This window comes from Passer domesticus, chromosome Z (assembly GCF_036417665.1).
Source record: "Passer domesticus isolate bPasDom1 chromosome Z, bPasDom1.hap1, whole genome shotgun sequence".
NCBI classification, from domain to species: Eukaryota; Metazoa; Chordata; class Aves; order Passeriformes; family Passeridae; genus Passer; species Passer domesticus.
In genome coordinates, this window is record NC_087512.1 from 77,363,460 (window position 1) to 77,470,597 (window position 107,138).

At 42.4% G+C, this 107,138-nt stretch overlaps 1 protein-coding gene and 3 long non-coding RNA genes across 11 annotated transcripts; 3 read left to right on the forward strand and 1 right to left on the reverse strand.

Moving 5' to 3' along the window:
- Positions 1–4,522: 4,522 nt before the first annotated feature.
- On the forward strand, positions 4,523–9,546 carry LOC135290583 (uncharacterized). The gene is made up of 2 exons (XR_010353347.1): positions 4,523–7,092; positions 7,563–9,546. It is a non-coding gene; the product is annotated as an uncharacterized LOC135290583 (long non-coding RNA).
- A 20,305-nt stretch (positions 9,547–29,851) lies between these two features.
- On the reverse strand, positions 29,852–98,198 carry LOC135289584 (mucin-4-like). Of its 5 annotated transcripts, none has more exons than XM_064403305.1 (73): positions 98,083–98,198; positions 96,535–96,605; positions 93,013–93,151; positions 91,605–91,779; positions 89,286–89,467; positions 86,253–86,399; positions 85,004–85,096; positions 83,582–83,703; positions 82,031–82,160; positions 80,071–80,238; positions 78,317–78,505; positions 76,641–77,145; positions 75,792–75,908; positions 74,735–74,961; positions 73,953–74,132; positions 72,515–72,688; positions 71,898–72,043; positions 70,099–70,153; positions 68,745–68,861; positions 65,544–65,676; positions 62,649–63,374; positions 62,451–62,510; positions 62,129–62,182; positions 61,530–61,592; positions 60,070–61,002; positions 59,872–59,931; positions 59,550–59,603; positions 58,952–59,014; positions 57,492–58,424; positions 57,294–57,353; positions 56,972–57,025; positions 56,374–56,436; positions 54,914–55,846; positions 54,716–54,775; positions 54,394–54,447; positions 53,795–53,857; positions 52,335–53,267; positions 52,137–52,196; positions 51,815–51,868; positions 51,216–51,278; positions 49,756–50,688; positions 49,558–49,617; positions 49,236–49,289; positions 48,637–48,699; positions 47,177–48,109; positions 46,979–47,038; positions 46,657–46,710; positions 46,058–46,120; positions 44,598–45,530; positions 44,400–44,459; positions 44,078–44,131; positions 43,480–43,542; positions 42,020–42,952; positions 41,822–41,881; positions 41,500–41,553; positions 40,901–40,963; positions 39,441–40,373; positions 39,243–39,302; positions 38,921–38,974; positions 38,323–38,385; positions 36,770–37,795; positions 36,572–36,631; positions 36,250–36,303; positions 35,652–35,714; positions 34,192–35,124; positions 33,994–34,053; positions 33,672–33,725; positions 33,073–33,135; positions 31,817–32,545; positions 31,619–31,678; positions 31,297–31,350; positions 30,699–30,761; positions 29,852–30,171 (listed from the first exon to the last, which is right to left on the reverse strand). In XM_064403305.1, exons 2-73 carry the CDS (start codon positions 96,570–96,572, stop codon positions 29,957–29,959), a joined length of 17,364 nt encoding a protein of 5,787 aa, XP_064259375.1. In that variant the 5' UTR covers positions 96,573–96,605; positions 98,083–98,198; the 3' UTR covers positions 29,852–29,956. The 5 variants fall into 5 exon arrangements, with proteins under 5 accessions (XP_064259375.1, XP_064259376.1, XP_064259377.1 ...); XM_064403306.1 differs by lacking the exon at positions 96,535–96,605 and having other exon boundaries at positions 49,756–50,351; positions 50,457–50,688; positions 98,083–98,167; XM_064403307.1 differs by lacking the exon at positions 96,535–96,605 and having other exon boundaries at positions 34,192–34,802; positions 34,908–35,124; positions 98,083–98,167.
- On the forward strand, positions 35,696–52,609 carry LOC135289587 (uncharacterized). 2 transcript variants are annotated; one of them, XR_010352343.1, is made up of 7 exons: positions 35,696–36,366; positions 38,245–39,037; positions 40,823–41,616; positions 43,402–44,194; positions 45,980–46,773; positions 48,559–49,352; positions 51,138–52,609. It is a non-coding gene; the product is annotated as an uncharacterized LOC135289587 (long non-coding RNA). The 2 variants fall into 2 exon arrangements; XR_010352342.1 differs by lacking the exon at positions 51,138–52,609 and having other exon boundaries at positions 48,559–50,304.
- LOC135289586 (uncharacterized) lies at positions 54,041–67,951 on the forward strand. Of its 3 annotated transcripts, none has more exons than XR_010352340.1 (6): positions 54,041–54,510; positions 56,296–57,088; positions 58,874–59,666; positions 61,452–62,245; positions 64,799–64,922; positions 65,470–67,951. It is a non-coding gene; the product is annotated as an uncharacterized LOC135289586 (long non-coding RNA). The 3 variants fall into 3 exon arrangements; XR_010352341.1 differs by lacking the exon at positions 54,041–54,510 and having other exon boundaries at positions 55,719–57,088; positions 65,470–65,642; positions 66,118–67,951; XR_010352339.1 differs by lacking the exon at positions 54,041–54,510 and having other exon boundaries at positions 55,719–57,088.
- Positions 98,199–107,138: the final 8,940 nt, after the last annotated feature.

Genomic DNA, 107,138 nt, shown 5'->3' on the forward strand with positions numbered 1-107,138 from the left:
CTTCAGTCCAAAAGGACGAAACAGATGGAATCCTTCTGGTAGTGTTCATGCAGACGCTGATGTGGATTTTCTTTCAGCCTGCCAGGCTGGCACTCTACTGCAAAAGGCCAAGCCCACAGCTTTCTCCACACTCCTCAGACACCAGGAATGTCAAGGGTGCCCGTCCCACTCACCGAAGCGCGCGCTTGACTCCTTCCACCTCTGAGGCGAGCTGCCGGGGGCAAGGGAAAATGAACCAGGTGCTGTTAGAAAACTGTTTGTGCTGAGGAATCCCACAGAACAAGTCCACCCAAGCAGAGAGCATTCTCCTTTCACAACATCCCTCCAGGAGCAACACTTCTTTAACACAGCAAGCAAGACTGCAGGACAATACCCTAGGCTGTGTCTACCTTTTGCTCAGCTTTGCCACCAAGGAACTAGAAATTGGCTGTGAAGATGCAAATTGTTCCTTAGCAGGCAGTGCCTACAGTGGAGCTCATTTTCGAGCCTGCAGCTAAAGCAGCTTTTTTCTCCTCTCTTTCCTGGACTTGCTTTTTTGTTTTGTAAATTGCATGCAGCATGTGCCACATGGTTGCTGTAAACAATTCCCTCCAAAAGCTTCCACCAAACCCCTCCCAGCGCTGGCAGTTCTGTTGGGACACAGCACAGGCCCAGCTCTGGGCTTCAGGAGCACACACAAAGTGCTCGGCAGTTTGCCCTGCAGCGCAGAGCCAATGGCTCTTGGAGCACACAGAGGGGGTCCAGTTAGACAGGCACATCCTTTAAGGATGGAATGCAATCAAAAGATGCTTTTCCTCAATTCTGGAGAGAACCACCCAGTTTTTAGAAGGATACCTACAAGGCTCTCCCAATCTGCATTTTGGAGGTTCCTACACTCTGCTAGGCAAGAGACACCCCCTTTTCAGCTGAAGCTGTTGACAGGAGCTTTACCAAACAAATGGCATCTTTATGCCATTTTTGTTCCAACGTGCTCCCCCAAAGGGAAAAAAAAAATCTTCTATTTACCAGCCAAATGAAGAAAAGCTTTCCGAGAAGCCGCCAATGAAAAGGCGCTGCTGACTGCTCTACGGACTCGCTCCATCCTTTGAGCAGGGCTGCTCAAGTCCGTAGGCCAGGAAACAACAATGGAAAAAATCCCCACTTGCACAAGTCCCGGGACTGTGCAAGTAAAAAAGGGGAAAAACAGGACACTTGCACGAGTTCTGAGACTGTGCAAGTAAAAAGGATAAAAACAGGACACTTGCACAAGTCCTGAGACTGTGCAAGTAAAAAAGGGGTAAAACAGGACACTTGCACCAGTCCTGAGACTGTGCAAGTAAAAAGGGGAAAAACAGGATACTTGCACGAGTTCTGAGACTGTGCAAGTAAAAAGGATAAAAACAGGACACTTGCACAAGTCCTGAGACTGTGCAAGTAAAAAAGGGAAAAAGAGGACACTTGCACAAGTCCTGAGACTGTGCAAGTAAAAAGGGGAAAAACAGGACACTTGCACGAGTTCTGAGACTGTGCAAGTAAAAAAGGGAAAAACAGGACACTTGCACCAGTCCAAGGACTGTGCAAGAAAATACAGAGAAAAAGGAACACCGGCCGTAATCTGAGAACAGCTCAGACGAGGTGATCCTCCTGCAAGGAGCACACCAAGATCTGCTCTGGATGCTGAGGCCTTGCGGGCACCAGGAAAACCTCCTGCTGACAATGCTGTGACATGGCAGCCCTCTGCTGACATCACAATAGCAGCCACTCTGGCTTGCTCTGTGAGTTCATGCATGGCAACCAAACCTTCCCTACAGCTAATGCAAAAGAACAGTCCAGAAAGTTCTCCTCTGCCCCAAAGCAGCACAAAACCCCCTTGCAGTCCATAACCCACAGCTCAAAGGATCCCAGAGTAACACAGAACAGGCACCAAGCCCATTCACCCTGTTCGCCAAGCTGAACACTCAGAAAGAGCCAGCATGTCAGGAAACCAAAGGCAACGTGCCCTTTTGCCCAGCAGTGCTTCTGACTAAAACCAAGAACTCTTGGTTAAATGCTGTGGATGAAATTGTGCTTTGCTAATATCCTGGAGAGTTCCCTCAACTGGAATGCCTGTCATTCCCACCCATTTGCTGCATGGCTAACATCAACCAGCAAACTGTAGGGCTTGCTAAAGGAACAATGACACCTAAGTGGGGAGAAAAAGCCAAGTAACCAACCTGCTGCACACACAGCACACTGCTGCTGCACAATTACAGCACCTCAAAGAAGCCTTTGGGGCCTGTGTCTCACTTCTGGCAGCTTCCCTGCAGGATGCATCTGGCAGTCACAGGGATCTGACTCCAATGGACACACAGGAAGAAGGAAAAGAACCTTAAATCCCAATCTGGGACAATGTAGAAGCTGGTGGGGGGAGGAAAACCACCAAAATGGGCAAGTCTCACCTAAAAGGGAGTTATAAGGCAGAGACCAAATAGCTCAGCTGGTGGGCACACCTTAGCAAGGCAGGCTCAGGAAAACAGAGCAACCACAAGCTTTCCAAAGTTCAGAAGCTTCCTTCCCCCTCCTCTCCTCTGCCCTTGAAAGCAGGTTTTTTTCTCCCTCCTAAAAATACCTTCCGGAGCATGAACAGAAAGTGCCTGGAAAAAGCACCAGGTCTCAGTTAAAAACTAAAAAGAATGGAGAAAGATCTGGGCTTTTGCTGTGTGCCTGTTCTTGCAGCCATGGCAGCATTTTGGAAGGGCTCTACACAAGTCCAGGTGTTTCCCAGCTCCAGGATCACCTCTGGCATGAGCCCAGCAAGTGGAATGGAGAGAGCAGCTGGTCAGACGCCACATGTGACAGCTGGGAGGCTGCATATTGTCCTGATGCAAATTCCCTCTGCGTGTCACACTGGAAGTCAGGACAATTCTCAAGAAATGTCTGATTAGATGAGGAATGCCTGTGGATCTACAGACCCCACATTTGTGCCTTCCTGGTGTCATAATCCCGAAGCTTTAAGATGTTGCTGGGTGACCCTAATTTCCTCCAGGCTAGAGATCAGGGAATAGTTTCAAACATGCACTGCTTACAAAACAGTCCCCAGAGCCAGGCATACCGTTTTCTGCCCACCATTCACAAAACACTGCTGTTTCCTCAAAGGAAAGCAACAGAAAGCTCCAGCAGCCTGCCCCCAGCCCAAGAGTGTTGCCACATTCTCTTCACAGAGAAAAGCAAGGCACAATTCTTCCCAGGAATATTTCTGGGTTTCACATTTTCTGAACATCAGAGAAAGAGAAAACACAATTCTTATGACTGTGTTGTGCCAAAGTAGAATGCAGTATGGAGATTGTTACCCAAAGTGAGGATGTTTTGTTCCCTTGGCCTCTCAAGGCCAGAAGAATGTGTGTGTCGGGACTGCCACGAGACAGACACGAGAGAATCAGAGTGGATGCAGTTCTGTGCAGCTGTGAGCAAGGGTGAGTGTGTGGCAGATTCAGTTTAGATGCAATGTATATAGTATGGTATAATAAAGTAATTATTTCAGCTTCTGATAAGGTGGAGTCAGATGCATCACCCTCTCTCCCTCTCCACAATGTCAGAGTCACCTTGATTTTCCATACAAGAGTTTCCAACTGATTTTTTCCTCTACTTTCTTTGTCCTGTGTCTCAGCAAAAGTGGCTTCTGCCAGCACAATGAAGTGGACACAGACCATTCGTTCACATGCAACAGCACGGGTTGGTGCTCCAGCCTGAGAGCTGGAACTCAGCAATTGGGCAACTGTGCTTTGAGATGCAACAGCAGCCAGAGAACGAGGCTGGGGGTGACAGCTTGGGGACAAGGCTGGCCCAGCAATGGCATGGCACACAAGCTGTGCAGGAGGCACTGTCAGCAAGACAGCCCTAAGAATGCCACAAAACCCACACAGTTTTACACATTTATGGAACGCTGGTTGCTCTGCATATATGTCTGTACTGCTGCCTTTATAACCTTTTGGAAATGGTCAGAGCTAGCAGGATTCACCCCCACCAGGAGCTGATGCAGCCTGGCAACCTGCTGACTTACAGAGGCTTCTGGCTTTCCAGGTGAAGCCAAGGCAAGCCCTGCTGCTGCTGCTGCTGTGGCAGAAAGCCCCGTCTGGGCAGGGATGGCACCACTGTGCCACGGGCTGTTTCTCCTTCCAGAGCTGGGCGCTGCTTTTGAGCCACTGATGACAGCTGGCGGCAGAAGGAAGGGGCCTTTTGCTGCACCAGCACTCATGGACGCACCAGGGCCACCTTCAGGGGAGACGTTCGGCCCCACAGAGTGAAGCAGAGGGCCACAGCTGGCAAACGCTTCCTTTGGAGCCTTCCTCTCTCTGGAAAGAAGGGAGCCGAGGGACAGGACGAGCAGCAGGGCCCGATCCCGGCCCGGGCCTGCAGGGAGGGGCGGCTGCCGCTGGGCGGCGCCATGGGCAGGGAGCGCGCCTGCGCGGGGCGGGCGGGGCCGGGCAGCCGCCAGGGGGCGCCCGGGGCGGGGCGGGGCCCCTGTGTGAGGGGGGAGAGCCTCGGGCAGTGCGGAGCCACAAACGGGACTGTCCGTGCGGCACGCACAGCGCCAGGGCAATGCACAGCGCCAGGCACAGCACAGCTTCAGCGCAGCCTGGCCAGGAAGGGAATGCTCCCATGGAGTGCAGGAGTCAGCTGGTTGGATTCCCAGTCCTGTGCTGAGCTGGCAGGGCACAGAGCCTCCTCAAGCACCGCTGCCTCCTCTCCAGGCTTCCTGCACTTCCTTTGCTGACAGGGTCCCATCAGCCCGGCTGGGGGCAGGCTCAGCTGATGGTACAAAGCACTGCTGTCCAAAAGCAAAAAAGACAAAAGGCAAACCAGAAAGGAGCTATACATTGCCAAGCTGAATTCCTCACAGGTAGAGGCAGGATTCCTCTGGTTCCCAGAAAGGTGCAGAAACAGGACACAAGGACAGTATGTGCCCCTTATCTTCATGTCCAGGACCTTGCTACTGCAGGCCAGCGTAGCTCACCATCATATTCACCCCTTTACCCAGGTGTCTTTAGCTTGCTGCGATTTTCCCCTGAGAGCAGTCTGAGAATGCTGCTTGCTGTCACAGGGCTTTGTTCCTTCCAGGAAATTCCACACACTCACTCAACTTTGTCCTTTCTAAGAGATGGCCCGGGTTAACTCCCAAGAGGATAAGCATTGTAAGCCGTTCCTCAGCAAATGCCAATCTCCCTAAGAAATGCTGATTCCAGTGGGATTTAGGCCCAAGTGTTGTTCTCAAGAGCACTGAAGTTCAAGGTTTCAGCAGCAAGACAAGAGCAGGCAGCTTGGCCGGCCTCCACCATCTCCAGCACTCACCTGCCTTGCAAATTCCTCTGCTTCCTCCAGCCATTGGCTGAACTCCTGTTCTTGACCTGCGGCCTTCTCCTGTTACCCGTGAGGCTGGCACCTGAGGCGTGTTATGAGGAGGTCTAGAACCAAATGACGGAGAAGAATTCCACAGAACCTGCACTTTGGATCTTTTGCTCCGTTTGGTGCTTGCAAGTGTCCCCAGGAGACGTGGAGTTTGCGGTTCATTGAGCTACGTGGCACAGAAAAGGAAAGACTCAGTTAGCTGAGGAAAACCAATTTACTCAGCACCTGCCGGCCAGAAATGAGTCCAGCAAATGACAGAAAAATGCAGTACTATGCAGCACATATGGGCATGACAGAGACTTGAAACACACATCCATGGAGGAGTGTGACCTTGCAGGTTTCCCACAAGCCAAAAGGAGTGGCTTTTTGCAAAGGCACCAGGAGCTCAGTGTTGGACAGAGAACTTTTTCAAGGGCAGGGCTGACTTGGGAGCTGGTGGAAGCAGAGAGAACAGGCAAATGCGCCCATGGGTGTGTAGCAGCCACAGGGCCTGCAAGGCCTCCCTGGTGGTCAGTTGCCTAAGAGAAGAAGTGCCTCGTCATGATGACTGCACCAAAGAAGCCCCTCTTCTGCCTTCCATCCCTTGCTATCTCTCTGTATGACTCTGATAGGTCATACTTGCCTCGACCCTTGCTATTGGACTGTTTCCCAAACCCCCGAAACCCTAGATAAACCCTATTTCTGTGCTGTTGAGCAGAAGAGCTGTCACTGTGACCCTTCGCAGAAGCTGCCAATAAAGACACCTCTGTGCAACCTCACACAGCACTTCTCTCTCTCTCTCCCCCTGCATCTGCCGAGGCATTTAGTAAGCAAAGACCTGCAATCACTAAAGAGCTGAATTCACCAAAGAGTTGATCTCACTTAAGAGCTGAGCTGCCTGCTAAGGTTGCCTGTGGCTGGGAGCCTTCCTGAGGGACCCGGACAGGTTGTGCTTAGCAAGACTTCGCTATCCGGACACCTACAGCAGCTGGGGTCGAGGATACCCTGAAAACCCCTGCCATGATAGAAACGGGTGCACCCACACTGTGAGGGCTGCTCCAAGGGCACCCCCTGCCATGCACAGGACATGGGCACTGCCCCGTGCAGAGGACGTGTCCCTGCCATATTGACAACACAAACGCTGCTCCAGTGTCATGCAAACACATATGGGTGGTTTGTTAGTCAGCCTTTTTTCCTCACTAAAAAATCATTCTTCCTTCAATGAATCCTATGATGTGCTGCTTGATGTTATCTATGCAGGCAATGGGTGGGAATGACAGGCATTCCAATTTAGGGAACTAGTTTTACTCAGAAGCATTGGTGGCCAAAGTACAGGATGTATGCGCTTGATGCCTGTTCTGCGTTACTCTCGGATCCTTTGAGCTAAGGGTTATGTGCTACAAGTAGGTTTTGCACTGCTTTGGGACAGTGTGCGCCCTGTCAAAGGAGTTCTTTTTATTGCCTGATGTTGTAAAGTCTATGGACTAATGCAGGCATCCTTCTTTTCCCCCCTGCGATTGTAGGGTTTGCAGACATATGCAGGTGTGCTTTATTTTTGCCTTCTTCTTTTACAATTGGCCAATTGCTGTGGGTGTCCCCTTTTCCTTGTGCAAGTGGTTTCTTGTTCCATTTTTGTTTCCTGGCCTGCAGACTCGAGCAGCACTGATCAAATGATGGACTGAAGCCACAGAGCAGTTGTCAAGACTTTCTTGCTGGTGTCATCCCACAAAGTTTTTAATGGTCCAATGGGTAAGTAGAAGTTTCTTCACTGGGCCAGCACATTGGACACAGAAACAAAACTGGGTTAAAGATGCCATACGTTTGGTAAAGCTCCTGCCAACAGCTTCAGCTGAAAAGGGGGCGTCTCTTGCCCAGCAGGGTGTGTGCAGGCATCCTTTTTTTTTTTTCTCTGTGGTTGTAGAATCTGCAGACACATGCAGGTCTCACTTTTTCTTCTTTTCTCTTGTACAGTCTGTGGATTTGTGCAGGTGTCCCTTTTTTGCCCCCTTTTTTTTTGCTGTACATTCTGACAACTTGTGCAAGTCCTTTCATTCTCCTTTTTCTGCACAGCCTGCAAAGTCATGCAAGTGTCCTTATTTTCCATTTAATTGCATGGTCTGGGGACTTGTGCAAGGGTCCATTTTTTGCCTCTTTTCAATGCACGCTCTGGGCATTCTTGCAAGTGGGTGATTTTTCCTTTTTTGTTCCATGTTCCACAGGCTGGAGCAGCATTGCTCAAATGATGAAGCGAGTCCATAGAGGAGTGAGCAGCGCTTTCCCCGGACCAAGCTCTGCCACTCGACAGAGCAGCCACCCAGCCCGAGCCGCCGGTGCCCCGTTCAGATGGGGATGCCCGGCATGGGGCGCTTGGTGGGCCATGGTGGGGAGGTCAGGGATGATCATTCTGTTTAAAGCTCTCCATTAAAGCTCTGGAGACAGGCATTAGTTTGACCAAAGTCTCTTCCATTTTGACAGAGACTAGATTGTAAATTTTCCATTTTGTCTGGTCCCAGAAATCAAAGGTAAAAGCAGATTTCAAGTTTATATTTTGAGTATTCACTTTTACGCCGATTAACAAGACTTTTAGTTCAGGTTTTGAGATGTATCAACGACCTTTGTCCTGTAAAATTGTCTCAAACTGGTAAAAGATTCCCATTCTGCTTTAGATAGATTGTTTCCCATCTCATTGCCCAGGAGCCCCTGAAGTTGCTACTTATTATTTACAAGGATATCAGCTACAGACAACAAAGGGGATGATCCCTTCCCTCTTTTAACAGCCTCGGCCTCCGGCAATGGCACTGTCCACGGTCTTCTTTTCTATTTTTAGGCTTCTCTAGACTAGAAATCCTCCTCACTGAGAAGCAGCTTTCCCAAAACTCTCTGATTTTAAGTATTCCCACAATATGCTACATAGTATATATTTTAATATATAGAGTATAATCAACAGAATATATAAAATATATGCTTGATCTTTTTCTAAGCCAGCAGGCCTTGGCAGCAAGTTCTGAGCCAACGTGTGGCTCTGCTGCCATCCCAAATCTGCGCTTCCCTTGCCCAGCCTGAGTGCAGGTGGGGCATGTGCTGGGCATGGCCGGGGATTTCCATGGCCCAAATCCTGCAGCATTTCCATCTGCTCCTGGCTTTGGGCAGCACAAATTACAAGAGACCCATCTCAGTTGACAAATGGCATTTCTTGAAAATTCCTACACCAGCAGTGACATTGTATAAGATCTGACTATAGATCTCAGTTAAAGTTAAAAAAAGACGTTTATTTGGTTGTTCCACCACACTATTTAAAAACCTACAAATATCAATTCCTGTTAACAAAAACTAATTCATTGCAAACCTCTACAAATACTCACTATACACAAAGATCAATGGAAAATTAACAACTTATTTATTGCATATTACGACAAGCACACAGACCATATATAAATACAAAATATATCAGTATCTCTAATACCCAAAACTCAACAAATAGAATTACACAACTATACAACTCCATACACATTTAAATAGAACTGAATACATATATAACCACCACAATATACAGATGTGAATATTGATTCAATGATACACACTACATTCAAGAAACAGATACATAAAACAAACCCATCAGTTTTAGCAGTACCAATCTAAATATCTGTACAACTGCATCAATACAAATATGCAGCTATACATCTGGATATATATGTAAATATAATATATTTAGAAATAGATCAATATCCATCTAAAAATATAAAACCAAACATATATACTGATACAAATACCAATGTACTTGTTTTAAAAGGCATATACCAAAAACTACAATAAAAACCAATACAAATAGATACCTACACAACTGTATACATATGGAAATCCAAACAGAGATATTACAATATACATGAAGAACTAGATACATATGCACACAAATATGTAACTGCAAACCTGTATGTATGCAGGTATCTATATGTACATAAATACATAATACATTCATAAATATAATACCACGTGGACAGAAATGTGCCTGTACAAATAGCAGGCTACATATGTATAATCCATATAATAATCCCTGTCCACGTGCATGGACAGATTTAAACAGAACAGTTTGTAACACACTGGTATCTTTGAGCTGTTGTGAGGGGGTTCAAGCTTATCTTGGACTCTCCATTCCTCAGGGCTTATTTTCAAATAAACGAGAGCCTTTTTCATTTTTCCTCGAAATCTGGCCTCGTTCATTCATAACAACTTTGGGAACTCGTCCGGGATAGGCCACGCCCCTGAAACAGTCTGGGGTAGCCCAAGAGTCGAGGGACGCATCCAGCCACATTTTTTTTTTGGCTGACGGATTTTGGATTACATTGGACCGTGGAAGGGATTGCACCTATACCCGAGGCTGCAGGGAACACAGCAACTCAAAAGGTGAGAGCACTCCGAGAGGGAGTGGGGCTCATGTTGCCTCTGAGTAACATGAGTAGGGTTTAAGGTAATAGGGGGTACGAAGTGCGTGTGTGTGACTGAGACGGGGCCTGTGAGTACAGACCCCCGAAGTGAGTGCAGACCTCCTAGTACCGTGGTTCCAGACTGCCCTGAGGGGGGCTGGCCGGGAACAGAGGAAAGCAAGTGTTGTAGAGTGCATGTACCCCTACGGACCCCCGGGAGTAGGGGAGACGGGGAGTGCCTACCCATAGCCGCCCTGACCCACTCAGGCTCCCGTTCCTCCGGTGATTGGAGGCTCCTAGGGGTGGTTTTAGCCATTGGCCTGAGTTGCACCCTTCAAACTAGGATCCCATTGGGGGGTCATAGAGGGGGACACACTCTGTACCCCAAGCTAGGATCCCATTGAGGAGGTGTTGTAGGGGTATCCAAGGAGGGTTAATGGGGGCAGACTTGCCCACTGAGGGGTGAAGTTCCGACCACTAGCTCAAACCACCTGGAGGGCTGTTCCTCAGGGATAGACCGGGGGAGTCTAGTCTCTGAGGCACTAGGACCTTGGGGGTGGGAGAAAATACTCCTATACAGAGATCACCTAACAAAGTGGCCACCGTGTAGAGGAGTGCCCCTTTTGAAGTCTGGGGAAGGGGAGGGTGTCCATCCCAAGGGGAGTAGGGCCCAGTGGAAGGGGGTCATAGAGGAGAAGTAGGCTCACCCTGAGCTAAAGGGGGCCGTAGGGGTGGCCGAAACAGACTTTGCAGGTGTGGTGACCCACAGGAGGGAGGTGGGCCGCTGGCTGTGGAAGGGCCCTTTCAGTCACTAGGACTGAAGGGGAGGTTAGAACCAGCTCACGTTAGGAAAAGAGTTTCTTTCTTTGTGTGTTGGAAACCGGGGCCCTTGAGGAGTGAGGTTCAGAGGTGTGGGGAACCAAAAGTCCTCTGACCGCTCCTAAGGGCTTTTTTTTTTTTTTAAATTTCTTGTGTGGCAGTCTGAGAAGTGGCCATTTTAGGTTTCTTGTGCGGCAGGCTGAGAAGCGGGCATTTTAGGTTTCTTGTGTGGGGGGCCGAGAGACGGCCATTTTAGGTTTCTTGTGCGGCAGGCCAAGAAGCGGCCATTTTTGAATTCCTTATATGATGGGCTGGGAGGCAGCCATTTTAAGTTTATAGCATGCCGTTTTGAGTAGGAGGTTGCAGCTTGTTGTTGGCTAGCTATCCTGTTAAACAACATATACTTAGGGTTAAAATCATATTTTTATTATTAGTAGTAGGTATAAGTGAAAGTCTTTTTATTTCTTGGAATCACCGTCATTATTTAGTTTTCTAATTACCATTTCTCCATTTTCTTCCTGGTATTTTTAACTCTCTATTTTTTAAAAACAATTATTGGTATTAGCACCTTTTATTTTAAAATCCATCCTTAAACCACCCCATATTGAAGTCACCATATTTATTTCATTTCTTTAAGTCACCGTCTTTATTTTGGTTTCCTATTTCTTTAAGTCACTATCTTTATTCTGTTTTCCACATGAAAGTCACTGCCATATTTATTTCATTCCTTTAAGTCGCCATCTTTATTTTTTCCTACATTGAAAACTGCCATATTTATTTTATTTCCCATGCTAAATATTTTCTCTAAATCATCATTTTTTTAATACCTACGTCCTTTTAATCATTACTTTAATAATTAATATTATCAGAGCAATTCCATTCCTGGAACTTTATTATTTAAATCATAAATAAATTAGTTCAGTGCTATCTAAAATCTGAAATATGGGGCAGTGTGCAGAGAAGAGTGCCTGCAAAGGGAAGAAAGGAAAGGAATCATTTAAGAATATTCCTCCTAGTAGCCCTCTAGGTGAAATGTTAAATGGATGGGATAATAGCGAGGTGGTGAAAACCCTTAGCTAGGATAAAGATAATAAAGTATTGTACGGAAGTCTGGCCAAATGAAAGTATAGCAGAAGGACCTGTCTACTGGCCCTGGTATGGCACAAGGGAAAAGTGGTTATGTGTAGCTTTGAATAGACCTGTTAACACCTAAGAGGAACCTTGTAATGAGGAGATCCAATGTGCTAAATATTGACTAGAGAAAGAGGAACAAGATGAAGAAGTAAGAGTATATAAAATGACATGGCAAACAGATAAAAAGGAGGCTAAATTACCAGAGAGGAGGTGGGATCCTTTAGATTACCTTCCTCCACCTCCCCCTCCCTTAGACTACTTTCCACTACCTCCTACTCCTACTCCATCTATTGACCACCTCCCTCTTCCTCCTCCTCCTCCTCCTCCTCCTGTACTGTCTCCCTCGGTACAACATCCTGAATGGATTCCAGTTTTGACTCCTGTGTTTCACAGCCATCTCAACCCTTTACTTCAAGTTGTTCAGCACCTCTTACCCCTTCATCTTCTGTATCGTTCTCTACCTCAAATCGACACCAGGCACCAGCTTCTGGTGTCATAAACCCAACTGTTATAAGTGTTCCTACCCCTATCCTGGCTCCTAAAACCTTCCAAAGTACCTCCCCACCCCCACTTTATTTTTCCCCTATCCTGCAGCCTATTATCCCAAACACCTCTTCTCCAATTACTGTCCCTGGATCTGTTTATCAACCCGTAGAGGATCAGGAACAGAAGGAGAGTGTACAAGCAAAAGATCAGGCAGCAGAAAAGATCTGTTGCTGTAATAGCCCAAAAGATAAAAGGTTAGCAGAATTAGACAAGCAGGATAAAGGTCATCACTATAATACGAGGTTTCAAGCAGGAAAGACTCAGACTGATGTAGGAAAGATTGGAAAATTGTTTCCCTTAAGAGAAGTGCCTATGGGAGGAGTCAGGGGTGGCATTGGTTTTGTAAACACACCATTAACTGCCTCTGAAGTTAGAAATTGTAAGAAAGAAATGAAATCTTTATTAGAAGATTCCATAGGCATCTCCCAACAAACCAATTCCTACGGCCCAACATCTTTATGTGGGAGGAATTAAATTCAATCCTAGAAACATTGTTCTCTTCTGAAGAAATACAAATGATCCGTACTGCAGGTATGAGGATTTGGGAAAAAGAAAATAGCGGGGGTCCTAGAGGGGAAGATAAGATGCCCATTATTAACCCACCTAACTGGGATCCAAACCAGGAGGAGGGAAGAGCGAGTGAGGCAACATAGGATATGAATTGTAAGAGGGATAAGAGAGGCTATCCCTAGAATGAATAACACAAAATTGGCATTTGATAGTCAACAGGAACTAGATGAATCACCCAGCACTTTGTTAGAAAGATTAAAAATAAACTTTCAATTGTATTCTAGTGTGGATCCAGGTAGTCTAGAAGGCCAAGTTTTAGTTAAAGTTCAATTTGTAACTAAGGCCTGGGTAGATATATGGAGAAAATTGGAAAAGGTAGATGAGATTGGCAAAAAAGAGGAATGAATGAGTTATTGAGAGAGGCACAGAAAGTATATCTAAGGAGGGATGAGGAAAAGACCAGGACAAAAGCAAAATATATGGTAGCAGTGTCTAGGGAGAGTGCTGGGTTTGGAAACAGCCAGTTACTGGGAAATGGAAAAGGTGAGTACACAGGTCCTAGAATAAGTGGGTTTAAAGATCAGCCAAGTAGAAAAGTATGAGCCAGTCAGAGATAAGGAGTCACCTTGGCCAGAGAGAAGACCACCTTGGGCAGATATCATATGCTTTTATTGTTGTGAGAAGGGACACACCAGGAATTTTTGTAGAAAAAGAAGGCTGGATGAAGCTATTGCACAGGAACAAGACACCTTAGAGAGAAGGCTAAGAGAAGAGGGGTGTCAGGGGCTCTACGCTCTGAGGGATGATATTGGTCACCAAAAAGAGCCTCTGGTAAACCTAGAAATTGGCCCTCAGAGTGAGGAAATGGAATTTTTAGTGGATACTGCGTCAGATCATTCAAGTATTTCAAAGACTCCCAAAGGATGTAAATTAAGTAATAGAACATGTAAAGTTAAAGGTGCTGAAAACAACCCCTTTGAAGTACCCATTATCGAAGAAGTATCTGTAAAAGAAAGTTTTAGAGAAGGCCATGCAGATTTGCTGTATATGTCAGAACTAGACCCTAACATCTTAGGCCGGGATTTACAAGGGCAGTTAAAAATAGGGGTAGTCCCTGAAGAAAAACACATGGTAGTGAGAACGGTGGCTTTAAAAGAAGAAGATGAGAAAGAGATAGATCCGAGAGTGTGAGCAGAAGGAGGGGGTCATGGATTTTTAGAAATTCCACACGTCGAAATTAAAATGAAACCTGACATTCCTCCAATAAGAATTAAACAATACCCAATTTCTGTAGAAGGGAAACAAGGATTAACACTTGTAATTAGAGACTTAATTAAAGAAAGAATTTTAGAACCATGCATGTCTCCATATAACACCCCAATATTACCTACAAAGAAACCCGATGGTACATACTGATTAGTCCAAGATTTACGGGAAGTAAATAAACAAACTCTGTTACTCGGTATCCAGCAGTAGACTGCCCGTATAATTTATTGAGCAAAGGACCATCGAGACATACATGGTTTAGTGTTGTAGATTTAAAAGATGCCTTTTATTCCTGCCCGCTTGAGAAAGAAAGTAGAAAATGGTTTGCATTTGAACGGGAAGATGAGGAAACTGGGAGAAAGCAACAGTTGCAATGGACAAGGTTACCTCAGGGATTCACGGAGTCACCAAACCTATTCGGCCAAATCTTAGAAGAACTAATGACACAGTTTACACCTGAACGAGGATCTCAGATCCTACAGTATGTAGATGATCTATTAATTTCTGGGGAACAGAAAGAAGAGGTACAAACAACAACTGTTAATTTACTGAACTTCCTAGGGGAAAAGGGGTTAAAAGTATCTAAAAAGAAGTTACAATTTGTAGAACCAGAAGTAAAGCATCTAGGCCATATAATTGGGCAAGGATATAAGAGATTAAATGCTGACTGAATTCAGGGAATACTATCATTGCCAGCACTTAAAACAAAAACAGATGTGAGAAAATTACTGGGTTTGATTGTGTACTGTAAATTATGGCTAGATGGTCACACAAAATTAGTCAAGTTCCCATATGATAAATTGGTTGAAGATGAGCCCATAAGTTGGAATGAAGATGATGATGAGAAAAATTTAGGAGATCTAAAAGAAAAATTGTTTCTAGAAAGAAAATGCTCCAGTATTGATTCTACCAGATTTAAATAGACTATTTGAACTATTTGTTAATGTAGAAGAAGGAATAGCTTATGGTGTCATTGTACAAGAATGGTGTGGAGTGTGAAAACCCATTGCTTATATTTCCAAATTGCTGGATCCAGTAGTTAGAGGTTGGCCCACTTGTCTCCAGGCAGTAGCTGTAACTGTAACTCTTGTGGAGGAAGGTTACAAATTGACATTAGGGAACAAGATCAAGGTGTATACCCCTGATGATTTAAAAAGTATACTAAGTAAGAAAGCCTGCCGGTGGATTTCAGATAGGAGGCTTTCAAAATATACATTGATATTAAACAAAAGTGAAAATATAGAATTTGCTACAACAAGGATTCAAAATCCTGCACAATTTTTATGTGGAGAACCAAAAGAAGAATTGGAACATGACTGTCTTGAAACCATAGATTTGTAGATAAAAGTTAGAAAAGACTTATTAGAACTACCTTTACCTGAAGGAGATATACTTTTTATAGATGGTTCATCACGGGTAGTAGATGGTAAGCGAGTATCAGGGTATGCTGTCGTGAATGGACATATGATGACAGCTACAGAAAAAGGGAACCTTCCCAATAGTTGGTCTGCACAATGCTGTGAAATGTATGCTTTATTAAAAGGGCTAAAATGGCTTGATCAAAAGAGTGGTACCATATACACCAATTCTAAATATGCTTATGGCGTAGTACATACTTTTGGGAAAATCTGGGCAGAGAGAGGACTTGTCAACACAAAGGGAAAAACCCTAATTCATGAGGGCCTCATAAGGGCAGTGTTAGAAGCCTTTAAAGGACCTAAAGAAATTGCAGTAGTACATATAAAGGGACATCAAAAAGGCGATTCCAAGAAAATAAGAGGAAATGATCTAGCAGATAATAGCTGCAAAAAGGGCTGCTATAGAAAATTCAGAAAAGATCTTCAAGTTAAAGGAAATGGGAAACGAGGATGAGGAAGGGAAGGGAAGGGGGAAGGGAAGAGATTCCTATATTTAATGAAAAAGAACAGGAGGAATTACAAAAAACCATGGTGCAACCCAGAATGAAAAAGGGGAAGGGAGAATGCCAGATGGTAGGCAAGTATTAAACAAAGCCTTAACCAGGAAGATATCAGAGGATTTACATGCCTCAACCCGTTGGGGTACTCAGGCTCTGCATGATCACTTTACAAGAACTTATGTATGTATTGGTATATGGGAAATTCTAAAACTAATAACCAGAGATTGTATGATAGGCCAGAGAATAAATAGAAAAGCAATGAGAAAATTACCTCAGGGAGGGAGACACTTAGCAAAAAGACCATTTCAAAGTATACAAGTAGACTTTACAGAATTGCCACAAGTACAGAGGTATAAGCACTTACTTGTAATAATAGACCATCTAACTCACTGGGTAGAGGAACATCCAACAAGGACAGCAACTGCGGAAGCAGTGAGCAAGATTTTATTAGAACAGATAATACCCCAATACGGAATAATTAACACCATTGATTCCGATAGGGGTCCACATTTTACGGCAAAAATATTACAACAACTCACAGATGCTCTACATGTCGCTCAGAAGTTTCATATCCCATGGAGACCTCAAAGCTCCAGAAGACTAGAGAGAATGAACCAGGCTCTTAAGATGACTCTCACAAAATTAACAGAAGAAACAAAAATGAATTGGTTAAGATGTCTCCCTCTGGCATTAATGAGAATAAGGATTAAACCAAGGGCGGATATAGGGGTTTCTCCATGTGAGATGATGTTTGGCTTACCTTTCGGAATAATTAACACCATTGATTCCGATAGGGGTCCACATTTTACGGCAAAAATATTACAACAACTCACAGATGCTCTACATGTCGCTTGGAAGTTTCATATCCCATGGAGACCCCAAAGCTCCGGAAGACTAGAGAGAATGAACCAGGCTCTTAAGATAACTCTCACAAAATTAACAGAAGAAACAAAAATGAATTGGTTAAGATGTCTCCCTCTGGCATTAATGAGAATAAGGATTAAACCAAGGGCGGATAGAGGGGTTTCTCCATATGAGATGATGTTCGGCTTACCTTTCTTAACACCTCCAGGTAATACAGGAACATATGAAGAAGGAGAGTGGGCTGTAAGAAAATATATAAAGACCATAGTCTGTACCTTGGAAGATTTAAGGAATAAAGGGTACCTTCCTCAGACTACTCCCATGGATTTTAAAATCCATAAATTCCAACCTGGTGACGGGGTGTTAATAAAAGTCTGGAAAGAGCAGCTGCTAATCCCAAAGTGGGAAGGTCCATTTCAAGTGCTGTTGATCACCAAGACTGCAGTTCGAGCACAAGAACGAGGATGCACTCTTATTTCTTGAGTAAAAGGGCCAGTTCCTGCACCTGAGGAACCATTGTCTACTACAACCAAATGACACCATCTGAAAATTTAACTAACAAAGTATGACAGGACTTTGTTAAACATACTGTAGGATATTGAATCAATACATCATACTAGAACTTTGTTAGCCTATAAGAGTAAAATTATATGAATTGTTAATGTCAAAACCGGAGAAATGGTGTTTAACTTTTAGTGTGTATTGTCAAAAACATGTAGTAATCTCTGGTATTTCTTATTCCAGATTCTGAGGAAAGATAGAGCATCCTCCCATGCACCTAGTAATTAGGCCCTAAAAGATGGAAGAAACAGGTTTATACAAAAGGGGTTGGTAGACTCCCGCAACAGTAACCAGTAACGAGTAAGAACAACATGGTAAAGGGTGAAAAAGTACTGGATGGTGAAAAGTTGCTGGTCCTCTGTAGAGGGGAGACATGGTTGGGAGAGTGGCGTGTACCAGACCCCCATTTCTGTTAATCCTCCTGCTTATGAATGCTACTAAAGAGGAAACAAACACCACCCTGTGAGAAATGTTACTATCCTCTATATGCAGGAGACTCTCGGACTGCTGTCCTCAGAACTCACACCAATCCGAGCCCTAATTTTATCAACTTTTTATCACTAACAACCTATAAAGAGGACAGTAAAATATATTGGCTATTCGAAAATATAGGGAATTTTAAACAAAAATTGTTGGGAGAATGCCCTATGGAAGAAAAATGGATACACTCAGAAAAGAAACCTATTGAGGGAAGAGTAAGATATGGGGCTTATGAAATTGATTTAGTCAAAGAAAAAGAGATCAAAGGAGTAATCAAGAAGGGGGCGGAGATCCAGATTCTATGAGAGAAAAACCTATTCCTAGGTTTAGCGGAGAAAATAAATAATGAGTTTAACATATCTAATTGTTGGATTTGTAGGGACACTCATATGGTAGAAGTTTGGCTGTGAGAAGGGATCCCTTTGAGTTCACAGAATGTACTTAGAATTCTAGACAGGGAAGGACTTGGACCAGATAATAGACCGGAAGAAGAGATATGGAACCTGAAATAATTGGAGAGGAATGCCTTTGGAGAAAAAGTTCTGAACACTCCACTTATTTGGGTGAAATCTATTGCAAGGGTCGTCATGAAAAGAGCGCTCAACTACCTCGAACTTAACCTGAAGGCTGGAGACAGGAACAGAAAAACAAAGAACATCCTACTATTACCAGAGCATGAAGCAGAAACTGCCCAATATCCAGAGACTACAGAGGCAGCTGCCGAAATGTATAAGAAATACCAGACACTGAGATGACCATACACGATTGAAAAGGAAACTTGTTAAAGAATTGATTAAAAGAAATAACTGCCAAGAGACTGTTAAGATGTTGATGCGGGCTAAAGCCCAGCCTCAGCCCCACCCTGCCTCCCCGGCCCTGGGGCCTCACCCGGGCTCTCTCCAGGCTGGCAGCAGCAGGGCCCCGCTCACTGCTCCTGCTGCTGGCACTCAGCTTCTCCCTGCTGGCTCCCAGCAGTCTCCATCTCTCCTCAAAGTCTTCATTACAGCTGTGGCAAAAGTGGAGGCTCTGGAATTGGTTTCAAGGCCTGGCAGAGCTGCAGTCCCAGAGCCCTCTGTGCTCCCTGCTGGCCCCTCCATCCCCTCAGCCCCGCCATGCTCTCAGCAAACCCCCAGCCCCCTTCAGCTTCTTCAGCCCCTCACAGTCCTCTCACCTCCCTCAGTCCCTTCTGACTCATCCCATCCCTTAGACCCACCACCCCCTCAGCCTGTGCCACTTGCCTGTCACCTCAGTGCCACCATGGCCCTGGGCTGCCCCACAGCCCTCAGCCCCAGCAGCAGCTCAGGGTCACCATCCCTTCAGCGCCACTGCCCCCTCAGCCCTCTCAGCCCCCTCAGTCTCACCGTCCTTCAGCAGCTCCTCAGGGGACAGTGCCTGGGGCCACCGGCAGCTCCCAGCGCTCCAGGGACACTCAGGGCTGGAACTGCTGCTGCGCCCGGCCCGGCCGCCAGCTCGGACCCAGCCCAGGGAGAGGGGACACAGGGGGCACAGGGGGAAAAGCAAGAGGTGAAAAAGGCAGCCGAGGGGGAAAGAAGTAAAAATGCATCCTAGACCTATACAGCTCAAAGTATGTATCTAAACTTCCACATATCTCTAACTAAATAACAATGCACATTTCTAAATCTATGTCTAAGCATGTAATATAAGCATCTAAATATAGGTGTCCAAATGTAAGCATGTAAATGTAAGCATGTAAATGTAAGCGTCTAAATGTAGGCATCTAAATGTTACTCTATAAATCTATAAATGTCAATATCAAAATCTAGAAATGCAACTACATCCATATAACTCTGTGGATAGAGTTATATGGATGTGATATATCTGTGATAACTCTATAACTATATCTAATATAACTCTATCTCTTCTATAACGATATATATAGATTTAACTATATAGATGTATATATATGCACATGTAAAGACACCTCTATACATATATAAACGTAACTATATGGATATATAGATAGAATTATAGAAATTGATAAGTCTATGTATACACAAAGGGATTCCACCTGCCTGATGGTCACAGGCTCCCTCTCTTACGCAGGGAGATCCTTCTTCTCACGCAGGGCAGCCCTCCTGGTGAGGTAGATCAGATGGAAATCTGGGAAGCAAAGGGAACATTGGGTCAATATCGGCCTTTATGCATCTTTCCTTTTGGAAGTAACTGTCCATTTGTCAAAGACTGTAAAAGATGGCCTGAAAGGCAGACTCTCACTTGGCAATTTGATACCAAGTGTTCAACTCTTCTGAAGTTTTGAAGTATCCCAGTAAACTCAAAACTTTTGCAGTGCAAAGGGCACCCACGAGAGCCTGAAACGCAGACAGTCCCAGCTGCCACAAAGAAGCCCAGGTTGCGCTTAGCGGGACTTCGCTATCCGGGACACCTACGGCAGCTGGGGTTGGACAGACCCCAAAAGCCCCAAGCTGTAATAATGCTTGAGTGGCTGCTGAGTGATCCTGTGTGCTTCTGAACACCACAGCTCCGTCACAACACCAAGGTGGGAATGCCAAACACGTGTTTGGGAACTGGAAGGCAGCCTAGTGACAGGATGAATAAGGTCAAGAAGGAACAGGAGCAGAGAAGGCATTTTCACATCTCCATGCTGCAGCTGATGATTGATGGGATTGTCACAGCTACACTATTGATAAAAGGAGAGGGAACAGACCAGCTAAGAAGCACCGTGGTCGCTGGCAACAGCGACAGCAGGGAGAGAGCAGGATTCCCCTCCTGGCCCCCGTACTGATGTCTCCTGGGTCCCTTTCCACGAGGTGGCTGTGCTTTCTGTACCAATGAAGGGCCCCAGGGCAGGACCACCTGGTGCTGCACGTGTAGAGGATGGGTACACAGGGTGCTGCGGCAGGGCTGCTGTGACAGCACAAAGCAGGGTGAAGGAAGGGAACCACAGGTTCCCTGTGACAAGATTAGTGATATCTTATGGGTTAGGAAGGTAGCTTAATCAGTTCCCTGTTGTCTTGGATGTTTAATATGCTGTATCAAAAGCAGAGATTGTAAGATGCTTTTGGCAATTCTTAGCAGAAATCTGGAAGAGGGGTTTCTTTGGTCCATAGTGACTAGGCATTTCTTATCTTAGGCAACTGACTGCCAGGGAGGCCTTGCAGACCGTGTGGCTGCAAGGATGTGATTGTAAAGAATTCAATGATATGTGTTGGAGAATTTTCCTGACCATTCTAAGTCAGCATCTGATTGAGGGTCTGATTGATAACTGGCATATTGCTAAATGGACCAGCTTGAGCTGTGTTTGCTCTCCTTCCTGCAAGGGGCCCACCCTGCCCAGGATTATAAATGCATCTTTCTGCTTGAAAGAGGGACCTGTGGATGCAACAGTTTAGTCAGAGAGAGGAGCAGATAACTTTCCCAGGCATTGTCCTAGGGAAGTTGTGAGAATACTCAGAGAAAGAATTGAAACAATACTTATCTTAATCTCTGTACCTGGTGTTTGTGAACATGTGGAATGTTTGTATGTGATGTTTTTGGAAAGATATTTTACCACAAGATGTTGTTCCTAATTAAGCAGTGGTGTGAGTCAGGTTCTGGGTGAACAATCCTGCCCATAAATTATAAGGTGGGCCTTGGCCAGGTTTCAGGGTATCCACAGCCGGCTGCCTTGGTTCCGGATAACACAGTCCTGTTCAGCACAGCATGTCCAAATTCATAGGCAGGTTCCAGCTGCAGGCAACCTTAGCAAGCTCAGCTCTTAAGTGATTAGTTCTTTTGGTGATTATCAGCTCATGAATAAAGTAGTAATTTCAGCTCTTTAGCTTGCCAGGTGCCTTTGATAGATACAGGGAGAGGGAGGAGAAGCGCTGTGTGAAGTTCCACAGAGGCGTCCTTTATTGATCTTTTGCAAAGGTCTCAGGGACAGCATCTTCCAACAAACTGGGCAAAAGCAGATCTTTATATAGGATACAGGAGTTTTGGAAATGGTCCAATAGTAAGGGTTGAGGAAAAGTGACCTATGGGCTTACAGAGAGATAAGCCAAAAGGCAGAAGAGAGGGGCTTCTAAGGTCCAGTCATCACGACTCAGCATTTCCTAGGCTGCTGAACACCAGGGAGCCTTTGCAGGCCCTGTGCCTCCTACAATAAATACGTGGAGCAGCCCTGGGGACGCCTGGGGATGCCGCGATGGTGACGGCGGCACCGGACAGCCGGCAGCAGCCCGGGAGGGGCCGCGGGGGCGGCCGAGGCGGCAGCGGTGGCAGCGGTGACAAGCGGCGGCAGCGGCGGGCGGCCAGCGCCCGTCCGGGGGATGCTGCGGGGGCAGCGCCGAGCGGAGCCGGGCCGGGCGGAGCGGAGCGCGGGACTGCGGGACCGCAGTGCGCGGCGGCAGCGGCGGGACACAGCGGATGCGTGCTGATGACGCGAAACCTGGAAGTCGGAGCAGGGAGGGTTTTCTCCCGTTCCATGGGCGCGGCAGGGACACCGGCGGTGCGGGACATGCTCCCGCTGGCTGCGGGTGCTGGCGCAGGGCCGGGGGAACCAGCCCGAGCGGAGATCCAGGCGGAGCGGACCCCAAACCAGATCGGGGCTGCGCGGGTCCCGGCGGATCCCGAACGGGACCAGGGCAGCGCGGATGGCGATCCCGGGAGGAGGGGAGCGTTCCCAGGGCGCGGCTGCTCCAGAGCCGGTGCAGGCGGGCGCGGCCGGGCCAGGGCGTTCCTTTCCACACCCCCGGGGTGGCGCAGGCTGAGGCTGTGCCCGAGCAGGCGAAGACGGGCACGGGCAGACGGTCCTGAGGCACCGCCCGGTCACAGCTGCGGGCAGCCACAGCAGCCAGCACATCGCAGCAATCCAAACAGGCGTCTGAGCAAAAACAGGCCAGGAAATCTCTTCAAGAGCAGGATGGAAAACTTCTGAGAATTCTCACAGTGCTTTGTCCAGCTGTGGCAACACCACAGAAAATGCGGCAGATGTTATATGGGGCACTTCACCCAGCTCTTCCACAGGCCAATTCCATAGAAGTGATGGCAACAGCATTTGCTGGGGTGGGCCATGCTTCAAATGTAGAAGACATGGAGAGGTGGAAAATGAACTGTCCAGAATCTTCATTAGAAAAGTGAGAAAGCACCACATCTTTGCCCAAGATTCAGAAAGACAGAAAAGAGAACCCTATGCAAATTAATGTTAACTCTAAATATGATATAGATAGAAATCTTCTATTGTGAAAAATAATTCCCAGGGAGAAAAAATGTCATGTAAAGATGAAAGTATTAGTAGTGATTCAATTACCCAAGGTCTTGGAAGACAGAGCATTTGGGAAAGGTCAATCAGATCCTATCTGTGGGGTCATTAGTTTGTTCCCCAATGATTCAAAGTTTTAAGAGTTGTTAGTATTGTGTTTATAACCTTTATTATTTTTGGGTTTTGTAAGTAATGCTGATAGATGGTGATTGTTGTTAATGTTAGATGAATGCTTTGGGAAAGTTGTCTTAACCCCTTTGAGCACTTCTTGTTGATGAGTTGATTTGGTGGAGTGAGTCTTCAGATTTTTATGATGAGAATTGTTGTTGAGGTGTTGTTGTGGTGTTTGCAGCTGGCTTTCATGTGTTTTCCTATCTCTTTGCATGATCACCTGCAAGATATGTGTCTCTTCAGCATCCTATGTTTTTGTTTCCTAATGATTTGTATGTTTCTGAGGGTTTTTTATCCAGACTGACTTGTGGTTCTTTTCAATTACTATTTCAAAAGTACTCCAGCAGAGAATTCGAGATGTTTGCTGTGTTTGAAGAATCTCTATCTTGACAGAAGCTTCAGAAGGATTCAATTATTTGATGGTTTGATTGGTTTGTAACCCTAAGGTTTCGTGTTTATAACTGTTATTTTTAAGAGTCTTGTTTAAAAGTGTGTTAAGTGATACCCACCAATTAGAGTTCGGGCTCTGGCTAAGCTCTAGCTCTATTTGGATGGAGTGATTGACAATCAACTGAGATGTTTTCTGCACCAAAAAGTACTCAAGTCCTTTTGACTTGGCAATTTGACCATCTATGAGAGCTGAGCCTATTTTCAGAGGGAGTTTGAAGAAACATGAATCCGGACATGATTTCTCCAATTTCCTGTCAGCTGTCACAGACTCTGGGATAAGAGTTCAGTTTGTAGTGTTTAGTAATTCTATGATTTTATATGTGGTGTTGATTATGTGTATTATCTAATTCATTCCTAATTACTGTTATCTTACATTTCTCTATGTAACATTGCAAATGGAAACAAGACCCATTCTTCACCTCCAGGATTTTGAGAAAATCCCCCAGTCCCTGCGGGGACGTGGATTTGTTTGTGTTTTAACAGGTGCAAAGTCCAGGTGGATTTCAGTGAAGAATGTGAAACTCTGTCAAGAGCAGGAAAACACTGACCATTTGACAAGCAGAGAAGACACACAGATGTGGACTGTGCAGAGATTCCAACCCTTGTGCTTCACCCACAGAGGGTTGTGGACTTTGGGCTTCTTCATGGGTGTGAGAATCAGTGATGTTGCAGAGTTTTTGTTAGATGATAGTTTTTTACATTTTAATGGGACTTGTAATTCTTCTGCTCCTTTTGGCCATGCATTTTTCAGTGCACTGGGCAGGCCTTGAATGAGGCTGCCAAAGAGGTGTTTTTGAGGCAAAGAGAAGGGGGAGATGTCAGAACCCAGGACATTCCTCTGGATGCCCTGGATGGCTCAAAATCCAGTCAGGGGCTTGGAGACCCTGGCAGGAAGCCAAAGACACTTGGGAATTCAATCTCAACCCATGGGAGCAAATTGCCAACTTTATATGAATAATTATAAGTCACAAAAGTTTAAGTAGCATAAAAGTAGTTGTCACAGGGTGAAAGGTGGAATTTTGAAGAATTTGACTATGGGGGTCTAGGGGCACAAGATGGAGGAATTTGGGCATTGTCTTGTTCTTCTCCCTTCTTCTTCCTAGCCTCCATCTTCTTGGTGATGGTGGCACTTTGGGATTGGTTTAGAGTAGAAGTCACTGTCTAACAGAGATGATAGGTATTGGGACATAAGTGTAAATATTGAATACATAGTTTATAGTATAAAAGACAACACCAGCCCCGTGGGTGGGGAGCGTGCCTCAGACTGAGCTGCAGAACAGACCTCAGCAGGCCAGACAGAGAACATTTTTGATAAGAAATAATAAACAGCCTTGAGAACAACAGGCACAGACTCCTGATCTCTTCTTTGACAGCTGTTTGGGGAAAGGAGACTTTTTAACACACCTCGTGATCATCTTGAGCAGAGGAAATCCCGAGAACTTCCTGAAGAAAAGTTACATGTCTCAACGACTTAGTTGAAGAGCAGCTGCGCCTGGGGCACGTAGTACCATCGAATAGCCCCTGGAACACCCCCATTTTTGTCATTAAGAAACCAGGCAAAGACAAATGGTGCCTGCTCCAAGACTTGCACAGACTAAATGCAGTGATAGAAGACATGGGACCCTACAACCTGGCCTTCCCTCCCCCTCTATGCTTCCAAGAGATTGGCAGCTTGCAATCAAGAACTGCTTCTTTAACATCCTGCTGTTTCCTGGAGACGCTCCCAGGTTTGCTTTTTCTGTACTGTCTATCAACCGCAAAGAGCCTTACAAACACTACCACTGGGTCACCTTGCCTCAGGGCTTGAAAAACAGCCCTGTGCTCTGCCAAACCTTTGTTGCCCAAGTACTGTCCCCAGTGAGGAAACTCTTCCTCGAGGCAATTCTTTTACACTACGTGGATGATATACTTGTGTGCGCACCCACTGAAACATATTTAAGGACCGCACTCAAAAAGACAGTAGCAGCTGTGGAAAAAGCTGGGTTCCAAATCACAGCTGACAAGATACAGCTCTCCAATCCTTGGAAATACCTAGGATTCCAGATTACAGGAAGGACTGCCCTACTACAACACCTCACCATCCAAAACCACCCACACACCCTGTGGGACCTGCAGCAGATCTGTGGAGTCATCACCTGGATCTGACCACTCCTGGGCCTCACCACTGAAGAGCTGGTGCCCCTTTCTGATCTCCTGCATGGCGACCATGACCTCGCCTCTCCTCGTGCCCTAACACCTCGTGCCAGGCCCTGGAGAAGGTCACTGCTGCTGTATTGTCCTGTCAGGCCCATTGCATGGACCGGTCCCTCCTGCTGAACGTGGCAATCCTAGGTAAGCCACCACCCCATCACACTCTCATTTTCCAATGGGATGACGTGTCCAAGGACCCATTGCTTATTATCGAGTGGTTGTTTCTTCTGCATCAGCCACGGAAGAAACAACCACTCCTCAGGAGTTGGTATCTCAGCTAATTACCAAAGCCTCATGTCGCCTACACACCGTTGCAGGGTGTGACCCGGCATGCATCTTTTTACTGTTCAACCTAGATCAAGTGGACTCTTTATTCAGACTAAAGAGCACTTTGAAATTGCACTAGCTAGCTATCCCAGCCAGATTTCAACCCACTACCCAAAACACAGGTTTTTCAAAGATTCTCTACATCTGGATCCGAAATCCTTTAAGAATAAAACTCCAATCAAGAATGCTCTCACCGTGTTCACTGACAGGTTGGAAAAATCGCACAAGTCAGTGTTCACTTGGAGAGATCTGGACCCTGGAGGTGGGAATCCAATGTCCAGGTTGTTGAAGGTTCCCCTCAGATCACTGAGCTTCCTGTGGTCATGAGAGCATTCAGAAAATTCCAGCAGCCTCTCAATTTAGTTACAGATTTGGCTTATGTAGCTGGGATACCCGAGTGGGCAGAATATGCCCTGTTAAGGGGTTCAAAAAAAAAATTGTTCACCTTGCTCTGAGAACTTATCTGGCTGCTTTCCAACCAAGAACAACTGTACCATATCATGCACGTCAGGTCACACCCTGATCTACCCGGGCCCATCACACAGGATAATTGGAGAGCCAACCTGCTAGCTATGGCCACGAACACAAATTCTTCCACGGACATTGTACCAGACATATTTCCACAAACTCAATTAAGCCACTGCTTTTACCACCAGAACGCCCCAGCCTTGAGCTGACAATTTAAAATCTCCAGAGCACAGGCCAAGGCAATTGTGTCCAAACTGCCAATCCCTCTCTTTGCCAACGATGGCAGCTGGCATCAGTCCATGAGACTTGGGAGCCCTTGAGATATGGCAATCAGACATAACCCATTTCCCACCTTTTGGTAAACTAAAATGTAGACACCTTTTCAGGGGCAGTGTTTGTGTCACACCATGCTGGGGAAAAGACCAGGGATGTCATTAAACACCTCTACGTGGCTTTCACAACTTTAGGTGTCCCTAAGAACATTAAGACCAATAACAGTCCTGCTTTCACATCCAAGAATTTTAAGGACTTTACCCAACAGTCGGGAATTGCCCATACCACCAGCATTCCCCACAGTCCAACAGGGCAATCTATATTAGAAAGACTGCACAAAGAAATAAAAAAAAATCTTAGAACAGCATCACGATTCTACAATCACTATGTCTTCCCAAGAGAGACTGTGCAAAGTACTTTACGTCATGAACTTTATGAATTGCTCTCAAAAAGAACCCAATCCCCCGGTCTGAAGGCACTTTCACAACAACACATATGCACACCTCAAAGAAAGACCTCTGGTACTTGTTCAGAATCCTGAATCTAAAATTATTGGAGGGCTAAACCCTCTAATTATGTGGGAAAGAGAGTATGCTTGTGTTTCTACAGATACAGGACCCCAGTGGATTCTCAGAAGATTTGTCAAGCCCTACTTAGATCACAGATCTGAAGACGACCCCTTGAATGAATGTCAAGTTAGCTCTCTCTCCCACCAGACCACAGGAGCAGCTTTCTCTTGGAAATGAAGGAAAAAGAAATTCACATACCCCAACATTGTGGCAAGGACACTTACTACGCATAGATATATCCCACCAATATCGTCTACGTCAATTTCAAAAGCAGACATACCCCTGCCTTTTCCACCATTCCTCTACCAGTAACCCTTTATCCCTACCCCCTCCCTCTTTTCCCTCCTAAAACTAGTCCTTTTTCCCTCCCTCAAACTTCCCTTGAAAAAGGGGAGACTTGGAGGAGTCAGTTAGAGCTTAAGAATATTTAAGAATGTCTTCAAATAAGTAAAATTAATGTGTGTTTTTACCATCCACAAGCAAACACTACCCAGTGAGAAAGAAGAAGCATGGCTCTTTCTGTGATACCCTCCAGGGCACCCTACAGCAGTATCAGTGCCACTATTGCTGTCGTTGTCATCAGTGCCCTTGCCTGCATACAAGGGACCACCAGCTGGATCGTTCCTCAGCCAAAACAAAACAGCTGGGTCACTTTGGCAAAGTCATTACAGCAAGACAGTCTTTGCATGGCCATGGGAAGCGTAGATGATCCGCTCTCAACATGCCTGGTAGGAGTCCCCCGTCACCAAATGACTATCTGTACGTAAGTAAAAAACCCAAACCTGTGGACACCTGGGTCATCGAATGGACAAAGATCCTCTGCATGCACCACAGGAGCCCCAGGAATTAGATCTGCTGGGCTCCACCAGGGTGAGTTATTGTATCAACTTCCATTACGGAGCGAAACAAAATTGGCATGATTCAACAGTACCTCAAAGTATAAACAGAAAGAATGTTTCTCCAAATGACAAATGTTACAATGCAGTAGAATGGTGCAATTACACTAGCACCATACTATCTGAGCCCGCCCATTATCCCAGGCTGCTCCCACTGGGGGTGTTTCTTATCTATGGTGACGGAGTGTGGGCAGGGATCCCCTCCATGATGCAAGGGGGCCCCTGCAGCCTTGGCCAGCTGACTCACCCCAAACATCTCTCTATTACATGATTGGAGACAAAGCACAAAACTGGCCCACAAAAAAAGAACATACACCGAATTTGATGCAAATTCTGATAGCAAAATTTAAAATGGGAGTAAAACTAAGAGGGTCATGGCATCTATCTTCTTGCCTTGGGTTGCTGCCGTGAAGGCCCTTGGTGAGCTTTCTCACCTGGGCTGCTGGCTTAGTAAGCAGGCCAACGCTACGTCCACTGCGTTAGCAGATCTGTTGGCGGATGAGGAGACCACCAGGCATGCCATGCTGCAGAAACGAGTGGCCATAGATTTTCTGCTGCTCACCCATGGCCATGGGTGTGAAGACTTCGAAGGACTTCTTTGTGGTTTTAACTTATTTACCCAAAGTACATCCAGACAAGCCACCATCAAAGAGCCTCAGAACCAAATTAAAGACATACAAACTGAAAAGAAGGTGGCTGACTGGACTGATAAATTTTTAAGTGCTGGAGTGTCCCTGGGTGGGCTGGCTCTATTTTAAAGTCTCATCTGGGTTCTTATTATCATCACCATTGTCATGATAGCCATTCATGCTTTAAGAAGGCTTTTCAAATGATAACAGGCAAAGCATTTTTAAGAAAGAAGAAAGCGGGAGATGTGGGAGACCATGGGTCAGTCACTGAAGTGGGAATGCCCGAGGAATGAATGCCCTTCTAAGTCAGGATAAGAAACTCTTAACATATTCCCAAGGTTCTTCATTCCTTCATGTAAATCTAGCCTTGTCATGCAAATGGAACTCACTCCCCTGTTCTAGAAAGCTCTGTACCCCCTGTTCACCCATTGGCCTCTGTTCAGAACCACTCCCCACTCTGTTCCCCATTGGAAGTGGTGGTGTCACTCCTTCCCAGCTCCTCCGTTTGACCCTAACGTTACTGCTTTCTTTGTACCCCCACCCCTCCCACTCTTCCTTGGTTGTATACCATGACCCCAACCCCTGCTGGGGGCTCTCAGTGCAGTGGGCCTGGGTGGCCTGTGCTTCTGTGAGAGAGAGCAGCACCCTCTTTCCCCGGCTCCTTGATCCTGAGACCCTTCAATTACGGTTGTGGACCTCCTAGCCCCCTCCACATCACTTGGACCATACCATCCCTGGAAATTAGACTGTTCCTCCAATAAAAGCCAGTTGGATGCTTCAGTCAAGAGCCATCCATCTTTTTCTGCTTGAGCGTATATTTATTCCATCCAGGACTGAGCGAAAGGCGGTCTGGGGGAGTTGGTTATCCAGATTGGGAGGAGACCGCCCTCGGGAAGACGATCACCCAGACAGCACCTGCCCAGGGGTTCCTGCATTGGGAGACATACTGAAGTAGACTGAATCACTTCCAGACACAGTAAGGCTTCTACTGGGTGACATACTGAAGTAGATTGAGTCATTTCCAGACGAAGGATAGCTTATGCTGGATGGCATACTGGAGCCTGAGTCACTTCCAGACACAGTATAGGTTCTGTACATTGGCTCTCCCCAGTGTCCTGGAATAAAAACAATGCATATAACCTTATCAGGAGAGAATCTACTTTTGCTGTTTGTTAAATACCCCTCACAAGAGTACCTATGTGAGGTACTTCCAAGTTTTTGCTTCTGATCTTAGTTGCTTATTTGAAACACAGGAGCCATAATTATTATATATCAATCTTTAAGAGACAAAGGGCATTACCATAAGTATCTTGCCCTACGCAGGATTGTAACGACACATTGTTCCACGTATTCTCACAGACATATTTTACACACCATCATGATAATTTCTAGGGTGTGTTTTTTAAGCAAGGAAACAACCTTGTACAGTGGGACAAAAACTTTAATTCCTGTGTTAGTTACACCACCCCTTTGTTGTCTGAAAATTGTCTCTGAAGATGTCTGTTTGCACTAGATGTGTTGCTCCAAAGCCATTCTCCTAAAGCGCTGTTGTGTTTGCCTACAGAAGCTGTGCAGCATGAAGGTGGATGCTGTCTCTGAACCCATATCCAAGTGAGTATAATTTCTTGAAAAGCAGACTTACCATCAGGAGGAGGACCACGAGGCGTACTGGCTCCTTGGGGTTGAAAGAGAAAGGCAGAAGGCCCTGTTCAGAGGAAGGAAATTTACTTCAGAGCAGGTACATTTTTAAAAGCAAGGAAATACAAGAAACTGAAATGGTTATGGTTGGAAGGAAAAGCTATTACAAAAATGTGAATGGTTTATAAGAGAAAGAATGGAAGAACCCTTTGGTTCTTAAAAAAAAAGAAAGAAAAAAACCCCCCGCTATTCAAAAAAAACCAAACCCCCACCCACTCACCACGACCACTCCCCAAAAGCAAAACAATCCAAGCGACCCAGCAGCTAAAGTCAGGGCAATATCAAAATTATCAAAGCAAATGAAGGACTCGTTATAAAAGGAATCCTCCAGCAGTAATTTTAATCTCTGTGTTAGCTTTCAGCATCCCCTTTCTGTTCTGAAGAGCACCTTCGAATGTTTCTGTTTGCGCTAACTTTATTGCTCCATTATGGTTCCCATTAAGTGTTGTTGTATTTGCCTACAGAAGCTGAGCAGCAGGAAGGGAGTTGCTGTTGAGGAAGGCAGACCCCGGTGACTACAATTGCTTGAAAAACAGACTTACCAGCAGGAGGAAGAGGAGAAGGAAGAGGAGCACGAGCTGGAGGTGCACGAAGAGCTTGGGAGGGAATAGGAATACAAATATACTCCGGTCAGAGACAGCAAAATTACTTCAGAAGAGGTAAATGTTTAAAAGCAAGGAAATGCACAGAACTGAAATGTTGCAAGACATGGCGGTTTCTAAATGTTGGCAGTAGTGTTATTGCTCCGTTGTGTTTACAATGAAGACTGGTTGTATTTGTCTGCAGAAGCTGTGCAGCATGAAGGGTGATGCTGGCTCTGAAGCCACATCCAAATGACTATAATTTCTTGACAAGCAGACTTACCATCACCAGCAGGAAGAGGACCACGAGGTGAAATGGGTCCTTGGGGATGCCGGAAGGAATCTGTTGAGAGACAGTAAATTAACTTCAGAGATGGTAAATTTTAAATACCAAGGAGACGCATGAAAAAGAAATGGTTATGGTTGGAAGGAAAGGCAATGTTGGTTCGAGAGAGAGGAAAGGTTCTGTAGGATGACACACCGGAGGATAGGTCGCTTCCAGACACAGTGTAGGTTCTGTTGGGTGACATACTGAAGTATCCTGAGAGACTTCCAGATGAAGGATAGCTTATGCTGGATGGCATACTGAAGCCTGAATTGCTTCCAGACACAGTGTAGGTTCTGTTGGGTGACATACTGAAGTATCCTGAGAGACTTCCAGAGGAAGGATAGCTTATGCTGGATGGCATACTGAAGACTGAATCGCTTCCAGACACAGTATAGGTTCTGTTGGGTGGTATAGGGAAGACTGAGTCACTTCCAGAAAAAGAATAGGATGTGTTGGGTGACATCCTGAAGACTGAGTCACTTCCAGAAAGAGTCTGGCTCCTGCTGGGAGCAATAGTGGAGATTGAGTTGATTCCAGAGAAACTGTCAGTTCTGCTGGGTGACATCCTGAAGACTGAGTCACTTCCAGAGGAAAGATAGCTTATGCCAGATGGCATACTGGCGCCTGCGTCACTCCCAGAAACAGTGTAGGTTCTGTTGGGTGACCTACTGAAGTAGCCTGAGTCACTTCCAGAGGAAGGATAGCTTATGCTGGATGGCATACTGGAGCCTGAGTCACTTCCAGACACAGTATAGGTTCTGTTGGGTGACCTACTGAAGTAGCCTGAGTCACTTCCAGAGGAAGGATAGCTTATGCTGGATGGCATACTGGAGCCTGAGTCAGACACAGTATAGGTTCTGTACCTTGGCCCTCCCCAGTGTCCTGGAATAAAAACAACGCATATAACCTTATCAGGAGAGAATCTACTTTTGCTGTTTGTTAAATACCCCTCACAAGAGTACCTATGTGAGGTACTTGCAAGTGTTTGCTTCTTGTCTTAGTTGCTTATTTGAAACACAGGAGCCATAATTATTATATATCAATCTTTCAGAGACAAAGGGCATTACCATAAGTATCTTGCCCTAGGCAGGATCGTAACGACACATTGTTCCACGCATTCTCAGAGACATATTTTACACACCATCATGATAATTTCTAGGGTGTGTTTTTTAAGCAAGGAAACAACCTTGTACAGTGGGACAAAAACTTTAATTCCTGTGTTAGTTACACCACCCCTTTGTTGTCTGAAAATTGTCTCTGAAGATGTCTGTTTGCACTAGATGTGTTGCTCCAAAGCCATTCTCCTAAAGCGCTGTTGTGTTTGCCTACAGAAGCTGTGCAGCATGAAGGTGGATGCTGTCTCTGAACCCATATCCAAGTGAGTATAATTTCTTGAAAAGCAGACTTACCATCAGGAGGAGGACCACGAGGCGTACTGGCTCCTTGGGGTTGAAAGAGAAAGGCAGAAGGCCCTGTTCAGAGGAAGGAAATTTACTTCAGAGCAGGTACATTTTTAAAAGCAAGGAAATACAGGAAACTGAAATGGTTATGGTTGGAAGGAAAAGCTATTACAAAAATGTGAATGGTTTATAAGAGAAAGAAAGGAAGAACCCTTTGGTTCTTAAAAAAAAAAGAAAGAAAAAAACCCCCCGCTATTCAAAAAAAACCAAACCCCCACCCACTCACCACGACCACTCCCCAAAAGCAAAACAATCCAAGCAACCCAGCAGCTAAACTCAGGGCAATATCAAAATTATCAGAGCAAATGAAGGACTCGTTTTAAAAGGAATCCTCCAGCAGTAATTTTAATCTCTGTGTTAGCTTTCAGCATCCCCTTTCTGTTCTGAAGAGCACCTTCGAATGTTTCTGTTTGCGCTAACTTTATTGCTCCATTATGGTTCCCATTAAGTGTTGTTGTATTTGCCTACAGAAGCTGAGCAGCAGGAAGGGAGTTGCTGTTGAGGAAGGCAGACCCCGGTGACTACAATTGCTTGAAAAACAGACTTACCAGCAGGAGGAAGAGGAGAAGGAAGAGGAGCACGAGCTGGAGGTGCACGAAGAGCTTGGGAGGGAATAGGAATACAAATATACTCCGGTCAGAGACAGCAAAATTACTTCAGAAGAGGTAAATGTTTAAAAGCAAGGAAATGCACAGAACTGAAATGTTGCAAGACATGGCGGTTTCTAAATGTTGGCAGTAGTGTTATTGCTCCGTTGTGTTTACAATGAAGACTGGTTGTATTTGTCTGCAGAAGCTGTGCAGCATGAAGGGTGATGCTGGCTCTGAAGCCACATCCAAATGACTATAATTTCTTGACAAGCAGACTTACCATCACCAGCAGGAATAGGACCACGAGGTGAAATGGGTCCTTGGGGATGCCGGAAGGAATCTGTTGAGAGACAGTAAATTAACTTCAGAGATGGTAAATTTTAAATACCAAGGAGACGCATGAAAAGGAAATGGTTATGGTTGGAAGGAAAGGCAATGTTGGTTCGAGAGAGAGGAAAGGTTCTGTAGGATGACACACCGGCGGATAGGTCGCTTCCAGACACAGTGTAGGTTCTGTTGGGTGACATGCTGAAGTAGCCTGAGTCACTTCCAGAGGAAGGATAGCTTATGCTGGATGGCATACTGGAGCCTGAGTCACTTCCAGACACAGTATAGGTTCTGTTGGGTGACATGCTGAAATAGCCTGAGTCACTTCCAGAGGAAGAATAGCTTATGCTGGATGGCATACTGGAGCCTGAGTCAGACACAGTATAGGTTCTGTTGGGTGACATACTGGAGTAGCCTGAGACACTTCCAGAGGAAGGATAGCTTATGCTGGAAGGCATACTGAAGACTGAATCGCTTCCAGACACAGTATAGGTTCTGTTGGGTGGCATAAGGAAGACTGAGTCACTGCCAGGAAAAGAATAGGATGTGTTGGGTGACATCCTGAAGACTGAATCACTTCCAGAAAGAGTATGGCTCCTGCTGGGAGCAATAGTGGAGATTGAGTTGATTCCAGAGAAACTGTCAGTTCTGCTGGGTGACATCCTGAAGACTGAGTCACTTCCAGAGGAAAGATAGCTTATGCCAGATGGCATACTGGCGCCTGCGTCACTCCCAGACACAGTGTAGGTTCTGTTGGGTGACCTACTGAAGTAGCCTGAGTCGCTTCCAGAGGAAGAATAGCTTATGCTGGATGGCATACTGGAGCCTGAGTCACTTCCAGACACAGTGTATGTTCTGTTGGGTGACATACTGAAGTAGCCTGAGTCACTTCCAGAGGAAGGATAGCTTATGCTGGATGGCATACTGGAGCCTGAGTCGCTTCCAGACACAGTATAGGTTATGTTGGGTGACATACTGAAGTAGCCTGAGTCACTTCCAGATGAAGAATAGCTTATGCTGGATGGCATACTGGAGCCTGAGTCAGACACAGTATAGGTTCTGTACCTTGGCCCTCCCCAGTGTCCTGGAATAAAAACAACGCATATAACCTTATCAGGAGAGAATCTACTTTTGCTGTTTGTTAAATACCCCTCACAAGAGTACCTATGTGAGGTACTTGCAAGTGTTTGCTTCTTGTCTTAGTTGCTTATTTGAAACACAGGAGCCATAATTATTATATATCAATCTTTAAGAGACAAAGGGCATTACCATAAGTATCTTGCCCTAGGCAGGATCGTAACGACACATTGTTCCACGCATTCTCACAGACATATTTTACACACCATCATGATAATTTCTAGGGTGTGTTTTTTAAGCAAGGAAACAACCTTGTACAGTGGGACAAAAACTTTAATTCCTGTGTTAGTTACACCACCCCTTTGTTGTCTGAAAATTGTCTCTGAAGATGGCTGTTTGCACTAGATGTGTTGCTCCAAAGCCATTCTCCTAAAGCGCTGTTGTGTTTGCCTACAGAAGCTGTGCAGCATGAAGGTGGATGCTGTCTCTGAACCCATATCCAAGTGAGTATAATTTCTTGAAAAGCAGACTTACCATCAGGAGGAGGACCACGAGGCGTACTGGCTCCTTGGGGTTGAAAGGGAAAGGCAGAAGGCCCTGTTCAGAGGAAGGAAATTTACTTCAGAGCAGGTACATTTTTAAAAGCAAGGAAATACAAGAAACTGAAATGGTTATGGTTGGAAGGAAAAGCTATTACAAAAATGTGAATGGTTTATAAGAGAAAGAAAGGAAGAACCCTGTGGTTCTTAAAAAAAAAAGAAAGAAAAAACCCCCCCGCTATTCAAAAAAACCAAACCCCCACCCACTCACCATGACCACTCCCCAAAAGCAAAACAATCCAAGCAACCCAGCAGCTAAACTCAGGGCAATATCAAAATTATCAAAGCAAATGAAGGACTCGTTATAAAAGGAATCCTCCAGCAGTAATTGTAATCTCTGTGTTAGCTTTCAGCATCCCCTTTCTGTTCTGAAGAGCACCTTTGAATGTTTCTGTTTGCGCTAACTTTATTGCTCCATTATGGTTGCCATTAAGTGTTGTTGTATTTGCCTACAGAAGCTGAGCAGCAGGAAGGGAGTTGCTGTTGAGGAAGGCAGACCCCGGTGACTACAATTGCTTGAAAAACAGACTTACCAGCAGGAGGAAGAGGAGAAGGAAGAGGAGCACGAGCTGGAGGTGCACGAAGAGCTTGGGAGGGAATAGGAATACAAATATACTCCGGTCAGAGACAGCAAAATTACTTCAGAAGAGGTAAATGTTTAAAAGCAAGGAAATGCACAGAACTGAAATGTTGCAAGACATGGCGGTTTCTAAATGTTGGCAGTAGTGTTATTGCTCCGTTGTGTTTACAATGAAGACTGGTTGTATTTGTCTGCAGAAGCTGTGCAGCATGAAGGGTGATGCTGGCTCTGAAGCCACATCCAAATGACTATAATTTCTTGACAAGCAGACTTACCATCACCAGCAGGAAGAGGACCGCGAGGTGAAATGGGTCCTTGGGGATGCCGGAAGGAATCTGTTGAGAGACAGTAAATTAACTTCAGAGATGGTAAATTTTAAATACCAAGGAGACGCATGAAAAGGAAATGGTTATGGTTGGAAGGAAAGGCAATGTTGGTTGGAGAGAGAGGAAAGGTTCTGTAGGATGACACACCGGCGGATAGGTCGCTTCCAGACACAGTGTAGGTTCTGTTGGGTGACATGCTGAAGTAGCCTGAGTCACTTCCAGAGGAAGGATAGCTTATGCTGGATGGCATACTGGAGCCTGAGTCACTTCCAGACACAGTATAGGTTCTGTTGGGTGACATGCTGAAATAGCCTGAGTCACTTCCAGAGGAAGAATAGCTTATGCTGGATGGCATACTGGAGCCTGAGTCAGACACAGTATAGGTTCTGTTGGGTGACATACTGGAGTAGCCTGAGACACTTCCAGAGGAAGGATAGCTTATGCTGGAAGGCATACTGAAGACTGAATCGCTTCCAGACACAGTATAGGTTCTGTTGGGTGGCATAAGGAAGACTGAGTCACTGCCAGGAAAAGAATAGGATGTGTTGGGTGACATCCTGAAGACTGAGTCACTTCCAGAAAGAGTATGGCTCCTGCTGGGAGCAATAGTGGAGATTGAGTTGATTCCAGAGAAACTGTCAGTTCTGCTGGGTGACATCCTGAAGACTGAGTCACTTCCAGAGGAAAGATAGCTTATGCCAGATGGCATACTGGCACCTGCGTCACTCCCAGACACAGTGTAGGTTCTGTTGGGTGACCTACTGAAGTAGCCTGAGTCGCTTGCAGAGGAAGGATAGCTTATGCTGGATGGCATACTGGAGCCTGAGTCAGACACAGTATAGGTTCTGTTGGGTGACATACTGAAGTAGCCTGAGTCACTTCCAGAGGAAGGATAGCTTATGCTGGATGGCATACTGGAGCCTGAGTCAGACACAGTGTAGGTTCTGTTGGGTGACATACTGAAGTAGCCTGAGTCACTTCCAGAGGAAGGATAGCTTATGCTGGATGGCATACTGGAGCCTGAGTCGCTTCCAGACACAGTGTAGGTTATGTTGGGTGACATACTGAAGTAGCCTGAGTCACTTCCAGATGAAGAATAGCTTATGCTGGATGGCATACTGGAGCCTGAGTCAGACACAGTATAGGTTCTGTACCTTGGCCCTCCCCAGTGTCCTGGAATAAAAACAATGCATATAACCTTATCAGGAGAGAATCTACTTTTGCTGTTTGTTAAATACCCCTCACAAGAGTACCTATGTGAGGTACTTGCAAGTGTTTGCTTCTTGTCTTAGTTGCTTATTTGAAACACAGGAGCCATAATTATTATATATCAATCTTTAAGAGACAAAGGGCATTACCATAAGTATCTTGCCCTAGGCAGGATCGTAACGACACATTGTTCCACGCATTCTCACAGACATATTTTACACACCATCATGATAATTTCTAGGGTGTGTTTTTTAAGCAAGGAAACAACCTTGTACAGTGGGACAAAAACTTTAATTCCTGTGTTAGTTACACCACCCCTTTGTTGTCTGAAAATTGTCTCTGAAGATGTCTGTTTGCACTAGATGTGTTGCTCCAAAGCCATTCTCCTAAAGCGCTGTTGTGTTTGCCTACAGAAGCTGTGCAGCATGAAGGTGGATGCTGTCTCTGAACCCATATCCAAGTGAGTATAATTTCTTGAAAAGCAGACTTACCATCAGGAGGAGGACCACGAGGCGTACTGGCTCCTTGGGGTTGAAAGGGAAAGGCAGAAGGCCCTGTTCAGAGGAAGGAAATTTACTTCAGAGCAGGTACATTTTTAAAAGCAAGGAAATACAAGAAACTGAAATGGTTATGGTTGGAAGGAAAAGCTATTACAAAAATGTGAATGGTTTATAAGAGAAAGAAAGGAAGAACCCTTTGGTTCTTAAAAAAAAAGAAAGAAAAAACCCCCCCGCTATTCAAAAAAAACCAAACCCCCACCCACTCACCATGACCACACCCCAAAAGCAAAACAATCCAAGCAACCCAGCAGCTAAACTCAGGGCAATATCAAAATTATCAAAGCAAATGAAGGACTCGTTATAAAAGGAATCCTCCAGCAGTAATTTTAATCTCTGTGTTAGCTTTCAGCATCCCCTTTCTGTTCTGAAGAGCACCTTCGAATGTTTCTGTTTGCGCTAACTTTATTGCTCCATTATGGTTGCCATTAAGTGTTGTTGTATTTGCCTACAGAAGCTGAGCAGCAGGAAGGGAGTTACTGTTGAGGAAGGCAGACCCCGGTGACTACAATTGCTTGAAAAACAGACTTACCAGCAGGAGGAAGAGGAGAAGGAAGAGGAGCACGAGCTGGAGGTGCACGAAGAGCTTGGGAAGGAATAGGAATACAAATATACTCCGGTCAGAGACAACAAAATTACTTCAGAAGAGGTAAATGTTTAAAAGCAAGGAAATGCACAGAACTGAAATGTTGCAAGACATGACGGTTTCTAAATGTTGGCAGTAGTGTTATTGCTCCGTTGTGTTTACAATGAAGACTGGTTGTATTTGTCTGCAGAAGCTGTGCAGCATGAAGGGTGATGCTGGCTCTGAAGCCACATCCAAATGACTATAATTTCTTGACAAGCAGACTTACCATCACCAGCAGGAAGAGGACCACGAGGTGAAATGGGTCCTTGGGGATGCCGGAAGGAATCTGTTGAGAGACAGTAAATTAACTTCAGAGATGGTAAATTTTAAATACCAAGGAGACGCATGAAAAGGAAATGGTTATGGTTGGAAGGAAAGGCAATGTTGGTTGGAGAGAGAGGAAAGGTTCTGTAGGATGACACACCGGCGGATAGGTCGCTTCCAGACACAGTGTAGGTTCTGTTGGGTGACATGCTGAAGTAGCCTGAGTCACTTCCAGAGGAAGGATAGCTTATGCTGGATGGCATACTGGAGCCTGAGTCACTTCCAGACACAGTATAGGTTCTGTTGGGTGACATGCTGAAATAGCCTGAGTCACTTCCAGAGGAAGAATAGCTTATGCTGGATGGCATACTGGAGCCTGAGTCAGACACAGTATAGGTTCTGTTGGGTGACATACTGGAGTAGCCTGAGACACTTCCAGAGGAAGGATAGCTTATGCTGGAAGGCATACTGAAGACTGAATCGCTTCCAGACACAGTATAGGTTCTGTTGGGTGGCATAAGGAAGACTGAGTCACTGCCAGGAAAAGAATAGGATGTGTTGGGGGACATCCTGAAGACTGAATCACTTCCAGAAAGAGTATGGCTCCTGCTGGGAGCAATAGTGGAGATTGAGTTGATTCCAGAGAAACTGTCAGTTCTGCTGGGTGACATCCTGAAGACGGAGTCACTTCCAGAAGAAAGATAGCTTATGCCAGATGGCATACTGGCGCCTGCGTCACTCCCAGAAACAGTGTAGGTTCTGTTGGGTGACCTACTGAAGTAGCCTGAGTCGCTTCCAGAGGAAGAATAGCTTATGCTGGATGGCATACTGGAGCCTGAGTCACTTCCAGACAGAGTGTATGTTCTGTTGGGTGACATACTGAAGTAGCCTGAGTCACTTCCAGAGGAAGGATAGCTTATGCTGGATGGCATACTGGAGCCTGAGTCGCTTCCAGACACAGTATAGGTTCTGTTGGGTGACATACTGAAGTAGCCTGAGTCACTTCCAGATGAAGAATAGCTTATGCTGGATGGCATACTGGAGCCTGAGTCAGACACAGTATAGGTTCTGTACCTTGGCCCTCCCCAGTGTCCTGGAATAAAAACAACGCATATAACCTTATCAGGAGAGAATCTACTTTTGCTGTTTGTTAAATACCCCTCACAAGAGTACCTATGTGAGGTACTTGCAAGTGTTTGCTTCTTGTCTTAGTTGCTTATTTGAAACACAGGAGCCATAATTATTATATATCAATCTTTAAGAGACAAAGGGCATTACCATAAGTATCTTGCCCTAGGCAGGATCGTAACGACACATTGTTCCACGCATTCTCAGAGACATATTTTACACACCATCATGATAATTTCTAGGGTGTGTTTTTTAAGCAAGGAAACAACCTTGTACAGTGGGACAAAAACTTTAATTCCTGTGTTAGTTACACCACCCCTTTGTTGTCTGAAAATTGTCTCTGAAGATGTCTGTTTGCACTAGATGTGTTGCTCCAAAGCCATTCTCCTAAAGCGCTGTTGTGTTTGCCTACAGAAGCTGTGCAGCATGAAGGTGGATGCTGTCTCTGAACCCATATCCAAGTGAGTATAATTTCTTGAAAAGCAGACTTACCATCAGGAGGAGGACCACGAGGCGTACTGGCTCCTTGGGGTTGAAAGAGAAAGGCAGAAGGCCCTGTTCAGAGGAAGGAAATTTACTTCAGAGCAGGTACATTTTTAAAAGCAAGGAAATACAAGAAACTGAAATGGTTATGGTTGGAAGGAAAAGCTATTACAAAAATGTGAATGGTTTATAAGAGAAAGAAAGGAAGAACCCTTTGGTTCTTAAAAAAAAAGAAAGAAAAAAACCCCCCCGCTATTCAAAAAAAACCAAACCCCCACCCACTCACCATGACCACTCCCCAAAAGCAAAACAATCCAAGCAAGCCAGCAGCTAAACTCAGGGCAATATCAAAATTATCAAAGCAAATGAAGGACTCGTTATAAAAGGAATCCTCCAGCAGTAATTGTAATCTCTGTGTTAGCTTTCAGCATCCCCTTTCTGTTCTGAAGAGCACCTTCGAATGTTTCTGTTTGCGCTAACTTTATTGCTCCATTATGGTTGCCATTAAGTCTTGTTGTATTTGCCTACAGAAGCTGAGCAGCAGGAAGGGAGTTGCTGTTGAGGAAGGCAGACCCCGGTGACTACAATTGCTTGAAAAACAGACTTACCAGCAGGAGGAAGAGGAGAAGGAAGAGGAGCACGAGCTGGAGGTGCACGAAGAGCTTGGGAGGGAATAGGAATACAAATATACTCCGGTCAGAGACAGCAAAATTACTTCAGAAGAGGTAAATGTTTAAAAGCAAGGAAATGCACAGAACTGAAATGTTGCAAGACATGGCGGTTTCTAAATGTTGGCAGTAGTGTTATTGCTCCGTTGTGTTTACAATGAAGACTGGTTGTATTTGTCTGCAGAAGCTGTGCAGCATGAAGGGTGATGCCGGCTCTGAAGCCACATCCAAATGACTATAATTTCTTGACAAGCAGACTTACCATCACCAGCAGGAATAGGACCACGAGGTGAAATGGGTCCTTGGGGATGCCGGAAGGAATCTGTTGAGAGACAGTAAATTAACTTCAGAGATGGTAAATTTTAAATACCAAGGAGACGCATGAAAAGGAAATGGTTATGGTTGGAAGGAAAGGCAATGTTGGTTCGAGAGAGAGGAAAGGTTCTGTAGGATGACACACCGGCAGATAGGTCGCTCCCAGACACAGTGTAGGTTCTGTTGGGTGACATGCTGAAGTAGCCTGAGTCACTTCCAGAGGAAGGATAGCTTATGCTGGATGGCATACTGGAGCCTGAGTCACTTCCAGACACAGTATAGGTTCTGTTGGGTGACATGCTGAAATAGCCTGAGTCACTTCCAGAGGAAGAATAGCTTATGCTGGATGGCATACTGGAGCCTGAGTCAGACACAGTATAGGTTCTGTTGGGTGACATACTGGAGTAGCCTGAGACACTTCCAGAGGAAGGATAGCTTATGCTGGAAGGCATACTGAAGACTGAATCGCTTCCAGACACAGTATAGGTTCTGTTGGGTGGCATAAGGAAGACTGAGTCACTGCCAGGAAAAGAATAGGATGTGTTGGGTGACATCCTGAAGACTGAGTCACTTCCAGAAAGAGTATGGCTCCTGCTGGGAGCAATAGTGGAGATTGAGTTGATTCCAGAGAAACTGTCAGTTCTGCTGGGTGACATCCTGAAGACTGAGTCACTTCCAGAGGAAAGATAGCTTATGCCAGATGGCATACTGGCGCCTGCGTCACTCCCAGAAACAGTGTAGGTTCTGTTGGGTGACCTACTGAAGTAGCCTGAGTCGCTTCCAGAGGAAGGATAGCTTATGCTGGATGGCATACTGGAGCCTGAGTCACTTCCAGACACAGTATAGGTTCTGTTGGGTGACCTACTGAAGTAGCCTGAGTCACTTCCAGAGGAAGGATAGCTTATGCTGGATGGCATACTGGAGCCTGAGTCGCTTCCAGACACAGTGTAGGTTATGTTGGGTGACATACTGAAGTAGCCTGAGTCGCTTCCAGAGGAAGGATAGCTTATGCTGGATGGCATACTGGAGCCTGAGTCAGACACAGTATAGGTTCTGTACCTTGGCCCTCCCCAGTGTCCTGGAATAAAAACAATGCATATAACCTTATCAGGAGAGAATCTACTTTTGCTGTTTGTTAAATACCCCTCACAAGAGTACCTATGTGAGGTACTTGCAAGTGTTTGCTTCTTGTCTTAGTTGCTTATTTGAAACACAGGAGCCATAATTATTATATATCAATCTTTAAGAGACAAAGGGCATTACCATAAGTATCTTGCCCTAGGCAGGATCGTAACGACACATTGTTCCACGCATTCTCACAGACATATTTTACACACCATCATGATAATTTCTAGGGTGTGTTTTTTAAGCAAGGAAACAACCTTGTACAGTGGGACAAAAACTTTAATTCCTGTGTTAGTTACACCACCCCTTTGTTGTCTGAAAATTGTCTCTGAAGATGTCTGTTTGCACTAGATGTGTTGCTCCAAAGCCATTCTCCTAAAGCGCTGTTGTGTTTGCCTACAGAAGCTGTGCAGCATGAAGGTGGATGCTGTCTCTGAACCCATATCCAAGTGAGTATAATTTCTTGAAAAGCAGACTTACCATCAGGAGGAGGACCACGAGGCGTACTGGCTCCTTGGGGTTGAAAGGGAAAGGCAGAAGGCCCTGTTCAGAGGAAGGAAATTTACTTCAGAGCAGGTACATTTTTAAAAGCAAGGAAATACAAGAAACTGAAATGGTTATGGTTGGAAGGAAAAGCTATTACAAAAATGTGAATGGTTTATAAGAGAAAGAAAGGAAGAACCCTTTGGTTCTTAAAAAAAAAGAAAGAAAAAACCCCCCCGCTATTCAAAAAAAACCAAACCCCCACCCACTCACCATGACCACACCCCAAAAGCAAAACAATCCAAGCAACCCAGCAGCTAAACTCAGGGCAATATCAAAATTATCAAAGCAAATGAAGGACTCGTTATAAAAGGAATCCTCCAGCAGTAATTTTAATCTCTGTGTTAGCTTTCAGCATCCCCTTTCTGTTCTGAAGAGCACCTTCGAATGTTTCTGTTTGCGCTAACTTTATTGCTCCATTATGGTTGCCATTAAGTGTTGTTGTATTTGCCTACAGAAGCTGAGCAGCAGGAAGGGAGTTACTGTTGAGGAAGGCAGACCCCGGTGACTACAATTGCTTGAAAAACAGACTTACCAGCAGGAGGAAGAGGAGAAGGAAGAGGAGCACGAGCTGGAGGTGCACGAAGAGCTTGGGAAGGAATAGGAATACAAATATACTCCGGTCAGAGACAACAAAATTACTTCAGAAGAGGTAAATGTTTAAAAGCAAGGAAATGCACAGAACTGAAATGTTGCAAGACATGACGGTTTCTAAATGTTGGCAGTAGTGTTATTGCTCCGTTGTGTTTACAATGAAGACTGGTTGTATTTGTCTGCAGAAGCTGTGCAGCATGAAGGGTGATGCTGGCTCTGAAGCCACATCCAAATGACTATAATTTCTTGACAAGCAGACTTACCATCACCAGCAGGAAGAGGACCACGAGGTGAAATGGGTCCTTGGGGATGCCGGAAGGAATCTGTTGAGAGACAGTAAATTAACTTCAGAGATGGTAAATTTTAAATACCAAGGAGACGCATGAAAAGGAAATGGTTATGGTTGGAAGGAAAGGCAATGTTGGTTGGAGAGAGAGGAAAGGTTCTGTAGGATGACACACCGGCGGATAGGTCGCTTCCAGACACAGTGTAGGTTCTGTTGGGTGACATGCTGAAGTAGCCTGAGTCACTTCCAGAGGAAGGATAGCTTATGCTGGATGGCATACTGGAGCCTGAGTCACTTCCAGACACAGTATAGGTTCTGTTGGGTGACATGCTGAAATAGCCTGAGTCACTTCCAGAGGAAGAATAGCTTATGCTGGATGGCATACTGGAGCCTGAGTCAGACACAGTATAGGTTCTGTTGGGTGACATACTGGAGTAGCCTGAGACACTTCCAGAGGAAGGATAGCTTATGCTGGAAGGCATACTGAAGACTGAATCGCTTCCAGACACAGTATAGGTTCTGTTGGGTGGCATAAGGAAGACTGAGTCACTGCCAGGAAAAGAATAGGATGTGTTGGGGGACATCCTGAAGACTGAATCACTTCCAGAAAGAGTATGGCTCCTGCTGGGAGCAATAGTGGAGATTGAGTTGATTCCAGAGAAACTGTCAGTTCTGCTGGGTGACATCCTGAAGACGGAGTCACTTCCAGAAGAAAGATAGCTTATGCCAGATGGCATACTGGCGCCTGCGTCACTCCCAGAAACAGTGTAGGTTCTGTTGGGTGACCTACTGAAGTAGCCTGAGTCGCTTCCAGAGGAAGAATAGCTTATGCTGGATGGCATACTGGAGCCTGAGTCACTTCCAGACAGAGTGTATGTTCTGTTGGGTGACATACTGAAGTAGCCTGAGTCACTTCCAGAGGAAGGATAGCTTATGCTGGATGGCATACTGGAGCCTGAGTCGCTTCCAGACACAGTATAGGTTCTGTTGGGTGACATACTGAAGTAGCCTGAGTCACTTCCAGATGAAGAATAGCTTATGCTGGATGGCATACTGGAGCCTGAGTCAGACACAGTATAGGTTCTGTACCTTGGCCCTCCCCAGTGTCCTGGAATAAAAACAACGCATATAACCTTATCAGGAGAGAATCTACTTTTGCTGTTTGTTAAATACCCCTCACAAGAGTACCTATGTGAGGTACTTGCAAGTGTTTGCTTCTTGTCTTAGTTGCTTATTTGAAACACAGGAGCCATAATTATTATATATCAATCTTTAAGAGACAAAGGGCATTACCATAAGTATCTTGCCCTAGGCAGGATCGTAACGACACATTGTTCCACGCATTCTCAGAGACATATTTTACACACCATCATGATAATTTCTAGGGTGTGTTTTTTAAGCAAGGAAACAACCTTGTACAGTGGGACAAAAACTTTAATTCCTGTGTTAGTTACACCACCCCTTTGTTGTCTGAAAATTGTCTCTGAAGATGTCTGTTTGCACTAGATGTGTTGCTCCAAAGCCATTCTCCTAAAGCGCTGTTGTGTTTGCCTACAGAAGCTGTGCAGCATGAAGGTGGATGCTGTCTCTGAACCCATATCCAAGTGAGTATAATTTCTTGAAAAGCAGACTTACCATCAGGAGGAGGACCACGAGGCGTACTGGCTCCTTGGGGTTGAAAGAGAAAGGCAGAAGGCCCTGTTCAGAGGAAGGAAATTTACTTCAGAGCAGGTACATTTTTAAAAGCAAGGAAATACAAGAAACTGAAATGGTTATGGTTGGAAGGAAAAGCTATTACAAAAATGTGAATGGTTTATAAGAGAAAGAAAGGAAGAACCCTTTGGTTCTTAAAAAAAAAGAAAGAAAAAAACCCCCCCGCTATTCAAAAAAAACCAAACCCCCACCCACTCACCATGACCACTCCCCAAAAGCAAAACAATCCAAGCAAGCCAGCAGCTAAACTCAGGGCAATATCAAAATTATCAAAGCAAATGAAGGACTCGTTATAAAAGGAATCCTCCAGCAGTAATTGTAATCTCTGTGTTAGCTTTCAGCATCCCCTTTCTGTTCTGAAGAGCACCTTCGAATGTTTCTGTTTGCGCTAACTTTATTGCTCCATTATGGTTGCCATTAAGTCTTGTTGTATTTGCCTACAGAAGCTGAGCAGCAGGAAGGGAGTTGCTGTTGAGGAAGGCAGACCCCGGTGACTACAATTGCTTGAAAAACAGACTTACCAGCAGGAGGAAGAGGAGAAGGAAGAGGAGCACGAGCTGGAGGTGCACGAAGAGCTTGGGAGGGAATAGGAATACAAATATACTCCGGTCAGAGACAGCAAAATTACTTCAGAAGAGGTAAATGTTTAAAAGCAAGGAAATGCACAGAACTGAAATGTTGCAAGACATGGCGGTTTCTAAATGTTGGCAGTAGTGTTATTGCTCCGTTGTGTTTACAATGAAGACTGGTTGTATTTGTCTGCAGAAGCTGTGCAGCATGAAGGGTGATGCCGGCTCTGAAGCCACATCCAAATGACTATAATTTCTTGACAAGCAGACTTACCATCACCAGCAGGAATAGGACCACGAGGTGAAATGGGTCCTTGGGGATGCCGGAAGGAATCTGTTGAGAGACAGTAAATTAACTTCAGAGATGGTAAATTTTAAATACCAAGGAGACGCATGAAAAGGAAATGGTTATGGTTGGAAGGAAAGGCAATGTTGGTTCGAGAGAGAGGAAAGGTTCTGTAGGATGACACACCGGCAGATAGGTCGCTCCCAGACACAGTGTAGGTTCTGTTGGGTGACATGCTGAAGTAGCCTGAGTCACTTCCAGAGGAAGGATAGCTTATGCTGGATGGCATACTGGAGCCTGAGTCACTTCCAGACACAGTATAGGTTCTGTTGGGTGACATGCTGAAATAGCCTGAGTCACTTCCAGAGGAAGAATAGCTTATGCTGGATGGCATACTGGAGCCTGAGTCAGACACAGTATAGGTTCTGTTGGGTGACATACTGGAGTAGCCTGAGACACTTCCAGAGGAAGGATAGCTTATGCTGGAAGGCATACTGAAGACTGAATCGCTTCCAGACACAGTATAGGTTCTGTTGGGTGGCATAAGGAAGACTGAGTCACTGCCAGGAAAAGAATAGGATGTGTTGGGTGACATCCTGAAGACTGAGTCACTTCCAGAAAGAGTATGGCTCCTGCTGGGAGCAATAGTGGAGATTGAGTTGATTCCAGAGAAACTGTCAGTTCTGCTGGGTGACATCCTGAAGACTGAGTCACTTCCAGAGGAAAGATAGCTTATGCCAGATGGCATACTGGCGCCTGCGTCACTCCCAGAAACAGTGTAGGTTCTGTTGGGTGACCTACTGAAGTAGCCTGAGTCGCTTCCAGAGGAAGGATAGCTTATGCTGGATGGCATACTGGAGCCTGAGTCACTTCCAGACACAGTATAGGTTCTGTTGGGTGACCTACTGAAGTAGCCTGAGTCACTTCCAGAGGAAGGATAGCTTATGCTGGATGGCATACTGGAGCCTGAGTCGCTTCCAGACACAGTGTATGTTCTGTTGGGTGACCTACTGAAGTAGCCTGAGTCGCTTCCAGAGGAAGGATAGCTTATGCTGGATGGCATACTGGAGCCTGAGTCAGACACAGTATAGGTTCTGTACCTTGGCCCTCCCCAGTGTCCTGGAATAAAAACAACGCATATAACCTTATCAGGAGAGAATCTACTTTTGCTGTTTGTTAAATACCCCTCACAAGAGTACCTATGTGAGGTACTTGCAAGTGTTTGCTTCTTGTCTTAGTTGCTTATTTGAAACACAGGAGCCATAATTATTATATATCAATCTTTCAGAGACAAAGGGCATTACCATAAGTATCTTGCCCTAGGCAGGATCGTAACGACACATTGTTCCACGCATTCTCAGAGACATATTTTACACACCATCATGATAATTTCTAGGGTGTGTTTTTTAAGCAAGGAAACAACCTTGTACAGTGGGACAAAAACTTTAATTCCTGTGTTAGTTACACCACCCCTTTGTTGTCTGAAAATTGTCTCTGAAGATGTCTGTTTGCACTAGATGTGTTGCTCCAAAGCCATTCTCCTAAAGCGCTGTTGTGTTTGCCTACAGAAGCTGTGCAGCATGAAGGTGGATGCTGTCTCTGAACCCATATCCAAGTGAGTATAATTTCTTGAAAAGCAGACTTACCATCAGGAGGAGGACCACGAGGCGTACTGGCTCCTTGGGGTTGAAAGAGAAAGGCAGAAGGCCCTGTTCAGAGGAAGGAAATTTACTTCAGAGCAGGTACATTTTTAAAAGCAAGGAAATACAAGAAACTGAAATGGTTATGGTTGGAAGGAAAAGCTATTACAAAAATGTGAATGGTTTATAAGAGAAAGAAAGGAAGAACCCTTTGGTTCTTAAAAAAAAAGAAAGAAAAAAACCCCCCCGCTATTCAAAAAAAAACAAACCCCCACCCACTCACCACGACCACTCCCCAAAAGCAAAACAATCCAAGCAACCCAGCAGCTAAACTCAGGGCAATATCAAAATTATCAAAGCAAATGAAGGACTCGTTATAAAAGGAATCCTCCAGCAGTAATTTTAATCTCTGTGTTAGCTTTCAGCATCCCCTTTCTGTTCTGAAGAGCACCTTCGAATGTTTCTGTTTGCGCTAACTTTATTGCTCCATTATGGTTCCCATTAAGTGTTGTTGTATTTGCCTACAGAAGCTGAGCAGCAGGAAGGGAGTTGCTGTTGAGGAAGGCAGACCCCGGTGACTACAATTGCTTGAAAAACAGACTTACCAGCAGGAGGAAGAGGAGAAGGAAGAGGAGCACGAGCTGGAGGTGCACGAAGAGCTTGGGAGGGAATAGGAATACAAATATACTCCGGTCAGAGACAGCAAAATTACTTCAGAAGAGGTAAATGTTTAAAAGCAAGGAAATGCACAGAACTGAAATGTTGCAAGACATGGCGGTTTCTAAATGTTGGCAGTAGTGTTATTGCTCCGTTGTGTTTACAATGAAGACTGGTTGTATTTGTCTGCAGAAGCTGTGCAGCATGAAGGGTGATGCCGGCTCTGAAGCCACATCCAAATGACTATAATTTCTTGACAAGCAGACTTACCATCACCAGCAGGAATAGGACCACGAGGTGAAATGGGTCCTTGGGGATGCCGGAAGGAATCTGTTGAGAGACAGTAAATTAACTTCAGAGATGGTAAATTTTAAATACCAAGGAGACGCATGAAAAGGAAATGGTTATGGTTGGAAGGAAAGGCAATGTTGGTTCGAGAGAGAGGAAAGGTTCTGTAGGATGACACACCGGCGGATAGGTCGCTTCCAGACACAGTGTAGGTTCTGTTGGGTGACATGCTGAAGTAGCCTGAGTCACTTCCAGAGGAAGGATAGCTTATGCTGGATGGCATACTGGAGCCTGAGTCACTTCCAGACACAGTATAGGTTCTGTTGGGTGACATGCTGAAATAGCCTGAGTCACTTCCAGAGGAAGAATAGCTTATGCTGGATGGCATACTGGAGCCTGAGTCAGACACAGTATAGGTTCTGTTGGGTGACATACTGGAGTAGCCTGAGACACTTCCAGAGGAAGGATAGCTTATGCTGGAAGGCATACTGAAGACTGAATCGCTTCCAGACACAGTATAGGTTCTGTTGGGTGGCATAAGGAAGACTGAGTCACTGCCAGGAAAAGAATAGGATGTGTTGGGTGACATCCTGAAGACTGAATCACTTCCAGAAAGAGTATGGCTCCTGCTGGGAGCAATAGTGGAGATTGAGTTGATTCCAGAGAAACTGTCAGTTCTGCTGGGTGACATCCTGAAGACTGAGTCACTTCCAGAGGAAAGATAGCTTATGCCAGATGGCATACTGGCGCCTGCGTCACTCCCAGACACAGTGTAGGTTCTGTTGGGTGACCTACTGAAGTAGCCTGAGTCGCTTCCAGAGGAAGAATAGCTTATGCTGGATGGCATACTGGACCCTGAGTCACTTCCAGACACAGTATAGGTTCTGTTGGGTGACATACTGAAGTAGCCTGAGTCACTTCCAGAGGAAGGATAGCTTATGCTGGATGGCATACTGGAGCCTGAGTCGCTTCCAGACACAGTGTATGTTCTGTTGGGTGACATACTGAAGTAGCCTGAGTCACTTCCAGATGAAGAATAGCTTATGCTGGATGGCATACTGGAGCCTGAGTCAGACACAGTATAGGTTCTGTACCTTGGCCCTCCCCAGTGTCCTGGAATAAAAACAACGCATATAACCTTATCAGGAGAGAATCTACTTTTGCTGTTTGTTAAATACCCCTCACAAGAGTACCTATGTGAGGTACTTGCAAGTGTTTGCTTCTTGTCTTAGTTGCTTATTTGAAACACAGGAGCCATAATTATTATATATCAATCTTTCAGAGACAAAGGGCATTACCATAAGTATCTTGCCCTAGGCAGGATCGTAACGACACATTGTTCCACGCATTCTCAGAGACATATTTTACACACCATCATGATAATTTCTAGGGTGTGTTTTTTAAGCAAGGAAACAACCTTGTACAGTGGGACAAAAACTTTAATTCCTGTGTTAGTTACACCACCCCTTTGTTGTCTGAAAATTGTCTCTGAAGATGTCTGTTTGCACTAGATGTGTTGCTCCAAAGCCATTCTCCTAAAGCGCTGTTGTGTTTGCCTACAGAAGCTGTGCAGCATGAAGGTGGATGCTGTCTCTGAACCCATATCCAAGTGAGTATAATTTCTTGAAAAGCAGACTTACCATCAGGAGGAGGACCACGAGGCGTACTGGCTCCTTGGGGTTGAAAGAGAAAGGCAGAAGGCCCTGTTCAGAGGAAGGAAATTTACTTCAGAGCAGGTACATTTTTAAAAGCAAGGAAATACAGGAAACTGAAATGGTTATGGTTGGAAGGAAAAGCTATTACAAAAATGTGAATGGTTTATAAGAGAAAGAAAGGAAGAACCCTTTGGTTCTTAAAAAAAAAAGAAAGAAAAAAACCCCCCGCTATTCAAAAAAAACCAAACCCCCACCCACTCACCACGACCACTCCCCAAAAGCAAAACAATCCAAGCAACCCAGCAGCTAAACTCAGGGCAATATCAAAATTATCAAAGCAAATGAAGGACTCGTTATAAAAGGAATCCTCCAGCAGTAATTTTAATCTCTGTGTTAGCTTTCAGCATCCCCTTTCTGTTCTGAAGAGCACCTTCGAATGTTTCTGTTTGCGCTAACTTTATTGCTCCATTATGGTTCCCATTAAGTGTTGTTGTATTTGCCTACAGAAGCTGAGCAGCAGGAAGGGAGTTGCTGTTGAGGAAGGCAGACCCCGGTGACTACAATTGCTTGAAAAACAGACTTACCAGCAGGAGGAAGAGGAGAAGGAAGAGGAGCACGAGCTGGAGGTGCACGAAGAGCTTGGGAGGGAATAGGAATACAAATATACTCCGGTCAGAGACAGCAAAATTACTTCAGAAGAGGTAAATGTTTAAAAGCAAGGAAATGCACAGAACTGAAATGTTGCAAGACATGGCGGTTTCTAAATGTTGGCAGTAGTGTTATTGCTCCGTTGTGTTTACAATGAAGACTGGTTGTATTTGTCTGCAGAAGCTGTGCAGCATGAAGGGTGATGCTGGCTCTGAAGCCACATCCAAATGACTATAATTTCTTGACAAGCAGACTTACCATCACCAGCAGGAATAGGACCACGAGGTGAAATGGGTCCTTGGGGATGCCGGAAGGAATCTGTTGAGAGACAGTAAATTAACTTCAGAGATGGTAAATTTTAAATACCAAGGAGACGCATGAAAAGGAAATGGTTATGGTTGGAAGGAAAGGCAATGTTGGTTCGAGAGAGAGGAAAGGTTCTGTAGGATGACCCACCGGCGGATAGGTCGCTTCCAGACACAGTGTAGGTTCTGTTGGGTGACATGCTGAAGTAGCCTGAGTCACTTCCAGAGGAAGGATAGCTTATGCTGGATGGCATACTGGAGCCTGAGTCACTTCCAGACACAGTATAGGTTCTGTTGGGTGACATGCTGAAATAGCCTGAGTCACTTCCAGAGGAAGAATAGCTTATGCTGGATGGCATACTGGAGCCTGAGTCAGACACAGTATAGGTTCTGTTGGGTGACATACTGGAGTAGCCTGAGACACTTCCAGAGGAAGGATAGCTTATGCTGGATGGCATACTGAAGACTGAATCGCTTCCAGACACAGTATAGGTTCTGTTGGGTGGCATAAGGAAGACTGAGTCACTGCCAGGAAAAGAATAGGATGTGTTGGGTGACATCCTGAAGACTGAATCACTTCCAGAAAGAGTATGGCTCCTGCTGGGAGCAATAGTGGAGATTGAGTTGATTCCAGAGAAACTGTCAGTTCTGCTGGGTGACATCCTGAAGACTGAGTCACTTCCAGAGGAAAGATAGCTTATGCCAGATGGCATACTGGCGCCTGCGTCACTCCCAGAAACAGTGTAGGTTCTGTTGGGTGACCTACTGAAGTAGCCTGAGTCGCTTCCAGAGGAAGGATAGCTTATGCTGGATGGCATACTGGAGCCTGAGTCACTTCCAGACACAGTATAGGTTCTGTTGGGTGACATACTGAAGTAGCCTGAGTCACTTCCAGAGGAAGGATAGCTTATGCTGGATGGCATACTGGAGCCTGAGTCGCTTCCAGACACAGTGTATGTTCTGTTGGGTGACATACTGAAGTAGCCTGAGTCACTTCCAGATGAAGAATAGCTTATGCTGGATGGCATACTGGAGCCTGAGTCAGACACAGTATAGGTTCTGTACCTTGGCCCTCCCCAGTGTCCTGGAATAAAAACAACGCATATAACCTTATCAGGAGAGAATCTACTTTTGCTGTTTGTTAAATACCCCTCACAAGAGTACCTATGTGAGGTACTTGCAAGTGTTTGCTTCTTGTCTTAGTTGCTTATTTGAAACACAGGAGCCATAATTATTATATATCAATCTTTCAGAGACAAAGGGCATTACCATAAGTATCTTGCCCTAGGCAGGATCGTAACGACACATTGTTCCACGCATTCTCAGCGACATATTTTACACACCATCATGATAATTTCTAGGGTGTGTTTTTTAAGCAAGGAAACAACCTTGTACAGTGGGACAAAAACTTTAATTCCTGTGTTAGTTACACCACCCCTTTGTTGTCTGAAAATTGTCTCTGAAGATGTCTGTTTGCACTAGATGTGTTGCTCCAAAGCCATTCTCCTAAAGCGCTGTTGTGTTTGCCTACAGAAGCTGTGCAGCATGAAGGTGGATGCTGTCTCTGAACCCATATCCAAGTGAGTATAATTTCTTGAAAAGCAGACTTACCATCAGGAGGAGGACCACGAGGCGTACTGGCTCCTTGGGGTTGAAAGAGAAAGGCAGAAGGCCCTGTTCAGAGGAAGGAAATTTACTTCAGAGCAGGTACATTTTTAAAAGCAAGGAAATACAAGAAACTGAAATGGTTATGGTTGGAAGGAAAAGCTATTACAAAAATGTGAATGGTTTATAAGAGAAAGAAAGGAAGAACCCTTTGGTTCTTAAAAAAAAAAGAAAGAAAAAAACCCCCCGCTATTCAAAAAAAACCAAACCCCCACCCACTCACCACGACCACTCCCCAAAAGCAAAACAATCCAAGCAACCCAGCAGCTAAACTCAGGGCAATATCAAAATTATCAAAGCAAATGAAGGACTCGTTATAAAAGGAATCCTCCAGCAGTAATTTTAATCTCTGTGTTAGCTTTCAGCATCCCCTTTCTGTTCTGAAGAGCACCTTCGAATGTTTCTGTTTGCGCTAACTTTATTGCTCCATTATGGTTCCCATTAAGTGTTGTTGTATTTGCCTACAGAAGCTGAGCAGCAGGAAGGGAGTTGCTGTTGAGGAAGGCAGACCCCGGTGACTACAATTGCTTGAAAAACAGACTTACCAGCAGGAGGAAGAGGAGAAGGAAGAGGAGCACGAGCTGGAGGTGCACGAAGAGCTTGGGAGGGAATAGGAATACAAATATACTCCGGTCAGAGACAGCAAAATTACTTCAGAAGAGGTAAATGTTTAAAAGCAAGGAAATGCACAGAACTGAAATGTTGCAAGACATGGCGGTTTCTAAATGTTGGCAGTAGTGTTATTGCTCCGTTGTGTTTACAATGAAGACTGGTTGTATTTGTCTGCAGAAGCTGTGCAGCATGAAGGGTGATGCTGGCTCTGAAGCCACATCCAAATGACTATAATTTCTTGACAAGCAGACTTACCATCACCAGCAGGAATAGGACCACGAGGTGAAATGGGTCCTTGGGGATGCCGGAAGGAATCTGTTGAGAGACAGTAAATTAACTTCAGAGATGGTAAATTTTAAATACCAAGGAGACGCATGAAAAGGAAATGGTTATGGTTGGAAGGAAAGGCAATGTTGGTTCGAGAGAGAGGAAAGGTTCTGTAGGATGACCCACCGGCGGATAGGTCGCTTCCAGACACAGTGTAGGTTCTGTTGGGTGACATGCTGAAGTAGCCTGAGTCACTTCCAGAGGAAGGATAGCTTATGCTGGATGGCATACTGGAGCCTGAGTCACTTCCAGACACAGTATAGGTTCTGTTGGGTGACATGCTGAAATAGCCTGAGTCACTTCCAGAGGAAGAATAGCTTATGCTGGATGGCATACTGGAGCCTGAGTCAGACACAGTATAGGTTCTGTTGGGTGACATACTGGAGTAGCCTGAGACACTTCCAGAGGAAGGATAGCTTATGCTGGAAGGCATACTGAAGACTGAATCGCTTCCAGACACAGTATAGGTTCTGTTGGGTGGCATAAGGAAGACTGAGTCACTGCCAGGAAAAGAATAGGATGTGTTGGGTGACATCCTGAAGACTGAATCACTTCCAGAAAGAGTATGGCTCCTGCTGGGAGCAATAGTGGAGATTGAGTTGATTCCAGAGAAACTGTCAGTTCTGCTGGGTGACATCCTGAAGACTGAGTCACTTCCAGAGGAAAGATAGCTTATGCCAGATGGCATACTGGCGCCTGCGTCACTCCCAGAAACAGTGTAGGTTCTGTTGGGTGACCTACTGAAGTAGCCTGAGTCGCTTCCAGAGGAAGGATAGCTTATGCTGGATGGCATACTGGAGCCTGAGTCACTTCCAGACACAGTATAGGTTCTGTTGGGTGACATACTGAAGTAGCCTGAGTCACTTCCAGAGGAAGGATAGCTTATGCTGGATGGCATACTGGAGCCTGAGTCGCTTCCAGACACAGTGTATGTTCTGTTGGGTGACATACTGAAGTAGCCTGAGTCACTTCCAGATGAAGAATAGCTTATGCTGGATGGCATACTGGAGCCTGAGTCAGACACAGTATAGGTTCTGTACCTTGGCCCTCCCCAGTGTCCTGGAATAAAAACAACGCATATAACCTTATCAGGAGAGAATCTACTTTTGCTGTTTGTTAAATACCCCTCACAAGAGTACCTATGTGAGGTACTTGCAAGTGTTTGCTTCTTGTCTTAGTTGCTTATTTGAAACACAGGAGCCATAATTATTATATATCAATCTTTCAGAGACAAAGGGCATTACCATAAGTATCTTGCCCTAGGCAGGATCGTAACGACACATTGTTCCACGCATTCTCAGCGACATATTTTACACACCATCATGATAATTTCTAGGGTGTGTTTTTTAAGCAAGGAAACAACCTTGTACAGTGGGACAAAAACTTTAATTCCTGTGTTAGTTACACCACCCCTTTGTTGTCTGAAAATTGTCTCTGAAGATGTCTGTTTGCACTAGATGTGTTGCTCCAAAGCCATTCTCCTAAAGCGCTGTTGTGTTTGCCTACAGAAGCTGTGCAGCATGAAGGTGGATGCTGTCTCTGAACCCATATCCAAGTGAGTATAATTTCTTGAAAAGCAGACTTACCATCAGGAGGAGGACCACGAGGCGTACTGGCTCCTTGGGGTTGAAAGAGAAAGGCAGAAGGCCCTGTTCAGAGGAAGGAAATTTACTTCAGAGCAGGTACATTTTTAAAAGCAAGGAAATACAAGAAACTGAAATGGTTATGGTTGGAAGGAAAAGCTATTACAAAAATGTGAATGGTTTATAAGAGAAAGAAAGGAAGAACCCTTTGGTTCTTAAAAAAAAGAAAGAAAAAAACCCCCCCGCTATTCAAAAAAAAACAAACCCCCACCCACTCACCATGACCACTCCCCAAAAGCAAAACAATCCAAGCAACCCAGCAGCTAAACTCAGGGCAATATCAAAATTATCAAAGCAAATGAAGGACTCGTTATAAAAGGAATCCTCCAGCAGTAATTTTAATCTCTGTGTTAGCTTTCAGCATCCCCTTTCTGTTCTGAAGAGCACCTTCGAATGTTTCTGTTTGCGCTAACTTTATTGCTCCATTATGGTTCCCATTAAGTGTTGTTGTATTTGCCTACAGAAGCTGAGCAGCAGGAAGGGAGTTGCTGTTGAGGAAGGCAGACCCCGGTGACTACAATTGCTTGAAAAACAGACTTACCAGCAGGAGGAAGAGGAGAAGGAAGAGGAGCACGAGCTGGAGGTGCACGAAGAGCTTGGGAGGGAATAGGAATACAAATATACTCCGGTCAGAGACAGCAAAATTACTTCAGAAGAGGTAAATGTTTAAAAGCAAGGAAATGCACAGAACTGAAATGTTGCAAGACATGGCGGTTTCTAAATGTTGGCAGTAGTGTTATTGCTCCGTTGTGTTTACAATGAAGACTGGTTGTATTTGTCTGCAGAAGCTGTGCAGCATGAAGGGTGATGCCGGCTCTGAAGCCACATCCAAATGACTATAATTTCTTGACAAGCAGACTTACCATCACCAGCAGGAATAGGACCACGAGGTGAAATGGGTCCTTGGGGATGCCGGAAGGAATCTGTTGAGAGACAGTAAATTAACTTCAGAGATGGTAAATTTTAAATACCAAGGAGACGCATGAAAAGGAAATGGTTATGGTTGGAAGGAAAGGCAATGTTGGTTCGAGAGAGAGGAAAGGTTCTGTAGGATGACCCACCGGCGGATAGGTCGCTTCCAGACACAGTGTAGGTTCTGTTGGGTGACATGCTGAAGTAGCCTGAGTCACTTCCAGAGGAAGGATAGCTTATGCTGGATGGCATACTGGAGCCTGAGTCACTTCCAGACACAGTATAGGTTCTGTTGGGTGACATGCTGAAATAGCCTGAGTCACTTCCAGAGGAAGAATAGCTTATGCTGGATGGCATACTGGAGCCTGAGTCAGACACAGTATAGGTTCTGTTGGGTGACATACTGGAGTAGCCTGAGACACTTCCAGAGGAAGGATAGCTTATGCTGGAAGGCATACTGAAGACTGAATCGCTTCCAGACACAGTATAGGTTCTGTTGGGTGGCATAAGGAAGACTGAGTCACTGCCAGGAAAAGAATAGGATGTGTTGGGTGACATCCTGAAGACTGAATCACTTCCAGAAAGAGTATGGCTCCTGCTGGGAGCAATAGTGGAGATTGAGTTGATTCCAGAGAAACTGTCAGTTCTGCTGGGTGACATCCTGAAGACTGAGTCACTTCCAGAGGAAAGATAGCTTATGCCAGATGGCATACTGGCGCCTGCGTCACTCCCAGAAACAGTGTAGGTTCTGTTGGGTGACCTACTGAAGTAGCCTGAGTCGCTTCCAGAGGAAGGATAGCTTATGCTGGATGGCATACTGGAGCCTGAGTCACTTCCAGACACAGTATAGGTTCTGTTGGGTGACATACTGAAGTAGCCTGAGTCACTTCCAGAGGAAGGATAGCTTATGCTGGATGGCATACTGGAGCCTGAGTCGCTTCCAGACACAGTGTATGTTCTGTTGGGTGACATACTGAAGTAGCCTGAGTCACTTCCAGATGAAGAATAGCTTATGCTGGATGGCATACTGGAGCCTGAGTCAGACACAGTATAGGTTCTGTACCTTGGCCCTCCCCAGTGTCCTGGAATAAAAACAACGCATATAACCTTATCAGGAGAGAATCTACTTTTGCTGTTTGTTAAATACCCCTCACAAGAGTACCTATGTGAGGTACTTGCAAGTGTTTGCTTCTTGTCTTAGTTGCTTATTTGAAACACAGGAGCCATAATTATTATATATCAATCTTTCAGAGACAAAGGGCATTACCATAAGTATCTTGCCCTAGGCAGGATCGTAACGACACATTGTTCCACGCATTCTCAGCGACATATTTTACACACCATCATGATAATTTCTAGGGTGTGTTTTTTAAGCAAGGAAACAACCTTGTACAGTGGGACAAAAACTTTAATTCCTGTGTTAGTTACACCACCCCTTTGTTGTCTGAAAATTGTCTCTGAAGATGTCTGTTTGCACTAGATGTGTTGCTCCAAAGCCATTCTCCTAAAGCGCTGTTGTGTTTGCCTACAGAAGCTGTGCAGCATGAAGGTGGATGCTGTCTCTGAACCCATATCCAAGTGAGTATAATTTCTTGAAAAGCAGACTTACCATCAGGAGGAGGACCACGAGGCGTACTGGCTCCTTGGGGTTGAAAGAGAAAGGCAGAAGGCCCTGTTCAGAGGAAGGAAATTTACTTCAGAGCAGGTACATTTTTAAAAGCAAGGAAATACAAGAAACTGAAATGGTTATGGTTGGAAGGAAAAGCTATTACAAAAATGTGAATGGTTTATAAGAGAAAGAAAGGAAGAACCCTTTGGTTCTTAAAAAAAAGAAAGAAAAAAACCCCCCCGCTATTCAAAAAAAAACAAACCCCCACCCACTCACCATGACCACTCCCCAAAAGCAAAACAATCCAAGCAACCCAGCAGCTAAACTCAGGGCAATATCAAAATTATCAAAGCAAATGAAGGACTCGTTATAAAAGGAATCCTCCAGCAGTAATTTTAATCTCTGTGTTAGCTTTCAGCATCCCCTTTCTGTTCTGAAGAGCACCTTCGAATGTTTCTGTTTGCGCTAACTTTATTGCTCCATTATGGTTCCCATTAAGTGTTGTTGTATTTGCCTACAGAAGCTGAGCAGCAGGAAGGGAGTTGCTGTTGAGGAAGGCAGACCCCGGTGACTACAATTGCTTGAAAAACAGACTTACCAGCAGGAGGAAGAGGAGAAGGAAGAGGAGCACGAGCTGGAGGTGCACGAAGAGCTTGGGAGGGAATAGGAATACAAATATACTCCGGTCAGAGACAGCAAAATTACTTCAGAAGAGGTAAATGTTTAAAAGCAAGGAAATGCACAGAACTGAAATGTTGCAAGACATGGCGGTTTCTAAATGTTGGCAGTAGTGTTATTGCTCCGTTGTGTTTACAATGAAGACTGGTTGTATTTGTCTGCAGAAGCTGTGCAGCATGAAGGGTGATGCCGGCTCTGAAGCCACATCCAAATGACTATAATTTCTTGACAAGCAGACTTACCATCACCAGCAGGAATAGGACCACGAGGTGAAATGGGTCCTTGGGGATGCCGGAAGGAATCTGTTGAGAGACAGTAAATTAACTTCAGAGATGGTAAATTTTAAATACCAAGGAGACGCATGAAAAGGAAATGGTTATGGTTGGAAGGAAAGGCAATGTTGGTTCGAGAGAGAGGAAAGGTTCTGTAGGATGACCCACCGGCGGATAGGTCGCTTCCAGACACAGTGTAGGTTCTGTTGGGTGACATGCTGAAGTAGCCTGAGTCACTTCCAGAGGAAGGATAGCTTATGCTGGATGGCATACTGGAGCCTGAGTCACTTCCAGACACAGTATAGGTTCTGTTGGGTGACATGCTGAAATAGCCTGAGTCACTTCCAGAGGAAGAATAGCTTATGCTGGATGGCATACTGGAGCCTGAGTCAGACACAGTATAGGTTCTGTTGGGTGACATACTGGAGTAGCCTGAGACACTTCCAGAGGAAGGATAGCTTATGCTGGAAGGCATACTGAAGACTGAATCGCTTCCAGACACAGTATAGGTTCTGTTGGGTGGCATAAGGAAGACTGAGTCACTGCCAGGAAAAGAATAGGATGTGTTGGGTGACATCCTGAAGACTGAATCACTTCCAGAAAGAGTATGGCTCCTGCTGGGAGCAATAGTGGAGATTGAGTTGATTCCAGAGAAACTGTCAGTTCTGCTGGGTGACATCCTGAAGACTGAGTCACTTCCAGAGGAAAGATAGCTTATGCCAGATGGCATACTGGCACCTGCGTCACTCCCAGAAACAGTGTAGGTTCTGTTGGGTGACCTACTGAAGTAGCCTGAGTCGCTTCCAGAGGAAGAATAGCTTATGCTGGATGGCATACTGGAGCCTGAGTCACTTCCAGACACAGTGTATGTTCTGTTGGGTGACATACTGAAGTAGCCTGAGTCACTTCCAGAGGAAGGATAGCTTATGCTGGATGGCATACTGGAGCCTGAGTCGCTTCCAGACACAGTATAGGTTCTGTTGGGTGACATACTGAAGTAGCCTGAGTCACTTCCAGATGAAGAATAGCTTATGCTGGATGGCATACTGGAGCCTGAGTCAGACACAGTATAGGTTCTGTACCTTGGCCCTCCCCAGTGTCCTGGAATAAAAACAACGCATATAACCTTATCAGGAGAGAATCTACTTTTGCTGTTTGTTAAATACCCCTCACAAGAGTACCTATGTGAGGTACTTGCAAGTGTTTGCTTCTTGTCTTAGTTGCTTATTTGAAACACAGGAGCCATAATTATTATATATCAATCTTTCAGAGACAAAGGGCATTACCATAAGTATCTTGCCCTAGGCAGGATCGTAACGACACATTGTTCCACGCATTCTCAGCGACATATTTTACACACCATCATGATAATTTCTAGGGTGTGTTTTTTAAGCAAGGAAACAACCTTGTACAGTGGGACAAAAACTTTAATTCCTGTGTTAGTTACACCACCCCTTTGTTGTCTGAAAATTGTCTCTGAAGATGTCTGTTTGCACTAGATGTGTTGCTCCAAAGCCATTCTCCTAAAGCGCTGTTGTGTTTGCCTACAGAAGCTGTGCAGCATGAAGGTGGATGCTGTCTCTGAACCCATATCCAAGTGAGTATAATTTCTTGAAAAGCAGACTTACCATCAGGAGGAGGACCACGAGGCGTACTGGCTCCTTGGGGTTGAAAGAGAAAGGCAGAAGGCCCTGTTCAGAGGAAGGAAATTTACTTCAGAGCAGGTACATTTTTAAAAGCAAGGAAATACAAGAAACTGAAATGGTTATGGTTGGAAGGAAAAGCTATTACAAAAATGTGAATGGTTTATAAGAGAAAGAAAGGAAGAACCCTTTGGTTCTTAAAAAAAAAAGAAAGAAAAAACCCCCCCGCTATTCAAAAAAAACCAAACCCCCACCCACTCACCACGACCACTCCCCAAAAGCAAAACAATCCAAGCAACCCAGCAGCTAAACTCAGGGCAATATCAAAATTATCAAAGCAAATGAAGGACTCGTTATAAAAGGAATCCTCCAGCAGTAATTTTAATCTCTGTGTTAGCTTTCAGCATCCCCTTTCTGTTCTGAAGAGCACCTTCGAATGTTTCTGTTTGCGCTAACTTTATTGCTCCATTATGGTTCCCATTAAGTGTTGTTGTATTTGCCTACAGAAGCTGAGCAGCAGGAAGGGAGTTGCTGTTGAGGAAGGCAGACCCCGGTGACTACAATTGCTTGAAAAACAGACTTACCAGCAGGAGGAAGAGGAGAAGGAAGAGGAGCACGAGCTGGAGGTGCACGAAGAGCTTGGGAGGGAATAGGAATACAAATATACTCCGGTCAGAGACAGCAAAATTACTTCAGAAGAGGTAAATGTTTAAAAGCAAGGAAATGCACAGAACTGAAATGTTGCAAGACATGGCGGTTTCTAAATGTTGGCAGTAGTGTTATTGCTCCGTTGTGTTTACAATGAAGACTGGTTGTATTTGTCTGCAGAAGCTGTGCAGCATGAAGGGTGATGCCGGCTCTGAAGCCACATCCAAATGACTATAATTTCTTGACAAGCAGACTTACCATCACCAGCAGGAATAGGACCACGAGGTGAAATGGGTCCTTGGGGATGCCGGAAGGAATCTGTTGAGAGACAGTAAATTAACTTCAGAGATGGTAAATTTTAAATACCAAGGAGACGCATGAAAAGGAAATGGTTATGGTTGGAAGGAAAGGCAATGTTGGTTCGAGAGAGAGGAAAGGTTCTGTAGGATGACACACCGGCGGATAGGTCGCTTCCAGACACAGTGTAGGTTCTGTTGGGTGACATGCTGAAGTAGCCTGAGTCACTTCCAGAGGAAGGATAGCTTATGCTGGATGGCATACTGGAGCCTGAGTCACTTCCAGACACAGTATAGGTTCTGTTGGGTGACATGCTGAAATAGCCTGAGTCACTTCCAGAGGAAGAATAGCTTATGCTGGATGGCATACTGGAGCCTGAGTCAGACACAGTATAGGTTCTGTTGGGTGACATACTGGAGTAGCCTGAGACACTTCCAGAGGAAGGATAGCTTATGCTGGAAGGCATACTGAAGACTGAATCGCTTCCAGACACAGTATAGGTTCTGTTGGGTGGCATAAGGAAGACTGAGTCACTGCCAGGAAAAGAATAGGATGTGTTGGGTGACATCCTGAAGACTGAGTCACTTCCAGAAAGAGTATGGCTCCTGCTGGGAGCAATAGTGTAGATTGAGTTGATTCCAGAGAAACTGTCAGTTCTGCTGGGTGACATTCTGAAGACTGAGTCACTTCCAGAGGAAAGATAGCTTATGCCTGGTGGCATACTGGCGCCTGGGTCACTCCCAGACACAGTGTAGGTTATGGTGGATGGCATTCTGAAGACTGAGTCGCTTCCAGGTGAAAGATGGCTTATGCTGGATGGCATACTGGCAACTGCGTCACTCCCAGATGAAGTTTCGATCGCCTTTCTTGGCTCTCCCTGGCTTTCTGGAATAAGAAGTATGAATATTACCAAATCAGAATAGCATCTGCTTTTGCTGTTAAAGACCTCTCACAAGAGTACATGTGAAATACTTGCAACTGTTTGCTTCCTGTCTTAACTCTTTATTTGACACACACGGTACATAATTATTATAAATTAATTTTTAATAGGCAAAAGACACTGGCAGTATTCTCTTGCCCTTGAAGTATTGTAGTGACACGAGGTTTGAAGTTTTATATATTCTTACAGAGATATTTGAGAGGAATCAAATTTGCTTCAGAGAAGTACATTTTTAAATGGAAGGAAATACACGAAACTGAATTATCTACTGTTGGGAGGAATGGGTATTACAAAAATATTATTAATTTATCAGATTAAGAACTTAAATTCCTGTAGTAGGAAAAAAATGGAAGGAGAAAGAAAAAAGAATAAAAGAAATATGAAATGTACACATTGAAAAATAAAACTCCATACCACCCACCACCACTCCCCAAGACCAAGAAATCCAACCAACGAAGCAACCTAAATCAAACTGGAAACCATAATTTTCCAAGTAAATAGGGACCAATAGAAAAGAATCGTCCAGTAAGAACTTTAAACCCTGTGTTAACTTTCACCATCCCCTTTCTCTTCTTTAAAAATTTTCAGAACATATCTTTTGCACTAGTTTTTTTGATTCATTATATTTAAAACCAAGTATTGTTGTATTTTCCTACAGAAACTGTGCAGAAGGAAGGGAACTGCTGGCTAGGAACCCAGATCCCAGTGACTGCAATTGCTGGAAAAACAGACTTAGCAGCAGGAGCAGGAACTGGAACAGGTGTAGCAATAGTAGCAGGAATGAGAGTAGGAGTAGGAGCAAGAGTTGTAGTAAGAATAGGAGCAGGAACAGAAATAGGAGCCGGAGCAGTTGCAGGAGTTGCATGAGCTGCTTGGGGTGAAACACGAGGCTGAAAAATGTCTGTTGAATAAAAGTAAGATTTAAAAACCAAGGAAATGCACAGAATGGAAATGGTTGTGGTTGAAAGGAAAGGCTAATCCAAAATGTTAATGGTTTATAACAGAAAGAAAGGAAAATGCCTTTGGCTATTAAATAAAAAAGAAAAAAGGAAGAAAAAAAAAATAATAATGCAATTAAAAGAAATAATAAAAAATTCAAAAATCAATTACCCACCCTCCCACCCACTTCAACTACTCCCCAATACCAAAAAAGTCCAAGCAACCAAGCATCCAAACCCAAACTAAAACCAAAACAATCCCACAAGCAAATACGGACGAACAGAAAAAAACATTCCTGTAAGAATTTTAAACCCTGTGTTAGTTTTCACCATCACCTTTCTCTTCTGAAAAAAGTATCACAATATTTTTTTTGCACTAGTTTCCATGCTCCATTGTGTTTATAAGTAAGGTTTGTTGTATTTTCCTGCAGAAGCTGTGCAGCATGAAGGGAGCTGCTGACTAGGAACCCAGATCCCAGTGACTACAATTGCTTGAAAAACAGACACCAGCAGGAGGGAGAGCAGGAATAGCAGGAGGTGAACCAGCTGCTTCAGGTGCAAAGTGAACTTGTGAGGATTCTGTTCAGAGAAAGTAAATGTTAAAAAGAAAAGAAATGGACAGAACTGAAGGGGTATGGTTGCACGAAAGCCTATTATAGAAATGTTAATGATTTATAATAGAAAGAAAGGAAAATCCTTTGGTAAAAAAGGAAAGAAAGAAAAAGAAAGAAAAAGAAAGAAAAAGAAAGAGAAGGAAAGAGAAGGAAAGAGAAGGAAAGAGAGAAAGAGAAAAAAGAACAGAAGGAAAAGTAATATAAAAAAAATCAAAAAACCAGCACTCACCCACCCACCCACCCACCACCATTCCTGAAAACCAAGAAAACAATCCAACCAATCAAGCAACAAATCCAAACTAAAACCAAAAAACCCACAATCAAATAACAACCAATAGAAAAAAAATACACAGTAGTAATGTCAATCCCTGTGTTAGCTTTCACCATTCACTTTCTCTTCTGGAAAATGTCTCAGAATGTTTCTCTTTGCACTAATTTTATTGCTCTCCATTATGGTTACAATCAAGTGTTGTTGTATTTGCCTACAGAAGCTGAGCAGCAGGAAGGGAGCTGCTGGCTAGGAACCCACATCCCAGTGACTTGCTTGAAAAAGCAGACTTACGATCTTCACTAGGAGTAAGAGCCTCAACAGCTGTTATGGGTTGAAATTGAAACTGCGGAGAGTCTCTTCCTGTTAATGCCTCAACTTTGGAAGATGCCAGTGAGTAGAGATCCACAAAATTTCTAAGCACGTGCTTTAAATAAAAGTAGAAGGAATCATTAGTGACAGGCAAGCTACGCTTAAATGCCAAATAGCACACATCCAAATTTTTTACAAAAGACAGAATTTTTTTCAGCAGAGAAATCAAATAGAGTTTGTAAGCTAGGCAGAATGTCAGTCCCAGGACTAAAACATCAAAAATATCTCACACTGGGTTTTGTGTTTTTTCTAAAATGTTGAATATTAATGTCATTGAGGAAAAGGGAATTACTCCACCCCCTAGTTAGAAGATGCTTTGATGAGGTGTTTTCAAGCATGCAGTACAGCACTGAGCTCTTTATACAACTTTCTTGTTTTATTTCAATACAAGATTCACTGCAGGTTCAATTTCTGTTCACAAAAAATTACCACACAGTTTCAGGATAATGTTCATACTTCCAAGATTAGTCAATTTACTAATCTTTTCGCTCCACAGCAAAAAAATTAACTTGGCAGTAACAAAAGAAACATCAGAAACCTACAGACTTCTGAAAACAAATAATCTGATTGCACTATAACTGGAAAAATGTAACAGTTTCCATGTATGCAGCGGAAGAATGTCCCAATTTTGTTATATTGATTGTATTGATGATCAATTTAGAAGCACAAGAAAGCACAGATGATTTGGCAGTACTGGTAACTTTATATCTACCCCAACTAGTCTCGACTAACTGTTGAAATGATTGATCTTCTTTACAATGGTTAATCACATTTATATGTTCTGTTTTTCCTTTCAGATAGTATGACTTTGGTCTTTTGAATGTAAACTTGTGATACAGACAAAAATCAGCTTAGCATCACAAACAGGGGTTTGCAAAGATTTCTGCAGTTTTCCTTTCATTGGTTTCACATTGCTGATTTTCAGAATAGATGTTAACACAGCTAAAATCAATAGGTTGTAGTGTCTAGGAAACAGAAGTGGCAAATTAACCAATATCACATCTTTTCTCATCAGAAAGAATCTCCAAAAACATCTTGGTGCTGTGGTTCTAGTCCTAAAAGAGGATTCTTGCAGATTATAAGGCTTTTAATTGAAATGTGCTCATCACAGGCTAACTAAGGCAGTTCTAGAGGATGTGCCTGCAAACAACTCCACTGCTTTTAATGACAAGTGTCCCTAAAGTCATTCCTAACTGCTTACCTCAGTCAAGATTGCAGGATTGCCCTTAATACAGTTTGGCACAGAGTAAAACTAAAATCCATTAGGTGACCTCTGTCCATAAAGGGCAAATTTTGTAATAAAACCCCAATAAGGAGCTTGGAAAGGAATCAAACAGGAACTAGAAATGAGGGCTGAGGAGAGAGGGAGGGAAAAGGGGGAAACAGAGATGGGGATAGGGAGAAAGAGGAAAAGGGATGGGGAAAAGGAAGTTCACAGTGGCACATTCTGTGAGCCATTGGTGCTGTTTGTCCTGAGTTGCCAAGTGCACCTGAGGCTGCCAGGTGAACAAGAACTTTGCAATTCTGCCCCACCAGCGAGCTCCCCTGTACTCGAGCACATACTGTACTATGTTATTTATACAACAAACACTTTGTGCAAATATGAAATGCAACTTTTTGTGTTTATGATTCTCTTCTGAAGAGAAAGAGAGAATAGGCTGCAGATGCTTCTGCGATCATTGTGAGGTCAAAAAAATGGGAGTTGGGATAAATGGCTAAAAAAAAAGAAAAAAAAGAAGCAACATTCACTACCAAATTAGAAAAGCAGGATTTAGAAGCTGGCAGTTGCCACAATGCCTTCTGCAGAAAGATGCCACCTGTGGGACCTTTTGTGCAGCTCTAAAATGGATCATCACTGTACTGGGGAAACATTTTTAATTCTACCCTTTGATGGATAAGCTCATTTGTGCTAATTAAGCTTCATGGGAATCTCAAGGCATTACATATTCCATATTTCCATATTTTAGTGTGGAAACATGATAATGCACACATAATTTATATCTTTATCATACTGAAATATATGTATGCATGCAAGAGGGCAACAGTGAAAAATTTCCAGTTTAGAACCTGCCATTTTTGAATGCTTGATTCTGTGACCCTGATCCTGCAATTATATACTGCATTAGAACAGAAGAAAATCTACAATAAGTGGAAAGGAATTACTGCAGAAGCTCACACACTGTATGCAATACTTTGCCTAAGTTTCCTTGCAATTGACTTGTTTACCTGCTCTCTCACTGATTCAGACAGAGAAGCACAATAAAAGAAATATGTACTCACTCTGCCTTTTGTTCTCTCATTGGGAAAAAAAGTCAGTCTTGGCGCTAATAGATTCTGCACAGCTATAAAGACTAATATAGTTTCTGTAGAAGACATCAAACTTAGAAACAATAAGGAGGCATTGTACTGAATGTATGTTCAGAGCTGAAAATATGGCACATTTTCTGTTAATTTCTCTTTATTCCCACTCATTGTTTTGTCCTAACAAAATTAGTATTTTGAAACGTGCAAGTCTTAAACATACATGAGCAAAATAGCTTCTATATTTAAACATTATAAATAGCAGGTTTTTTTAAATGAGGAATGCTCAAAAGCCCACAATTGATTCTAGAACTGTGGGTTGAAAGAAGTCTGATACTGACCAAGAAGGAATACGAAAGTCTTGTCTTCTTTGTCTGGTTGGTTTTGTTTGTTTGTGGAGACCTTACTTGGTTTTGGTTTTGTTTGTGGTTTTTGGGGTTTTTTTTTGGTTTTTTTTTTTTTGTTTTTTTGTTTTTGGTTTTTTTTTTTTGTTTTTTTTTTTTAATTAGTCTTGTGCATATTAATGGAAAAAAAAAGGGAGGGGGGTAGAGAGATAGTAATTTTCAGGTATATTTACTTCTGTCCATGTTTGTATTCCCATCAGTTATTTAACACTGTAATTGCAAAATTAAAAGTTACCATCATCTCTGAAATACCACGTGCAAGACATGGAAATTGTCTTTCATCCATTGACTGCAATAGTTTTGAAGCTTTTTGCTCTCCACGTGCTCAGAGCAGTCTATCTGCCTGTTGTATCTCAGATGCAAAAAAATTAAAGAAAATTTAAAAAAAAATTAAACAGGATTGGTTTTAGCCTCTAACCTGGAATGATGCAGCCTCTGGTCTGCCTGCTGTTGCTTCCTCTGGAAGGGTCTCCAGCTGCAGGCTGGGGAGTGGCGCAGCTGCTGCAGCACTTGATGCCATGGCCTGCTCTTTGGCCTAAAGGGAAAAATACTCCAGCATCAGTAGTAATTCTCCTTCAGACATACCAGCTGGGATGAACCATGTCCCCTTGAGCCTGTTGAGTGGACTTGCATTGATTCCTGGACCTTATAATCCATGAATAAAGTATGACTGATTGAATTTTCATTGCAAATAAAACTGTAATTCACAGTGCTGGGAGAGAATGCTACCAAAAAATGAAAAAAACAAAACAAAAAAAAACCACAACACCTTGCCCGGGTGTGAAAAGAGAAAGGCCAAGGACAGGGCACATATGTATTACTGTAAAAACACAGCACTTGCTGCATGACATTCACTTCCAAAGTTTGAAAGAAGCCAGTGTGGAGATGGTGGTGGCACAAAGGAAATTTTCTATCTGCACAGTTTGCCGTAGGAGAAACATGTAGTTTAGGTTCTGTCATTTTCCATGACCATTGAAGGAAAGAGATTTCAAAAAGATATCTGAAAACATAATTAATAACAGTTTTGGTGAACTCAGAAACTAAAATAAAGAAGAGATTCCCATGTTGCTAGGAATTAAAGATATAGTAAGGGAAATTGACACTCCAAGGTAATGAAATCACTTCTTTTGCTCTGTGCTGCTCTAGATTAAAAACAGTTATAAAACCATCTGCCATAAGAGCTATAGTTGAAAATAGTCCTTTCTCCTAAATAATCAATATGTACAGCTTTGTTGGACTTTCAAATTAGTCCTATACCAGGCCACAGCTTTATAAGTCACAGGGAGAATTTGAGATTACTATTAAGTTTAAAATATTATTTTAAAAAATATGGTGGAAGTTTCTGATCACAGATTATGACTTTCTGCCTTTTCCTATTTATGATGTTTCATAGATTAAAGCAGCAGACACAAAGCCAAATGTTTTACGGCCACCAAGTATGTGACCTCTCATCATTCAGTGGAGGGGTAACACCGCAACAATTGCCAATTTTTTGTGTGTTCCATTAGTCTTTACTTGTCAACCAGAAACAGTGCTCAGTGAGAAAGTGAATTTTGTCATAACTTCTACATTTAGAACAAGCTGTGTATGTAGTACAAACTTGCATTTTATTTCACAGTCTTTTTTTAAGATGGAAGAAGTTGAGAGGGGAAACTTCAACACTAAGGAAAGGAAGTTGCTTTGCAACAACTTCTCTCCTCCCCTGAGAGTAAGCAGTTCCAAGGTTCTAGCATGTTTGGAAAAAAATCAGAGGGAACAGTTCAAGTTCTTACCTCATTCAGGGCAGCCTCCACAGCTTTCATGTGATTAATGATCAACTCTTTGTCTCTATTATAAAAGAAAACAAAACAAAACAAGAACAATGGAGTAACTTTATGGAACTGAAGCTCTACCAATGTAGAAATTAATCTTCTGCTACTTTATGGCTGTCATGTCTTGCAAAATAATTGTTGATAACTCAAATTATTAGGATTTTCTCCCTTTTCATAAACTCTCCAATGCAAACTCTAAAAATAGCTAATGTACCACTATTTGGTGCATTTCCATATAAAAGATGCTTCTGTTGAGGATAAGCAATTAAAATTGATGTAATTATAGGCCTATCAATGAACAACCATAATGGCTTTGATATAGAGCCATAAAAAGTATTAAATTTTAGTAAATTAGTAAATTAGTAATCCAAATATATCATCCTCTAGAAGTTTGTGATGACTGCAAATAATTAAAAAACAGACTTTAATTTTTTGTTTGTTTGTTGGGTTTTTTTTGTTGGTTTTTTTTTATTTTGTGGAAAAGCCAAGACATTCCAGATTATTATTGAGTTTTAAAACAATTATGTTCTTGTATAGAAAAACACGGACAGATTCTGTTTATTCAGTCTGCTTTGTTTATATGTTCGAAAGGGAGACAAAAACCTTATTAATTGTGAAGAGTTGGTATAATAAAGGAGGGAAGACTAGCTTTCTTTTTTGATGTTCAGCTGCTGTATACAAGAAAAAAAAATTAGTTTTAAAGTTACTTCACATTAAAATAACCTTTTCTGATATATGTATGGCCACAAGCAATGATCTTTACTGAAATGCCCAAAATGGATTGGGGCAGGATGAAAAGGGCAAGCTTTCTAGAAGAAATCCTTCTTCAGGTGACACCCACTTTGATCAAATCCTACCAAATAACATTGGTCATTTTAATTAGCTTGTTAAATATTTCATTAAGGACTATACAAATTGCATTATTTGTCTGGTGCATAAAACCCTTAAAGCTCCTCAGATGTTTTTCTCCAGAGGTTGAATGGTCCCAGGTATGATGAGAAGTTTTAATGAACTAATTTTTTTTTATATCCTAGCTGTGGAATAACAATATTCATAATACATATTTCATACTATGATAAGTATCAGAAAACAAACTCTGCAAAGATTTTTTTTTTCATATGGCATAAGAATAGGTTAATAAGCCCCTTCAAGTCAAGCGGGCTCCTTTTGACTACCAATCTTTTCAAGACCAGTGCCTGAGCCTTTCCTTCCACTCCAGGTTGTGGTGTAAGCAGTGTGGGGAATAGGTCTAAATCCAAAACTCCCTGAAATCAGCTGGAAGATCTGTCTTGTACCACAGGAAAGGCTAGGTCCACAATGGGTTTCAGTCCCTTTGGCAGCGAAGACCTGTCCCCTAGCTGATGCTTCTGTATTTACTATAAATAAATTGTATCTGTCTATAAAAAGATGCTGTGGAAACACAGAGAGCAAACAATAATTTCTTAAATTAACAGAACTTTAAGGATCTGCCATAGAGGTGTTGTCAGATCACTAAGATAGCACAGGTATTTTGTTTGCCAATTATTTCAGCACCTAGAATTTGGAGCACTGTTATGGGATAACTCCATATAATGTATGACCTAGTATTTTGAACTAACAGGTTGGTTTTTTTTTAAGAAGACTATCCCTGAATTTAAAAATAAAAGAGACATATCTACTTTTCTCTTCTAACCTTTCACTGTCCAGGACTAAAGCCCTACTCATGAAAGTAGGAATTTAAAATTTTGTTCATTTTAAGTGACATCCCCCACAGGACTCACTTTACTCCCTGATCAAGGGCAAGTTCTGCCTCCTCGAGAGTGTCCCACAGCTGCTGCTGGTCTTGCTCCATGTCTTTCACGAGTTTCTTCAGATGATTCAGGGCTTGGTCTCTTTTCCTCAGCTCCTCCGTTGTATTAGGGAGGCTCTGACAGCAGACAGAGAGCCGAGTTACTCTTTAGCCCAAATAAACTTCACTTTATGCCACTGGCTACTGACCAACATGAAAGACAAATTGATTATGAAGTAGATTTGGACCACTGCATACTAAGGTTTTATGAATTTCCTAGCAAAACCATTACTGACTTGGAACACCCCTAGCTTTTATTATATTTGCTATGTATAAATGTGCTTTAGAAAACAAAATTATTGCAGGCAAAAAAACCAAAACAAACCCCCATTGAAGACTTTTTCTTAAATTGTTAAAAATAAAACATAGCTAGCTTAAAAGAATTAAAAAAGGAGTCTTTGAAGTGTTTTCTCAGTAGCCTAAAATTCCAGCAGACTGAGTAGTGTGTGTGTATTTACCCCTGTTATTTTATCTATACAAGGACTGCACTATTTGGCTTATTTAATGAAATGTAAAGCTCTGGTGAGTGCTCCAGAAAAACAATCTTACCATCAAAGATAAATCAGAGACTTGGCTTTTGTCTATGTCAAATGACTGTGATTCCCCTCTGCTACTCATGAGCTCCTGAAGCCGTCGCTGTTGTTCTTCTAGAAGCAATCTTGCCTCGTGCTCACGCTGCAAAGCCTTATCTAACTCCTCCTGTATATTGTCTTTGTTGAGTCTCTGGAAAGAGAAACAAGTTGTGCCTGATTCTGTAACTATCTTCAGTGGTTTCCCTACCACTGAGTGAGTTCCACTTGCAAACATACCAAATTCTAAAATAAACACATGCTTAGGATTAGTATTGAGAGGTTTTTTTAACATGAAAACATCACTGAACAATAAGGTGGCAGAGCAGTTAATTGCTGTGTTTTTCATAAAGAACATTCACGTAAAGTCCTAACATTCATTATTCTAATCTAATTAGCACTATAGGATGCAAAACTTCAATGTTTAGAAGGAAAAATATGCAGATCAATGTTCAAAATTTTAGTGGATAGCTTATTAACCCTTGTAGACACCTTTGTGGACTGTTCTTCTCATCCAAAAACTGTTCCAGAAAGAAGAAATAATTCTTCAAGGAAAGCTGTCATCTGTATTTCAACTACAATCTAAAATGTGATAATTTTCATCTAACTGTCCAAAAACTCTAAGGCAATAAAACCTGTTAAGAACAAAACTGAAGATGATTAGATATTTTTGAGTAAAAAAATAAAAAATCAATTTTACTAGCTATGAACAGGAAGGACAATGGGTGAGGCATCACCTAGCAGATATTCTCTGCTTGGAAGTGCTTGGATTGGGTCACCCTGACAGGTTCTATCAACTAGGGTTCAGGTTAGGGACCCTACAGTGTCTCAGTAAGTCAATCAGCAACAGCCAAAATACTCGGGAATTTTGGGCATTTGTGCTCCTGAGAATGTAGATAAAAGCTTTTTTCCCCCTGCCATAAAGTCACTTCAGGGAAACAGATCCACTAAAATTTGTATTGTATTTATTATAACATTCATCAACATCTCTACAGAGTTTAAACTGCTATATTTATTTAATTTAATATATTTATCTATCTATTTACTGCTATATTTATTTGATGTTTTATGAGCGTTCTTATTGAATACCCTCATTCCTGCTGACTTTGTTCTGTTGAAGTGAAAACTTGTAGGATAGATAAATCACATCAACATTTACAACAAATGGGAAAACCTGGATTGCTGAAGACCAAACTCTAATTTATACAGGATATCTCCTTCTACAAATCAAAAGGAAACTCCAGTGGAAAAGGGATATTTCTAAATACACCTGTCTTCTAGTTTAGTGACATTTACAAGGCAAGGTTTCTGGAAAATTCTGTTGGAAGTAAATCAATTTTATGCTTGTTTTCCAAAAGAACAGAAATCAAAAAGAAATCTCTTTTAAACAGGAGAGTCTCCAAATCAAATGTACTTACATGCTGTAGTTCATTTAGTTGCTTTTGCAGACTCTGGGCTTTTTCAGCATCTTTTTGTACCTCATTGAAAGCCCATCTGCATTCTGAAAGCTGCAGGTGCAGTGAGTGGGACTCTGCCTCTGATGCATGAAGCCTTCGTGAAAATTCAAATATTTCTTGCTGCAAGATTGCTATGTTTCTCTGTTAGCAAACAAAAACAAGTTGATGGGCTATAAAATCTGCTATTTTAGCAATAAAATAAATCATATTTAAGACTCAAAAAAATGAAGACAAAACACAATTTTTTCCTCCATCTCTAAAAGACATACTCAAGGGCAAAAGTTTGAACCTGTCATCTACAAAGTGTTACTGCAAATTCTGTTTTCACCTAAAGTTTACTATAACAGTTTATTAGAGAAAGAGTTTATCCTTTCATTTTGGTTAAAGAGAAGAAGGTTATCTTTACTGAAAGAAAGGATGGTAAACATGAGAAAGTAGAAAACAAAAATAAAAAGCAACCAAAAACTTATATCAAGCCAAAAGCAAATTTGTTCTTATCACCTAATACAGATCTGATAGAACTTGGGTACACTAAACCTCCTCCAAAAATTTTTTGTCAACAAAAGAAAAGACCTATTCACACCCTAATGTGTGACAAATCAACTTCTGAGTGTCCATGTAGTGCTACTTCATTGTCATGGACTCATCACCAGCCTGAAACAAAACGAATGCTGCTACCAAGGGAGCTTCACTGTTGCTGTAAACCTTCTGTTTCCATGAAGGAGAACTGTAAATCTGCTTACTGTGCTGGGCAGTCTGTCATACAATCCAGCTTCCAGGGCCTGGGCGTTTGCTCTGTGGAGCCCACGAGCCAGCCTCTGTATCAGGGAGTCCCTCTCCATGTAAGCTCTGCACCCGCAAATGTTCCCTTGAACTGGCTCCATCAGTACGCTCAGGTTGTCCATCAGTTTTGCAAAGCAGTTCCTGGCTGTACTGATAAGTGAGTTTTTAGAAAGCCAGGAGCCTGGATCTTTAAGAAAGAACAACAAAAAGGAAACATCGAGCAGGTTATTAGTTCCCATTTCTTGGTTCTTTTTCACTTATACAAGATGGAACCTGTAAATATTCTGAAAGACAGAATGGTGAATCTGGAAACACTGTTCAAACTTTGCTTTTAAAGGATATGAATTCAATTTATTGAAAACAGCATGATCAAAGGAAGAAAATGCCTGAAACTGAATCTAAACACATTTAATTCAATGGCAACTTTTATACCAATTTAGTGTTTAGCTTCTGGAAAATGCATCACCTTGTCTTTCTCCTGCTATTTCCCTTTATTCACATAAATTATCCCTCTTCTAAATATAATTTGTTCTGTGACAAAAATGTGGGGACTCTAAAACTAGAGGTTAATAAAGAAAAAGGGATGGCAGCAGTGGAGATGAACCAAGGGAGCCTGTATCAATTCTCACTGTAAATAAACTCCAGAGACACTTTCCAGCCTTCTGCTTCTATGGCTCTATATACTGAAAGGATAAAATATCCTATCAGCTGTAAAAGAAAATTAATCTGTTCCAACAGTACAGAGATGTGATCATTCAGAGAATGTAAAAGAGAGTTTTTATTATTTTACCCTGCAATAAAATCACTCCTTCAGGGAAACAGCCCCACTAAAATTTGTATTGACTAGCTCAGGACATAACCTCTAGTCAAAGGTGTCTAACATAAATATTCAGAAATGTCTCTTCAGAGCTATGATCCAGAATAGTTTAGATAAAATCATAAAAATATGATATGACCGCCCTGACTTATTTATTTTTAAAATAGATTTCTGCTACAACAATATACAGTTAAAACTACCTTGAATGATGAGAACACCCTCCAGTTCAGAGATGGAAGTGACTATTGCAGTACAGAGGTTAGAGCTAGTCAGCCACCCGACTGCTTCATCACAGTCAACTCTTCCCTCTCCAAAACCTGTGAAACAGAATTGTAGCTAGCAGGATAAGTAAATCATTAAGATATGGCACGCTGCTGCCTCCAGCTCTTTCAGAAATTAACCGAAAATAAGCATATAAACAAGAACATAGCATAATTTAGACTGTTTTAAGCATGCTTCCAGAATGACTAAAAAAAAAGTTAGATAAATCTTCTAATGGGAAAACATTTTTAATACCACTTGTCCTTATAGAACGAAGTATAAACTGGTCTGGCAACAGAAAGGGACAAGTAGACATCATCTCCAAAGAAAATTTTGAAATCCTCCAAAGAAAATTTGAAATCCTTGATTTTGAAATCCTATCCTATTACCTGAATCAAAAAGCCATTTTTGTGGGTTTTTAGGAAATAAATATTAAAATTATTTTAAAAAGAAGAGGAAACACCTTAAAAAAAATCTTTTAGGAACATTGCAAGGTATTTACGACAGAGAAGATGCTGTAGCACCTAGTTCTGAAATCCATAACACAAATATCAAAAATATCAGATAATGTTGAGTTCATGTGAATAATTGCAATTTTACCTGAAATGTTTAACACAGGACTAGGCATTTCCTCTTAGAGTGAAATACATACATCAAGCAATATAAGAAACATAAATCCATAAATGTCTTTAAATATGTATTTGTGCCCCAGCAATAACAATAATATTGCTCTTTGTTATTCCCTAAGCATGTAATTTGATGTCGCTCTTTAATAACATTTCACTTACGCGGTGGATGATGCCTGCCTCTGGATTCTCCCACACAAACTTGAATTCCACTGCTTCCTCTGGAGCCATCTGTCCAGACGAAAAAGGTACAAGAATATCTGGCCAGAGCCCTCAGCCTGTTAGTGGCCAGAACAGCAATCACAGCCCTTCGGAACACGTAAACCAGGCTCTTGGCTCTTCTCTGCCTCAGCCTGCCTTCGTCTTGGTTTCTTTCCATGATAGTGGGGAGAGCATAAAGGAGCCTGATGATCTTCTGGTTCAACAATTGGTGCTGGTTCACCTGCTCCTGGAGAATGTCTCTTTGGCAAGACACGGCGTTTAGCCGGCCGTAGAAAGGACACAGGGCCCCTGACAGCAGCGCACAGGCTGCCAGCAGGGATGAGCGTGCCTTGAAAGCATCTAATAATGAATCTTTCATGGAATTGTTTTCCTGGGCCAGTTTCTCACAGTTTTGTTCAAGGCCGTACAGTCTCCCCCTGTTTTTCTGGGACTTTTCTTCACATTCCTGCGACAGAAACAAACCAAACAAAAATGGAAGAAATATTAACTGCATGGTTTTTACCTAGACAAGAACTAAAAGAAAATTGAGCTTTGCCATTCAAATGAGCAAAAATTGTTAATAGTGATGGTGATGGAAGTATCTCTTCTAGTAAGCAATTACGCAATCAGATGTATGAAACCAAAACAATGGAAGGAGGGAAATTTACATGATCATCAACTGGACTCCTGATTTCTGACAACAATCCACCAACACCGTGACAGCTCACAGAAGGTCCAGCACCACCTGCCTTCCCACAATACATTTTTATGAGTTCACTTAACAATAGTCATAACATCCTCCGATTTCAGAGAAAACACTGCTCTAGCAAGCAGAAAGCCAGTGTAAGTGAGACGTAAAACACAAGGAAGTCTGGAACATGAAACTAGACAGATTAAATTTTTCAGCATGCAAAGACTTCCAGTCCTGAGATTGCATCAAATACAGCATTATTCTGTGAATAAGTTGCAGTAGCTCACAAATAACAAGGGACATTTATTTCCTTTATTCACAATGCTTTTAATTGAAACAGGTGTGAAGGAATTTGATGATAAAGACAGTAAATGGTAGCTGTGGAATAACACGGAACATTTAGGATTGCAAATAACTCATCTAACAAGGAGTGGTGGTTTCACACTTTTAAGACATTTCTCACTGTAGTATCAGAAAAACAGAATCACTTAACATTCTTGAACTCTACCACTGTTCTTAGGGCCAGTACATATGTAACTAAATTTATCCCCAGGTGATACCACATTATTCTATACAATCTCTGCAAATGATGGTGCTGAAAAAGTAACTGCTGACCTCAGTAATTCTTAAAAAAAGCAAGTTTGATCTTACAGCTTTAACATTCTCAGAAAAAAAAAATATCATCTGTAGATGAAATCAGGTCCTCAACTGGGCTGAAAGACCAAATCCTCTTCAACAAATGCTTCATCAAAGTGATTTATTTCTTATTTTAAGTGATGTTAATATTAGCACAGTGATGGGTTGGTTTGTTGTTTGGTTTGGAGGTTTTTTTTCACTTTAAATGTATTCCCGATGATCTTAAACTGCTAAGAGGCTTAAACTATTGAAATAATCCATTACATTAAAAAAAAAAAAAAAAAAAAGGTAGAAGTTCACAGCACCATACCTGTGCTCTTGAACGAACTTCTGCAAGGACATTTGAGTAGTGATGTTCAAGATATTGCTTTTCTTTCTGCCACCAATGTTCCTGTGCTTTTAACTGTTCAGACATTTTTTCAAAAGCATCCTTCTGGCTCTGCTGAAGCTCATTCATAGCATCAGCCTGGTGCTTGCAAGTGTACTCTAGATGAGATATCTGTGTGACAAGCATTTAAGAAGAAATTATTATTTACCTTTTGACATTAAGAACCGACTATTCCAGCATAAAATCTAAACTGTAATTTTTTTCAATATTTTTATTAAAACTAAGTAAAACCCTTTCATAGCAGATTAATTACTTGGTCCTCAAAACAAAACTGAAATATATTTTGAAACAAAGTATTTTATTTGGTTTTGGTTTTCCCATCTTTATACCACCTTGTCACCCTAGTTGCAGGAAACCTGAGCCAGACATGTCATACATTTTTTTAAATGATTGTATTAAATGTTAGTAAATTAGTAAATTAGTTATCCAAGTATATCCTTTAGAAGTTTGTGATGATTGCAAATAATTAAGAAACAACTTTAATTTTTTGGTTTTGTGTTTTTTTGTTTTTTTCTTTTGTTGAAAAGCCAAGACATTCCAGATTATTATTAAGTTTTAAAACAATTTCAGGGAATTCTAGCATAAAGAATGTTTTCCTTACAAGTAGTTCATAAGTTTATGATGTGTTTTCAACAAACATGAAGGGATCCACTCTTGTGATTTAACACTGCACCTCCCATGCAAGCTAAATGGAGGAATGAACCAAGCCAACAATGAACCAAGCCAACAAATGCACACACCTGAGCTGTGTTCCTACAAAATATCAGCAAGATACTTCCAGATAGATCACAGGAACAAAATTTTTGTACAGCATAGTCTAAAATCCCAGAAGAGATGCTAAGTACATGAGAAGAGCCCTAGGGACCTCACAATCGGTCTCAATAGCACTGCTTAATTAAAAAGCAAGCAACAGTAAGACACAAGCTCTTCAAACACTGCCAGTAATGTTCACCTCCTTCCCTTTCCTCACCTACTTCAAGAGAGAAATAAACCAGAACACAAAGTGGAAACCATAAGGAGTGGCATAGCTTAGTGTCTGGAACCAGCAGAGTTATTTTAAAAGGGGCTTTTTTTTCTTTCTAAAACCACAAGGTTTTCTGGGGAGAAAGCTGACTTGCATTAAAGAAAAGTATAGCTCGTCCTTCACACAAATACTGACATGTTTTATAATAGGTATTTCTATTGTGTTTCTGAGTAATAATGTCATAATCCAAAGTTACAATTAAACAAAAAACCCCACACTGGCATTCTTTCAAATAGTACATCTGAATCATAAACAAATAATTAAAAGGTGGTATTCCTGGAGAAAGCCTAGGGATTGTGGTCAAATAAAGACTTGATTTATGATTGTAAATAAGTGCATTCTGTGAATTTCTTCATCAGTAAGTCGAATTTATTATCTTTTAAGTAGGTCCCTGTTGCCAGTATCAGGTGCTCCTTTCAGAATGTCCTGCACTGAAGGTGGAGCTGAGACACTTGATGCACGCTCCAGTCACATCTAAAGGCCCATGGCAACAGCACCAAACTGAGCAGTGGGCAAGCCATAACTAATGGTGCTCATTCGTTAGCATCCAAATCCTTTTGGGGGAATGGATATTACTCCTTTCTAACGAGACTGCAGTGTGAGCAAATGTCACTGAGCTCAGCAGAGGCAGCTGGTGCCTGGGGACACTCACCCTCTCTTTAGCGTTGTGGAAGTTCATGATCAGGGCTTCAACATTCTCATGCAAGAGTGCACAAAACTCTGTCCAAGGTAACTCTTCCAGGGGGGCATTTGTCTGTTTGGCAAGCACGTGGGCGTCTGCCATGCTCTGGTATAAGTTCAGGAGGATGGACCTGTCCACCTGGAACACAAAGAAAAATTAATTGCGGTAGCTGGGCAGTGTTCAAATCAAAAGCAATGCATCAGTCTCCCGCTTTTTCATTTTGGGAAGCAAAATCAAAGCTGTCTCAATGGAGTAAACAGGATCACATACAGGCACTCCTGCTTCCCAAACAAATACAAACAGCTTTGGGAAAAATGCAAGGCCATCCAAGGCAAGAAATACCTGATCTCATAAGGGAACCACTAATACAATCTTACAAAAATGACTATTTTTATCACCTGCTCAGGACAGTCTTGTGGTTTGAAATCCTTGGAGTAAAATGGTTAAAACAACCAGCTCTATGAATGTGACAGTGAGACAATCCTTCTCTTTTTTTTTTTTTTTAACTTTTCAGTAACATAACATTAATTTTGAGTCCACCATTAAACACTGTTTCCATTACCAGAAGTCTTGATTGTGAATGGAATCTTGTCCTGAATTCTTGTCATGGATAACATGTATTTTACAAAGGAATACAAATAAAATGAAAAACTCCTACCACAGTAACAGCTAGCAAGCACTTTAAGTTTCTAGTAGAATATTTTCAGCTTGTAATTGTGTTTCATACTTATAAATAGCAATCATTAATGCCTGTAGTTAGGACAGACAGTTGCTTTTCTCTCTATGTACTCCTTTTGTGCCTGATGAAATTCCTTTTTCAGGCTAACTAGGCCAGCAAATGTCTTTTAATACACTAATGCTTGCATGGAAGAAGCCGCTATCCTCCCAGAAATGAAAAAGAAGATCCTGATTTTATTTCCCTTCAGGTCATCAATCACAGATCTGCCTGGGCAGTGGACAACACTAAGTCAAAGTGTGGAGTAACTCCATCAACTGAACAAAAGACACCCACAAATCTGAAGACTCTCTGATGCAGGTCTCTGCTCCTGTCAACGGGGAACAGACCTCATGTAGCCTCCATGCTCACAGCTCTGAGAGAGAAAGAGGAGAAGCTTCCAAGCCAACACCAAAAATATTTCATATTGCTAGGAGTAGAGACAGAGCAAATGTTACCACACAATGAGAGATCTTCTAAACATGCCAAGAACTTTCCTTTGTCCCTGCTGCCATGCAAAAAGATGGCAAAAATGTTATTCGGGGTGTAGCTGGGTAAAGACAGTAGAAAGGCCCAAAGTGGTCACATAAGAGGAGAAACTTTTCAAAAAATAATCCAGTGAAATACATCCCGTGTGCCAAATCCACAGCAAAACAAGCAAAAAACAAAACAACAACAAAAAAAATCCCCTGTGCTTTTCTACCTGAAAGCTTGAAACAATTTTCAAGCCATTTTTACAGTCAAATACTTGCACTAAAACTAAAAGAGTGTATGAAAGAGAAATAAACATTTCTACAATGGTAGCTAATGAAGCTTGACAAAAATTCGGGTAGAAAGACAGAACATCTGCACATGAAATGATAATCCATATCTACAAAATGCCTTAATTAGGAATGCCAGTACATCCTACCCATACTTAAAAAACATTTTCAAATTATCTTCTCCAAGGTGTTGGTTACATTTATTCATGTATTAAACTTTTTTAAAGGTAGCATAATAACAAAAAGGGTAAGAGAATGGCAGAGTTCTTCCACAGCTCAGCACAACAAATGCAGCAAACTTTCAGCATAGTAAATATTTTGACAGTGTGTTTTAGAAAACCTAAACAATGTGTGCCACATTTTTTTTCCTTACTATTGAGAGGATTTTTCTATTTAGTATTTACTATTGAGGCTTTTTTCTATTCTGTTTACTATTGAGGCTTTTTTTCCTTACTATTGATCCTTCCTGCAGGCTGAAGCTCTCTGGAGGATTCATGAATGTCTCAGAGGATTCTTCGGCTTTGTTCCTTCCTTCAACCTGGTCTTTCCATTGCACACTTGGGGATGAATGCTGTCTTCGTGAACTGGAAAGTTTCCACAGTAAGATACTTTAACCAAAATTACTTCTGTCAAATGCACAGTGTTCTTTTAAAGGATAATCAATGGATAAGGCAAATACCATTTTAGCACATCACACGGCTTCTGAAGATGCTTGCCTTTCTTAATTGAATAAAGAAATTTATATTCCTTCTAAGAAAGATTTTTCAAGTGGTTATATTTTCAGATACTAAGCCTCATGTCAAGCAATTCATAAGATTATTTGGATATGGCCTCAAAGTTACATATAAAGAACAGAATTCTTCATATTTTAATTAACACAACAGTTGTCTTTAGAGAGACCATGGTCACTTCTTGCATCATCAACCTGATTTCAAATACAGTTCTTGCTCCTAAGGTTTCCACATGCCTGACTCTACTCTGTCATGACTTTTAAAGCAGACTGCCCAGAATTTTAATCTGTTCTTGCACTGTGTCAGTCAGGAAAACAGATAGATCAAGAACCTGGCATGACTAAACAGGCAGCTGATGAGGAAACTATAAGACCAAACAACAGCATAAAGGAGACAGAAGCAGGGACAGGAATTCAAGGAAGAATTTAAAAAGATTGCCTGAGTATTTAGGCATGGTGTCAGGAAAGCCAAAATCTTAAAATTGATGCTTGCAAAAGATGATAAAGACTTTTCCAGCTCAAGTTTTAAGTATCTTACTAAAAACACCTTCATAACTATGAGTCTTGAATGAGTTGCTCAGGCCACAAACTTCCTTTCTTGTAGGAAAACTGATTTTTTTTCCTTCTCCACTACTCCTTGTGTGAATAAGTCAACATAAACCCCTGTGTATACAGACCCATGTAGTTCTAGGCTGAAAGAGAGGTCACCCAAGCTCTGTTACCACAGACACAGCAGACTGTGCTGGGCAGGAAACTCCCAAGAGGTTTCCTCTGCTCTCACACGTTTCAATACCTTTTAACCATTTAAAGCTTTCTACAGCCATTCAAAAATTGAAAACAAAGGTTATCCACTATAAATGATACACAATTTCTTGACAGGACTCTTAGAGATTCAGCTGACTCACCGAACTGGAAAACAATGTTTTCATAATAATCTAAGTGTATATAGAAGATATATTCTAGACCTGCTGGATATGTTTTCCTACACTCATCCCAGCCACTACTGGAGGCTGGACCTTACCATAACTACGATTTTCAAAATTTTTGGTTTGGCAAATAATCTGTAGAAGGCCAGTTTCTATCTGTACCCATTGACAACACCTTTGGTTACTGATAAGGGCCTCTTATTAATGGACTGCCAGGTTCTGAACCTTTAGTTTGTTTTGGCACATCACACTAGATTTTCTGCTGACTGAAAATTGCAGGGAATGTAAACTACGAGTTGTACTCAAGCTGTTTACTGCCATTTTGCAATGGCTTTAAAAGGAAACTTACCCTTTTTTTCCTCTCTGCTGTGCATTTTCTGACTCTCTGGAATTATTCCATGCTCCCCTTGGAAAACCTCTCGTCCCAAGTTGGTTTTCCCTCAAAATGGTTTCAAGTTCTTGAATTCTCAACTACCAAGTGGTAAGAAAGCAGTTAATGGAAGTTAGGAAAGACTACTTTGGTCTTTAATGCTGTTCTGTTCTGCTTTTTACAGGTGAATATATTCTATTAATTCTATATGGAATTAGAAAGCATTGAACACATGTAAAATGTATTAATACATAGAGTTCAAAACAGAGAGAAATAGATATGCTGACCAAAAGCACATTTTGTTGTCTTTTCATGCTGTTCAGATTTTCCTGTTTTAAATTATTTATACTACTGAAATTTTCCAGGGCCATTGTCTTCATCAAGTGGACTCATAAAAGGGTAGGATTAACAGTAAAAGCTACACTTGCACTCAGAACAAAGCTCATGTGGAGCTTGTTCATGTACATAAACAAGGAAGAAAACCTTCCTAGTTCTTCACCCATAAAAGATAAATCTCTAACTTCTAGGAATGTTACCCTCCCAGTTCCTCTGTATGTTGTAAAAGTAGAGAAGGAATCAAAAAACTGAATCATCACTACTTATTTAATCATCACCTCAGAAATCTATGTGCCTGTACTTAGAGAAGGTCCTAAGAAAATAAATGACTGAAGAATTCAGTGCTTCTTTGTGTTCCTCAGAAAACAAGAAAAAAACCATGAAATTCCCTTCTGTTTTCTCATTTAGTTTTTCAAAAATCCACTATGAAGGCTTTGTTAGTCAGTACATGAACACTCAGAAATCATCTTACAGATTTTTCACTTTTTTAAAAAAAATAAACCCTAATTACTTTAATGGATCAAACCCTGTGTGGCACAGTTTAATAATATAAGAATTTAATATTCAAGTATACATATATGATTTTTTGCATATTCAAACTTTTCTGGTAACAGCAGATGTAACAGCTGAAATGTACTCTGAATAATTACGTTTGGAACTGCAGTCTCAGGATGCATTAATATCTCACACCTAGAGAACCTGGATGTATGAAGTATACCCCCGAAATTACCTAAGTGCCCATTCCAAAGATATAGGACAGAATAATTCAGCAGTTTAACTATTGTGAAACATTTCCTTTCCCCTCGCTGCTTCAATGCAACTTTGAATTCTCAAACACAAGAATGTGACATTTTATTTTAATATTGATTCTACTAACTTGATAGTTCCCTGCAAAAAAGAGATATTTTTCTCTTACCTTTTACTGTCTTGACAATAATTGCAAAAAATCTACTCAGTGTTTTCACTGGAGCAAGGAAGTCTTGACATTTTTGGAAGATTGTACCTTTGCAAGTTCATCTCCTGTTTTACTGCAAACATCTTCCAAATATTTAATTAAAAGCTTACCTGCATGAATTCTGTAGTGTATTTACAGTCTATATGTGCTAGTCTTGCTGCTGCAGCATTGTCCTCCAATTCCTTTATTTTCACTGCAGCTGCCTAAAAGTACATTTTGGAAATATTTAAGTCCAGAAAGATGATAACATCATACAAAGACAACTTTATTTGTTCGGTTTATTAGGTCTCCAAAAACCAACCTCTGGTACCTGAACTACTTGCACTTTGAAACAGTGAAAACTCATATCAATAAATAAATAAAAGGAAACAATTATATATCTAGAATATTAAAGTAACATTTTCTCTTTAGTTAAAGAAATTGACATAGGATTATGTCCTTGCTCATTTTTTATACTCACAGGTACCTATCTCCATATAAAGGCCTGGACATGGTATTTCAGTTGAAAAAATGCTTTTAGCAAAAGCAGTAACTACAGAGCTGCTATAGTAGAAATTCACATGCAATTTTAACTACACTCTTTCCTATCAAAAACATCTTCTCACTTTGACTGATGACTGATTTGAAAAGAACAATACACCCCAAAATGACTCCTGCCTTCAAGTGATGCAACAAAGATCAAGGAAAGGTCTTTAATATTAAAAGTAATTTAAGATTACACAGATACAAGGGAAGTCATTAATTTTGGACAGGCAAAGCAAAGTAGCAAGTATGTGAGACTGAATCCTGACTCTAAGCACTTCAGTTAGGGAAACATTAACTGAAAAATAAATAAAGAATTCAAAGGTTTTAACATACGAGTTGTTGGCAATAAATTTAAACTCTGTATAAGCTCACACATTCACAAAAGGAAAATAATTGAGAAATAGAGATCTGTGGAAGGCCTATTAAAAAGAAGTCACAGCACAGAGCTTACCAAACCTCCTCCACAACAGCATCAGCCAAAAGGCTTAAGCTGTGCCTGCTCCCACAAGATGTATCGGCTTAACATGCTTAAATAAAATAAATTTAAAAATTCACAAATCCTGCACAAATACTCCCTCTACACCTCTGTATTGCTAAGAGTACTTTTTCCCAGTGACATAAACCTCTTCCCATCTGCAGTTCAAACACCAGTCTCAGGTCAGGCTCGCAGCATCCACCTGTGAATCCACCTTTCCTGAGAACTGATGCTCCACGTTTTGTTAATCAAACACAAGGCACTCATAGCCTAACTCAGAGGTTTCACCCCTCAAAAATGAAACTGCTCTGTTGTGCCAGTGCTTGCTGCCACTCCCAGCAGCAGGCAGAAAGCTCTACCTTCAGGTCTTGGATGAGCCTCTCCTGCTGTCTGTTCTTGAAATCCAGACGGCTGGCCTGGACCTTCAGCATCTTGCAGCAGCTATGCTGCTCTACCTCCACATTCTTAAGCATCCTCTCCATCCTTTGCAGGGCAACATTAGTTTTCTAAAGATAAATAGGTACATGAATAAATAAATACATCAAGAGGTACTTTTTCTGAGACAAATTATTGCAGTGGAGAGTTCAACAGAGGAATGGAGACTGCATCAGAAGATGGTATCAGAAATTTTAAAATCTAAGATGCCAGCACATGTCAACAGAAGTGTTTACCCAACAGCAGACATGCTTTTGATTCACCACCAAGAAATCTGTGTTGGCCCAAAAATTATTGTGAACATGACCTTCTGTGGTAACACTAAATTCAGAGCCAGATCTCCACAGGAAATCTTTCCCTAAAGGAATACAGCCCTTCCAATCTCATCTGTCTCCCACCTCAGTGGCAATGATAGAAACAGAGTACATTTGGTAAAGTTATGCATGGGAACAAAAATTCATTTTTGTTATGATTTTGATTGCTGAGACTTCAAATCAAATGTTTTTAGAAACAGTTACGCCCATTAACATAAATTTCTGCTATTCTGAAAAGGATTTTCTTCTATCTAGAAACTGAATTACTTAAAAAAACTTATGAAGTCCTCAGTAGAATAAAATAATCTGCTCCCCACTTCAGTTCCTGCATACAGAAATTGAACTAAGCTGCAGGCTGGGAACATTACTGACATTACTGGACACTGCAGCTTTATGAAGTCACTGCTACAGAATCCCCATACTCCATATGAATTTGGATTAAATTTAAGCTAGTCCTCTAGCTTTGCATGTCCAGCAAGACAGGTTTCTTCCCTTCAGAATGCTAAATAAATAAATGAACAAAAATTATCTTTTTCTACATTTTCTAACATTTCTATACCTGGAAAGATACAGAAATATTTACTTCTTCAGGTTTATCTTCCAGACATTAACAAAAGTGAACTGGGAAATGTAAAGTAAGTAACAGATAGTTTGCTGTCAAATACTACAAAAAGTTTAAAAACATTTTATACTGGAAATGTAATTAACATTACAATGCAAAGTTTGCATTAATGCAAACTAAAATTGTCATGGGTATATCAAATTCATTAAACAAGTCAGCATGACCTGCAGGATTTCAGAGTTTTGAAGAATTTCTGAACTTTTTGGAGGGGGTATAACTATTTAATACTATCCCTGTAGCCACCTGCAAATATTTTATCATTAAAAACTCAGTTGGTGGGAGTTTTTTGTGGTTTTTTTTTTTGTGTGTGTGTTTTTTGGTGGGTTTTTTTGTTGTTGTTGTTGTTTTGTTTGTTTGTTTGTTTGTTTTGTTTTGTTTTGTTTTGGTGGTGGTGGTGGTGGTGATTTTTTTTTTCCTCCTTAACCCGTGTGTAAATGACACACTCTCCCAAGTATTTGAAGGGGAAAACCGTGTAGGAATATGATCTCCTGCCTAACCACGAGGTGATGCTATTGCCCTTCCTATCCACCCCGACCCCTCCTATCCCGGGCCAGGATACGCCCAACATCACGAACCTGTCACAAAGCAGAGAGGGTGACTTTCCCTGCGTGTTCCACAGACGCGTTTCAATACCCCATTACTCCACTCCCATGCCTACCTCAGCCTTTTCACAGCCAAGTTCAGAACTACGGTTTGTGAAGGGCAGTTTTTCCAGCCAGAATTTGCCAACATGCAGAGAATCCCACTTCTCTGCAGGCATTAAGACCACATTTAAATCTCCTTAGCCTTCATTTTATAACTCAGAATAACTGAAGGAGATTTAAACCAGGTCTGTTAATGCACAACACAAAAGATTGCAACGCATTAAAGCCATAATTTATAAACCCAGTCATTTCTGATGTTTATCTGACATATTTAAATGAATTAAGCTTTCCATGCAGTCAAGTCCAGATGTAAGATTTTTTTATTTCCCGGAATTTTATAACTGTACATAACATAAGTGTAGGGTGATGGGCAGGGGAATGGCTACAAAAGCAAAGTAGAAAAATTTAACATTTTAACTACTGAAGGCAGGTTAGGGTTTGGCACCTCGCAGTGAATCTCATTTTGGCACCTAGCAGTGAATTGTATTCACAATCTTTCAGAGAGTTTTGAAAGTTCTGAAAGACTTCTGAGTTCAGAGATGTCAAGATTCTGAAACCCTACAGCTCAGACTTGTTTAATGAGCTCGATGTATTCATGGCAATCTTAGTCAACTCATGTTAATTACATTTCCTACAATTTTGTAGCTTTAATACATTGACCAACAAAGCCCCTACAGCCACTGGCAGAGAACACTGCCAGGGAACTGACAGAGAACACAAAGTCCTGAGCCATACACTGCTCCTTTTGTCCTTTTTCAAGGACAAACATCACTTGACAAAACGTAACATACTTTTTCAACACTGATATGTTGCTGCAGCATTAAGCTCTCTGAAGGTAGCTTCTACAAAACACTGTACACAACAGAGGGCAATACCCTTCCAGAGCCTCCTCAAACTAACTCAGCCCCTTACTGTTAGCAAGAACTCAGAGCTTACCCTGCTGCACCTGGCAACTTAGAAAAGAAAACTCTGTCTGAAAGTAGGCTTTCTCACAGCCTATATCCTGCTCTATCTTTACAAGAATCAGCTTTGAATGAAAACTGGCTTGTGTTTCTGCTTGTTTGGGGAGGGACCTTAGGTCCTGTCCACAAGCTTCTCTGTTTGTCACTAGCACTGTGTACTGATAACTTGGCTTAGGTGTTCACCATGACAAACAGCCAGGTTCCATCACAGGTTCCATCAAAGCCCCAAACCAGCAGTACACACTAAGTGTAACTCCATAAAGCTGTAATCTTCAGAACTCTTCTGCAGCATTTAACTGTCTGGGGGAGTTTTTCCTCCCTTGAACCAGAAAAACTCCAACCCACCACACGCTTTGCACCAAAAAAACTTTCAGCCAGCATCGCATGGAACTTTTCATCTATTAATACATCATACCTTTGAAGCCGTTTCTGCATCAAATCTTTCTATAAAAAGGTATTCCAGTTCAGATAGGTGTACTTTGTGGATGGTATCCCTCTCCTCTGAAAATCTTTGTTGCTCCTCTTCCCACCGCCGCTGAGCACTTTGAACCATTTTCTCAGTCTCTGCTGCTATCTGCTGATATTTGTCACTGAGTACTGATGTTAAAAAAAAAAAAGATAAAAACAAATACACAAATAGCACTGCAAATAAGCATGTTCAGAAAAAAAATGTATGATGAACATAAGTTCCTCTGTGTATTGCGATATCCTGTGAAACACTGGAACAGTAACACTTCCAGTTTCACTACAGAGAAACAATCACATTTTGTGCTCCTGTAGCATCTTTCACACAAGGACATAGAAATGCTTTGGAGATTTCTACAAATTAAAGCTCTTCTCCCTTTGGAAAGGAATAAAAATTCAACTCTTTCAACTGAGGCCTCTATAGCATGGGGAGCTTAATTACATTTTTCTGCAACACTTGGTTAGCTTATTCCCAAATTTCTATGAGATACTTCAGTCTGTATCAATTAATTTCAAGCTCAGTTTAAGTAACAGTAAAATCAGACACCTGTCACATGAAAGTGACTCTAGGAAAACCTAAGGCAGGTTGGGCTAATGAGCAAAGGCTTGGCTTTTCTGGGGAAATTTACTGCTGCTCAAGAGATTTAAATCTTCACACCGGGATCTGCCTCAATATAGGAAAATACTGGATCTACTTCTCTGTAAAAGCTTAAATGCCAAGGAAGAGTTGTTTTCCTAAAAGCAGTTTTACTGAGAACTTTGCTTCATTTCACAAACTCAGTCAAAAATATATTGTATTAGCTTTTGAGGTTACTGAGTACAACTAGCTATGTTGGCATTTATGTGATCACCACTTTCTAAGAGATTTTTACTTCAAATTCATCCCATTCTTCTGAAATTTCTTCCTAGCCGGAGAAGGGTGAAAAAATCAGAAGAGACATGTTGGGAAAACACAGAGAATTAATGGACACAATGATGGGGAAGACCTGTCAGATGTCAGGAAGTCAAGCCTCAAGAAGAACAAGAGTTTGGAGAAAATACTAAAGACAGGGCAGAAGTGAGGTGCTCTGTCCAAGAAGTTGAGATTGTATCAAAAACATCACATGAGGTGAGCAAGGCTCCAAGAGACCAGGAAGAAGAAGCAGTAAGCTAAAAACTGAAAAAGAAATGAGAAGAAACATTACAACTACTTGGCTTCTTTGGCATTTCTCACAATAAAAACAAAACCAGAAAAAAAAAAAAACAACAAAGACAAAGAACAAAACAAAACAAACAAAACAAACAAAAAAACCACAACCAAACAAAAAACAGTTTGAAAAATTTAAACCAATCAAGATTTTTGTAATTTGTGTGTTCTCCAAATGAATGGAAGTACAGATTTCTTATTATCTTTAAAAAAACCTGGCAGTATAAGTGTACTTTCAAGTTTCAGAGTCTCCTTCCACCCTTGTAAGGTTACAAACTCCAGGGGTGCTCCAGTCTTTTCAGTGAACACCAAAGGTTCACAAATACATCTCCTGTACTTAATTTAAACACTATTATACTTACTGAGTTAACAAAAAAAAAAAAAAAAAAAAAAAAAAAAAAAAAAAAAAAAAAAAAAAAAAAAAAAGAAAAAGGCATCTCCCTGGTTTTTAAATGTGAGAAATCTCTCTCTGTTTGAGAAGAATTAAGAAAATTTGAGTTTCTGAATGCAAAACTAGTAGGGGGAAAAATGTGTTGGTAAAACCCTTCCTTTCCACACACTACTGTGATGACACATGTTATTTGTATAAAACCAAAACCAAAGATGACATGAAGAGGCCAGCTATGAGCAACAAAAAGCTAGAAATATCTGAAAAGGTGAAAGAAAAAAGCAGAACAATGAGAACTCCTGGAGGGAGAGAAAAAATTTTTGGAAAAAGTAAAAACAAATGAACAGGTTTCAATTATTTATTTTTTTTTTCCCTGAAAGGGAAAGGAAGAATTACTGGCACAGTGATAAGCAGGAAGTGGAGAGGGATACCTTAATTACAATTGTGTACACACTGAGGGAAGGAATAACAGAAGGTAAGGAGCAAGGATATTGATAGGCTTAGCAGGTTATATTTAATTCATATGAGACAGCAAGGGTTTTGTAAACTCTTATGAGCTTACAGAAGCAGATTAATAAGACAGGAGAAAATAAGAGACCTTCAAAAAAGGCTGAAACTGTAAAGCCTTGTGCAAAATGACTTGGGACTGATGTAGCCTCTGCTCTATGATTTCTCTTTTTTTTTTTGAAAGTTACCTTGAAGTTCCGAAACCTTGCTTTTTACATCATACAATTCATTCTCTGTACAATACATCTGTATTCGAGCCTCTTGTCTAGCAAATGACAGGGCACTCTCCAGACGTCTATGAAGATCTTCTCCTCTCTGAATTTCCAACTTTAATTTTATTATTTCTTTTTCATGGCGAAATATCTAGAAAATAAATATTTCAGAAATTGCATTCACAGATGCCATCTCATCCCATCTGAATTTTAAATACAGTCTTGAAACTGCACATTTGAAATAGTTTTATTTTTTTCATGCAAACAGATCCTGTTCCTAAATCATTTTCATGTACCTTAAACATACCTCTCTGTTTTTCCAAACATACTCTGCCTTAAGAAAATAAAAGCTACAATTTTGTTCCACAGGCAATTTTCTGGTAATTGTATTTAACAACTAGAAAAGCAGTTGTGTTAGGATACTAGATTATCAGGCACCTAGTAAATCACTATGTAAACACAAACTTCAGTCCAATGATGTTCAGCAGTCAAGCAGAATGTTATTGAACACAAGAAACAAAACAAAAGCTTAAAAAGGGTTCTTGTCTGGTGTAAGAAAGGTAGTCTAGTCACTGCTGCCAAAAACTGGACCCAGGAAACCACGTTCAAGCCATTTGAACTCAAGCAGGTGGAAAGTGAAACATGCATTTCTTCAGAACATCCACAAAGCAGCAGCATCCTTATTAACAGGAGCTCCATTCATGGGAAATAATTTAAACCCCATTACAAGGCTTTTCCCTGATGCTCTTGTGGCAAACTAGTACCTAAATGAAGTAGCAGTGAGAAAATACTTCATCAAAATTTTCTTTAGTTTGAATTTTATTACTGCTGTAAGCAACAATCCTGCTCATAGCAGTTTGTTAGGGGCAGCTGGTGTGGGTGCTCATTCATCTGTTTTCTACTAAATACAGCCAATAATCCAAGTGTGTTGTTCCCTATCCATTTATTTTAAGATTCCTGCTTCTTACACATTGGCTTGCCCTTGTCATGTTCCCTTTGCTCCATCAGTGGTGGGGTGATTCTGTAAAATGGATCCCTGGAATTACTGGGATTAAAACACTCAAACAAACAAATTACAATCTTACATTGAGAATTCCAAAGCTGGGGGTGCAAAATATACTTCTGCCTGACTTCAGTGTTGTGTAGTGCTCAAGTTTCTTACACACACCTTCAACTATTAGCAATGACACTAAAAGTGATATCAGTTCCTATGGACAGGCATAAGATGTCTGTACAGTACTACTTTGTTATTTTCCAACTACTGAATGTGATTTTGATTCAGCTGATGAGAGGATTATTTCAAGGAAACAAATTGCATTTAAGGAAATAAATTACATTTGTTCCAAGGGTAAAATAATGCAAACAGACAAACAAAAGTCCTTACCTCTTGAACACGTTGATGGTTTAATTCCAAATTTATTTTCTCCAGACTTTGGAGTTTTCTTCTCAGATCTTCAATAGTGTCCATTTCTATTTGATTTATACCCTGAGGTAACTGTGATGCTTGAATAGCATTATCTGATCTGAAAAATGTGTTTTGAAAAAACATGAGCATTCCTTTGAAGTTGTAATGCTCCTTTACTTCAATTACCCAATCATGGGTCCAGAGTTTTAAACCTTCACATAAGTAAAATTATTTTGTGCAGTTTTCACCTAACTATTGCTCTTTGAAGAAAGGATTATATAGAATTGTTTATTTTGCAAGATATGAGAGATGTGGCAGCAGGAACTTAAAAGAGAGGTTCACTTTGGATTAGCAAAGTTGATTTAAGCATAACACATTCATTTTTGTTTTTCAGTATCTTTGTTTCCGATAATGAACTTCAATAATTTTGATAATTAACTTCCAGGAGGCTTAAAAACATAATTCTAGTTATGTAAGTTAAAGCAACTGGCAAGCATTTTGTCTCCACAATAAGTCTCATTTCTTTAACATGAGTTACCATCTCAAAACCATCTCTGCCACGAAACAAATGCACAGATGTGGGAAAAACCCCACTTTCACACACTTTGTCTTCTGAGATACATACATCCAAATTACAGACATGCAAGTGACCACAAACACAACACAAATTGAAGATTTAGTCCTCCAAACTACCCTGTTTTATCATAATTTCCACTACTATTTCAGTTAAAACAAAATCTACTTGGCAATTAGCAGAATCAGCCCTCAGTCACCACAAACAATAACAAAACAGCCAACACCAACTTTCTATATATAAAGTGAAAAATTTATACATAGAATATATAAATTTATTTATATATATACACACACATAAATATGTACATATACATATATATGTATATGTGTACATATAAATAGTTATATTTAAAAAGTATCTATTAACCAGTTAAATAATTGTAAGTAACTTCAAACTGGAAAACTTCAAACTTCAAACTGGAAAACTTTTAAGTTATTTCAGTTCTTGAAAACCAGTTTTCAAAAAATATGTTTTTTACCAGTGTTCACATTATTTGATATGTTTGTTTTCACATTATTTTAAGTATGTAAGACTGCAATAGTTATTTTCTCCAGATAAAATTTCTGGGCAATAAATGTGAAATACACTGATAAAAGAAACATAATTAAATTAAGCACTAAACTGGTATCAGATAATACAGATATGTAAATACTAAAATACCATACCTGAAGTATTTTTTCTTCAGAAATAACATTGTACTGTCATTTAATTAATAGAACTTTCTAAAGAAAAAGTGACCACTTCACCCCTAGATTTGTGTATAGGCACAATTAATGTTTTTCATGACCAAAAATTTACCTGCTGACATATATTTTTTCATTATTTTTTTTTGACTGGCCAAAGATACACAAATGCTATCAACAAGGGGATTGGTAACTTTGATTAAATCCTGCCTTTAAAGACATTACTACTGTTAAAGGATGAAATTTCATTTTTTTAGCTGCAGACCATAAACATTTTATCATTTAATAAATCGTAAGTATATTCCCATTTAAAAAGAAGATAGATGTCATCTGTCAGATCAGAACATCAGAAGTTGTTCCACAAGGTGCTTTGTTCTTAACACAATTTATGCATTTAATAAATATAGGAGATAAGAATCATTAAAATCTGCCTGCACTGCAAGAAAACCACAAACTCACTCTTAGTTTTCAATACTTACTACCAGAGCCATACCCAAAACAAGCAACATGACTCAAAGAGCAAGAGACCAGCAACAATTAAAATCACTATTTTTAGTGCAACTCAGCTCCTGCAGTAAGAAGATTTGAAAATAAGTAGAACCTGAACAGCCAGAGCAGCTGTAAGCTGAATAAAATCTTGTTTGTGACATCATGTACTAGGTTTGAGTCACCCTTTTTTCTCCCTTTCTGGGGAAAACACAGAAGAAATAAAGGCAAGTAATTTCATTCAGAGATGATGAATGAAGTATCAGTCTCAGCTGAAAATAGCTAAAAGCCAGACAGCACCAAGGGGGAAAAGCAAAACCCAAATTTAAAACTGGGGAAAACCTGGTCCAAGAAACAAGAGCTATGGAAAGGGTAACCATTTAATTGGTCTGTAGGCAGCAGGGGAGTCATTTGGCTTCTTTAAACCTGGTGAGGTTTAATATCATTTTCATGGAAACTACACAGAATGGAAGCAAGAGAATTACCACTTTTTACAAAAACCTTTAAGGCTTTAATTAAATTACATTGGTTTCTATGGCAGTCAGAGTAAAAGAAGTCTGTTTATTTCAGCTCTCCTATGAAATATCCACCAAGAGAAAATCATAATGCAAAAACACATTAAAATTTACTCAGAGGATAAACTAAATATGAAATTAACTATTCTGCTTAACTGAATGTGTGGTGGGGGGCTGTGAGGGAGAATAAAAAACCCCAAAATCATACCACACACAAATTATATCACACCACAAGCATTAGCAAATTAAGGATGCTATGGAAATGAAAAATGTGTATTAGAGCATTAAAACAGAGAACATAATATTAAGTACTGGCAAAAAAAGCATTAGACATCTTTTGAAACAGTACAAATCAGAAGATTCACTCAAAAACAAAACCACACAAAGTCCCTGAAACATTTCAAAGCATGCACAGTTTGCAGTCGAACAAAATTCAGAGAATGTTTTCTACTTCCATTTTCATATATTAGTAGTTCATCAACCCTTGGTTTTGAGGTAAAATATGTTTTTTACCAACTACAGCTTTTAATAAGACACCATTTTTATTAAGACACCAGTTTTAGCAGACTTTAAGAACCTTCAATAAAGCACAGGAGCAGGTGAAATAGCTTTTGAGTTCTACATCACAGAAGGTATTTTGTAGCTCCAAACTTAAATTCTCAGTTTTCACATCACAAGTTCACTGGTTACAGTCAGCACTGACCATTGCAGAACAGCAGCTTTTCACTAGCTTCAATTCCAGAGCTGGCAGAAAATGCAGTGTGGTTTTGCAACAGAGAGAAATGTTCTTTCATTTACTACCTAGCAGTGTAATTTTGCTAAACTTCTGCAGCTGAGGGAGCAGACTGCAGTCTGATTTTCTAACCAAAGTCCGTATTTGTGGAATTTTGCTGTTCCCATAGAACTGGCAGTTTTGTACAGACTAAAGAGAGACAAACAGTTTGTGCCAAAGATCAGACCCTTATCAAATTATAAAATACAGGGGTCATGGTAAGACTTCCAGCCAATCTCTGCCACCTCAATTGATGTGAAAAACCCTCCTGTGCCTCCTGGGCAGAGTTCCTACATGCTGGCAGAAACTGTCTCTGTCTCCTGACCACTCTATGACAGCTTGCATGTGTGACACCATATCTGGTTCTTCCTCAGCCTGAATTGTATCATTTCAGCCATCTAGGAAATGAATAAATCAAAAAAGCAGGAATTAAACTGCTAGACTTAAAAATCCAGAACTGAACCTCACCGTTTATCTTCTCTGGAATTGACGTTGTCTGAACTCATTGCATCCTATATGCAGTTTTTTAAGTCTATAAACTGTGGAGAATTAAGAACACAGTTAACCATATATACTTTTACTTGATAAGCTTCAAAGATTAGTCTCCTCTATATCATAAAACCATCATGGCCTCTAGCAGAGACATGCTTTACTTTATTTGTCAACCTACTAAAATATTGATTTTTTTAACCACTCATGCTACCACATGAACAATTACCACAACTGCAGTTTGACATCAGCTTTAGAAAATAGAATTGCACTGCTAGTCCTCCAAGCCTGACTATAGTAGAGAAATAAATATATATATAAATAGAGTAGAATATCCACTGTCAGAGTTTTCAGAACACCAGTAAAAAATGTTATGTTTGTGTAGATTGAGCTACATTCTCCTAAGAAGATTACAAACTCTGCTTCTCTTCAAAACAATTCTACACAATTCTACGGGAGATATATGAAAGTGCTATGATTTTTTAAGTAGATCAGATATCCAAGGTTGCCTGCCTAATAGAACACTTACTATGTTAAAGGCTGCTAAGTCTTTCACAAATTGCATAGAATATTTGCATTAAAATGTAGCCCTGAGAACTAAGAAAATAGTTTTTCATAACATCCTTCTTTTTATTATTGCAACTTACACCAAAATCTCATCATGAACAGGAAAAAAAATTGTTGTTTCATAACAGAATCAAAATGTTTTCTGTCACTTCCACATCATTTTGAAGTTTTAAAACTTCTTTAAATTACTCTGAAGTCACATCGAGGAAAAGAAAAAACTAAATCTGAAGACTGTCACCTGAGAATGCTGAAGGTTTTTAATATTAAATATTCCTCTGTTAAAATATGTATCAATAGCTTACTAGCACACAGAGGGATAAATTCAAAAAGAATGTTATTTCACTTAGGGGAAAAAAAATTCCATTGCCACAGAGCAGCTTGTGGGAACTCCATAATTAACAAAACAAAACAGCAGAGGAAGTTTTTAACTTAAAAAAGTTAAAAGTTTAAGTTAAAAAAGTAGAAGTTCTTTAACTTCCAGTGCCGCAGAGCAGCTTGTGGCAACTCCATAGTTAACAATACAAAACAGCAGAGGAAGGTTTTGCTTGGGAATTATGTTTGATGTGTCGCTGAAAACCTGTGCCAGTTTCTTCTTTCAAACTTCTGAATATATGCTGGATACTTCAGAATAGGCCACTGATTTAGGTGTGAGGAATAAATGCTCCTCAGTGAGGGTGGTGAGAGCCTGGCACAGGGTGCCCGGAGCAGCTGTGGCTGCCCCATCCCTGGGGGTGTCCAAGATCAGGCTGGACAGGGCTGGGAGCAGCACCCTGGGAGAGTGGAATGCGTCCCTGCCCACGGCAGAGCGCGGAACAGGATGACATTTGAAGGTCCCACGACCTTTGAAGGTGATAGAGACCGCTCAAGAATAAACCCGCCCGTGATCTGAAGGGGCACTGACTCCAAACAGGCAAAGCCAGGGGCGAGGGACAAATCCGCAGCGAAGCTGCAGAGACTCACCCGACGGTCTGGAGAGGAATTCTGGAGCTGTCCCGATGGTGCTCGTCCTCCAGCATGACGAGCTGGGACTGCAGCAGGAATTCCAGTGCTGGGACCAAGGGGGGAACCCTGGACAGGATTCCACGGCTGCCTGGATACGGACGGTGAGGTCACAGTTCACGGAACCCAGAGCTGGGTTCTGCCAGAGCTTCCCCATCCCCTCCCACCTCCCAGATGTGTTTAAAGGCTTAAGGGCTCCCGAGGGTCAAATACAGCTGCAGGAAATCAAAAGCCGCACGCTGGCACCAGAGCCACAGGCTGAGATGTGCGTGTCCTCACCAGGTTATGGAGAGGAACAAACAGACAGAAAGTTTTGAACGCCTGTGGACAGAATTCAAAGCAGGGGGGCACCACAGGAGCACATCTGCCTCGATGGAGGGAGGGAGGGTTAGGGAAAGGTTCTTGTGAAACCTCTCAAGCCCAGAGATTTGGAGCCCCAGGTGTGTGCACGTGTGTCAAACAACAACTGAATAAAACCCACCTTACAGTATCCTGTAAAAGCACTTTCTGCTTCTCTGAGCACTGCTGTACTTTCTGTAGCTCTGTTTTTAAAGTTCCTGCTAAATTCTCTCTGCATACTTAGCGTGCAGATGATTTAGCTCTTTGTTGGCACCAGCCACGGTATCCTGAGCTTCTTTCAGGTTTTGTCTTTCAGCACACATCCACCAGGATACCCAGGATATGTCCTTCAAGACTGCAGGTTTTAATTGTGAGAGATAGAAGCTCCACAACATTCCACACTCTCTGGGATAAGTCTCGAAACTTCATTTCTTATTTGTGACCTGATCTCTGTAAATGGCTTTCAGATGTGGTTATGCTAATTCTGTCTCATGTAGTTATTTTAAATATGTTGTGCCAAATGAAATAAGGGGGAATGAAGAGTGTGTTGTGTGTTGTTTCATTTTTTCCTAATTATTTCCAAGGGAATTTAGTGCACAAGGTTGGGATTTTAAAACAAAATATTGAAAGTAGAGAGCAAGACAACAAACCCACTCCATGGACAAATCACAGAAAATGAGGTTTAATTTTGGATATTTGAAATAAAGATTGAGTTATAAAATGCAGACTTTCTCACAGTTGTCTTCTATTTCCTTTTGTGAAGAAAAGTTATCAGGTCCAGTCCATGGCCATGCTCTCTGTGTCTTTTTTTAGAGTTTCAGGTAAGGCTTGGCTTTTATCTGCTGCTTTACTTGAGTACAATTCTAGGTTTTTTATTTGACTCCTGTACCTGTTGCTCCTGTTCATTCAAAAGTGATTGTGCCTGATGCCTCCAATGTAATGCATTATTTAATTCTCCTACACTGTTAACCCTCTCACAGGGTGATGAATTTTTGCTGAAGCATATTTAATTGCTCTCACAGGCTCTGGGCTTTTCATCTTCTTTTTTTTCATCTTACTGGAATTCCATTTGAATTTTGCAAGATGTAGGTGCAGTGAGTGGTATTCCATCTGTGCTGCATGAAGCCTTCCTGTAAATTCAAATATTGTCTTCTACAAGAATGCTTTGTTTTTCATACTGGACAGTCTTTCACACAATCCACATTCCAGACAAGGACTCTTTCTCCAGGTCAGTGGTGCACTTGCTAGTGGAACTGACTAGTGGAACAATTTTTCATTCAGCTTGTCCATAATTTCTGAAAAGGAGTTTCTGGCTGCACCTATTTTTAAATGTCCACAAAACCAGGACTTTGGTTTTTTAACAACATTCTGCTGTTCAGTCATGGAACTGATTATTGCAGCACGGAAATTAATTAGGAAATCAGTTGAGTGCTTCAAAGCTGTCAATTTCTTCATTTTCACAAGCTGGCAGATGATGCCTGTGTTTGGATTCTCCTACACACACTCAAAATCCAGTGCCTCCTTTTAAGCCCTTTTGTGCAGGTGAAAAGGGAGCAAGAAGACTGGGCTAAAGCTCTAAGCCCTTTAGATGCCAAAACTGCAATCACAGCTCCTTGGAACACATAAACCAGGCCTTTGGTTCTTCTTTTCCTCAGCTTTGTTTTGTCATGTTTGTTTTCCTCATCAGCAGGGACAGCATTAATTAGGCTCCCGCTTTTCTGTTCCACTGGTTTGTGGTGTTGACCTGGTCATGGAGAGAGCCTCTTTGGGAAGACATAAGCACACAGTAGAGAGGACACAGCCATACCATGCTCCTTCTTGCCCACTCCTACTGGTGGCATTCTCGAAATCCTTTTTTTAAATTGCCTGCTAATGTCCTGGAGGTTGCCTCAAGTTCATAAGTAAGAAGAATTAGAAGTTTATGGAAGTTTTCTATCCATGGAGAGAAATAAAAAATGCCACCGTTAAGCAAAGGTGCAAATAAAGAAGAATAAAATAAGGAGCAGCTGCCCAGCCTCTGTTGCATACAAAATATGTGAGATTTTGTTTGCACAGCAAGACCCAGCTACTGAGGATTTGGAAGCCAGCAGGTCTGTTTGTGGCAGCTCACCATTACTCTGGAGCCCAGCAATCACATGCCCTGACTATCATGGATATCCTTTAGAAAGAAAACATGCCCGAAAAAGGAATTTTCTTCCAGAGGCCACTCTGAATTAGGCAGGAATAATGATGGTTTGCTTTATTCTGAGACACTTAGCTGGTGGGAAGAGAAATCCTCATGAAAGCATGGTAGTTATAAATTGGACAATTAAGACTGATCCTAGGAAGCTGGGTTTTGAAGCATTCAGCAGTTCACTCTCCATTCACCAGCTCCTGAGGCATGGACAGTGCAAAATGAGAGACAGGAGGAGAATTGGGACAAAGATGTTGGAGATTTCAGTGTTGTTACACCAACCAGAAAATGCTGGAGAGCTTTTGGCCTTAAACCCTGGTGCTGAGAGCAAAACCTCTTACTTAATAACCCCGTTATTCTCTGTTGCTTTTGGGGATTAAGCCTCTGTTTCAGAGAGGATTTTAGAGACATTTAACCCTGACTTTAATTTCCCCTGGCGCATGTGGGGAAAGGAGCTGCTAAAAAACTTGCTCTGCGTGCTAGCCTGCTGTCATCACTGTCACAGGTACTGGTATGGGAGAGGATGCCTTTGGGTTTGATCTCATCAGCCAGATTTTCAGCTGCAAAAAGGCAGCTTAAGCATCACTGACAGCTGCTGAAATTCAAGATGCAATGTTTTTTAAGGTGTAAGAAAATGGTATAAGATTTTGTTAGAAAATAATTAATCTCTCTCTGACTTGAGATATGTATCTCCTGTGGGATACAAGCATAGCTCTAAAGAGCATGAGTTTTTCCAATTCATGATCTTCTGCTTTCTTGCCTTCCCTGTCCAGGGTCCCACGCAGCTGATTTTACTTTGGGTTCAACCAGATGTTTTTCCACCCCTTTCCTTAGTCTTGTAGTTATGCTTTGAGCATCTCTGGGGAATAAGAAGCTCCAGTTTGTTCTACAAAATGTTTCCCCTGGTCCAGCACATCTACAGGTGAGCCTGCTTTGGGGTGATGCCTGAACTCCTCCCACCAAGACCATCCAGGTCCATCAGGAGCTTGGTGCACCAAAAGCCAGTCTCCAGCAGTGCCTGAATCAGGTCCCTGAGGATTGTCAGGATTGTCAGGTTAGCCATCCCAGCTCTACTGATTCCAAAGGGCTGGGATGAAGGGCTCAAAGCCCACCCACCAGAGAATCCCTCTGAGCAAATCTGCTTGGAGCCGCCAGGACTGAGCCTTGCAGGTGACACAGGCACTGAGAGCACCTGGAATACAGCCCAGGCAAACACTGCAGCTGCAATCTTCCTCTGCACTGACAAGAACAACTTCTGGCTCTCCACAGCTGCCACCAGCATGACATCTGCACTGCTGCCCTCTACCTGAGCAGAAAAATAATGAAGAACTTTCCTGAACAAACGATCCCTTGCAAAGGTGGGCAAGACCATTCTGATGACTCATTTGGTCTCCAGGCCTCTAAATATTCTGGCAGCTGTCTGTGACAGGGCTGCAGGAAGGACACTGACCTCCTGCCACAGTTACAGGAACTGCTGACTGCTAGAATTACCCCAGCATCTTCAGCAAACGCCTGTAAATTCTTGACCATGGTTCTGCCTGGGTCAATCCCTATTCAATGTCACGACCAACCATCTGACTCCACCAATAATCCCTGCCCACCACAGCATTCAGCAGGGCAATAGGGTGAAGCTGGCCTGATGGTCTTTGTTCACAACTGAGCCACACACTCTTGGCTTGAGTCCTCACCCAGCAGGACCTGAGCTGGACAAGAGAGCAAACCAAAACAGCCAGAGATGCAGACAGGGAAAGAAAAACCTCAAACTGCCATTTGAAATAAGCACTCATTCAATAAGAAAACAGATTACACACCCACAGCTCCACATTTCTGCAGGAGGGAAGAAGGAAAAAAACAACTGCAAAGAGCAGGAGGGATTATGCTCACCCAGCTCATCATCAGGCTCAGAGCTCCATCTCGTGGGTGCTGGCCACCAGCAGCAGCCACTGGCCAAAGGGTCTGGAGGCCACCAAATCCCTTGGGAATCTGCAGCTCAGCTGGGCTCTCAGGGCCATGGACACACTTTCTGGTGGCCTTTCACTTATTACTTTTTAATGGCATCCACCTTGCATTTCTCAGTATTGAATGCCTCTTAATGTCCACATCACTGATGGAGTCACTGATGGACAAAGCTGCACGCCTGGCAGGGCTGTCTGTGAGCTCCTCCTGCTCTGTCATGGCTCAGGGCTGCTTTGTCTCAGCACACTAGTGAAGGGAAAACATTTGTCATCTTTGAGCTGAGATGTTGCTCTTATCCCCCCAGAGGCTCCAGGTCAGACTCAGGCCCTCCAAAGATGTGCACTGTCCATAGGTCAGCTGTGAAGTAGTCCACCCTAAATGTCATGGTGCTGTAGGGACATCAGCTACAGCCTTTGCTTCAGAGAAAACCAGGACAAAGCCATGAGAGCCTGGGAAGGAGCCTCTATCAGGTGTGTGCACCAGGAATAACGATGGGGCAGAGATCTCTGGAAAGTGGCTGGAGAAACACAGTGTATCATGGACTGCTCAATGCACATTTTCTGCAGAGAAAATCTCTCAATGAAAAGAGGTGCAAAAAGCTGAGTTGGTGTTCAAGGCAGTAACATGACAGTAGTGAGCATTGCTGAGTTGGAGGCATTATGGGCAAAGTGAAGAAACCCTACCCTGGAAAACAAAAGGTGTAATTTAATCCTCTGGACACTGTCACTCTGAACAATGAGTATTTATTCTTAAAGCACAGCCAAAGTAAAATGGCTGTAGTTCTTTAAGGATCATTTAAACAGATCCATGCTCAAATATTTACAGAAGAAAAAAGAATTTTTAAAAAATTAAAAAGCCATCCCTCTATAGCACCAATAAATGTGCTGAAGCTAAAGTTTTCTAATTGAAACAGAAGTTAATGGCAAACACCTAGGAAAGATTCACCTGGCAGCATCTGGAAACACTTCCCTGGGTACAAGGTCATTTGGAGAAGATTCTGGAGCAAAGTTCACACGTCAAAGCTCACACACTCCCCAAAAGCAGAGCACACATTTTTCCATGTCACAAAGATGTGTCTGGCTGCCAACCAAACCCTAAAGAAAGTAGCCAGCTAGACCCTTTCCAAGATATTCTTAATTATCAGCTGAGCCTGCAGGTGGCTTTCTTTGTCATCTTCCATGGCTCATGAAGCCCTGGCCTGGCTCCCTGCACTCACTTGTGCCTTGACCAGCAGTGTGCCAGGCCCACATCTTGAGGAGCTGTGATTCTGGGGGGATCAGAGCAACATCTCAGCTCAAAGATGACAAATGTTTTCCCCTTCACTAATATGCTGAGACAAAGTAGCCCTGAGCCATGACAGAGCAGGAGGAGCTCACAGACAGCCCTGCCAGGCGTGCAGCTTTGTCCATCAGTGACTCCATCAGTGATGTGGACATTAAGAGGCATTCAATGCTGAGAAATGCAAGGTGGATGCCATTAAAAAGCACTAAGTGAAAGGCCACCAGAAAGCGTGTCCATGGCCCTGAGAGCCCAGCTGAGCTGCAGATTCCCAAGGGATTTGGTGGCCTCCAGGCCTCTTGGCCAGTGGCTGCTGCTGGTGGCCAGCACCCACGAGATGGAGCTCTGAGCCTGATGATGAGCTGGGTGAGCATAATCCCTCCTGCTCTTTGCAGTTGTTTTTTTCCTTCTTCCCTCCTGCAGAAATGTGGAGCTGTGGGTGTGTAATCTGTTTTCTTATTGAATGAGTGCTTATTTCAAATGGCAGTTTGAGGTTTTTCTTTCCCTGTCTGCATCTCTGGCTGTTTTGGTTTGCTCTCTTGTCCAGCTCAGGTCCTGCTGGGTGAGGACTCAAGCCAAGAGTGTGTGGCTCAGTTGTGAACAAAGACCATCAGGCCAGCTTCACCCTATTGCCCTGCTGAATGCTGTGGTGGGCAGGGATTATTGGTGGAGTCAGATGGTTGGTCATGACATTGAATAGGGATTGACCCAGGCAGAACCATGGTCAAGAATTTACAGGCGTTTGCTGAAGATGCTGGGGTAATTCTAGCAGTCAGCAGTTCCTGTAACTGTGGCAGGAGGTCAGTGTCCTTCCTGCAGCCCTGGCACGGACAGCTCCCAGAATATTTAGAGGCCTGGAGACCAAATGAGTCATCAGAATGGTCTTGCACACCTTTGCAAGGGATCGTTTGTTCAGGAAAGTTCTTCATTATTTTTCTGCTCAGGTAGAGGGCAGCAGTGCAGAAGATGTCATGCTGGTGGCAGCTGTGGAGAGGCAGAAGTTGTTCTTGTCAGTGCAGAGGAAGATTGCAGCTGCAGTGTTTGCCTGGGCTGTATTCCAGGTGCTCTCAGTGCCTGTGTCACCTGCAAGGCTCAGTCCTGGCGGCTCCAAGCAGATTTGCTCAGACGGATTCTCCAGTGGCCCCAGGCCCTGTGGGTGGGCTTTGAGCCCCTCATCCCAGCCCCTTTGGGATCAGTTTGGAGAAGTGATGTGCCTCTGGCTGGTACAGTGAATCTCGCCCTGCTGGGTTTGGGATAGCAGGAACCAGCTCCAGGCAGTCTCTCCCCTAAATATCAGCATTGTAGTAGCATTTGCCCATTGTCATTGAGTTCAGGCTCTCTAATGGTGAGGAAGATTCTTATCTGATTTGTTTCTGTTTGAGTGATACAGAGTACTTCACTGCATACAAAGTTAAAATATGGGGAAGAAAAACATGTCAATAAAAATGGTACATCGTGGCTGATCACAAGGCTGTGCTCCACTACAAGTGGTATTTTTCATTCAGCACCTGCCTTTCACCTTCGGACATCCTGCCAAGTGGCATAGTCACCTTTCCTGCAGGGATTTAAAAATTTTGTAAACAGCTTAGTGGTGGGCTTGGCAGTGCTGGTTTATCATCTTGATAAACCACCTTATCATCTTAGGTGGCTTTTCCAACCTCAGTGATCCCATGAGTCTGTGATTATACATTGCCCAGTAAAACACCATGGATTATATCCATTTTACTGTGGAGGGAGCTCCATTTAGGAATGGGGAAGCAGAGGCCAAGGAAAAATGTTTTCATCTGGAGGGAGACTTGTTGGCCACAGACAAATATGAAAGGATGGAATAAATCCTGGCATGATGAACATAGGGAAGAAGTCTGGGGGAACACTTCATGCAGCTAATAATCAGGTGGCAGCCATCCTCATTTCAAGGTCATGCTTTAATTAGAAATGAAATATAAGGCCTGGACCAGCTGAAGAAAAAGGTGCAGTGCTTTTCCTCCAAGAGAGTGGTTCCTTCCAAAGGTCCCAAGGCAATATGAAAATTACAAAACAGCTTTTCAGCTCTTCACAGAAATATTGTCTTTTTCCTCCATTTAACTGATGGCAAAATCAAGACTACTAATTTAACTTGTATGCTGCAATTGTTGCACAAATAGATAAGATGATTTGGTAAGTAGAAAGAGCAAGAGGTTTTCATGATGGTAATACAATATTATTGACAATTTGATGCTTTTTTCAAGTAATGGTAATCAGCCTTAACTTGCTTGATAAATTCATAGCCCAGAGTGTTGATTTTATCAAAATTACCTTCGCAGTTAAGGGTGTAATTTTCTGCTGGTAAAATGAAGGATGTTCTCAGTACTTTGTAATTGTCTAATTATTTGGTATAATTTTTTTTAATGTTTAGCATGTTCCATGAGTTTCAAGGCAGCTTGAGTGCTCTGCATGGTGTGTCAGCATGCTGAATATGAAGGCACCTGTCAGTGTTTTTATCATGCACAGTCTTCTTGCTAACTAGGAAAATAACACCTGAGGGCGTTTTTTATTGCTGACTGTGAAAAACACATCATATTTTCTCACACCAGAACACAAAGCGAACATTACCCAATTCCCCTTCCATTTCAAAAATGATGTTATTTATTAATGCCTACCAGGGGACGAAATCACTCCCAGTTAAAAGAGTTCTGTGTCACTCAGTGGGGACAGCTGCCATCAAAAATACGATGATTCTGAGTGCAGTGTTAAATCTGGTACCACTGATGCACTGCATACCTTTCTATCCAGAAATAAAGACTCTCCCGATAAAGACTGCAACCCCTGGGGAGGCTGGTCCTTCCTCAGGGCAGGAGGAGGAATTTGCTGACAGCACGGGCACTCCCATCAGATCAGCTGCTGTCAAGCTCTGCAGCAGCAGAATGAGAAAGGGACTGGCTTGCAAGGCACAAGGCAATAAATAACACCAGCAGCACCAGGAAACCTTCAACCAAACCTGAGCTGTGAGCTACAAAGAGGAAATCTTTCTTAATTTGCTTCTATTTACCACCTTCATACACTTAGCAGCTGCTTTCCAGCCTGCCTTTCTCCATTTCCACCCCAGCTTTTCTTACATTGCTACCTGAAACAGCAAGGAACACGTCTAAGGGTTTGCAGCTGAACAAGATGAAAACCAAACAGCTGTCTGAAATCTGTGTCTGCTCCCATGCTTCCTTGAAAATATTACTCCTGTAGTAGGTTATGCTTAAGAAACCATACCCCATACCTGATAATTGTAGCCAGATGAATT

Excerpts from the sequence above, each read along its gene's own strand:
- LOC135289584 (XM_064403304.1), bottom strand. The coding sequence starts at position 98,138 with ATGCTGGAGGACGAGCACCATCGGGACAGCTCCAGAATTCCTCTCCAG. Across the intron at positions 49,618-49,755 it reads TGGAAGCGACCTATCCGCCG|ATTCCTTCCGGCATCCCCAA; the intron begins GTGTGTCATCCT and ends GTCTCTCAACAG. Across the intron at positions 39,303-39,440 it reads TGGAAGCGACCTATCCGCCG|ATTCCTTCCGGCATCCCCAA; the intron begins GTGTGTCATCCT and ends GTCTCTCAACAG.